General features: G+C 46.1%; 7 protein-coding genes across 9 annotated transcripts in view; 3 read left to right on the top strand and 4 right to left on the bottom strand.

Moving 5' to 3' along the window:
- ELOA (elongin A) overlaps positions 1-12,774 on the top strand; it is a 15,384-nt gene extending 2,610 nt beyond the window's left edge. The window contains exons 2-11 of one of the 2 annotated variants that reach the window (XM_082834544.1): positions 2,317-2,373; positions 3,159-3,265; positions 3,798-4,974; positions 5,351-5,465; positions 6,509-6,664; positions 6,768-6,865; positions 7,916-8,096; positions 8,349-8,460; positions 9,049-9,224; positions 10,206-12,774. In XM_082834544.1, the coding sequence (XP_082690670.1) occupies positions 2,317-2,373; positions 3,159-3,265; positions 3,798-4,974; positions 5,351-5,465; positions 6,509-6,664; positions 6,768-6,865; positions 7,916-8,096; positions 8,349-8,460; positions 9,049-9,224; positions 10,206-10,267 (2,241 nt within the window). In that variant the 3' untranslated portion in view covers positions 10,268-12,774. Of the gene's footprint in view, positions 1-2,316; positions 2,374-3,158; positions 3,266-3,797; positions 4,981-5,350; positions 5,466-6,508; positions 6,665-6,767; positions 6,866-7,915; positions 8,097-8,348; positions 8,461-9,048; positions 9,225-10,205 lie in introns of both variants that reach the window. The other variant, XM_082834543.1, reaches the window with a different exon arrangement.
- An 8,874-nt stretch (positions 12,775-21,648) lies between these two features.
- On the top strand, positions 21,649-28,102 carry PITHD1 (PITH domain containing 1). The gene is made up of 6 exons (XM_082834234.1): positions 21,649-21,912; positions 22,540-22,583; positions 22,950-23,027; positions 25,751-25,855; positions 26,525-26,633; positions 27,172-28,102. The coding sequence occupies exons 1-6, from the start codon at positions 21,715-21,717 to the stop codon at positions 27,271-27,273; spliced, it is 636 nt and encodes a 211-aa protein (XP_082690360.1). The 5' UTR covers positions 21,649-21,714; the 3' UTR covers positions 27,274-28,102.
- Positions 28,103-30,239: 2,137 nt separating this feature from the next.
- LYPLA2 (lysophospholipase 2) lies at positions 30,240-34,683 on the top strand. The gene is made up of 10 exons (XM_082832912.1): positions 30,240-30,344; positions 31,812-31,915; positions 32,183-32,214; positions 32,342-32,407; positions 32,882-32,929; positions 33,021-33,091; positions 33,232-33,305; positions 33,383-33,484; positions 33,586-33,759; positions 33,852-34,683. Exons 2-10 carry the CDS (start codon positions 31,838-31,840, stop codon positions 33,900-33,902), a joined length of 696 nt encoding a protein of 231 aa, XP_082689038.1. The 5' UTR covers positions 30,240-30,344; positions 31,812-31,837; the 3' UTR covers positions 33,903-34,683.
- Positions 34,684-34,850: 167 nt separating this feature from the next.
- Positions 34,851-39,340, bottom strand: GALE (UDP-galactose-4-epimerase). Of its 2 annotated transcripts, XM_082832848.1 has the most exons (11): positions 39,282-39,340; positions 37,460-37,680; positions 37,198-37,313; positions 36,996-37,109; positions 36,586-36,762; positions 36,199-36,312; positions 36,037-36,103; positions 35,847-35,932; positions 35,660-35,737; positions 35,327-35,441; positions 34,851-35,154 (listed from the first exon to the last, which is right to left on the bottom strand). In XM_082832848.1, the coding sequence occupies exons 2-11, from the start codon at positions 37,578-37,580 to the stop codon at positions 35,096-35,098; spliced, it is 1,047 nt and encodes a 348-aa protein (XP_082688974.1). In that variant the 5' UTR covers positions 37,581-37,680; positions 39,282-39,340; the 3' UTR covers positions 34,851-35,095. The 2 variants fall into 2 exon arrangements, with proteins under 2 accessions (XP_082688974.1, XP_082688973.1); XM_082832847.1 differs by lacking the exon at positions 39,282-39,340 and having other exon boundaries at positions 37,460-37,676.
- Positions 39,341-40,747: 1,407 nt separating this feature from the next.
- Positions 40,748-57,747, bottom strand: HMGCL (3-hydroxy-3-methylglutaryl-CoA lyase). The gene is made up of 9 exons (XM_082832542.1): positions 57,679-57,747; positions 53,276-53,359; positions 50,963-51,070; positions 50,155-50,250; positions 48,284-48,432; positions 45,701-45,764; positions 44,055-44,243; positions 42,587-42,712; positions 40,748-41,385 (listed from the first exon to the last, which is right to left on the bottom strand). The coding sequence occupies exons 1-9, from the start codon at positions 57,736-57,738 to the stop codon at positions 41,284-41,286; spliced, it is 978 nt and encodes a 325-aa protein (XP_082688668.1). The 5' UTR covers positions 57,739-57,747; the 3' UTR covers positions 40,748-41,283.
- Positions 57,748-65,301: 7,554 nt separating this feature from the next.
- On the bottom strand, positions 65,302-87,280 carry FUCA1 (alpha-L-fucosidase 1). Its single transcript, XM_082832746.1, has 8 exons — positions 86,858-87,280; positions 81,952-82,086; positions 74,693-74,830; positions 72,895-73,000; positions 69,488-69,688; positions 68,010-68,200; positions 66,614-66,713; positions 65,302-66,389 (listed from the first exon to the last, which is right to left on the bottom strand). Exons 1-8 carry the CDS (start codon positions 87,244-87,246, stop codon positions 66,249-66,251), a joined length of 1,401 nt encoding a protein of 466 aa, XP_082688872.1. The 5' UTR covers positions 87,247-87,280; the 3' UTR covers positions 65,302-66,248.
- A 5,916-nt stretch (positions 87,281-93,196) lies between these two features.
- On the bottom strand, positions 93,197-94,376 carry CNR2 (cannabinoid receptor 2; the record flags this gene model as incomplete). Its single annotated transcript, XM_082834233.1, has 1 exon — positions 93,197-94,376. The coding sequence occupies exon 1, from the start codon at positions 94,277-94,279 to the stop codon at positions 93,197-93,199; it is 1,083 nt and encodes a 360-aa protein (XP_082690359.1). The 5' UTR covers positions 94,280-94,376.
- Between the last annotated feature and the right edge of the window lie 46,789 nt (positions 94,377-141,165).

The raw sequence follows: 141,165 nt of genomic DNA, 5'->3' as shown, positions 1-141,165 counted from the left end.
TTTTTCTCTTACGTTGGGCTAAATTGGTTTGAATATCTCTAGGGATTTAGTTTCATCTGCTTTTAAGCCATCCCTCCTAACCCAAAACGAAGCAGAAAGGCAGCGCTTATACTTCCAATTAGTGCTGGGCTTTGAGATGAACACACCTTCAGTGACTTCTGGCCCCATTCTTTTTTTTTTTTTTTTTTGCGGTACGCGGGCCTCTCACTGTTGTGGCCTCTCCCGTTGCGGAGCACAGGCTCCGGACGCGCAGGCTCAGCGGCCGTGGCTCACGGGCCCAGCCGCTCCGCGGCATGTGGGATCTTCCCGGACCGGGGCACGAACCCATGTCCCCTGCATCGGCACGCGGACTCTCAACCGCTGCACCACCAGGGAAGCTGTGGCCCCGTTCTTATATGTGGCCTTTGTAGAGGTCCTGGGACTCTGTCCTGATGGTGACCTTCTTTCCTCTGTGGACTCTAAACTGCCTGACAACGTAACACTAAGGAGGGGTTCTTCTGCTTTGTGTCGAGTGTGCTAAGAGGCACATGAACTACTGCTCCATTTCCTTTTCCGGTCTTCTAAGGACAGTGTCTTTACGTTGGTTATTTCTCCTGACTTTGTAGTACATGCTGTGGTAAACACACTTGACCTACTCGCTTGTTAGGCAAGTTACCTAACCTCACTGGGCTCAGTTTTAATATTTGTAAAATGGGGAACATAATATCCATTTTATAGAGTTGGTTAATGAGGATGAAATGAGGTAACACATGTAAGGACGTAGCATAGTAGCCAGTGCACAGTAAATAGTATATAAATGCCTTCCAGGGAATGGCATTACAGGAGACAACCTGTCTTTACCCTTTTCAATGATTCTAAATTTTCCTTTAAGAAAAGGAATTGGCATTCATCTTTGCACCCATAGCTTTGATGACAAGAAATACACATATACTTTGTCCTGAGTTGGATGGTGGTGGTGATCGAATTCGAAGTGGAGGATAATTTTCACTCAACTATGAAGGTGAAACTCCTTAGATACACCACTTGGCTTCTCATATGTTCCCAGTCAAAACAAGATTATCACATGTGATCCAGTTGCTCTGCCTAGCAACCAGGTTCAGTAATTATTGAAGTAGAATGACCAGAAAAACATACTTGCTACTCCACCTAGTAGCAATATAGCATACTAATTGTAGCCTGGGCTACACATAGGAAAAGAACAGGTCTTGTTATCAGATATTTAAATATAAAGGTAGTCACAGTTAATCTATTTTGAACTACTTGTACTTTTCAGCACTCCTCGAAAGGTAGGTATACTTATATATACATAACTATTTCCTAGAGAATGGCATAGCAGTCATGACCTTGGGTAGAAGTGGAGCGAGTAGGAATTGGCTGGGGAATATCTGGTAGAGGATCAAGGGTAGCCGTTTAAAGAATGGTCAGTTGATGAATGAAATGATTAATAAGAAGCATTTATTGAGCTTGTATAGCATTCCAGGCACTATGGCTAAAGACTGCACATGGTTTGTCTCTCTGAATCCTCACAGCTTGTGAAGTACAGACAGGATCCAGTTCCTGTTTTGCAGATGAAGTAACTGAGGTTCAGAGAGGTTAGTGACTTGCACAAGATCACCCCACAAGGAAGTGGCAGCGCCAAACTGAAGCCTGTCTCTGACTCTGGAACTCTGTCTTAACAGCTCTGCTATCTGATTTTGAGCTAGCTCAAGAGAATACAGAAAAGAAATGTGACCAAACCCAGATTGCTTCTCTAATCTACCCAGACATTCTGTGTTCACCATTTGCAACGGCAAAGCTCTGATTCTAGCAACTTGAAATTGGTGTTGGCTTCCCACTTCTATCGAAAAAACCCAGTTCTGTTAAACACACTTTTTCTGGAAACATGATACCCTTTTTCTGTAGAGACCTCTTCTCCTTTTTACTTTCCTCTATGCCGGGTGCATGAGTAATTTCCTAAAATTGGCTCCTTTCTCAGAAAGTGTCTTTCAAAACTGGGCAGAAAGATAGTTGTTGATTACTTTTCTTAGAGCTGATAGGTTTGATTCTCTTCTCTAAGTTTGATTTCCCCTTGGTGTAGCATAGTGGCTGAAAGCACGCAATCTAAAGCTGCAGACCTAAGTGAATCCTGCCCTACTTGCATCCTGGGGCAAGTACCTTAACTTTTTCGAGTCTGTTTTCACACTTGTAAAATAAGGATAACAGCCATACTCTATACTACAGAGCAGTGTAAGTACTTAACCACTGGATATTATTCTTATTTGTTCCAGTGAATGATTATGATTTTATAGAAATTAATGTTTATTTTATTCTCTGCAGCTATTGAAATATCTGAAGAAACTCTCCACCTTGCCTATTACAGTAGACATTCTTGCGGTAAGAACTGTGTAATTTTAGATGTTATATAGCTATATCCCCTCCCCTTCCCAACCAGAGGGATTGTACAGTAAGAGCATGGGCTTTAGAAGTGAAAGAAACCAGACACAAGGCCACATGTTGTATGGTTTTATTTATATGAAATGTCCAGAATAGGCAAATCCATAGATAGAATGTTAGCTTAGTGATTGCCAGGAGTGGGGGGAATTGGGAGGAACAGCGTTTCTTTTTAGGGTGATGAAAATGTTCTGGAATTAGTGGTGATGGTTGTGTAGTATTGTGAGTATTCTGGAAACCACTGAACTGTACACTTTAAAATGGTTAAAATAGTGAATTTTATCTCAGTTTTTTTTCTAAAAAATAAAAGAACATTGGCATCTAGTCCTGGATTCAAATCCAAGTTTGTGACTTTAGGCTGTTCCTTCTTTGTAAAATGGGGCAGGTCCTAACCTCACAGAGTTATCATATGATAAGTATTAATTCAGACACTGTATGCAGTGCTCTTAGCTCAGTGCCTAACACCTGCCATGATCACTCTTGTTATTATTGCTAAAGTTCTAGAAGTGTTTTAATTTAGTGTTTTCCTCTTCTGAATCTGGTGCACTTTGCTACTGTGTATCATTAGAGGTTTGGGGCACAGACACAAAGTAAGTTTGTACTGAGACTTGCAAGGTATGTTTTTGGAAGGAAGTATTGGTTTGTTGAAAAGTAGGAGGTCTTATTTCTTTAGAAGATTGTGAGCCTAGTTCTACAACCCTCTAACAATTCCTTTGTCAATTTTGTAGGAGACCGGGGTTGGGAAAACGGTAAATAGCTTGCGAAAACATGAGCATGTCGGAAGCTTTGCCAAGGACCTAGTGGCCCAGTGGAAGAAGCTGGTTCCTGTGGAACGGTAAGAAACGTTCCTCAGTTCTGCCTCAATTATAAGAAATAATCCATGATCATTATAGAATACTAGAAAACATTTAAAAATAGAAATAAGAATAAAAATTTCTTAATTCAACCATCCAAAGATAAGCATTATCGACGTTTTGGAATGTTTCTTTCTAACCTGTTCTTAAAAGGCATTTTTATGTAGTTGTGAATAAACTGATGTAAATGACAGCTCTTTTTTAATGTAACAAGTTAAATATTTCCCTGTGTTGAAAAGCTTTTTAAGTATTTTCACTTCCCAAGATGTTTGATCTTCTTTGTGTCCTGTAGTTAAACTCGTCATTTTCCACTTATTGAATATTTGGGCTTTCCCAGTTTTAAACCTTAGCTGAGTATCTTTGAGCAGAACCCATTTACCTTCTCCCCAAGACCTTGTTTCTAACTCTAAACTCTTCATCTCTTTCGTGAGTTCAGGTCCTGTGATGTTGTCCTCTGAACAAGGATTACCCTGAGACTTATGTCTGCTTCATCTGCTTTTTCTTTTATTTTAGAAACACTGAGCCTGATGAACAGGACTTTGAGAAGAGCAATTCTCGAAAGCGCCCCAGGGATGCCCTTAAGGAGGGGGAGGGGGAGGGGGACTACCCAGGCAGCTGGAGAGCCTCCGGCAGCCAGTCGTGCAGTCCTGATAACAGGCAGAAGAAACCCAGAGAGCTTGAGCGGCCTCACAAAGCATCTCACAGTCACGAGAGGAGAGACGAGAGGAAGAGGTGCCACAGAGCTTCTCCAGTTTACTCTTCAGACCACGAATCTTCGGACTACGGCCATGTTCAGTCCCCACTGTCATCCGCCAGCCCTCAGCAGATGTCTGTGGACCATTACAGATCCCTGGAGGAGGACCACGAGCCCTTTGTTTCACACCAGAAGCCTGGCAAAGGCCACAGTAATGCCTTTCAGGACAGACTGGGGGTCAGTCAAGAACGACACCTGGGTGAAGCCGAAGGGAAAGAGGTCGTGAGTCAGAGCAAGGAGCACAGATCTTCCCATAAAGAAAAACGTGCGGTGAATTCCAAAGGAGATGAGAAGTCGTCTTTGAGCAGAGAAAAATCACACAAGGCCATCTCCAAAGAGGAAAACCGGCGGAGGCCACCCTCAGGGGACAGTACAAAGGAGAAAGCGCCCTCTAGTGGTGTCAAGAAAGAGAAGGAAAAAGAGGGCAGCGCCAAGAAGCTCTTACCCCCCTTGGAGGTGGCATCAGACAACCACCTTAAAAAGCCAAAATACAGAGACCCGGAGAAAACCAAATCAGACAAAAACAAGCAGAGTCTAGAAAGCTTAGACACAGGCAAGGGGGCAGGAGACCTGTTGCCCAAGGCAAAAGAGAAGGTTTCTAACAACCTAAAGGCTCAAGAAGGAAAAGTAAAACCTTCTCATTTAGATAGAAAGTCCGTGGGCTCCTTCCTTAAAGCTGAGGAGGCAGATGTGGATGATGAATTCGAGCAGCCCACCATGTCTTTTGAGTCATACCTCAGCTATGACCAGCCCCGGAAGAAAAAGAAAAAGATTGTGAAAACTTCAACCACGACTCCTGGAGAAAAAGGATTAAAAAAAAATGATTCAAAAAGCACTAGTAAAAACTTGGACTCAGTTCAGAAATTACCTAAGGTGAACGAAAACAAGTCAGAGAAGCTTCAGCCAGCTGGATCCCATTCAGCCAAGCTGAAAAAGGTAAAGGTAAGCCCTGTGGCCCCTCCCAGCCAGAGCACCTGGGCTGGCAGAGCTCCCGGGACGACCCCACCGCTGTTGGTCTGGGCTGGCTTTCCCGTGGCCTGTTGAATTTCAGTGTGAAGTAATTTCCTCCCGGCCTGTCTGGCCACCAGGGTCAGTAGAACCCAAGAAAAGTATTTTCTGAGGCATCCCATTGTGCCGGGCCCATCTCTCCGTATCTCCTGACTTAGGTGGTGTCAGGCACAGCTGCCACCCCTCCTGCAGGCTGGATGTGCCTGTGAAGTTATCTGCCACGTCAACACTGCTGGGCGTCGACTGTGGGAAAGAGCTGTGCTTGTAGAAAGAGGCTCTCCAGTCACTGGTCTCTTCTCTGCAGGTCCCCAGCGATGTGCTGCCAGTGTTACCAGACCTTCCATTACCTGTGATACAGGCCAATTACCGCCCACTTCCTTCCCTTGAATTGATATCTGCCTTCCAACCAAAGCGAAAAGGTAATTGTCTTTGTCTTTTTTTCTTTTTTTAATGGAGAAAATGGTTTTAAAAATTCATTCATGGTCTGCCATCAGATTTTGATGCATTTCCTAAGAGCACAGGTTCTGGAGTTGGATGGCTTGGGTTTGAATCCCAGCTCTGGCTTTTACTACAAGTTACATGAACTTGGGTACAACTTAATTTCCTTGGACTTCAGTTTCATAGTCTGTGAATGGGAGTAATAATGGTATCTGCCTATGAGGTGGATTGAAAGTGATAATGCTGGTAAAGCTCTGAGCTCTGGGTTTTTACACATAGTGTTTGCTAAATCTTAGCTGCTGCTATTACCAGCAGCCTTTTACTCTGTACATTCCATAGGGGCTTTAAAAAAAGGCTAGGGACTTCCCTGGTGGTGCAGTGGTTAAGAATCCGCCTGCCAGTGCAGGGGTCACAGGTTCGATCCCTGGTCCGGGAAGATCCCACATGCCGCGGAGCAACTAAGCCCGTGTGCCACAACTACTGAAACCCATGTGCCTAGAGCCCATGCTCTGCAACACGAGAAGCCACTGAAATGAGAAGCCTGCGCACCACAACAAAGAGTAGCCCCCACTTGCTGCAACTAGAGAAAGCCCCTGCGCAGCAACAAAGGCCCAGACGCAGCCAAAAAATAAATAAATAAATAAAGGCTAGTTTTAATAGCAAAAGAATTAGATGCTACATAGGTGTCCCTTAGCAAGAGACTTAACAGATGGATCGTGGTTCATCCACACAGTGGCATCCTATGCAGCCGTTGAAAAAAAGAAGTAGAAAATCTATGTACTGATGTGATTTCTAAAATGTAAATGACAGAATGGTTATAGTATGTTATTGATTGGTTAAAAAGGAATAAAATAAATATTAGTTTATTTTTGCATAGACTCTCTGGAAGGACACAAGAAACTGGTAGCATTGGTTGTCTTTGAGAAAGGAAACTGAGAGGCTGGGGAATGGGGTGGAAGGAGAGTTTTCACTGTATTGCTCAGTGCCTTTTGTAACTTACACTCCTGTTTTTCTTGCCCTACAGCACTCTCCTCATCCCAGGAAGAGGAAGAAGCTGGATTCACCGGACGAAGAATGAATTCCAAGATGCAGGTCTATTCTGGTTCCAAGTGTGCCTATCTCCCCAAAATGATGACCTTGCACGAGCAGTGCATCCGGGTGCTTAAAAACAACATTGACTGTAAGTCACATGCTTCTCTCTTGCTCTTGAGCACGCTGTTGTGGCACTGGGACACCGGGTGACTTGCCGCTACTCAGTGCTTTTCCCCTTTGATTCTCTGCAGCAATCTTTGAAGTGGGAGGCGTCCCATATTCTCTCCTTGAACCTGTTTTGGAGAGGTGTACACCTGATCAGTTATATCGCATAGAGGAGTACAATCACGTGAGTATCCTGTTGGGATGGGAAGAGGGCAGTGTGCTGGCTTGCATCTCCAGAAGTAGCTTTGTCTCTGAATCTGCCACGATGATGGGCAGGTGGTGGTCGGATCACTGTTCTGGGTTTGTCTATGGGCCTTTAAACAGGCAGGTTTTTAGCACCTGCCTGTGGCATCTTAAGTAGGCCTCTTGGGCTAGAATCAAGATGGGATTGAAAGGTGGGAGAAGGGGACCATTTCCCACACCTCCCTTGAGCTTGGCTAGTTACAGAGGTCAAGGGAGAATTCTAGCAGCACAACCCTTGGGATCCAGGGCAGGGACAGAGCTATGTGTTGACACTCAGGTGTCTGGTGAATATAAGATTGGCTGGTGCCTCCTAGAGACAAACAGATCTATCCCCAAATCCTCCTAATGCTGGAGATGCTCATCTGATTGCATTAGCTGTCTCTAATTCAAAGGATCTATGACATATCCTTCTTAAGTGGCCCCTGGCCATTGCAGTTCAGTGTAGTGATGGGGAAATGCCTGGATTTGACTTCCTCCCAGTTCCTACCCTGTACTGATTTTCTAAAGGAAAAGACTGATCTTAAACTAATTTTTGTGTTGCCTTCTCTCCTAGCCCCACAACCCCCAAAAGCAGCTAGTATAGTGCCTCACACTTAACTTTTTTTTTTTTTTTTTTGCGGTACGCGGGCCTCTCACTGTTGTGGCCTCTCCTGTTGCGGAGCACAGGCTCCGGACACGCAGGCTCAGCGGCCATAGCTCACGGGCCCAGCCGCTCCGCGGCATGTGGGATCTTCCCAGACCGGAGCACGAACCCATGTCCCCTGCATCGGCAGGCGGGCTCCCAACCACTGTGCCACCAGGGAAGCCCACAATTAACATTTTTTAATTCAGTGATTAGGGTTTCTTTCCTAGAACTGTGGTATTTTAATATACTACCACTACTAAGAGGACCAAAATATCATTAGGAAGCTGGTCCCCCTGGGTGATTAAGGATGGAAAAGAGATGTGTAAGAGTACTTGCATGTAAATGATGTCCTGGTTCTGATTTTAGGTATTAATTGAAGAAACGGATCAATTATGGAAAGTTCATTGTCACCGAGACTTTAAGGATGAAAGGCCAGAGGAGTATGAGTCGTGGCGGGAGATGTACCTGCGGCTTCAGGATGCGCGAGAGCAGCGGCTGCGACTCCTCACAAAGAATATCCGATCTGCGCACGCCAATAAGCCCAAAGGTAAGGGGGCAGCGTGGGTCTGGCAGAATAATGAGCCCTGTGCTCTGGTCAACAGCAGGGCCGTGGTGGGCTCAGCTACGGTATCACCTCTGGCCCCCAAATCTCTCCTGCATTTGCAGAAGAGGGCAAAGGGTGAGGTGTTTCTTCTGCCACTATGCATGCTACCCTACAGAGGGGTTTCCAGGGTTGATAATCCCCTACCTTTAGCATCTCAGCTCAAGAAGGCAGGTATTAATCTCCATTTGTCCGCAGGCCGACAAGCAAAAATGGCCTTTGTCAACTCTGTGGCCAAGCCACCTCGTGATGTTCGGAGGAGGCAGGAGAAGTTTGGAACAGGAGGTGCAGCTGTGCCTGAGAAAATCAGGTAAGATCTCTGTCCCCTGTGGTTTCTGCCTGCTCAGAGCGAGAGCCCAAGAGCTTATCTTTCAGCCCTGAGAGGCAGCCCAGGGGCAAGAGCGACTCATTTTGGGGGTGAAAGCGTGGCAGTGCAGAGTGGGTTCTGCAGGCTGACCTTGACCATCTGGGCACTTGACCTCCCTGAACCTCAGTGTCCTTGACTGCACTGTGGGCGGGATAATGATTCCTGCCCTTAGGTGGGGTCGGAGGTGGGGTGGTGGTCAACACTAAATGGAGAACAGGGCCTGGCTTCTGGGACACATCCCCTAAGGCTTTCCCTTGCCCCATTTAAACAAAGAACATATTACTGTGATGGCTAAATTATCTAAGTACGTTAGCATTGTCAAAATACACCTAAACAGTGAAAAGTTAGTTGAGATTATCATTCATTCTGAAGGCCTACCACAGTCACTTCCGAGCCATCACCAGAATCTAGGGTACTAGGTCCACTGGTCAAAGCCGCAGAACTGAGTCCTCAGAGCAGCCAGCTTCAGGCTGTTGGTGCCGGGGGCAGATCTCTCCTGCTCTTGACTAGCGGCTTTGCTCTGTGTCGCAGGATCAAGCCGGCGCCGTACCTCTCAGGAAGCAGCCGCTTGGGCAGTGGCGGCAGCAACAGCTTTAACGCCAGCCCCGAGGAGCCGGCCTACGACGGCCCGAGTACCAGCAGTGCGCACTCGGCACCCGTGGTCAGCAGCACTGTTTCCTGTGATCCTAGGAAACCGACTGTGAAGAGTAGGTAACTTGGAGCTCCTGCTCAGCTATTTCAAAACTAGTATTTGAACCCCTCTAATGTTATTACTGCTGCATCACACTTTGTGTGTTAGATGTAGCGTATGTGATGCCTTGCACACAGCTGGTCTAAATGTCAGGGTCTCCTTCCCCTGCTTTGTTCGTAGCGCATATTTCACGTGTCATTTAAATTATGATCGTAGTGAATATTCATTTTGGTACTCTGCTTTCTTTTTCTTTTATTTTTTTCAACCTAAATGTAAACCTGTTTCTCCAGGAAATAACATGGAGTTTCCAACTGTTATTATTAACAGCTAAATAATTTATTGAAGTTTTATAACCTTATAACCCCACCTTCCAAGTATTTTTTTTATATCTAGTTGGGTCTCTTTCGTATTTTACTAACTTTACTACTGTAGACTATCCCCAATATTCTACAGCGGTGTCCTAACTTAAGAAAAGCATTATTCTGTATTTACTTCAGGGCCCACAGGAGGGTGGGAGTCCTGACTTGCACTTTGGCTCGGTTCAGGTTAACCAGGCTAGAGGGCAGGCTAGTCATTCTTAGGTGGTACGTGCATTTAGCTCATCTCAGACCTGTTGCTACACTGGACAGACAGGTGCGGGAGGGGGTGCTTTTGGCTGGTTTGGATATTGGTGAGGCAGAGTTAAATTATGGCTCAGAACGGCCTTCAGAGTCTGGCAAGGCTGGAACTCCAGTTCTGCCACTTACCGTACAGGGTCCAGCCTGAGTCTTGATGAAGTTGTGAGAATTAGAGGGGGTGATGGTCAGGGGCCTGGCAGGTGCTGGCCAAGTGTTACCTTTGGGCTGCTGCTTTTCTATGGGGTTGGCAGATAACTGCTACTTGTATCCGTTTGTCTGGCTGTGTAGAGCCAAGAGTAACAAGGCTTTGTTTGATTGTGAACCGCTGGTGTCCACACTGCCGTGGATCTGAAACAACTGCCTTATTTCTCTTTTCACAGAAATTGCCCCAATGATGGCCAAGACGATTAAAGCGTTCAAGAACAGATTCTCCCGACGATAAACTGAGGACTTAGCTTGGAAATGACTTAGCTTGGAAATGAAATTTGCGGGGAGGAATACGAGGACAGGGTGGGGGGGTTGGGGAATGGAACTTCCAGAGAAGACCAGGATCTTTCGCTTCGTGGAGGCTTTTGGTCTCCGAGTCCTGCACAGTCAGCAGACGTCGTGCCTGTGCCTGTGTCCGCAGCTGCGCCTCCCTGCCTGGCGAGCACTTCCGAGTTCTGAAGATGTGAAGCCTCACGCTCACTGAGGATTTTAAGGTCAATTGTACCTTTGTTGCTAATTACCTTCTTTGTAAACTATAAGACATAGTTTTAATTAATAAATATTGCCCCCAGATTGTATTTATATTACCCCCAGGTTTTTTTTTGTTTTTTGGGTTTTTTTTTTTTTTTTTTTCCCGTCCTCTACCACACACTTAGCCTTTTATTTTTAGGGTTCTTTGTTAGACAAAAGCCTATTGAAAGCCTTTCCCCTGTCCCAGTTCATCTCTCCTGAGCAGACTTTGGCCCATAGAGAGGACTGGGTGTCCCCAGAACCTGTGTGGCACGTGCTGCACGTAGAGCGAGGAATGGGTCCTGGGCTGCCTTTCCTGGAGGGGGAGCCCCGGCGTGGTGACAGGCAGTGTTCAGGTCGGACACCCCCCACCTCTGAGACCCTCAATTGCTTTGAGGTCCTGTGCAGGTGCATCTCTTCCCTCCTCATTCAGGGAATTATTTATTAAGGGAAGTTCTAGAGTCTTTCCCCCCATCCTTTTTGCCAGGTCCCACTGGTTTTGAGGCTCACTAGAGGGCACAGAACTCCAGTATTTTTACAATTTCCAGTTTCTAATTCAAAACTTTAGGGTTTTTTTCCTCCCCTGTTTTTCCTTTTCCCCACTGGCATGGGGCAAGCCCCAACCACATGGCAGGGCTTTCTGTAGGCCCCTGAATACAACTTTAGAGTTTTAAAATCCAGCACTGTAATCTCCTAGTCCCTGTGAATTGCTACTAGAAGTGAATGGTTTTAAAAGGTAATGCTGTGTTGGAAATTGGTTTTGTTTTTGCCTTTCTTTAAAAGGTAAGATCATGTGATTGAAAGAGCACAACAATTTGCTATGTTTTGTAGAGAACTTAGCAGCTTGAAACTCTCTCTACTTTTTGAATCTTTAAACCAGAACTTGGAGGTAAGGGCCAGTTTAAGGAAAGGGTCTGAGCTGTAGCATCAGGATGGGGGAGCCACAAGGGCATCCACCAGTCTTGGGAAGGGAGTATCTCACTTTCGAGTTGACATAGTGGGAGAAATCAGAACTAGGAGGACAGTGTCAGTGTCCTTCTTGACCGTTGAAGGACACTCATCTAGTAGGAACCCACTTGGTTGTGACCCAGGTAGAAGTAGATACTATAAATTTGAGAAGCCCATCCCTAAGAAACCTGAGAAGCAGATTGAGGGCGTGGTTAGTGTGATAGCCCATGGAGCTTGGCAGTTACCAGTCCCTTTGACAAGCTCACTCAAAGCCCAGAATATGGAGCCCACTGTTTTTAACCATCCTGGAGACCTCAGTCAGGCTAACTCTGAAGACTGCAGAGCGATGCAGCAAGAAGTCTGTGCAGCAGAAGCATTGTTCAGTGTGCGTTGCTGTGCAGGGTACCTGAGGGACACAAGTATTGCTGTGTTTTAATTTGCTGTATTTTTGAATTGGGTAAAGCATTCTTTCTCTTGATTGTTTGTATTACCATTCCACCAGTCCCCCAGCCTGCTCCCCAAATGTGATATTAGAAAGCCTCTTATCTAAAACCAAATGAGCGTCTGGGTCAGGTGCCAGACACCTGTTGCCTAGAATAGCTTCCTCTAGGTGTCCACGCCTTGAATTTGTCTCTTACCTGTGTGTTCACGTCTTTACCATTGAAACCAGTTTTTCATATTTGATACAGTTGTGTATGATTTAATTTCCTTTCTTAGGAGTCTTTGGGCAGGGAGGGAAGAAAAGACACATCCCAACATCACTGTCCATCTTTGGATCACCCCTGTTTGCATAGAGCCAGATCTTTCCCTCTCCCCCTCCAAGACTGTCTGCATCAGGGATGTGACTTGGTGAGAAGAGGGAAGAGGAAAAACTGAGTTTCTAAGCTACCGCCTCTCCTGGGTTATTGAAATGCCTGCAGAGCAGACACAGGATGATGTTGAACCTTTGGTCTCATTTGTGAAAACTTGTGCAATTTTTTTTTTTCTGTGCTACACTACATACAAATCACCGAACTGCAAATGAACTTAACCTTTGTGATCCTTGGTGTAATGAGCAGTTTCTTTGGGGCTTTTCCTTTCTTTCCGGGAAGTGGGAGGGAAAGGAGCAAGGTATTACCTTGCTCTTCATTTGTATTTTGGTCCCAAAATGTAAATACAATTTTCTATGTTACTTTTTTGTGGTAACTACCAAGATGAATATTTTAATTAGATAAGTTATATGAAAAGGAAGGAAAATTCCATGTCTAAATTAAAAAAAAAACAAAAACACCATATACTGTTGTCTTTCTTCCTTTCTCCCTTATTGTGTCAGAGAATGGAAGTCGGTCACAATGTCTGGTTTCTGGGCTGTGAGGCAGAGATCTTAATCCCTGGGCTGGGCCATAAAGGATGCTGGATTTCTGTCTGTACTGTAGCACCGCAGGTCTGGGAAAAGGAGACTCAAAGGGAGAGAACCCTATGAGCGAAGCAAGGAAACTCAGATGAAAATGAGCACTTGGTGGGGACCATGCACTGTCCCTTACTGCACTTGGAACCCTGGGACTGACCTGTTACCCCGTTTTACAGTTAGAAGCTGAGGCTCTGAGGGGTGAAATGACAGCCAAAGCCATATAGCTAGTAAGTGGCAAAGGAAAGGATTTCAAACCCAGATTCTCTGACTGCAAAGTGTGTGCCACTCTACTTTTCAGTCACTTCCAGCGGGTGTGGAGGACCCAGATAGGTCTCCTCAGTCTTACATTGGCTTCCTAATGAGAGCACAGTGAGCACACAGGCAGAAAGGTCGTGGCAGCAAGGGCTTAATAAGAACCTGCTGTGTTGGCCCTGGCTGAGCTGCCAGAGTTGCAGCATTCGTGGGTGGAGCCAAGGGCTTGGTTTCAGCCCCTACATCCATCAAGAGCCTTGGTTCTCACATCAAACCTCAACATCGCATGGCAACACGGTTTTATGATGATCCCTTCTCTCCTAAAGAGGGTATTCTTGGTGTATGGTCTGGACTTACTTTTCCCAATTCTTTACTGGATCTAATTCTCACTGTTCCAAATTACTATACATTGAAGTTAATGATGGAATGTGGTATCCGATGGGTGATCTTACCCGGTGTCTGTAAGTTAGCCCTTTGTCCCTTATTCATTAATTCAACATTTGCTGATCCAGGACCTGTATTAGACCCTGGGATATAGAGTAACATGCCGTCAAGTCTGGCGCTCATGGTCAGGTAAGAGTAACTGAGCTCACTGGTTATATACCTACCATGTTCCAGGAACCATGGTCTCATATACATACATTATCTCGATTATCACAACGGTACTACTATAAGGTAGGTTGTCACGGCCCCCATTTAAAAACTGAGAAAGCTGAAGCACAGGGAAATTAAGAACTTGCCCAAGGTCACACAGTGGTGACCAATGGTGCTGTGTGCTTTTGGTCTGACTCCCAAGCACATGTTCTCAGTCACATTTCCCATCTCACACGCAAACACATACCCAATGTTAGGCTTCTGGAACAAAGCCAACCTCCAATGCAGAAAGATGCCCAGGCCAAGACCCTAATCATTTCTAGGAATGACTTCTCTGTGCTTCGTGTAACTGATGTCCAGAAGAATCCTCTACCTGGCTCATCACCTTAACAGATGCCCCTCTCACAGGGTTTCTCCACTAAGGTTCCACATCCACTTGAGTGTCTCCCTGGTGATTTGGCTAACCTGATTATTTGGTGACATAGGCAGTTTGTCCTCACAGGCCCGCATACTTCTGTGATGCCTACTGTCTCAACTCTTTTCAGAAACGTCTGAGGAAAGTTCAAGCCATCAAAGTTTTATATACCTATACCCATGTTTCGCAAGCAGAGAATCTCGGCTTGGGGCCCCAGAATGTGCATTAAAAAAAAAAAAAAAAAAAGAATCCAAGCAATTCTTCTTATAACACACATTAAAGTTTGAGAACTGCTCCAGAGGATTTTCCACAAGTAGTGTAAAAGCTTTTCACAGCTGGCCTGTGTGTCAGGGCCGGGAAGCTTGCATATTTAGTCACACAGCAAATACTGTGCTGTCCCCACTCTGTGTCACTGCATGAGACAGACATGGCCCCTGCCTTCATGGAGCTTTCGTCTAGTAGGGGAGACAGTAATCAAGTAACTACACAAATCATTGTTTTCTTTTGGTTTTTTTGGCCACACCACGTGGCCCAGTTCCCCAACTAGGAATCGAACCCGGCCCCTCAGCAGTGAAAGCGTGGAGTTCCAACCACTGGACTGCCAGGGAATTCCCAGAATCATTGTTTACAGATTTCTGGCCCCGCTGCAGGAATCTGAGTTGGTCAGAGGTAGGATGTGGAAGTAGGCACTTTTTTTATAGGCCTCCCCCAATGAGTTTGATGAGCAGCCTGGTTTGGGAATGCCTCGTGCACTGGGAGAACAGCGCATGAGCTTTGGGATAAGACAGATTCAGGTTCAAATCCTGGCTCCACCACTCTTCAGCTTTGTGACACCTCTCTGAGCCTTAGTTTCCTCATCTATGAAATGGGAATAATGACACCTCACAGGAATTCTTGTAAGGATTCAATGAGAGAAGTGGAGCTCAATAAATTTTACTGTCCTTCCTTCATTCCCTCTAAATGCAGAATGAAAGGCAAAGTTTTGTTTTCTCTTGACAGGAATTAAAGCTTTAGGATCACAAGATAAGGACTATTCTGAGGTCACTGAGTCCTTCCTAATAATTGAAATCTTAGCCCCTGCTGCCCCAGATAGGATTAGTTCAGCTTTTCTGTTTTTGGACTCCTATTTCAGGTCCCTTAAACCATAGCCCCTAACAACCACCAAAAAGGCAGACACTACCTAATTTCTTGTTATCTCAGGGGTCGCAAATACCAGGAGTTTGGTGTAGGACAGTGGGAAGTGGTGGGAACAGAAGGAAAAAGGGCTATTTACACAGCTCCACCTGATTGCTTCCAGGCAGAAGGCAGGGCCCAGTGTGGCCACACCATCGAGTTTTAAAGAAAAGACAGAAATCTAGACGTCTGTGTAAAATTTCCCAGTATTTAAAACCCAGAAAATCTATATAAAGTGGATAATTTTCCAGAAAAATACAACTTACCAAAATTGACCCATATAGAAATGACAAATTTAAACAGACTAATTACCATAGAAAAAAATAGAGAAAGTAGTTGTAGAGTTTACCCTATAAAAAAGCTCCAGGCCTAAGATTTCATAGGAGAATTCTTTCAACCTTAAAGATTAGATGATACCAATGCCACTTGAACTATTCCAAAGCGAAGAAAGAGAAGAGGTTAAGGAACCCTGGACTTGGTTATGGTGTAGCAACAATTCCCAAATCTCAGTGGCTCAACACAACCAAGATTTGTTTCTCACTCACACTGCATGTCCAATGAGGGTCTGTTGGAGCTCTGCTTCATGTCATCCTCACGCAGGGACCCAGGCTGAGGGAGGCCTTCTAAGATTTTCAAGGCAAGTTAAGAATACTGCACTGGGGCTTCCCTGGTGGCACACTGGTTGAGAGTCCGCCTGCCGATGCAGGGGACACAGGTTCGTGCTCCGGTCCGGGAAGATCCCACATGCCGCAGAGCGGCTGGGCCTGTGCGCCATGGCCGCTGAGCCTGCGCGTCCGGAGCCTGTGCTCCGTGACGGGAGAGGCCACAGCGGTGAGAGGCCTGCGTACCGCAAAAAGAAAAAAAAAAAAAAAAAAAGAATACTGCACTGGACCCTAAGCTACGTCCAGAGGTGACATCCATCATTTCCATCATATTTCATTGGCTGCACCTAAATTCAAGGGGACAGGGAAGTACAATCCATCCATGCACCTTGATGCAGAGAACTGGAAATATTTGCTAACTCCAAAGGCAATCACAGTAGCCTGGACTCTCAGGTACTCCACAAGGCCACCCAGCTTTGAATTCCACACTTCCAGGCTTCAGCAGGTCACTTAACCTCTCTGTGTCTCAGTGTTTTCCTCCCCAAATGAGGAAAATACACCAACCTTGTGGAGCTATCATATGATGATTTAATGAGTTAAACATGTAAAGTGCTTAAAATCGTGCCTGGAACATAAAAAGAGCTCAAGACATGTCAGCCAGGACGTCAGTGATGAATTAGGTGAAGTACCCAACATGGAATGGGCATTTAGTAAAGGGTTTTTTAAAAATTTCATTTATTTATTTATTTATTTATTTATTTAATTTTGGCTGTGCTGGGTCTTCTTTTCTGTGCGTGGGCTTTCTCTAGTTGTGGTGAGCGGGGGCCACTCTTCATCGCGGTGCGCGGGCCTCTCACTGTCGCGGCCTCTCCCATTGCGGAGCACAAGCTCCAGATGCGCAGGCTCAGTAGTTGTAGCTCACGGGCCCAGCTGCTCCGCGGCATGCGGGATCCTCCCAGACCAGGGCTCGAACCCATGTCCCCTGCATAGGCAGGCAGACCCCCAACCACTGCGCCACCAGGGAAGCCCAGTAAAGGGTTTTTGTTATAACTGAAGCTCTGAGGAAAATGATTTGTCCAATGTAACCTACCTGGTACATGCAGCATAACATGGTGGTTAACAGCCTGAGCTCTGGGGTCTCAGCTTTGCACCAGAGTCAGTACTTAATAAATAGTAATTAATATTTGGAGGTGGTTCAATGTGGTTAGCCTCAGCACAGGCTCTGGAGGCCCACTGCCTGGCTTCAAATCCTGGTTCCACTACTAACCAGCTGTGTGTCCATGGGCAAGTTACTTAGCTTCTCTGTGCCCCAGTTTTCTCACCTATAAAATGAAAATAATAGGACACCTATAATTACGAAGATTAGAAAACAATATAAGTAAAGCTCTTGGGACAGTGTGTGGCACATTATTAGTGCCATATGGTTATTAGCTATTATTAGTACAATACTCTCAGTTTGCCACAAGGAAGCATTCGAAAGTGACAGAAAAATAGTTCATTTCTCCCAGCTTAACTGAGACAGGAGAGGAGGGAAGGTGGATACAAATTCAGCAGTCCTTTTGCTACAGAAATGTTTGTAGATGAACCTGGGAGTAGGAGAAAGAAAAAATCGGAAGCTTTTCCTACCTGCCCCAGGGTAATCTTAGAAGTCGGTGAGAATTCCCATTTGTCCTCAGACATCCCTGCAACATAGGAGTGCAAGGGAAGAGACAGACAGAGTAAGGAGAGGCAAAAGGCATTATCCGCAAATCAGAGCCAGGCTACCTTGCAAGAGCTGGTTTCTTCCAAATCCAACCCCCTTAGCAATTGCAATTTCCCACTGAACCAGACGGGGATGCTGAGCTGACACTAAGTAATGGACACTATCTACCCTTTTCCAACCCACCAGATGTTGTTCCAAACATTTCTCATACGTTATTCATATCGCCCTCATAATAAAACCCTACAGAGTAGGTACTCTTATTATTCCCATTTTATATATGACAAGTCTGAGGCTTAGAGAGGCTAAGCAACTTGCCCAGCAGGCCATACTCAGTATTTGCGGGATTGAGGCAAGAGTACAAATGGTGGTGTACTTAAAAAGTTATAAATGGAGCTAACGAACAGTTAAATAAAATACAGCCTAGGCAATTCCCTGGTTGCCCAGTGGTTAGGACTCTGTGCTTTCACTGCTATGGGCCCGGGTTTGATCCCTGGTGGGGGAACTAAGATCCTGTAAGCCGCACAGCCTGGCCAAAAACAAACAAACAAGAAATACAGCTAGAATGTTCTGCTACCTAGACAAAAGAACCTTCGCAGTGACCTGGAGGCCACCTTCAGATTTCTGAGCCTTTGGAGCTCTGCACTAGAAGGTGGTGGAATGAGAGAGAACAGGGCCCAAGCCCCACCCCTCTTCTCTTACCCCTAAAATGTGTCCCTGCAAGGGGCCTTGTGCACAGGCGTGCAGGTGTCTTAACCTGTATGCTCACGTTCTGTTCTAGGGTCTCTAAATTGAAAAGGTCCGTCAGGTATCCAGCACAATGAATGACAAAAGAGCCACAGCACTGCATTTCAGAACACTAGGGACCAAAAGAAGATCTTAAAAGCTTCCAGAAATGGAATGAGGGAAACCCACACAAAGAATCAGGAGTCAGAATGGCATTGTATTTCTCAAAGCTAGAAGACAACAGAGCAATAGCTTCAAAATTCTGAGCGATTCTATCCTCATCCAAATTACCAACTAAATACAAGAGAAATTTAAAGACATTTTCAGTGGTCACTTAATATGTATGGCAGTGTGGTAGCCACCTCCAAGGGGGCCTCTAACGAGTTCTGCCTCTTGGTATTCACACCCTTATGTTGTTCCCTCTCACACTGAATACGGCTGACCTATGGAACCGTGCAATATTTTAGAATCAACAGTATGTGATTTCTACGGCTAGCCATAAAAGACATTGTGGTTTCTACTTTGCTCTCTTTGATCACTTGCTTGGGCGAAAGCCAGCCACCATGTCACTAGGACACTCAAGCAGTCCTACGGAGCGGTCTATATGGTGAGGCCTCGTGCCAACAGCCTGCACCAACTTGCCAGCCACACGAGAGCACCATCTTGGAACTGGATTGTCCAGCTCCATCAAGCTTTCAGAAGACTTGAGGTTCGTGAGAGAGTGAAGACAGAACCCTCCAGCCCTCCAGCAAAGCCGCTCCTAAATTCTTGACTTGCAGAAATTGTGAGGTGAATGCTGACTGTTGTTTTAAGCAGATAAATTTGGGAGTAATTTGTTACACAACAAAAGGTAACCAGTATGGGTCTATTGCGGGGGGAAGAGCAGGGAGCCACAGTATTTTGTAGTTCTTCCAATTAAAAGGTGAAGTCTATCTCTCCACCCTTGAATTTGGATTTGGCCAATGAAACTCGTTTTGGCTGACAGGACATTCACAAAAATGATAGAGGTTGATGGTTAACAGGTGCTTGTGCAATTGGGTCTTCCCTCCTGTGCTCCTGGAACTCAGCAACTGCAACAATGTGTCTGAGTTCTGGTAGTCTGCAGGAGACTTGTCGCCATCACCTCAGCTGACAGTCCATATCAACAAGACTTGTGAGTGAGGCTATTCCAAACTAATCAGCCTACCCAACTTGCCCAGAAAAGAACTGACCAGGTGATCTACAGAAGCATGAGAAATACTAAATGCTGTTGTTTAAAGATTTTAAGTTTTGGAGTGATTTGTTACATGGTATAAGCTAATCGATACAACATATTTACTTCATGTATACCTTTTTGTTTCAGGAAAACAAACTAGGCTCAAAACCCAGTAATTTCCCAAACTTATCTGATCTTGGGCAAGTTAATTTACCTCTTTCAGCCTCAATTTTCCTCACCTTCAAATTGGGGATAATATTGGGTAACACTCCCTATCTCTCAAAGATCATGTGACAAATAACTGAGATGAACTACACGAACTACATAATGTGCTTAGCACCATGTCTGGCACACACTGCTCGATAAACCACTAAAGGATGACAATGATGCAAATGATAGGAAAGAAGCCAAAAGTGAGTAGAAGGCCTGGGTTAGTCCTGCAGTGGGATACAGTCTTCCCAAAGAAAGGCTACTGAGTGTATCATTCTATCAAACAAATATTCGCTAAGCGTTTAGCACTTGCCAGTCCCCTTCCCTGAAACTGTAACGTGAAGGCAGGAATAAGTCATAACATTGAGCTAGCTGAACCAGAACCAAGCTTGCCTGCTTCACAAAGAATTGAACTAGGACATCAAAATATTTCTGAATGGAACTTGAGCAGATGTTTATTTTCGTTTGCAGACCCCAGTCTGGTCTGGATACTTCAGAGCCAGAGTGAAGGGTAGGGGCTATCCAAAGTATCTCTTAACTCTCTCAACTTCCTATCTCTCCCCATCTCCACCAAGAAGTAAGAACGCATTCTACCCCGAAACCAGAATCATTTCAACTCTAAATAGTGGCTTTCCACTCTTGATCTCAACCCAAAAGATGAAAAACATTTTAAATTGCACCTGAGTATACAAGAAGCTGAAACAAAAGTTCCATAAGTGGAGACTAAAATGCGTAATACATTCTGAATTTTCTATTTTATTCTATTTAATTTTTTAATGCCGGTCACAATCCTCTAAATGGATTTTAAGACATATCAGTGGGTCACAACCAGCTGTTTGAAAGAACTGCTCTGAAACATCACATGGGGAGGGGACTTAAAGGTCATCTAGTCCAATCCTTTTATTTTACAGAGGGTAAACTGAGACTCAGAGAGGTTAAATCACTTGCCCAAGGCCACAAAGCTAGTAAGTGGCAGTGCTTGGATTTCAACCAAGATCTGACTCAACTATTGAATTCTTACCATGTGTCAGCCACTATGCCGAGTTCTTGAAGAGCATTATTTCATTTAATACCCACTGTGATCCTATGAAACAGATATTACCATTCCCACTTTACAGACGAGGAACAAAAAGTCTCAGGATGGGGAACATGACTTATTCAGGGTGTCACACAGTCAATAACAGACCCAGGACTTGTCTCCAGATTCAGCTGTCCATAAATCCTGTGATCTCGACCACTAAGCCCACTCTGAAGAAGGTGGTTATGAAAGTGGGTTTGTGAGCTCTAAGCGCCTAAGCGTGCACATGGGCGGCAGTGATAACGTTGTGCTCCCTACTCTTCAGGGCCTTATCACTGCGCCACCAGCTCCCAAAGAACGTTGGTGGTGGGCTTCCCTGGTGGCGCAGTGGTTGAGAGTCCGCCTGCCGATGCAGGGGACGCGGGTTCGTGCCCCGGTCCGGGAGGATCCCACATGCCGCGGAGTGGCTGGACCCGTGAGCCATGGCCGCTGAGCCTGCGCGTCCGGAGCCTGTGCTCCGCAACGGGAGAGGCCACAACAGTGAGAGGCCCGCGTACCTCAAAAAAAAAAAAAAAAAAAAAAAAGTTGGTGGTAAACGAAAAGAGAACAGACTTTAGCCTAAGGAGGAAGAGGATTCGAAACGCAGCCCCACCATTTACTCGGAACACCAGTTTAATCTCTGCTTTTCAGTTTCCCCATCTGTGAAGCTGGGACTACAATAGCACCCGTCTCCAGGACTGAAAGAGCCAATCTTAATTTCCCGGCCCCCGGAAGCGCCTTAGCAAACGTCGATCCTCTCCGAGCCCCGCCCTCTTCTCCCCACGCGCTTGCGCCGCACAGGGGCGCCTTTTACGACGAGGCGGTCGCGGCGCGCTTGGCGGCCGGAGCGGAACGAGCGAGCCGCGGGTGGCAGCGGCAGGGCACGGGGACACGCGGGCGGCGGCGTCGCCATGTCGCATGGCCACAGTCACGGCGGGGGCGGCTGTCGCTGCGCCGCCGAACGTGAGGAGCCTCCCGAGCAGCGCGGCCTGGCCTACGGCCTGTACCTGCGCATCGACCTGGAGCGGCTGCAGTGTCTCAACGAGAGCCGCGAGGGCAGCGGCCGCGGCGTCTTCAAGCCGTGGGAGGAGCGGACCGACCGCTCCAAGGTGGGCCTTCCGGGGCCTGGGTGGGCGGGCGGGGACCCGCGCGGGGCCTCAGGCCGCCCGTCTGCTCTGTCAGTCTCATTTCTGAAGTTAAAAATAACCACGGCCCGATTGCCAAGCGCTTTCCCGTGCCCGTCTCCTGCCACCCCTTTGAGAGGCGAACAGGGTCGAATCTCCCCATTTTGTAGGTAGAGGAGCCGAGGCCCAGGGACGGGAAAGGGCGCTTTGCTTTACACGGCCAACGTTCAGTTCCAGGGCTGCGGGGGGTAGTGAGGGAGGATGACCCATCAGGGCGTTTTCCCTACCGTTTGACCACTGGTCCTAGTGGTTGCCTGATTACTTATCACCTGATGAAGACCGAAGACCAGCCTAGGGAGATGAAGCACGTTATCCTATCTAGAGTTTACCATTGTGGGGCGTAGAGCCATTTGAAAGCTGTGGACCGCATAGGCACAGATCTCTGCACACAATTTCAGGAGGCTAGTTGGTGCAGGAAGTTAATAAGTGCTGGAAGACGGGTTGACTATCTGCATTGCACTCCAGCTGTAAAGCAGGGTGGAAGATGCCTAAAATCGTAGGCGCTCAGCAAATATTTGTTGCTTTCTCCTCTCTCCTCCTTCTCCCCTCCAGTTTGTTGAAAGTGATGCAGATGAAGAGCTTCTGTTTAATATTCCGTAAGTATTTCTTTGGTGCTTGCCTCAGGCTAAAGAGGCTGTACCCATTTGCCTTACCAGGATTCATTCCATGGTTGTGTCAAGAGCACACCTCTGTTTCTGGAAATGGGGTAAATTACTGAGGTGGGTGTGAGTAGCTTTCTTGGTGCAAAAAAGATGTATTTGTTAAAAGATAACTGAGAAGTCAAGGTAAATTTTTTAGAACCAAAGAATGCCAGAGGCAGACATAATCTTAGAAATTACCTAGCACAAGTCTGACACATGAGTAAACTGAAGCCCAGTAAGGGGAAGGGCCTTGCCCAGGGTCACACAGCTCAGCAGAGATTGAACCCCAGGTTGACAACCCTCTTTTTTGCATTCTGGCAGATTTACAGGCAATGTCAAGCTCAAAGGTATCATTATAATGGGAGAAGATGATGACTCACACCCCTCTGAGATGAGACTGTAAGTGGCAAGGGTCTAGGCCCTCAAGAAGCTCCTATCCCTTTTTCTCTTTTCTCTGGTAGCACTTTATTCCAGAATAGTCTGATTTTTTCTTTTTACTGGGTTAAATATCCCCTCCCCCTCTTAAAAAAAAGTCTTATGTTTGTTCTGCATTGAAATACACTTATCTATCTCTTCCTGAATTAACGACATTTTTAGATTAAGTATCTTTAGCGCCAACAGCTTGTCTCTCTTCAAAGTATTTGCTGTGGCGCCATTGGCGTCCTATAAATGCCAACTGTTGATGACTTTGCAGTTTTCTTAATAACCCAGCTGCAGATCTCAAATGATCTTTAAGGAGTCTACTTTGGGGTTAGCTTCAACATCTTCCCTTGCTGTTTCAGACAATTACAATCTTTCTGTGTGTTTTGTTGAGATGGAAGCAGTCCATCTGAGTTTACATAGCCTTTAGTTAGCAAAGTTCTATATACCTCTTGTAACATGGAATCTGTTCATACTAGAGCTAGTACTCCCTTTCTGACAAGTTGCCTTATTCCAGCGTAGCCTTTCTAGAGGAGGGGACACTGCTTTCTGAGGGCTGCAGAAGCAAATATCAGAAGAACTTTACATAAAAAGTTCTTCTGAAAAATTGATCAATTTAAATGAGAGATTTAAGAAATGGACACTATTTTTGAATGTTAGAAACATGAATTTGAAAGCAAATCCACATATTTAATCATTGTAAGGAAACAAAGTACGTTTGAGGTGATGCTTTCTGGGACTCGTTTACTTGTGAGATGGATTGACTGGACAAGACTAGACATCCATGTTGTGTTGTAGTTAAGAGGGGGCTCTGGGGTAAATAGTCGGGTTCAAATTCTGGCTGTACCGCTTGCTAGCTGCATGACTTGGGCGTTACTTCTCTGTATCCCAATGTTTCCATATGTAAAATGGCAGTAATAGTCTGAACCTCTTAAGATTGTGGAGAGAAATGAGCTATAACATGTAAAGAGCTTAGAATAAATCCGGAACGTAGTATGTGCCCCGTTTTGTTTTGTTTGTTGGTTGGTTTTGGGTGGGGTGGGGGGGGTTGGCTGCGCTGCACAGCTTGTGGGATCTTAGTTCCCCGAACAGGGATTGAACCTGGGCCCTCAACAGTGAAAGAGCAGAGTCCTAACCACTGGACCGCCAGGGAATTCCATAGTATGTGCCTGGTTTTGGAAAGGCAGGTGCAAATGCTTATAGAGCCCTCAGTTCTAAGCACTTTGCACTTTATCAAATCTAAGATGTCATTGATTATAAAATGCACCATTATTTTATGTACCGTTGATAAAGAAAAAAGCAGTATCTGTTCAACTATGACATGTCACTGATACATTCAGAAAAGTTAACTTGAGACCTTAAATCAGTGAAATTTGAACACAAACTAGGTGTTAGATGATATTAAAGAATTACTGCTAATTGTTAAGTTGTTCATTGTGAAATGGTATCATATTTTTTTTACGAAGTCCTTACTTTGTAGAGACATATACGGACATATTTATGAATGAAATGATACGTTTGAGATTGCTTCAGAATATCAAGCGCAAACAAAATGGGGGTGATAGGCAAAATTGGCATGATCTTGAATAGTGAAGCTCAGTAATAAGTATATGGAGATATATTATATTTTTCTCTTTACTCTTACGTATGTTTGAAATTTTCCATAGTAAAATTTTTTAACAAGTGTGTCTCTTAGAATTGATTCAATTTAATATCCACATCAACCGTATGGGATATGTACTATCACTATCCCCATTTTACAGATGATGAACTAAGAGACAGATTAAATCACTTGCCCAAAATTACACAGCTGGTCAGTGACAGAACCAGGCTTTAAACCTAGGAAGTCTGGCTCCAGAGACACTGCTTTTAACCACAGTGCTACACTGCCTCTCATAATGCTGCTTATAAATGTTCACTATTATTATTATTCTGTGCATCATTCTTAGAAACACTTTGAAGCAAACATTTGCTTTCCTATGTTACCTGCATTTTGCTGCAGCTAATATCTAGGCCCCTCCCATGTGGGTGTGTTAATAAGACACTAGAGATTGGGGGTGTGTGTGGCCCAGTCCTTTAGAATTTGTGAGTTACAGAGGAGACTGCCGTTTCTTAGATATGTCTTTGAAAATTTGTTTCTTCACTAGCAGTTTTACTTAACTTTCCAAAGCCCATTGTGAGTTGGCGGCCTTTTGTGCTTTCTTCAAAATGGAAATCCCCAAGTTGTATTTTTGTAAGACTTGTAAGATGACTCTGTATATAGGGTAATTTTGAACAGAGAAAAATGCTGGAGTGTTGGGTTACCTGATCTTATCTCTTAACTGTGTTTAAGATGTTTCTGCCAAAGTATTTTTTCCCCATGAGTAAGCTGTTTTATTTAACATCCTCAGCTTGGTCTGAATGTGCTGAGTTGCTTATTTTCTCCATGCATTTGCTGCATGTGACCCAGTTTGAGCTATCTCTTTGTGTATTGCTTCTCATGCGCTCTTAACCCACTCAAAGATGCCACTGGCTTATGTTGCAGTTCTCAGCTCTTGTTGGATTAAAGATATTTGTGTATAAATGCCAGTAAAATGCCGTTTCCAAAATTTGATCTCCTGTTGATAGAACCGAGGGCAGTTGAGGAGTCAGTAGGAAGTTCTGAGAACCTGAAAAATGTGATAATGCACATTTCTTGATTTTTCTCCCCTTTCCTTTCTCAGGTACAAGAACATTCCACAGATGAGCTTTGATGATACAGACAGGGAGCCAGATCAGACCTTTAGTCTGAACCGGGATCTTACAGGAGAGCTAGAGTATGCTACAAAGTAAGCACTGGGCCTCTCTTCCACTCTTTGGCTTCTGAGAATGGCAGGCGCTCCCTCACTTGCAATGAGCATCTGTGCATTAGCATTTAGTGGGCTTGCAATTGTTTTTGGCCCATCTCCTGCTTCCTTAGCATCAGAAACAAGTTAAAACAGTGGAGAGCCCCGATCCTAGGCTTGGTCAAATTTTGGCAGAGGTTCAGTGCAAGCCACAGACTTGTTAACCTGGAAGCAGTTGACAGATCTGAATGAGCTCCTAGTATGGTCTTAGGAAAGATGTTTTCAGAATTCCTCTTTGCATAGTGGGCTTACAGCAGCCAAGTTACATGTGACCACCTTACCTCTCTCATTTTCCTACTGAGCTTGCTTTCAGATCCCTGCGTGGTCGCCCAGCATTTCTCATTCCTGTTCCTTGCGGGCAGGGGCAGTGTTGATTCATTTTTCTGTCCCTATTGCCTTGGACAAGATCTGGCAGATGTTCAGTAAATGTTCACTGTATTCATTGCTTGCCCAAAGGAGAAGAATGAGACGTAAGACCCCAAGATTGTTCTCTGACATTTGCCTGGGTTTTTACTACAAGATGGAGCTGGAATTGACTTTTTTGACATGGGTAGTGAGCTTCTCACTGAACTCTTAATTGTTGTCTTCTCTCTCCACTCTTTCATCCTCTAGAATTTCTCGTTTTTCAAATGTCTATCATCTCTCAATTCATATTTCAAAAAACTTTGGAGCCGATACCACAAAGGTCTTTTATATTGGCCTGAGAGGAGAATGGACTGAGGTAAGATGGGGTTGGAAGTATTATTGCCCCTCCAATATGTGTACATATGTTTGTATATCTGCATGCTGTGGTGGTAGGAGCTTGAAGGAAAGGAAAAAGAGCAAGTGAGACATTGATTGCTCCCAGTCTAGTTTTTCTCGGTTTCATCACTGTAAACTGTCTGTCTCATTTGACAGGCTATAGGAATTTTAAGGGGGTTGAAATAATACAGTTGATATCAATGCAGTTTTTCACCTTAAAATTCTTTCCTTCATTTAACATTGTTGGTAACCTTTCTTGTTCTGGGCACCAGAGATAGGGTGATAAACAAGATAGACAAGATCTTCTTCTCATGGTGCCTGCATTATAGTGGAGGAATGAATCTTCTAAGTGATGGGGTGAATCATTGATTCGATCTTACCCAGGCTTCTCAGGATAAAAAGTATCAGAACGGGGAATAGATTAGATGATGACTTCTAGAAATGAACCTGAATAAGGACCACTCCGTTGAGTGGTCTAGGCAATGGCCAGCTGACCCAGCCTCTCAATTTTCTTGCAGCTTCGCCGACATGAGGTGACCATCTGCAATTATGAAGCATCGGCCAACCCAGCTGACCACAGGGTCCATCAGGTTACCCCACAGACACACTTTATTTCCTAAGGGCTGGCCAAGGCTCCCACAGAGGCGTTGTGTCAGTGAAGATGTACGACATACTGTTGGGAAAGACAGAGAGAGATGGGGCTCCAGAGAGAGTTGGCTGCCACAGCCTCTGCCAAGCTTTGTCTTTGGGGCTTGCTGCAGAAACCTGACCTACGGAAGACACCACACCCCCGGGAAGGGTCGTGTGGGTGCCGAGGGACAATGGTGGTTCTCTGGGGCCCTGCAGAAGTTGGGTCTTGGGGTGGTCAGCACCTGGCAGTCATGGATAATGCCTGCCTCCCCAGTTAATGTGGCCACGGGATCCCAAGTGTCTTGATGCTTTGTGGCAGGATTTTTGTGTGACTTGTTTTTTTTAAATGGAGACTCCTCCTGGGCTGCAGTAAACTTTGTGAAGCCTCAGCATTGTGTTCGTATTAACCACCAGGAGGGTGTCGAGCTAGAAGTCCTTGTCCCTGCGTGCTCCTTCTCCCTGTCACCTTTCACCATTCTTGTCAAGCTGCCCAGCTTGGAGTTGTCTGTCGTGCGCTAGTGTCCCATGGTTATAGTTAGAAGAGCAAGAATCTCCTGATAATGCGTAATAGCTTGAGAAGAAGTTCTTTTTTCCTGCTAACCAGGTAAGCAGTCTGAGGAGAGCATGGGCATCGTTTCTGTGTTTGTTGGGATCCTGGTCGGGGTAAGATTGGGACTTAGATAAGATTCCTCTTGGGACATCCTTAATATTTATTAGCTTCTAACTAGTGTTGTAAGCCCAGTTGCCAATTTGGAGATCTCAGTTCTTCTGTTCATGGATTTTTATTCACTGTGACTAATAAGCTTCCTAATAAATCCTTGCCAGACTTAATGTTTGTATATTCTTTTGAGTTCTTGGTAGTACTCATGAAACCTTTACTGAGAACTGGATGAAACTTTGAAATCTGTTGTTGTTTTGGACCAGGTAGATGATAAGTGCCACAATTAAATTGACACTAGATCAGTATCTCCAGGAAAGGTCAGGTTTAATTCTGTACAGTAGGCTAAAAACGCTCCTACACCCACCCACCCACATTTTGTAAAGAAGAAGGTGAGGTTAAAAACCTTCTATTCCATTTCTTAGGTAAGGAAGTAAGTTGTGAGGTGATGTTTACAAAAACAAGGGAGAACAGATTCTGGAGCTCATCAGAAGAAATGATGGTGAGGAAAGTGAAGTGAGCAGCCCCTAAGGTCTGAAGGTAGACCCAAGAAGTTGGACTTAAGATTTGAAAGTCAGTACGGCAGTTGGACAGAATTTAAGTATCCTAAAAGAAGGGATTTAAAGTGGTCAGTATTCTCTCCTTTGCAGAAAATAGAAACACTTGATAATGGAAATCAGTGTTGAATTTAATCCTATTGAGAGAATGCCTCTGAGGGATTGGCCCACACCGTTGCTAGCCTGTTTCTCCAGCTTATCCTGGGGAAAGCCTGCCACCACCAAGCCTTGCCCGAGCCTCAATTTCTAAAAATGCAGCCTGAAATCAACCAGAATGCAAATACAATTCTCCACACACCAAGGGTCCTACTCACTCCTCCGCCACAGCCTTTTTATTTCAGTTGGGTCATTTGGAGATAAAGAAGGGCTATGTTTTAATTTGGAGTAGGGGGAAAATAAAGTTAGAAGTGTTAGAGCAGACTAACCATTAATCCCACTAGCACTAATCACCGGTAGCCTCTGAGACAAGGCCTCTGAATTTGAGCTTCACTCTGAAGAATTTGCTCAAAATGCCACAGTGTCTTAAGTGATTGGGGTGCAGGAGGAATTGTTTATTCTTCCACAAGCAGACCCAGCAGGGATTCTGGGAGTGGGAGCAACTGTGTTGTCCTCATCCATTCACCCCTTTTCCAACCCTGGATCCTTGGCCTGCTCTGGTCCTCTGGACCCAAAGTTTTCCTGCTCTGTGACGGGCTGAGCACTTAAGACCAAACTGCCTCTTAACCTGGGAAAAAGTGCTTTGTTGAGCTTCCAGATATACTGTTTTCTTTCAGTTGAAAAAAACCTAGTGTACATTAAGCTGGGCAGATGAGTCCTAAGCTGCTGAGGGATGACTCATTTCCTGTGTGCAGATGCCCACAGGCCCTGTCAGGGACATGGTCCTGCAAACCCAGTTTGCCTCCCCTTCCAGCCTTTATGTGGACCCTGAGCCCCATTCCACTTTTCCCGATGCTGCAAGGAGCAAAGGGTGACTCGGTGACCAAATGAAACCCTCTTTGTTAACAACTGGAGCTCGCTGATGGTGGTATTTTGTGCACTGTCTGTGTGGTATTGCTTGCTGAGGGCAGAGCTAAGACAACACCTCCGATTCCTGAGCAGTTGTCTCGGACACTGCTGATGCCAGTGTTCTTTTCTCCCAGGTCCTTTTTAGAGTCATTATGTCCTCAACGCCGTGATTTTACACTGTATAGAGCATTTCCACACGGCCTCATTTGAGCCTAACAGCAAAGCTGTGAAGTAAGCTGGGTGGTTATTGTCACCGTTTTACAGCTCAGGAAGCAGGTGCAGGGGCAGCATCACAGTGTAATCCCGAGGTTGCTGTTTACTTCCCTCCCCTGAGCCTCAGTTTCCTCATCTTTAAAGTAAGGTTGGAAGACTAGATGGTCTCAAAGTGTCTTTTCAGCTGAGTGTATGACTTTATCCATGATCCTGGAACAGGACGTGAGGGCCAGTGGTGGAAACCCAAGACCATAAATGGATGGGAAGGTGGGAAAGTCTGCTAGTGTGAGGAATGCCTCTCCTTCAGGACAGGTTTCCTCCAGGAGACGCACGGGTGGTGGTAGCAAGTGGGAGCCACGGAGGCACTGTCTAGATTCGGCCGGAGACTCCGTGGCTTGGTTATGGGGAGTGGCCCCACCGTACCCAACATGGCAGCTCCTATCTGAAGAAACCCCGACGCCCACTTCCGGGTTCCGTACCGCTGGCCAGGCTACTTCCGGCAGCGCGATGGCTGGGTTCCCGGGACTCGAACGGAAGTTCCGGCGGGGGCGGCAGAGGGGGAAGAGTGTGTGTCTGTGCGGGAGAGAGGAGAATCGCCCGAGAGGTCTCGAAACCCCCAGGAGTGGAGGTACCGTGGTCCAGGGCCAGCAGGCCCGGGGAGGGCACTGGCGGGGCATCGGCCCACCGCGAGGGTACTGGCGAGTGGGGAGGGGCAACCGCAGTTGTGAGGGATGGGGGTGGGGAGTGAGGTGCGAAGAGGCGCTGGCCGGTCTGGGGGACTTTGGGGGCAGAGAGGGGGAGGAAGATGGGGTCCCGGTGTGATGAGAGGGACTTCGGGGTCGGAAGTGGAGGATCCCATTGTGGGGCGGGTGCTCTCCAGGGTCAAAGGTAGAACGCCCCTTTGTGGGCAGAGGCGGGTCCGGGGTCAGGATAGAAATTGTCACTGTGGGGAGGGCGACTCTCGGTCAGAACAGAAGTTCCCATTGTGGGGAGTGGGAGACCATAGGGCAGGGTGGAAGTTTTTACTGTGGCGAGGAAGACCCCAGGTCAGGGGGGAAGGCACCACTCTGAGAGGAGGGGCCTGGGGTGAGGGTGGAAGTATTTCTGTGGGGAAGAAAGGGAATCTCAGCTTAGGACAAAAGGTGCATTCCTGTGTGGGAAGAGGAACCCCAGGGTCAGAGGTGAGGGATCCTACTGTGCGGAGGGGCGCTCGGGGGAGAGGGGAGGGGGAAGCCAGTTGGTGGGGTGGGAGGGGTGGGCGCTGCTAGAAAGGGTCGGCACTTAGGGGCAGGTAGCAGAAGCTGCCGGGGAGTTTGGAGGATGCTAAGGACGGGAGGAGCCAGCCAGCTTGGCATTCTTTTGTGCGTTTGGGAGTCCCAGAGCATGGTCGAGCTGGGGGACCTATTTGGAGTCAGTGGGCAGCAGCAGGTGGCCTCATACAGGGGGGCGGGGGGCACTGTTTAGGAGGTGGGTGGTGGATCGGAGTTTGTGTGCCTTCTGGGGACATGGGCAGCTCCCAGGGGCTCTGAGAAGGGCTGAGCCAGAAGGCTGATGGGGGCTGGATGGGAGGGAAGTTGGAGAAAATGTGTGTGGGGTTGAGGGTAGAGGGGTTGGAAACATATTTCCCGGCAGTTTTCCTTCCCTTCATTTCCCAGTAGGGCCGGGAGTTGGGAAGGAGGGGACGCAAGGGCTCTAGAGAAGGGGGATGATTGGAGAGCAGGGAGAGGAGGCAGTTACCTGCCAACGAGTGTTAGGTGGGGAGAAGGCAGCAGGGGATGCCCTGGCTCCCCTGCCCCACGGCCCCAAAGCCCTGCCTCTGCCCAACTCCAGCAACCTCAGGCTGTGTGGGGGGCCAGAAGCAGGGCCACTAGGGTGGCTGCCCCTGCTTTTCAGCCCTGGAGTGAAGGCAAACTTCCTGCCCACTTGCTCGGACCCAGAACTTCTTGCCTGGCTTTTCTTTGTGCCCAGGATAGAACCTGGGGTGCGGTGGAGGGCTGATGGCCCGGGTAGGCCCTGGGTTTGAGGCTCTGCTTCTGTGTCAGGATTCTCTCCCCTTCCTGGCCTTGCTCTTGACCACTGTCCCGAATGTGCACAGGCCCCAGCCGTGGAGCCCTGCAGTGTATGTGTGGTAACACCATGTCTGTGCCCCTGCTCACCGATGCTGCCACTGTGTCTGGAGCTGAGCGGGAAACAGCTGCGGTAAGGGTCTTCTGCTACCCACGCAGCCCCCAAGGGGCCAGCTGGGGAACTGGCTGGAGGGGGCGTGGGGAAAATAGAGGTGGCAGTGAGGAGAGGGCGAGCAGCCTGCAGCCGGGAGGCAGGGGCTTAATCACCTGTCTGGCTGCCACCTCAGTTCCCCTCCAGGTCCTTGGGGGTGAGGGAGGGGTGGCCAGAAGTTGGAGGACAGAGTGAGAGTGATAGCAGGACGGTGACTGCCCTCTTCCCCCATCTCTGATCCTTTTCCAGGTTATTTTTTTACATGGCCTTGGAGACACAGGGTGAGTGAGCTGGGGAGGGGGTGTTTCTGGGGAAGTGGGGGAGGGCCCAGGGGGTGGGACTGGAGCGGCCTGCGCCCTCCCTTCCTCCCTCTACACATCGGTGTCTTTTCTCTCTTCCCTCCTACAGGCACAGCTGGGCTGACGCCCTCTCTACTATCCGGCTCCCTCACGTCAAGTACATCTGTCCCCACGCGTGAGTGTCACCCCAGCAAGGGGAGGGGCTGAGGATGGGGGGTGGTCCTGTGGTCCCAGGCCTGTTCTCCTGCCGGCTGCATCCTGGGGCCTGGGGCCCAGAGCAGTCACAAGTGCCATTTTCAGCCTTCATCATTCCTGTGGAACCCTCAGGAATAGGGTCCAGCCCCAGACCCAAGGCCTCCTAGACCTGAGACTCCTAGAACTAGCACCCCCTGTACTCCTTCCCCAAGTACTCACCGACTGAGCTGGAACCCCGCACACCGAGTGCTGGGCTGTGCTTCTCCATTGCTACTGCCGATGCCCCCAGCCACAGCCTCCAGCCCCACGTGGCAGGTTGCCTGGCAACACCTTAAACACAGGCCCTGCCTGCTGGGAGGGTTCCCCAGGTGTTGCCCTGCCCCCACCTGGGCTCTCTGCTGTGGCTTCCTCATCCCTCCTGAGCATGACGGCCCCTCTTGCTGTCCCTCCCCAGGCCTCGGATCCCTGTGACACTTAACATGAAGATGGTGATGCCCTCCTGGTGAGTTTGGAGAGGGGGAATAGGAGCTTGAGGGAGCTGCCTGGGGCCAGCCCAGGTCTCCTAGGAGCTGCCAACGCCTCTGCTCCTCCAGGTTTGACCTGATGGGGCTGAGTCCAGATGCCCCAGAGGACGAGGCTGGCATTAAGAAGGCAGCAGAGAACAGTAAGGCCCCAGCCCCTCCTCGGCATCCTCCCTCTCCCCCTCTGCCCGCCGAGGAAAGTGCCTGGCAATACCTGTTTGGCTCCCTTCCTTGGGTCCCTGTGGCAGCTTTCCCTCCACCCAGTCATGCCCCCTCCCCCCAGTCAAGGCCTTGATCGAGCATGAGATGAAGAATGGGATCCCTGCCAATCGGATCGTCCTGGGAGGCTTTTCACAGGTGAGGGGAGAGAGAGGGGGGTGGGGGGTGGGAGTTGAGCTGTGCCCTCATGAGCCCTCATTCTCTCCTTCCTCCAGGGTGGAGCCCTGTCCCTCTACACAGCCCTCACCTGCCCCCACCCTCTGGCTGGCATTGTGGCATTGAGCTGTTGGCTGCCTCTGCACCGGGCCTTCCCCCAGGTGAGTGTCTCCACTACCCCGCTCCTGCCCTCTGTCTCCTTGAGGCTGGGGGATTGCGCCCAAGCACTGGCTTTGCTCTCTGAGTCCCGTCTGGCCCACAGGCAGCCAACGGCAGTGCCAAGGACCTGACCATCCTTCAGTGTCACGGGGAGCTGGACCCCATGGTTCCCGTACGGTTTGGGGCCCTGACAGCCGAGAAGCTTCGGTCCGTTGTCACACCCGCCAGGGTCCAGTTCAAGACTTACCCCGGGGTCACGCACAGCTCCTGTCCTCAGGTCAGTGCCGAGGGGCTGCTTCCCACTCCCGCCTTTCTCCTTCCTCCCTCTAGCCAGGAGCCTCTCACAATACCCCCACCCCCCACCCCCAGGAGATGGCAGCTGTGAAGGAGTTTCTTGAGAAGCTGCTGCCTCCTGTCTAACTACAGTTGCTGGCCCCCAGCGCGGTCCCCCAGCTCATGGGGGACTTGGCACATGCGGCACCATCTTGGATCTGAGCCGGTCGAGCCCCTCTCACCCTCCTGGACCCTTCCTTTTCCCACAGGCCTCTGGGGTAGGCAGGCCAAGGCCTGGCCGGGCCTCCCTTCCTGACTTCAGCCACCTGGCTGTCTGCCGCAGGGGGTGGGCTGCTTTCTTATCCCATTTCCCTGGAGGGGGGGGCCCCCCTGGCAGCAGTATTGGAGGGGCTGTAGGCAGCGGGAGAAAGGGGCCCAGCCGCTGACCCACTCACTCAGGACCTCACTCACTAGCCCCACTTTGGGCCCCTCCTGTGACCTCAGGGTTTGGCCCCTGGGGCCCTACCAGGCCCCACCTCCCACCCTCTCCCGCCAGCTGATTCTGCCCAGATAATCGTGTCTCTCCTGCCTCCACTCCAGCTGCTTCTCAATCATGAATGTGTCTGTGGCCCGGGCCCCCTTGCTGCTGTGGGCTCCCTGCCCCTGCGCAGGAGTGTGGGTGACGGGGCGGAGTCCTTCGAGGGGGCCTCCCCTCAGCCATTCTGACTTGGGGGCTGGGCCCTGCCTCCCGATTACCCTCCGCCCCCGCGGGCCTGGAGCCTGCAGGGCTGGACTGAGGCTCAAGGTCTCCCCCAGCTGCCTCACCCCACATTGTCCCCACTCTAGGGCCAGGGGGAGGTGGGGAGGAGTCATGTCTTGTCTTCTGTCTCCATGTAGTTTTGGGTGTTTTTCTTGTTGTGTCTGGATTCCGATAAAATTAAAGAAATTGCTTCAACTCTTAGGCCTGGATGATTCTATCCAAGGGGTAGAGTGTGATCACGTGCAAGAATCTGCTCCAGTGTAAGAAAACTTTATTTTAAATACTTCGGGAAGCTCCTTCGTAGCAGTATAAATTAGTGCCCGGGAGGAGGGCGTTCTGTGTGTCTCAGGGCCCTGCTTCGCCCCACTTGCTCTTGGTGGTCCTCCTGGGTTCCTGGACCCTGTGGAATAGAGACCCCTGATACCTGGTCAGTGGTGCGCTTGGCCTCATGCCTGGTGGGCTGAGTGGGCACCGTTGGGGTCTGAGGTAGGGGAGGCTCCGAGGCCCCTGGGTTCCTCCCAGAGGCTGGAGAGCAGGCAGTTGTTTCTCTTCCTTTTCTGGTCCCTGGTAGGTGAGGGTCTCAGGCCTGCGCACCAAAGCCTGAAGGATTCTGCTTCTGCCAGCGCCATAGATCTTCACCTGTGATGGGGCGAGGTCTGTGCTCAGGGTCCACGCTGGAGTGCAGGGCCCGCACCACCTTGGACAGCCCGGAGTGGGCAGGGCCAGACCCCCGGCGGCCCTTTTCCTAGCCCCTGACTCTCTCCCAGGGGCCAGGCCAGCACCCAGGGTCAGGGGTTGGGCTAGCACTCACACATCCTATCCAGCCCTAAGGCTGCTGACCAGCCCAGCTCCTTGAGGGCCAGGCTGGGGTTGGCATAACAGGCAGCCACATCGCCTTCCCGCCGGGCCACCACCTTGTACGGGATCTGCAAGAGAGGGGGCGGTTGTAGCTTAGCTGAGCTGGCCCTAGCCTTATCTGCCAACTTGCTAACCAGGCCCTCAAGAAATGGAGGTCCAGAGCAGGGTCTCGCTCTCAGGCGTCAAGTCCTAAGGCAGGCTTGGGGAGACAGGGCGGTGCTAGGATGCCCGTCATGTAGGTTAGTGGGAGGGGCTGGGGGTGGGTCAGGGTGGGCTGCCAGCCTACCTTCTTCCCCGAGGCCTTCTCCATGGCCACGACCATCTGTAACACTGAATAGCCCGTGCCCGTGCCCAGGTTGTAGATCTGCCCAGAGAGGAGAACAGGGACCGTGCCGGGGGCTGGACTTACTACCCCTCTGGGCCCCATTGGTCCAGGCCTCCGTCTCCTTCCCCTCCCTCCCTTCTCTTCCTACCCGGCAGCCACACTGCTCCTTCAGCTTCCTCAAGGCCGCGATGTGGCCCTTGGCCAGATCCACGACATGGATGTAATCCCGGACGCCTGCAGAGGAGGAGGTGGTGGGGCGCTGGGTGCAGTACAGTCTCTGTCCCACCGCAGTCTCCCTCCCGGCTCCCACTCCTGGCTCCTCCTGGTTCTGAGCTCACCTGTGCCATCCTCTGTGTCATAGTCGTTGCCAAAGACATTTAGTGCCTCCCGTCGTCCAATCGCCACCTGGGGTGGAGGTCAGGTTAGCTTTTCCCAGGACCTTGGCACCAGCTGTAGCCCTCAAGCCTAGGGCCACCCCCTTCCTTTCCCTTCTCCCTTACCTGGGAGACATAGGGCATGAGGTTATTGGGGATGCCCTGGGGATCCTCGCCGATGCAGCCCGAGGCGTGGGCGCCTATGGGGTTGAAATATCGCAGCAGCACTGCATTCCAGGCCTGTGGGACGCAGGTCAGACGATGGGGGTTGGGGTGCAGGCTGTGCGTCCCAGCTGAATCCAGAGCCCACCCTGCTGGTTGTCTATCCCTAGAAAGGAGCAGGGTATCGGGCCCTCCCTGCAAGTGCTGTGACCTCGTGCAAGTCACTGCTGCTTCCTGAACCCCAGCCTCCTCCTTGGTGGAGGCTGATCAGGATCCCGTCCTCAGGCTCGCGGGGGTGGGCTGTGAGGGGTCCGTGAGCGGAGCCACGGCTGAATCAAAGGGGGCCCTCACCTTGTCTGCCTGGCACAGGTCCCGGATCATTTCCTCGATGAAGAACTTGGACTTGCCATAGGGGTTGGTACAGCCACCTGTGGGGTGAGCCTCATCCAGGGGCAGGTACTGGGGGTTCCCATACACGGTGGCCGAGCTGCTAAACACCAGGTTCTTCACCCCGTGGGCCCTCATGATCTGCCCGTGGAGGGGAGGCGTCAGTGGCCTCTGCCTCGCACGCTATTCCTGCCCCCTTACACCTCCCAGGCGGGTGGGGCTGAGCTATGGGCTCCCATTTACAGAAGGGGAGACTGAGGCTGAGAGGCAAAGACCTAGCAAAGATGACACAGCTTGGGCTCTGCCACCGTGTTTGGCACTGCGTACCCGGCCAGGGGCCCTCACAGTGTCTGTGTCCTTGCCTCAGGCCTCACCTCCAGAAGCTGGATGGTTCCTGTCAGGTTAACTCGGTAGTAATCCAGAGGCTTCTGCACCGACTCGCCCACAGCCTTGAGCCCAGCAAAGTGGATGACTGCCGTGAAGCTGTGCTGCAGGGTTGCAAAGCTGGGGTCAGAGGTTGCTTACAGGCCTGGCCCTTGGCTATGCCCCCTTCCTGTCTGCCTGCCAAGCACCCACCTTCTTAAAAAGACGCTGTAGGGCTGCCTGGTCCAAGATGTCCATCTCCTCAAACTCCACAGAGTGGCCTGTCAGCTCCTGAACCCGGCGCAAGCTCTCAGGCATGGAGCCCCCTCCTGGTTGGGCACATAGAGGCCATCAAAGTCAGAGAAGATGGGGTGCTGGGTTCCCAAGGGACTGGCCAGACACCCATCTCTTGGAGGCAGAACGCAGGGTTTCCCTTCCATCCCCCTGGGAGCCCCAGCCCCCTCCGCCTGCTCACCACGAATGGCGTTATGGAAGTTGTCGACGACCACCGGCGAATAGCCCGCCTCCAGCAGCTCCAGCACGGTGTGGCTGCCGATGTAGCCAGCCCCACCTGTTACCAGCACCTTCTCCGCCATCGCGCCTGGCCCAGGATGGAGACTCAGAGGTGGCTGAGGCTGCCTGCTCAGGGCCTCCTTCGATCTGGACTCTGGCGTCAGAGGGAGGCAGTGGTGCGTCCTAGTTAATAGGGTGGGTCTGGAGTCAGCCCTGGCCCAAGACTGGATACCATCACTTTCTGGCCTTAGGCCTTGGAGACCACTTCTCTCTTGGCCTTAGTTTCCATCTCTATAACATGGAGTTTATAACTGTCCAACTATCACGTGGTAGTGTGAGGGTCAGATGAGGTGATTTTAAAGGACTGCCACATGGTACAGGTGGGGAGACTGATGGCACAAGTGCCATAACTGACCGGGGGTTGGGAAGATGGAACCCTAGGCTCCGCACTGCCTTCCCCGAGGTGTCTGGGGACTGGACAGTTCTGGACAGAAGGAAACAAGGCAGCAGCATTGGGACTCCAAGAGCCCAGGAAGGGGTTCTGTCTGCTCAGACTCGGACCTTCCCAGTCCCTCTGCCATCACTAGGTATAAACTGGCTCCTTGGTTCAGTGACTAATACCTCCTGGGGTAAGCAGCCCCCTGACTCCCTCCCACAAAGGTCAACTGGGAGGAGGCAGGAAATATAGCAGATGGCCTCAGGGTGGGGTCTTTTGCCAGGCAGGCTGAGCCCAGCTCTGGGGTTACAGCACTGCACTCCTGGAGTGGGCCCCACCCCAGGTCAGCCAGGCTGGTTCTGCCTGTGCGGATGCCACTCCCGGCTTGGAGCTAAGGATCCCGCCTAATTCTAGGTGGCACTGAACAGGGTAGTGTAGACGTGGCCTTGGCCCCAGGCTCCACTGTCAGGTGTGCACCACCACCCTGAACAAACTCTACGGGCAGAGACGGTGGAGCGGAGGAGGGGGGCGGGGGAGGAAACTCAGACACTGAGGTCTTTCATTCCGGGCGGCCTGGCCCGCAGCCGCCTTCCTCCGAGCTGCGTCAATCCTCTTCTGGGCTCATCCAGCTCGACTGAACGCCCGCTGCGTGCCAGGCTCTGTATTGGGCACTTTTGCATTATTTTCCTGAATTCCCCCAATATCCTGATGAGGCAGGTGTTATTACTGGCACTTTACAAAAAAGGATACTAAGGTCAGAGAGGTGAAGTAATTGCCTTAAGTCACAAAGCTAGTGCTGGCCGGGCTAGAATCTGGATCTCCAGGATCAAAGCCCCGCCCCTCTCCCCAAGCAGTTCGCCCCCCGCCCCCACTGTTTCCCGCTGGACTCTGCTCCTGACGCTGAAGCCGCCCCCGCCCCCGTCCCACCGAGCTCCATGCACTGTGCGGGCCCCCGGAAAGTGGTGGCGGAGGAGCTATGGGAGGCAGGAAGGCTGGTGAGGCCGGCCTCCCTCCGACTCGCAGAGTGGCCTCGGTCAGCTGTCGCCTCCTCAGTTTTCCCAGTCCGTAAAATGGAGAGGAGGGGGCGCAGGGCCGTGAGCTATCAAGTGCACTTGAGCCTCAGGCTGGGATTCGGGCGGTGGCTCGGAGGGGGCCGAACTAGGAGTGCCTCGGCCGGGAATGAATGAACCCTGGCCACCCCAGCCAAGGCAGCGGGAGCTGCGAGCAGCGAGGGTGGGTCCGCTCTGGCGGGACTCTGCCCAGAACGCAGCCCAGATCCCCGAGACTCTCCCTCGCGCCCGGCGGACCACCCGGCCCCTCGCAAACCCGCCCAGACCCCCCCATTCACCTCCCGAACCTGCTCCGCACCACGTACCCCGCGCTGCCTCGAACGGCGCCGCCTTCCGAGCTCCGCGCCCAGTCCCTTTAAGAACCGACGGCCCGCCCTGGCCCCGCCTCCTCCACGCCCCCAGGAGACGTGTCAGCGGGGAGACCGCAGTACGGGGCGCCGGGAGGACCAAGGAAGCTACGTCTTCAGGACGCCTGCGCGGCACGTCCCGCAGAGGGCGGTACCGACCCGTGCCTGGGCGGTGGGCGGAGGAAGGCAAGGCACGGCACGGCCCGGAGCCGCGCCCGCGAGCCCAGGCGCCAGCGCTTGTCCCGACCACGGGAGACAGGCGCCGCGCCCCAGGAGATGGGGCTTCTCAGGGGCGCCCGGCAGCCGTCCCGCGGCGGGAGCCACAGCCAAGCGCGGGGCCGAAGACCGCGGCTCCACGCTCGCCCGCAGGTTTTCCACTGTTTTCGCAGCTGCCAAACTCTTTCTTTTTAGTAACCCTGGCATGAAGCAGATGGCTTGCCTGGAACAGAGGCGAGAGGGACGGCGCCGAAGGACGGGAACGGGTAGGGGTCGCCCAGAAGCTGCCGTTCTGGAAAGTCTAGTTTAAAAACCCGCCAAAGGGAACTTCCCTGTCGGTCCTGTAAGACTCCGTGCTCCCAATGCAGGGGGCCCGCGGTTCGATCGGGGAACTAGATCCCGCATGCATGCTGCAACTAAGAAGTCCGTATGCCGCACCTAAAGATCCCGAACGCAGCAACGAAGACCAGGCATAGATTAGATTAGATAGATAGATCCGGCGTAGCTGGATTAGATTAGATAGATAAGATGGTTAGATTAGATAGATATTTTTTTTAAAAAATACCTATAAGGGAGCCCTAAAACGAAAACAGGAATTACAGCGCCAATTGCGGTCAGTCTGGAACGGTTTGCACGCTGCCTACCATAATAGTACGTTAGAAAATGGTGTTCTAACGTAAAAAATGGTAAAAAATTTTGTTTAAAATAAAGGGAGGGCTAAGGAATGATGTGTATAAAGGCATGACATACTGAATGATGAAACCCGAGCAAAGGAAGAAATGCACACGTGTGTCCCACAGCCTGAGTGCCCTGGGCCTGCCCGAGTCCAGCAAGGACGCTGACAGGCAGGAGAGGCTGAGGTCCCGAGAGCTGAGTGCGCCCAGAACTGCACCTGCCCAGGCCCAGAGGACCTTGTGCAACAGCCCAGGTCACAGAGCCACGAGCCTCAGAAACAACCTCCCCAGGGTGCTCTGGTCAGCGCTGTCATTACCATCGACCCCCCAATTCTCAAGAAGGGAAAGAGGGAGAAAATTCAGAGATTAATAAACTGAAGTCTGTGTTTTCCTCTTAGAGGAAATGTTGAAAAGATGCTTTATTCCCTCTTGCCTAGGTACACACATCTGTACAACAGAACACTGGAATGGTTATGTCATTAAACCTTTAATTACATAAGCTGCTTTCAACAATCATGTTCAAAGTGGAGATTTTCCAGAGGTGCTGGAGTCGGCAGGTGGCCACCACAGCTCAGCCCTCACCCCTTCACCAAATGCCCTCTGCCAGCTGAGGGAAAAATTCCTCCCTGCCCCTTTGCCCTACAAAGTCAGCGAGCGATGGCCTCGAGGATATGGCAGCATCAGGCTGTGCAGAGTGGCCAACTGGCAGGATTCACCCAGAGATGAGACTTGAGGATCAACCCAAGTCAGAGAATTGGGTTCCCAAGTGCCTTTAGGCATCCAACTCCTGGGCCTTGGGGTCCATGGTGAAGGGAGACCTCCAGCTGCCCAAGTCTCTTACTCATACTCAGGTCAGGCAGGGAGGGCCTGAGGCCAGGCAACTCCAGTCCACCTCCTTTCCGCCAGGAGAGATCTAGGTGCAGAGCTGGCAGTGAGGTGCCTACTCCTGTTGATTTCATTCCCATTTCCACATGCCCATCTGTGAGTCATCCACACATGTCCCTATTCCCACACAGTCCCCAGGGCTTTGGGGGGCAAGGGGCTCACAGTTTACAGGTAGCCTGAGCCACTTTGGAGCTGGTTCTTCTGTTCAGGGCTTGACAGATAAAGGCCCCAGCTTCCAGGAGCTTCTGGAGGTTCACACCCTTTGAGAAACAAGTTAGAGGATGCAGTAAGTCACGACATGCCCTCAACACCCAGGGAAACATCAGACTGGACAGAAAACTGTGTAAGGGTGAAGACAAGCAGGCCCTTGTTCCTCTGACGACGGAATACCAGTTGCCCGTGAGGTGGTGTCCTCGTGGCATGTGGGGTTCTCCAGCTCCAGAGCCTAGCACAGGCCTGGTCCACCGTGGTCAAACACTGAATACTGAAGTAAGGACCGTGAGGCAGAGAGAAACAGGAGTAAAAACACCAATTAAGGGCTTCCCTGGTGGCATAGTGGATAAAAATCTGCCTGCCAGTGCAGGGGACACAGGTTCGATCCCTGGTCTGGGAAGATCCCACATGCCACGGAGTAACTAAGCCTGTGTGCCACAGCTACTGAGGCGGCGCTCTAGAGCCCGTGCTCCGCTACAAGAGAAGCCACCACAATGAGAAGCCCACGCACTGCAACGAAGAGTAGCCTCCGCTCTCCACAACTAGAGAAACCCTGCAACGTAACCCAACGCAGCCAAAAATAAATAAGTGAAAAATTAAAAAAAAAAAAAACACCAACTAAAAGGGCCACACTGAAAACCTCTTGATAACAACAGCTATTTACTGATGCGTACTATCTGCTTAGCTCTGGGCCAAGCATTCCACATTTTCTTATCCTCATAATGACTCTGTGAGATAGGTGCTGTTATTATTCCCATTTCCTAGGCCCAGAGCTGTGAAGTAATCTGTCAGGTCACACAGCCTGTGAGTGACAGGACTAGGTTTTAAACCCAGTTCTGTCTAATCCAAAAGCACAGATGCTACACTGCTTCCAACCCACACTGAGGGCCCTTACTGACTCCGGCAGAGCCCTGGGGGGCTAATTCTGCTGCCCTCATTTTTCAGAGAACAAAACAAAGGTCCAGAGGAAACTGACTCGCTTCAGGTCATGGCTTTACCCTTTCAGGGCTCTTTCCCTACACCCCCGTGCCCCCTCACACTGAGGGCCTGCCTCCTCGTGGCCTCCATCTGCCACGCTGTTATCCCAAAACATATGACAGAACGGCCCTAATCCCTTGGCACCCTTCTCTTAACTGCACCAGCACCACCACAAAAACCCTGAACAAACCCAGCAGCTTCTGTCTTCCGGCTTTAGGCAGAGCTCTGGTCAGTTCAGGGCTGCCGCCACCGGGAGGCAGGTGACATTACCGTGTGAATGCCCAAGCCGGCCAGCATGTAGACCAGGTCCTCGGTGGCCAAGTTTCCTGATGCTCCGTGTGCATAGGGACAGCCTCCCAGTCCCGCCACAGAAGAGTCCACGACACTCACTCCCATCTGCAAACAAGGATGGTGAAACATGGCTGTCACTGTGGGGACCAGAGCCTACAAAGCCGGTTCTTGTAAACCTACCATCTGCTGCCTGAAATTCTTTGGCTTATGATTCTGTCGACGTGAAAATCCCACTGAAAGAAACTGTTCCTCTTTTTAGTTCCTAAAACAGTGTGAGTCTTTTATGCTACACTGTTTCCTCTGCCAGGAATATCCACCCTCCTTCCTTTCATGGTCAACTCCTCACCTTCTCCTTCTCAGCCTAAAAGCCACCTCCTCAGAGGGGCCCTTTCCGATCACCGACCTAAACTAACCCTCTCCCACTGTTGAGGTTTCAGACCCCTGTGCTTACTGTGTTCACTCACCCCCGCTCCCACTCCCTCACCCCACATCAAGCCTCTAACCCCACAGGGGCCTATCCCATTTCTCTAGGTCAGTCGCCCCACTTTCCTAATATGACTGTTTCACTTTCTCCTCTCTCCTTAAACCTCAACTCTGAGAAAACAGACCCAGAAGGTAATAGAATCATCTGGCTTAAAGACATGAGCCTCAAGGAGGTAACATGAGAACTAGAAAGAGGGGAAAAAATAAGGTGGCCCCGGATTGCTCTAGCTAACCTAAAGACAACCAACCGGCTGGACTCAGACTATCACTACAGCAAGGCAGCCTGTGGTCAGACACTCGGAAATTTCCGTCTAAGGGGCTGCTGGGCCACGGGACCCTCATTCTGGGCCAGCCCGCAAGAAGCAAGCCTCAAAAGAAACCCAATCTGAGGTCTTAGTCCAATCTTTGGGGAACAGCATTAAAGGTTCTCCCTCTGAGTGACCTCTGCCTCCCTCCCTACTTCCTGCCCGCTCTCGCTACACACAGGCACGCGCACGCGCACTCACAGCCCTGTGTGCTGGGGCGGGGCCAGGGCACCTGAGTCCTCCCTGACCCCACCTTAGTCTTACAATGCAGTGCTGCCTGGTCACCTTTCCGCTTCCCTTTTTCAACTGCTTAACTTTTTTGTGTCCTTCAGGCCTCCCCTGGCGAATCCTCCCTGGCCTCCCCAGCTGGGACTGGGGCCTTGCCGAGCCCCAGGCTTCCTCCCTGCGTGGCATCTGTCACAGTGCATTAGGACTGTCACCTGATTCTCGACTGTCTCTCCTAACAGACAGATGCAGGCACTTTTAGGGCAGGGTCACGTGTTTGTGTCCGCCATGGCCAGCCTGCGGCCTGGCACACAGGTGTGGGCCTTCAGCACAGTGAACGCTTGCTGAAAGAATAAATGGAACATAGCTGTCCTGCCACCATACCCTTCGGGAGAATGGACATGTGCCTCTACTCTGGGACATGCCCTGATTACCTGCAGGGCCATCAAGGTGTTGGCCAGGGCCTGGCCATAGGTGTCATGGCAGTGGACAGCCAGGGCAGCCACTGGCACCTCATGCATGACAGCAGACAGCATATCCTTCATGATCCCAGGGGTGCCCACGCCAATGGTGTCTCCCAGAGAGATCTCATAGCAGCCCACTGAGTACATCTTCTTGGCAACCTGGGGAAACAAGCAGGCTCTTGGAGGACCCCAGATTCCTCAAGCCAGGGGTCCTTAGCCTACGCAGAACACCTCCACGTGTGAGACACTAAATTCCTACCAGACCACAGACTCCTTACAACTTTATGAGTGGGAATGACGATCCTCCTTCTACTCGTCAGGAGACTGGGACGTAAGGAGCAGAGCTGGCCACTGGGTGCGGGCCCTGGGGCCCCAACCCCTGTGCTTTCCTCCTGTGCGTGCCTCAAACTCCATCCAGTCCTCCACTTAACCACCTTCACACACTGTGTCAGACCCAGGGACCAGAATCAGTAGAATTGATTCCTTTCGCGTAGCTCTATCCTTGGTAGGAAGATGTGTGAAATCATGGGTCTGGGGTGCTAGTTATATATTTTTAAGAGAAGTACATAACTATTAAAATTTTTAGAAGCGCATTTGTCAACCCCTAAAATCACTGCAAAACCAGAGCAGTATATGCCCCACCTGAGGAGACGCTGCTCCACACTGCTGTGCTGGAGAAGGGGGAGGAAGGCGGAGGTGGGGTCAGGGACGTGGTGATACTCAACGGTGGTCTGATGGATAAAGAAATCGGTGAGCCCCCTCCACGACTGCCCATGTGGGCAGAATGACAAGGAGCCATGGCAGCCAGTGGGCGGCAGAGGGTGCAGCAGAAGCGGCAGGCTCGGGAGTGACGTGATGCTGAAGTGAAACCCCAGTTCCGCTGCTCACTAGCTATGGGACCTTGGCAACGGACCTAACTTTCCTGAGCTTCAATTTCTGCTTCTGAAAAACAGTGACGAGCCTTTGCAGGGATACAGGGAGGACTGGCGGCAACAGGAGGCTGAGATTCTGGACGACAGCAGCCACTCTCAATAAGCAGTTGCTACTGTTAGCAATGCTCATTTCCGGGTGCTACCTGGTGTGTGGGAAGAGCAAGAGGGCTTTAGAGGTACGCAGATGGGGGTTGAGACCTGGTTTCACCATTTGCAACCTGCATGGCAAGTTAGTCTGTTTCCTCAACTGTAAAATGGAATAACAATAACACCAAATTTGCTGGGTGCTTTTGAGGACAAAATGACATAAGTTCTTGGGCTGTTCAAGTTCATTTCCCGCTCTGTGTTATTCTCAGAGGATGTCAATGGCCTCTCCAACCACTACAAGGAACCCCTCTGCAGAGGATTCTCACCTCACATCACCTGTCCACTGACCAGACTGGAAACTGAGTCAGGGGCTTTCACCCTGGGGTAGAGGGCAGAGGCTTCGGAGACTTCATGCCAGGCTAGGAGGTGGCCCTCCAGGGGTGAGCACAGGGCTGTGCTCTCAGAGGGGCTTAATGAAGGAGCTGGGCAAAGAAATGAAATCCGTGACCCACCATGAAAGTGTGGCGAGAGCAACCTACGCACTCAGGGGCAGGCACGGGAGCCAACGCTCACGAAATCCACCCCCCCAACACACACCTCAGCTACTTTAGCCGGGGAGATCTTCCCTTCGTAGGGGCATCCGAGCACACAGGAGACGTACCTGTGGGAAAAAACAGGGAGGATTGGTGCCAATGCCCCCGGGCTCTTTGGTCAGCAGAGCTGGGGCAGGGTGGCTGCTTGACACACATCCCTGGTTAGCCTGCACCCAAACCTGAAGCCAGGCGGGAGGCCACGGGCCTGGCTGAGAGGCTAACTCAATGCCGGCGAGTGGCGAAGGCAGTGCTGCTCAGTGCCAGGAGCGGGCAGTGCAGCGCCACAGCAGGGAGGGCAAGAAACTAACAGGCCTGTAGTTCAGGAAGCAGGCGACACACAGAGAGGCAGCCAGGCAACCAAGGGGGAGGAGAAGCTAAAGAGGGCACTATGGGCAGCCAGCGGAGCCGCATGGAGTGGGGCCATGCTCGGGAGAGGACTAAGGACGGGTGAAAGCAAAGCGGGAACGAAAAAGCTGGGCCAGCCGAGGGCCAAGGGACCGGCTGCTCCGGCTGAGTGGCCAGAGGGTTCAAACACTCATTTATTCAACTGATATATACCGAGCTGCCCACAGTGTGCCAGGCACTGGGGAAGCGCAGTGAGCAAGACGGAAAAGATCCCCACCGCCACGGAGCTTAAGGTTTCAGGTAGGGAGACAGCGATAAAAGAGTGATCTAGGGCTTTCCTGGTGGCGCAGTGGTTGGGAGTCCGCCTGCCGATGCAGGGGACACGGGTTCGTGCCCCGGTCTGGGAAGATCCCACATGCCGCGGAGCGGCTGGGCCCGTGAGCCATGGCCGCTGAGCCTGCGCGTCCGGAGCCTGTGCTCCGCAACGGGAGAGGCCGCAGCGGTGAGAGGCCCACGTACAGCAAACAAACAAACAAACAGTTTAATAAGGGAAGGACATAATCTCAAAAAGTGACGTGCTATGAAGGAAAGACAAGGGTAGTGTGACAGGAGCAACCAGAGGAGGCCAACAACAGTAGGATGGCCCAGGAAGACCTCTGTGAGGACGCGAAGCTGGAGCTGAGATGGGGGGAGAGCCGTGTTCCGGGCAGAGAGAAGAACCAGCGTAGAGTCCCTGAGACCGAAGAGTAGGTGTGTTCAAGACACAGAACAAAGGACAAAACGGCTGAGGTATGGGCAGCAAGGGGCAAAGAAGTACAACATGAGGTTGGAGAGGAGGCCACCGGCCTGATCGTGGGGTCTTGCGAGTTACGGTGAGGAGTCTGGATCTTGGGTGTAGCCAGTTTCTATGTCCACCCACCCATTCAGGCTGAGGCTCCATTAAAACCTTTTAGAGTCTTACAAAGTACTCTGCATATTATGAGGCATAATAAATGTCTGCTGGATAAATACATTTCAGACTCAAACATCTCAGTGTATTTTTCCATCTTAATCCTTCTTCTTACTCTCCAATCACTGCTGAGCACAGAAAAGCTAAAGGAATACTGAGGAAAGAGCACAGGCTTGGGAGTCAGGAAGACCTGACATGCCCTTGCTTCCCCATCCATCTATCCGCCCGTCGGTTCCTGAGTACCTACTATGTGCTAGGCCCAGAGCTGGGAGAGGGAGTACAGCAGGGACTGAGGTGGGCTCTGCCCTCACGGAGAGCAGAGTCTAGTGGGGGATGGGAGGCAGAGGAGAATTTAACAAGCAGGTAAGTGCTTTGTTAGAGCATGTTCAGGGGACTCTGGGAGCCCAGAGGAGGGACACCAACTCCACCTAAGGGAAGAGAAAGCTTCGTGGAGAAACTGGCATCCATGAGAGGACCTGAGATGAGCAGGAGTTAGCCCTGACAAGTAGGATGTAGAAGGAAGAGTGTCCTGAGTCTACAGAAAGCACGTGCAAAGGCCCAGAGGCAGGAGAGAACTGGGCCATGTGACAAATGGAAAGAAATTCCAGCTGGCTGGAATGCAGTGTGCTGAGGAAGCAGGGCCAGAAGAGGGATGTGAGCTGCAGAGAGTGACAGGGGCTGAAAAACGCAGGGGCTTGTAAACCACGTTGAAAAGTCTGGAGTTGATGAGTCACTGACAGGTTTTTAACCAGGGAGTGATGTGATCAGATGCGTACTTCTGAAACAGCATTCTGGCTGCAGTTTGTTGTGTGCCCTTACAGCAGACTCTTCATCCTTCCTGAGCCTCAGTTTTGTCATCTGGAAGTGGGGACAGAGGCCTCCTTGCTGGGCGATTGTGAGGCTACAATTAGATAATACATGGACAACGCCTGTCACTACTGCTATTAAAGACGTGATGTTGGAGACGTCTTAGAGGCCGAGGGGATTCCTCAGGGATGTGTGAAGAGTTGGTGGTGGAGCCAGGATTAAACTGACCTCCACAAACCCTGTTTAGTGTCTGTCCTGCTAGATTCCTCTGGTGAACTGACCCAAAAATCAGGTTTGGAGAAAGCACTTGCCAGGATTTCTTCTGACCAGATTTACTTGGGAAAAGATGTCTGGGTGTGGAGCTTGGGCTGCCTGCACCCAGGATAAGGAGTCTGTGAGGCATGGTCACTGGAGTTAGAGCCTGGCCCTATTCCAGAATGGTACTGAGGAAATAAAGAGAGGCAGCACCAATGTAGTCAGACTCACCCCCGCACAGGGATACTGGCTGCCCGAGCTGCCTTCAAGATTTCGTCAAACCGCTGCACACTCTCATCTATGGAGCAGTTGATGTTCTTCTTGCTGAAGAGCTCGGAGGCAGCTCCAAAGACAGCCACTTCCTTGGCTCCGGCAGCAACCTGCCAACGGCCAGGTGAATTCCTTTCAGCATTTTTCTCTTCAAGGAATACCCACACAGAGTGGCAAAAACCTTTGTCTAATGGTGAATTTTATGATATATGAATATTATGAGTTGATTTGTGTCCTTCCCAAAGACATGTTGAAATGCTGACCCCCAGTACCTCAGAACGTGACCTTGTCTGGCAATAGGGTCACTGTAGATGTAATTAGCTAAGATGAAGTCATATTAGTCCCTCTTCCCTTATACGATTGCACCCACGTGAAGACAGACACAGAGGAAAGGCCAGCGAGGGGGAAGCAGATACTGGAGTGATGCACCTAAAAGCGGAGGAACACTGAGGATTGCCAATCATCACCAGAAACTAGGAGAGAGGCGTGGAAAGATTCTCTCTGAGAGACCTCAGAGGAACCAACCTGGGCTTCCCTGGTGGCGCAGTGGTTAAGAATACACCTGCCAACGCAGGGGACACAGGTTCGAGCCCTGGTCCGGGAAGATCCCACATGCCGCGGAGCAACTAAGATCGTGAGCCACAACTACTGAGCCTGCACTTTAGAGCCCTCGAGCCACAACTACTGAGCCCACATACCTAGAGCCCGTGAGCCAAAATTACTGAGCCCACATGCCTAGAGCCCATGGTCTGCAACAAGAGAAGCCACCATAATGAGAAGCCTGCGCACCAGAACAGAGAGTAGTCCCTGCTCGCCGCAACTAGAGAAAGCCCACGCACAGCAACGAAGACCCAACGCAACCAAAAATAAATACATAAATAAATTTAAAAAAAAAAGAAGGAACCAACCCTACTGACACCTTGATTAGGACTTCTAGCCTCCAGAACTGTGAGAGAATACATTTCTATTGTTTTAAGCCACCTAGTTTTTCCATATTTTGTAATGGCAGCCCTAGGAAATTAATACAGTGAATTATATCTCAATAAAAAAGAAGCCTTGGCCTTCCCCAAGAACCAACACTGCTGCTGCAGTCACCATCCTGGAAGTCACTCTTTTTTTTTTTTTTTTTTTTTTTTGCGGTACGCGGGCCTCTCACTGTTGTGGCCTCTCCTGTTGCAGAGCACAGGCTCCGGACGCGCAGGCTCAGCGGCCATGGCTCACGGGCCCAGCCGCTCCGCGGCATATGGGATCCTCCCAGACCGGGGCACGAACCCGTGTCCCCTGCATCGGCAGGCAGACTCTCAACCACTGCGCCACCAGGGAAGCCCTGGAAGTCACTCTTAAAAGAAGCTTTTTGCCTAAATTCGGAATCAACATCTCCAATGACGTTCTCATGTAAAATTATAAGCAAGTTGACAGATACTAGCAACCACCTTTAACTCTTGTGGAGAGCTCAGTCACCTTTCTTTAAAGAGGAGATGGGCAACAACAACAAGAGCTAACGTTTATTAAGCACTTATCTTCTACCAGGCTCTTACTAAGCAACTCATGTGCATCCTATCTTCTGAAATCCTCACAATGTTAGGTACCATCATTAACCTTATTTTATAAGCAGAACCTGAGGCTCAAAGAGGTTTAGCAGCTTGTCAAGATCAAAGAGCTGGGAGTGGCGGTGCCAGGACCGCCCCCAGGTCTGTCTGACGGTGCCCATTACTGCTGGAGACAAGTCATTCAGACAGACATCCTGGGACAGGGACTGAGCCCAGGGACAAGACAGAGGCCAACGCCATCAATCTCATTTCAGGGGCCCCCACCAAAAACAGGTCTCTTACCGCTGCCTGGAAGCCTTTGAAATTTGGGGTCAGCACTGGGTAGCTGATGCCGGGAAATTTCTGGATGCCCTTCATGACTTCAGCGTGGTCAGCCATCTGAGAGCCAAAGGAGACACTGCCAAGTCACCACCAAGGGCAGGCAGAGTTCAGGTAGAGAAAAACGTTTTAGCACAAAATCTCTGTTCTCCAGGACCCTTGCAGAATGAGTCCTTTTGCAGAGCTGAGTCTCCCCAACGCTCTTACTGTTTGTTTGACTGCTGATGAGCGAGAAGGCTCCTTGGCCTGGGTGAGATCCCCAGTCTCTCCATATGGCTAACACTGTCAACTCGACATAAGGAGCAACAGCAGCAATGGTACTTGTAGCCATTTGCTGAGAATGTGCTCCGAGCCCGGCACTGTGCTCAGTGCCATCTAACTCAGTTGGAACAGGATCTTTCTTCCCACTTGACTATCTCTGTGAAGCAGGAGTCGCCAGTCTTTCCCCTTCACAAACGCAGAAGCCACACCTCTAGACAGGCCTAGAGATTCTAGACTTCTTAGAGCCAGAAGAGACCTGAGAGGTCATCTTGAAGCTGGAGAGGGGAAGGCCTCACCAAGCTCACCATGCAAGTCGGGGCAGGGCCAAGACTGAATCCAAGCCACCGCCTCCCGGGGCATGCTCTTTTGCTGCACATGCTACTATGAAGCACAGAGAGCTCTCAAAGCCAGAGACCTGGAAACCTACGTTCCTGACTTCTACTGACTTCCAGGGCAAGTGCAAAACTTTACATCCCTCTCATCTGAGACATGCCTGAGGGCTGGGGCTCACCTGGGGAACCCATTTGGGAGACACAAAGCTGGTGGCTTCTATAACAGGAAGTCCTGCTTCGGAAAGCATGTCTATCAGTTTGATTTTCATTGGAGTAGGTATAATATTCTGTAATGCAGAGAAAAACCAGAAAAGACAGGTTGGCAAAGTCAGTAATAAAATGGTCTCAGAATGCAGCCTGTTAGTTCAAAGCTTTTACTACAGCAAGCACTTCACTATCTCAACTTTCAAACACTATCATGAATTCACAAGTAATCCTGGCCAACAGGTGCAGAACAAGGCTTGTCTTCGAATTCTACAGATAGCATTTTGCAGTGGAAGCAGTTTCTCACTTGAAAATGAGTTAATACTGATATGGAGACAATATTTTCCTGTCATACAGGCTTGTAAACTAAATTTTTGTTGCTTTATGACCCCATCATAAACAAAGTGCCATGGCCTGAAAGGGCAGAGATGACTAACCTTCTGGGTCCCATGAGATGTGGCCTCCAAAGGGTCGCACCATTCCCCTTCTGTCTCTCAGCTGGCACAGGATCTCATCCTCACATGATCAGCCTACTGCTTCTCTGTCCCTCACCATGTCTAGCTGCTCACCAGACTCTGTGGACTCCTATCTCCAAATCTACCATCATTATCCCATGTATGTTATGGCATGGTCACAGTCACTCTACCAGTTCCTCCCACACAGGAATCCTTCTAAAACACAGTCTCCATTATCTCACTCTCCTGCTCAAAAGCCTTCCATGGCTCCCTAGTACTTACAGGATTAGGTCAAAAATCCTAAAAACTCCAAGTCCTTCTCGCCAGGCCCTTCCACCCCCAATTTCTCTCCCACTGCTTTAATTTAATCTATTCCACAAGTAATTTTTGAGAGCCTTCTATGTTCCAAGGATTGTGCTAGGAGCTACAGATACAGCGGTGAGCAGAACAGACATGATCCTGTTCTCAGAGAGCTTACAGCTTATTGTTTCCAACCAACACTCACTATTAAAGGTAGGCTGATCATGCTTTAAAAAAAAATTTTTAAAAGAGGTTTTCTTATTGAAAAAATAATTAATACATGATTATTTCAGAAAAACATGCCAAAAACAAAAGAAAACCACCCTTAAAACCTCCCAGAGATAACACTCTTAATACCCTGACAGGTAACTTTCTAGATCTGTGCAGTCCAGTACATTAGACATGAGCCATACGTGGCTATTTAAATTTTAATTAATTAAAATTACATTAAAAAATTCAATTCCCAGCCACACTAGTCACATTTCAAGTGCTCAACAGCTACAAGTGTCTAGTGGCTACTGTATGGGACAGCTCAAGCCTAGAACACTTCTGTCTTCACAGGAAGTTCTACTGGACAGCACTGTTCTATGATCCTTTTCTAGGCAGGTGCTCCCACACATATATAAACTTTTTTGTTTCTTACACAAAAGTATAAGATTAAATATATATATATATAGACACTATCTTATAATCTGATTACAAACTGCAAGTGACAAACTTGCATCTTATGGAGTAGACTGGACGTAAGCCACACACTTCAAGTGTCACTGTCTCCCATCGCCCCCAGATGGGACCATCTAGTTGCAGGAAAACAAGCTCAGGTAATAATAGAAATAAAGTCCATGGCCCGAGGGTTGGGGAGCTCTGGAGTAAGTGATTCATGCTCCCAGTACAGGGCCATTTCCAACTCTCCTTTAGTCTAGACCCACCCCATTTCCAACCACGTGACACTTGCTTGATGGAGTAGTTGGTTGCACTGGGTCTTAGCTGTGGCTCACCAGCTCCTTAGTTACAGCATATGGGCTCCTTAGTTGCGGCATGCATGTGGGATCTAGTTCCCTGACCAAGGATCGAACCCGGGCCACCCTATATTATACTCCTATATTATTAATGGCTTCACAATATTCCATTTTATGAAGTCATTAATGTATTTGAGTTATCTTTCCTCCTACTGAACATTTAGGTTGTTTCCAACTGTTCTGCTGTTACAACAGGGTTTTAAGGAACATCCGCAAGGCTAAATCTTTGCATGTGACTTTCATGACTTCCTTTGGACAAATCCCCTTATGTGCAATTGCTGGATCAAAGGCACGCCCTCACCTTCCCTCTGCGCTCCCACAGCACTTACCGTCCCCCCCCCCGCCCCCGCCACAGGGCCTTAAGGTGGACCCGGGGTCACAACACTTGTGGCTGAACTGTCACAGGTGCCTGCCTGGCCTCCCCGACCCGGCCCTAAGTTGGGTATAGTTCTGCACCCCCCACATGGAACTCTCGAAGCCTGCAAAAACTTTTTTGGTTGATTTCCAGCCTTACCTTTTCATTTTGTAGTCCGTCTCGGGGACCAACTTCCACAATTTTCACTTGCTTTGGGAAAGTACCCACAGATGAGGTGCTAACCTTCGGTTTAAAAGAGGAAACAAAAAGTAACAGGAGGAAATTGTCACAATTCTCCAGGGGGGCAAATCTGAAAGAATGTATCCATCTTCACTAATACTGAGACAAGAAGCAACATTTCTCACCCTTTAATTCACATTTGCTCTGTTTTAGAATCAAGAACAACAAAAAAAATTCACTTAGAAACAGGAATAGAATAAGACAGCAGTCCCCAACCTTGTTGGCACAAGGGACTGGTTTCGTGGAAGACAATTTTTCCACGGACTGTGTGTGTGGGGGAGGGGATGGTTTCGGGACGATTCAAGCACATTACATTTATTGTGCACTTTATTTCTATTATTACATTGTAATATATACTGAAATAATTATGCAACTCATCGTAATGCAGAATCAGTGGGATCCCTGAGCTTGTTTTCCTGCAACTAGATGGTCCCATCTGGGGGCGATGGGAGACAGTGACACTTGAAGTGTGTGGCTTATGTCCAGTCTACTCCATAAGATGCAGTTTGTCACTTGCCACTCACTGATAGGGTTTTGATATGAGTCTGCAAGCAACTGATTTATTATGGTCTCTGTGCAGTCAAACCTCTCTGCTAATGATAATCTGTATTTGCAGCTGCTCCCCAGCGCTAGCATCACCGCCTCAGCTCCACATCAGATCATCAGGCATTAGATTCTCACAAGGAGCGAGCAACCTAGATCCCTCGCATGTGCAGTTCACAGTAGGGCTCGCGCTCCTATAAGAATCTAATGCTGCCGCTGATCTGACAGGAGGCGGAGTGATTCGGAGCAGCAGATGAAGCTTCGCTCACTTGCCCACCGCTCACCTCCTGCTGTGCGGCCTGGTTCCTAACAGGCCACAGACCGATGCTGGTCCATGGCCCGAGGGTTGGGGACCTCTGGAGTAAGTGATTCATGCTCCCAGTACAGGGCCATTTCCAACTCTCCTTTAGTCTAGACCCACCCCATTTCCAACCACCTGACAGTTGAGCATTTAGGTTTTTATTTTTTTTAATTATTTTTTAAAAATATTTATTTAGTTGGTTGCACTGGGTCTTAGCTGTGGCTCACCGGCTCCTTAGTTACAGCATATGGGCTCCTTAGTTGCGGCATGCATGTGGGATCTAGTTCCCTGACCAAGGATCGAACCTGGGCCACCCTGCATTGGGACCACTGCACCACCAGGGAAGTCCCTAGGCTTTTTTAAACAAACCCATTTGCGCTCTCAAACACAGATGTCCCTAAACAGAACTTTAATTACTCCTAAAGCCCAGTCCGACTTGAGTCTTCCTATCTCAGTAAGAAGCATCACATACACCCTGTTGCCTAAGCCAGAAACCTGACTCATTCCTTCCCCACTCACCATAGCCTATAAGATTCTTATCATCTGACTCCTGCCAATCTCCGAGAACTCATTCCTGGTTCCTACTGTTCTGCACTCACCTCTCAGCTGGGTCACTATACTCCAGACCCACCAGCCTTTCTCCCATAGCAGGGCCTCAGGGCTTACAGTTCCTCTGCCCAGGATGCTCTTCACATGGCCCTTCCCACATCTGGCTCCCTCTCATCTTTCAGTCATAGATAGGCCCCTCTGACTACCCTTTGTAAAGCTGCCAATCCCCTCACCCTCATTATTTTCTATTTCAGGACTATAATGACTTCCTTGAGAGCACTGCAAATAATGCCTGCTCAATGATTCCTCCAGTAGAATGTATGCTCTATGAGCGACTTTGTCGTAACCTCCACTTCCTCTCACGTTTGACACTGTGCTTGGCACAAAGGAGGCACTCATTAAATAGTTATTAAAACAACAGATAAATGCATGAAGGGCATACCTGCCCCAGAGGAGGGCAATTACTGAGTGTGGTGAGAAGCAGTCTTGGACTTTGTGGGGTTGTGGGGATGGACGGGGCTCTGTTCTCTTATAATCATAGGCTGGGTGATGACAAGGAGAGTGAGTCTGAGAGGAGATAAAACCTTCAGCAGTTGAAGACATTAAAAAAAGGCCCCGAGTCTCCTCTGTGTAAAGTCTGTCCTATATAAAGTCCTCTATGGGAAATCTCCCCCTCCCCACCACCACCGAGTAATACAAGGCTTTTTCCCCCTCTTTCCTCTATTCTTCTTAGTACTACTTAATACTGTTTAAATTAATTACATTTTACCAGATTTGCTCTGGATAAACATATTGCAGTGGGGCAAGGGGCGAGGGGTACTGGGAATCTGACAAGGATCCCAAATTCCTGAAACCCTGAAGGAAGGAAATATTCCCAGCTATGAATCAGCTGGAACTTAAACAACTCACCTGAATTGGCTTTGGTTTTAGCCAGTAAAGCTTCCTAGAGACTAAGGTGAGGAGCCCCTGAATTTCAGGATGTCAATAGGCTAGGTTGGAAGGTCCCTGCAAGTTGAATATCCCTCCAAAAGGTATGTTGAGCCTCTGCTGGTACATTACCCTAAAAGGATCGCACTGGAATGTAAGCTCCATGAGGCAGGGACTTTGTTTTATTCATTGTTATCTTTCCAAGGCCTTGCTACCTCATATGGGCTCAATAAATAACCAGTGAATGTTGTTGAAAGAATGTAAAACCTGTTTCCAAGTTCCTTTTATGAGAACAGAATAAACTCAGTTCTACTTCCTTCCCCATAACAACACTTCATACTAACAACAAAACAAGCATTTACTATTATTGAAGCATTTACTATTTGCCAGGCACTTAAAAGAGCCTTTTACATATTAACCCATATTATCCTCTCAACAACCTTATTAGGTAGGAACTATTATAATCCCCATTTTACTGTGAGAAATCTGAATTCCAAGGAGATTAAGCAATTTTCCCAAGGTCACATGGTTAGCTAGTCACTGAGCTCATATCTGAACCCAGCAGTGTGGATCTAGAGCCTATGCTCTTAACCCCTAGGCCATGTTGCCTCTGCCACCCTTCGGTCCCCCCCAGTCTTCTCTCGCCTTGGTTAAACACCCAATTCATTCCCTCTGTAAAGTTCTGCATAGAAATAATCCCCTCTAACCACACAAATCCTGGGCCACAGCCTCCTGAGCTATGGTACCTTTATCAACAGCTAAAACTGACTAAAGCCCAGTGCTAACTTCCAGACATCAGCACCTCATTTAGTCCCTACATGACAGGAACTATCACTATTCCAATTCCATAGAGGAGGAAACAACCTCAGAAAACCCCAAATCACACAGGTAGGAAGTGAGGAAGTTTGGATTTAACCGTCTGGTTCTGCCATCAAGTCTGTGCAAGTTACCCCATGGAGGGAGGGCCTACTACCAGCATTTCATTACACCAGGAATTTTTTTAAATCACATTTACATCCACCATCTCATTTAATTTTCTTAACTTTTCAAGCTGGACTTACTGGATTTATTTGCAATGAGCAATCGGTGGGGGAAGGTGGTCTAGTAGACACTGAAGTGGTTTTCTGAGAGGGGCCCCTACTGCCAAGGCAGTGTAATTTTTACCAGTTTAAACTCCTCCTAAACTCTAAGGCAACAACCGAGCAATCACTTACTAAGAGCTAGAACAATGTTAAATGCTTTACTTACGTTTTCCTTAATCTCCAAACCAACCCTGAGGTAATCTTTTCTCATGTCATAGATCAAGAAAACCAGGGTTTAGAGACCTGTCACTCAACCGCAAAAGTGGCTTCAGAACCACTGGGACATCTCAGCTCGAGCTTTACCCAACACAATGTATTCAACCCTTTATACAATTAGGTCTCCTACACTTTCCTTCCACTCACTGAGCATGGGCGAGAGGTGGAAACACCAGGATCAAACTGGCCCAAAGTACAATTCCAAGGGAATCACAACTGGCCACACGCGATCTAAGTCCTGCTCAGCACGCTGGGATAGCTCGCCAAGCGTCCCCAAATGCAACAAGAGCTGGAAATGGAGATGGACGGAGGGGGATGACCTGGGTTTCTCCACTCGAACTGGCAGGGTAATCATGATTTTCCTTAATGAGGGACTTGGGGAAGTCTGAAGCTCAGTTACAGGGAGACAGATGCCAGGGTCACCAGAAAGAGCCTTGGCCAGGGAATGAGCACGCCTGGGATGGCGACCCAGGTCTCCACGACCCGGGCGAGTCGCTCCCCATCTCTGGGCCTCAGTTTCCCCATGCCCCTCAAGAGATTTGGACGAGTCAGAGAGGGTCCAAGATTCCAAAGCCCTCCCAACCCTCCTGGCCTGATGAGCTGTCCGGCTTCGCCTCTCAGAGAGCAGCCGCTATGGGCCAAGCCCCCGACCCTGACCATCACGGTGCCTTCAGGACCGCCCCTGGGCGGGCCGGGGCACTTACAGCCCGGAGGGACGCCAAGCCCACCAGTCTCCACAGGGGCGCCTTCTTCACTGTCGCCATCTTCACCCAGCTTCCCCGGCGGCAGCCCAGCGGAGCCCCACGTGACCACCGACAGCCAGGTGGGCGGGGCCTCTGGAGCGCCGTGATGACGCCCTACGCAGGCTCCGTGCCCAGTCTGTCTACGTTTTTATTTCTTCTGGGCAGTGCTTCCCTAGCCGTTATTTATGCGCGCCCTTTGTGTGCCAGACGAAGTGAGGCGCTAGGACTATAAAGATGAACAAAAATTAACCAAAGTCTCTGACTTAATGGGTTTGTAGTCTGGGAGATGTGGGAAGACAGATATTAACAGTCACACGAATAGTTGTAGAATTACCTTCCGCATTAATAAGATGAAGCATTACTATTTGCCACGCACTGTTCTGAGTTATTTGCATGTATTAACTCATTCATCACGATCTTCGGGACTTAAATGCAGGCAGTCGACTCCAAAGAGAGAAGCATCCTTTGATTGAAGAATGAGTAAAATTTACGCAGGTAAAGAGGATACAAGAAAAACTTTCCCGACAGAGCATAGCATATGCAGAGGACCCGAGGCAAAGAAATTGAATGCCCAGAGCAGTGTTTTTCAAAATGTGTGTTGTACCTCATTGGTAATAATATCAATTTAGTGGGTACTTTTTCAAAGAAATAGAAAATATCAGAGTACATTGTATAAGTAGTAAAGCTAGGTACTGTACTGCTTTACAAAACTTTTGTTTGTTAATGCATAACAAACTAGGTTGCACTATAAAATAAAATTCTTTCTGTAGGCTGCAATTAGAAATGTTTGAAAACATTGTTTTAGAGAGATGAAAAGAAGGCCACAATGACTGGAGAGCCGGCAGGGAGTTAGAAGGAGTCTTCCTACTAAGATGGGAGAGATTGACAGGGACTGTACCACAGGGCTTTGGAGAACACGTTAATAACAGCTATCCTAACAGCAATGCTTTTGAAGGATTTTAAGCAGGAAGATACGATCAAATTTGCATTTTGTAAGTAGTTACTGTGGTTACTGGGTGGGTGGATATCCAACTAGTAAGTGCACTGACTGGCATTCTCAGGAGAGGCAGAGAAGGTACTGCCCCTGTTTTCAAGGGACTCAGATTTTTAGCTAGGGAGAGAACAAGACATGATAAGTGTTTTGTTATGCTTCCACAGCACCAAAAATTTTCTCCATCATAACAGAGCACTACTGACAGAATCCTCAAGCCTGCAGCTAGAGGGCTGAACTTGACCCCAAAATACTAGTATGACATTTAAAATAAATATGACATTTGAGACTTGTACACTGAAAAGTACAAACCATTGCTGAAACTAAAGAAGACATAAGTAAATGAAAAGATATCCATGTTTATGAATTGGAAGATTTAATGTTGTTAGGATGTTAATACTACCCAAAAGTGATCCACAGTTTCACTGCAATCCCTATTTAAATCCCAGTGATGGTTTTGGCAGAAGTAGAAAAAAAAAATCCTACATTTCATAAGGAATCTCAAGGACCTTGAATAGCCAACATGTTCTTTAAAAAAAGAACCAAGTTGGGACTTCCCTGGTGGCGCAGTGGTTGAGAGTCCACCTGCCGATGCAGGGGACACGGGTTCGTGCCCCGGTCCGGGAAGATCCCACATGCCGCGGAGCGGCTAGGACCGTGAACCATGGCCGCCGAGCCTGCGCATCCGGAGCCTGTGCTCCGCAACGAGAGAGGCCACAACAGTGAGAGGCCCGTGTACCGAAAAAAAAAAAATCCAGAAATTAGCCCTTGCATATATGATCAAATAATTTTCAATAAGAATGCCAAGACCATTCAATAGGGAAAGAACAGTCTTTTCAACAAATGGTGCTGGGAAAATTGGATATCCACATGCAAAAGAATGAAGTTGGATCCTTACCTGATGCCACATACAAAAATTAACTCAAAATGGATCAAAGACTTTAACTGGTTGTTCACTGTGGTGCCCACAATACCAGGTACATGGCTGGCACTAAGTAAATATTTACTGTAAGAGTAATACTAGCAAATGTATGAGAGTCGGCCTAGGGTCACCTGCAGTTGGAATCTTATTTTAATTCAAAATGTGAGAAAAAGAACAACTGGAAAACTCCAAGTAAGTAGAATGAAGGCCAAAATAAAAGGTAGAAAAGTAAATGATATAGGGAAAAAAGTTACAATTGAGAGGGAATCATCCAATTAAAAAAAAAGAAAACTGGCTTTTTGAGACTAATAAAATTGACAACATTGTATAAGCACATTGATCACACACAAAAAAGCCATGAATAAAACAAGAGGACAGAATTAAAGACACTGCACTGTTTAATATACAAATTTATGGACAATAAATCTGAAAACTTTGTTGAAATGAATTTCCTGGAATATTGTAACTTTAAAACGTGGTTTGAAAATAAAAGAATCTCCCCACATCCACTAGGATGGCTATAGTCAAAAAGACAGAAAATAAGTGTTGGTGAGGGTGTGGAGAAATTGGAATCTTTATACATGACTATATAAATGGTGAATATAAATGGTGCAGCTGCTGTGGAAAACTGTTTGGTGATTCCTCAAAAAGCTAAACTTAAAATTACCATACGATCCAGCAATTCCACTCCTAGGTATATACCCAAGAAAGCGGAAAAGGAGGAACTCAAAGAAATAACTTATTCATCAGTGTTCATAGCAGCATTTCTCATATCCCAAAGGTGTAAACATTTCAGGTGTTCATCAGCTTGTGAATGGATAAACAGAATGTGATATATATGTACAATGGAATATTAGCCTTCAAAAATCCATTTGACCCAGTAATCCCACTCTATATACTCAAGAGAAATAAAAACATATGTCCACAAAAAACTTGTACACAGATGTTCATAGCAGCCTATTCCTAATTGGCTGGAAAGTGTAAGCAACCCAAATGTCCATTCAGTGATTAATAAGTAAATAAAATGTGGTGGTGTGCCCATACAATGGAATATTATTCAGCCATAAAAAGAAATAAAGTACTGATATGGGTTACGACACGCATCGACCTTGAAAAAATTATATTAACTGAAAGAAGGCAGACACAAAAGACCACATATTGTATGCCTCGACTTGTGTAAGGTACCTAGAACGGGCAAATTCACAGAGATAGGAAGTAGATTCGTGGTTAGCTAGGGCTGGGAGGGTGTTGAGGGGAGATGAGAGTGACTGCTAAAAGGTACGGGGTTTCTTTTGGGGATGATAAAAATATTCTAAAATGGATTGTGTCAATGATTGACAACACTGTGAATATACTAAAAGCCACTGAATTGTACATTTTAAATGAGTGAATTGTATAATGTGAATTATATCTCAATAAAGCTGTTTTTTACATGGCAAAAACATAATTAATAAATAAATTGAGGGAAAGTCCCTGAGATGACTGATGGTAGAGTCCATTGGGCCTCAGAGGCCCAGTCCCACCTTTCCACCTGCTCGAGGTTGACCGGCTGGGTCTATGGTCCAAGAAAGTCCCCCCAAGTGCGGTGTCTTGGGCCTGGAAAAGGTCTCCTCAGCTGCACCACACGTCCCCTGGTGGTCACTGTGGCAGGATTGCCTACCTTCAGAAAATTCTCAGCCCATTAGCAGACTATGGGAGTCACTTTTATCAGTTTTCTAAGATAAGCACAGTGAAAAAATACTTTGATGGCAGATGGGAGGACGTGGCCTCCCAAAGTCCCCAGCTGAAAAGTCCAGACATGCCTTGGGCCACAATTTTGTAAGGGGTTCAATCCACTCTTCACTGCAAACTATCCAGTCCTGGTAATCCCAGCACTGAATTATTTGAGACATTTGAATTGAAGGCAAACCCAAGGAGTTCAACTTACTCCTCTCCACTGAGATAAATCCTCCATAGTAGACTTACTAAGAATATTTGATATAATCTAGAAAGTTTAAGAGTTGGGGACACATCTTGAGCTTCCATTTTGTAAGGGGGTCCGTCCACGTGGTTGCACAGCAAACCATCCTGGCCTGTGACCCTCCACTGAGCTATTCCACTGAAAGAAACAACACACCTCAGATCTCGATTTTGTGAGAAGTCAGATCTACTCATCTCCATTGTAACCATTCTGGAATCCTGTCCTACAGTGTGGATTTACTCCAGACTTTAAGATGCAATCTAGAAGTCTTAGAGTTGGAGACATATTCTGGGACTTGAGTTTGTAAGGAGTTGGATCTCCCTGTCTCCAATGGAACTATCCTGGAATCAAGCCCAACAGCGCGCATTTACTCAACACATTGCATGCAGTCCTGAAGACAGAGTTGGGACCATTCTTTGGGATGAAATTTATAAGGATTTGGATCTACTCTTCTCATTAGAATCATCCTGGAATCAAGCCCCAAAGCATTCCAGACGTTCAGTACCTACTGGAAAATTTACGAGTTGAGGACACACCTGGGGCCGTGATTTTGCCAGGAGTTGGATCTATTTGAGGATCCACCCAACAGGATTTACTGGGAAACTTCCATACAATCAGGGAGACTGGGGTGCCAAAGCGTCCAAAAGGTCTGAGATGCTGCCTGGAGCCATCTTGTTGCCCCGCCATCTCCTTCCGGTGGGAAATGGCGGTTGGAAACTTAGAGAAGTTGGAACTTCGGCTGTTGAGTCTCTTGCACAACTTTTGCTAATTTTGTTTTAGGTATTTCATATCTTTTGTTAAAGTAAATGGAATTGTTTCATCGTTTTCTAGTTTCTGGACTGTAGGTATGCAATTGCTTTTTATTGATGGATCCAAAAACCTGCTAATGTATCTTATTAATTCTAATAACTTTTTTTTTGGCTATGCCCTGAGGCTTGCCGGATCTCAGTTCCCCGACCAGGGATTGAGCCAGGCCCCGGCAGCGAAAGCCCCGAGTCCTAACAACTAGACCACCAGGGAATTCCCCTAATTCTAATACTTTATTTGTATATATTCTTTGAAGTTTTCTATGTGAATAATCCCATCGTCCAAGAACAATGACTGCGTGGTTTCATCCTTTCTGATTCTTATGCCCCTGATTTTGTTACTTGTTTTACTGCCTTGATTAGGACCTCCCAAACAACATTGAATAGTAACAGTGATGCTTGGCGCCCCATCTCACTTCTGGTTGGAAGAGCTTTTTTCTAAACATCATGTCTTTAAGTATTATGTTTGCTGTAGATTGTTAGTGTTACCAAAAGCAAGTCGTGTGCCCGATGCACAGTGAGGCCAAACAATACCTAAACATCAGAGTTTGGAACAGAGAAAGGTTTATTGCAGGGCCATCCAAGGAGACAGCTGGCTCATGCCTTAAAAACCCTGAACTCCTGAGGAAAGCTTTCAGCAAAGCCCTTTTATGGGAAAGGTGAGGGGGGGGCGTGGTTAGCTGTTGCAAACTTCTGGGGTCAGATCCTTTGTTCTTGAGGTCAGGTCACGATGTTCCTATAAACCTCCACTAAAACAAACGTTAGCAAATACCAGTCAGAAACTTGAACGGAGAGACCGAAGCTGGTGAAGCTGTCACCTTAATGGCAGTGTCCGTATACTTCGGTTGCTGAGGCCCCCATGGACTGCAACCCATGGAGACTGCTGCCACCATTAGGTCAAGGGCTGGGCCCAGCCAGTGGGCCGCGTGGCAAGGGCTCTGGAGTTCTGCAGGACACAGCCCTCAGCCAGCCCTCCGGGCCTCCCAGCTCACCCGCCAGCCTGAGGCCGGGAGGGAGAAGGCCGATCCTCCTCTCCCTGCGCTCTCTACCGTGATCACTGCCAGGCTGACCGTTGACGGAGCAGAATCTCCAACTGCTGCACAACAACGGTCTCGCGCTAATGGTCGTGCGCCAGTGGGCGCTTGCCAACAGTTACGCACCCGTCCGCCCCCATTACAGTGGCAGATACACCTGCAGGTCAGGCTCTCGAGGCCGACTGGGCACAGGCCTGTGCTGCCTCCTCGCCTTCTCCCCGGCCGCCTGCTTCACCCTCCTGCTGTAGCCATCCCTGCGGGGAGCTGAGCAGGAGTCACGGATGGCCAGGCCAGGCTGGGGGCAGTGGCGGTGTGCGGGGCAGTGCACGACAGGGCGAGCTGGCTCCGTCGGATGTGGTGCACGAAGCTGTGGCTCCTGTCCAGCCCCCTGCCAGGCTCGCAGCAAAGCCCCGGCCCGGGACGCGGCACTGCTTCCTTCTGGAGCCACGGTGCCCGGAGCTGCCGCTGCCTCAACGGCCCCAATGGCCACCCTTCTGCCCCATATTCTTTTCCATTATGGTTTATTACAGGATACTGATATAGTTCCCTGTGCTATACAGCAGGACCTTGTTGTTTATCCATTCTATATATAATAGTTTGCATCTGCTAATCCCAAACTCCCAGCCCATACCTCCCCACCCTCCCTCCCTCTTGGCAACCATAAGTCTGTTTTATATGTCTGTGAGTCTGTTTCTGTTTTGTAGATAAGTTCATTTGTGTCATATTTTAGATTCTACATATAAGTGACGTCATATGGTATTTGTCTTTCTCTGTCTGACTCACTTCACTTAGTATGATAATCTCTAGGTCCATCCATGTTGCCGCAAATGGCATTATTTCATTCTTTTTATGGCTGAGTAGTAGTCCATTGTGGATAGATATAGATACATGTATCTATACATATATATATATATCACATCTTTTTTTATTTTTTGGCTCGAACAGGGATCGAACCCAGGCCCTTGGCAGTGACAGGGCAGAGTCCTAACCACTGGACCACCAGGGAATTCCCAACTATACACACCACATCTTCTTTATCCATTCATCTGTCGACGGACATTCAGGCTGTTTCTGGGTCTTGGCTATTGTAAATAGTGCTGCTATGAACATAGGGGTGCATGTATCTTTTTATAGTTTTTTTCCAGATACATGCCCAGGAGTAGGATTGCTGCATCATATGGCAGCTCTATTTTTAGTTTTTTGAGGAACCTCCATACTGTCTTCCATAGTGGCTGTGCCAGTTTACATTCCCACCAACACTGTAGGAGGTTCCTTTTTCTCCACACCATCTCCAGCGTTTGTTATTTGTAGACTTGAATGAGATGGCCATTCTGACCGGTGTGAGGTGGTACCTCATTGTAGTTTTGATTTGCATTTCTCTAATAATTAGCAATGATGAGCATCTTTTCATGTGCCTTTTGGTCATCTGTATGTCTTCTTTGGAGAAATGTCTATTTAGGTCTTCTGCCCATTTTTGATTGGGTTAGTACTGTAGTATTTATTTTAAAAATTTGCATATAAATGGACTTGCACAGTTCAAACCCATATTGTTCAAGAATCAGCTACATATATATACACTTCCATGTTTTAGCTATTGTGAATAATGCTGCTATGAACATGGGTCTACAAATAATCTCTTTGAGATTCTGTTTTCAGTGCTTTTCGGTATATATCCAAAAAGTGGAATTGCTGGACCATGTGGTAGTTTTGTGTTTAATTTTTTCAGAAACTGCTATACCGTTTTCTGCAACCAGTTGCATCATTTTACACTCCCACCAGTAACGCACAACAGTTCCAATTTCTCCATATTTTTGCCAAATTCTGGCTTTTGTTTTTTGATAATAGCCATCCTAATGATTATGAAGTGGTATCTCACTGTGGTTTTAATTTGCATTGCCCTAGTGCTTAGTAATTTTGAATATCTTTCATGTCTTATTGGCCATTTGTATATCTTCTTTGGAAAAATGTCTCTTCAAGTCCTTTGCCCATTTTTGCTGAGTTTTTTTTTTTTTTTTGAGCCACCTCAAAAGAATGGTACTAGAAGTGAGTAGTAGAAGAACCAAAGGAATTACTTTCTTTGCTCTGCATTAAAGAGACTTGGCAAGTTATCCCCCTTCTATTTTTTAATAAAACATAAGGCTATAAGCAATCCATATAGAAACTGGAAGAAGAAAGCTACAACATGCTTTTTGGTAGAAAATAATTTGATGTACAAATTTATTTATTTGATTGTATTAAAGAAAGCAGGGCAGAATCACATTCATTTTCTTCATAGTATCACTGTAAACAGACTGAATTTCAGAGCTCTTAGTTTGCTTTGGAAACTTCTAAAAAGCTGATTATTAGCAGCCTAGGAAGCATTTTCCTTCCCCTCCAGGATCTCCTGCTCCTGGGGGTAGGTGGGAGTAACTGGTCACATTTGATGCTAAATAAATAGCATGTGGTGGATTTTGCCAAATCCTTTTCAGCTCCTCCCATAGGCAACGGGATGACTTGGCTTATTCTTGATCTGAAGTCATTTGAGTAAACAAGCAGGTTATGAAACACAGAATGGAGTGAAGTTTCCATCGTAGATAATTCCCAAAGTTAGGATGAGCTTAACTGCTCAATCCCTTCTGTTGATCAGAGAGAGAGATGCTAGCAATCGATCTCAGATCTTTGATCCTGTGAGACATCAGCGTAACGTAATTCCTTCCTTTTATTAAAATGCGTTGGAAAAGAGATGTGTGAGTAGACAAGAGTAGTTTATTACAGTGATGGCACTATAAGAGGAAAATCAAAGTGTAGGCCGTGTCCCTTTCTGGTTGAACTCCAATGATCACTCCACTCCTGTCAGCTTTACAGTCCAAGCAAACTCAGTCGGAAGAGCAGAGGGTGGTAACTGGGGCAGGTACACGAGGAGACCTTTACCTGGATTTGGGGACCACTTCAGATACTTTTCGATTCCCAGCATTGTTACCTGCAGAAAGCAAAAGGGAATGGAAAAAACATTAATGCACTGATGGGCACAGAATGTGGCCTGAACATGGTGAGAAACAACTATGCTGGGCCATGGCAGGGAAGACAGTCCAAAAGGGGAATAAATATGGGAGAAACCTGGGGAAGGAAGGAAAAATTAGAGAAGACTTGCCAATTCCTTTACAAAAAGTTACATCTCTGACAAGACTGACTGAGGCTCTTTACCTCTGTAGTCGAAGTAGTTATGGGGGATTTAAGGCTTAAGATTCCATCTTCTGGCCAGTGTAGGAAAATGGCATAAACAGCTGATCCTTTTGAGGTATACCTGGGAAAAAAGAAACATCACTGTCAAAGATAACTGGCTTATTACCCTGCCACATGACCTTATACGTTCCCCTTTCAATTATCCACCAACTCCAAGACCTTCAGTCTGTCCCTGCTACAAGGAAGCACTAATAACTCGATACCAATTAAGGTCTGTGGGAAGAAAGCAGCCCTGGAAGATTCTTTCTGGTGATATCTTCCATTTTCTCTCTCTACAGGGTTCTAAGTTTTCTTTAAAAAATGTGTAACTCTTATACTAGTTACCTCACACTGAAGCCATTTGCCTCATCATTCAAATCATTCTTTGACTCCAAATCCATATGAAAAGTCAAGGATATAACAAGGGCAAGGTGTGCAACGAAGACAAATTTGGGTTTTTGTTTTTAATTAAAAAATTTTTTTTTATTTTTTAATTTTTGGCCACCCAACACAGCTTGCGGGATCTTAGTTCCCCGACCGGGGATCGAACCCTGGCCCATGGCAGTGAAAGCGCAGAGTCCTAACCACTGGACCGCCAGGGAATTCCCAAGACAAGCTTGTTGTTCTGAGATTTCACCATGCTTAAAGAAGAGGGTGAAAATCCCTACATAGAAACTCATCCAGAACAGAAGGATGAACGTGTTTCCCCTGACCCAGAGACCCCTGCTCTCTGGTATAACATTTACAGAGGTCTTTCACTGAGCAGTCAGTTTGTGCCTGGCACTCTGATGATACCTTACATATGTTATCTCATTTAACCCTCACACTCTAGGAAGTTATGTATCATCACCCCATCTTGCCGTTGAAAAACACTGAAGCGCAAGATCAAATAACTAGATCCACCTTCCAAGTATGAATCATGACTTCTCCATTTAGTAGCTCTGTAATTCTAGGCAAGTGATATTCCTGCCCTGAGTCGGCTTTCTCACTTGTAACCTGATAATGATAGTATCAACTTGGTGGGATGGTTGAGGGGATGAAATGAGGGGAAAGAATTTAGAGCGAAGCCTGCATGTTGTGAATGTCATGCAAATATCAGCTATTAGTATTTTTAGGAGGTGGGGTAACATTGTCAAGCAAATTGACTGACACTTTGTAGCTCTTTCTTTTTTCACCAAGCCTTCGGCCTCCCTTACTAGTCAAAGATACCCTGGGGCCTAAAACATAAACCTGGGCACAAATTTAATAGCAAAAGGACCGCTTTTGCATTTCCTCAAGATGACTCCCAGCCTGGCTTGTACCACTGTGGACCCAAGGAGATGCCAGCTCAGGGTGGGGCCACATCCCATTCCTGCATGTAACAGAAGACTAGACTCACCACACAGAGGTCGTGTTTTTTTCCAATTGTACCCTCCATGGTTTGGAGGCATAGATAGCCTCCCCATTGATGCTCAGCCACTTCCCAACAGCAAGAAGCCTTTCTTGGAAGATGGGAACAATCAGTCCATCTTTAGTTGGTCCAACGTTGAGAAGATAGTTGCCTCCCAAACTTACTGTCTGAATCAGTTCCTGGAGAGAAAAGAAACAAGGAAATCCCAGCTCTGAATGTCAAGACTGGAGACATGCTTAGAACACACAGATGAAGGGAAGAAAAGGAATCTAGGCTACATTCTCCCTCTGTTTTGTGAACAGCCTTTACCCTTTGGAAAATACTATATATTTTTGTCATTATAAAAGCAGGATAGGCTTATGTGAGAAAATTTTAAAATCCTGCCACAAGGTGGAGAAATATATTAACTCGAATTCCAGGGAGTATCACAGGCACTTCCCTGTGAACCAGCACTTGCTGTGGTGCCGTGCGCAGCGGGAAGGGTCGTGTGTCAGAAGCACAGACTGTGAGCAGGGAACTGAAAACAAAGCACTTGGCCATGAAGGAATCCCATGGAGCCATCCAGAGAGAAAACAGGGATCAGAGAGGACAGATTCAGAGCAGGTGCTGTGGAGACTCTGGGGAGGTAGAAAAGATCTGATGAATTTCAGGACACTTTGTATGTGGTGGGCTATATAAGTGTGTATGTTGCCCCTTCAGGAAAACATGCTGTAAAGAGATATGTTCTTTAAGATTTTTGGAGGGAGATGCGTGTGTGTTTAGTGTGACCTCAAACGGTAGCACTTCAAGGCAGCCCAGAAAAATTAAGGCTACATACAGAATATTTTAAAAAGGAGGTTTTGTTACAGTACCCCAAAGACACCACACCATTAACTTTTTTTTTTTTTGGTGGTACGTGGGCCTCTCACTGTTGTGGCCTCTCCCGTTGTGGAGCACTGGCTAAAACGCGCAGGCTCAGCGGCCGTGGCTCACGGGCCCAGCCGCTCCGCGACATGTGGGATCTTCCCGGACCGGGGCACGAACCCGTGTCCCCTGCATCAGCAGGTGGACTCTCAACCACTGCGCCACCAGGGAAGCCCCACACCATTAACTTTTGATGTTTCCTTTTGGTGTTTTTCCTATGCAGTTAATTCTATATAGTTGTGATACTACACCAACCCTCTAAGCATTAATCCATGTTACATTCAGAAACATTTTAATGGTTAAGGAAAATCCCTAAATCTACGTAATTATTCCTTTATGGTTGCAAGAAATTGAAACAACCCAAATGTCCAACTGAAAATAATCCTGGGAAGAACATCTCTGTACAGAACTCTTCTTAATTATACCTAGTTCCTTAGGACAGGTTTTATGAGTGTGTTCAATAACCCTAAAGGGATCTATCAGCCTGCACTTCCGTCCACAGTGCTTCCACCACTCTTAGTCAGAAGGTAGTTAACAAATCACTACCTCACAGGTACTCTTACCGAAATGATTTGAGATTCACTTGCGATGTCAGCCATTGCCATGTTGCGACGATAGCCCCAGGACAGCTTGTCTATTGAGGTGCACATCTCCCACTTGTGATCTGGCAAGGTCTCTGGCTTGAATTTATCTTGACAGTTGTAGTATCCTCCATGGCGACAGGAACAGTTCTGACCCCATCGGTCATTTACTACCACAACATCCTAAAGGAGGAAGGAGTACTGGGGTCATCCGGGGTAAAATCACTTAGGTTCCTTACGTAACACAGTTTGATGTATTAGGTGCTTCCTTGGAAGCAAGAAGCAGACTTAGTCGAGAGCAGTGTTTCTTTTTTTTAAAATTTTATTTTACTTTTGGCTGTGTTGGATCTTCATTGCTGTGCGCGGGCTTTCTCTAGTTGCGGAGAGCGGGGGCTACTCTTCACTGTGGTGTGCAGGCTCTAGGTGTGCGGGATTCAGTAGCTGTGGCACGCAGGCTCAGTAGTTGTGGCTCACAGGCTCTAGAGCACAGGCTCAATAGTTGTGGCGCGCGGGCTTAGTTGCTCTGCGGCATGTGAGATCTGCCCGGGCCAGGGATCAAACCATGTCCCTGCATTGGCAGGCAGATTCTTAACCACTGTGCCACCAGGGAAGCCCAAGAGCAGTGTTTCTTAACTGGGGGCCATTTTGCCCTGGACAAGACTTTTAGCAAAATCTAGAGACAGTTTTTTTGGTTGTCACAACTGGGGCGGGGTGGGGGGGTGCTACTGCCACCTAGTAGGTGGAGACCAGGGATGCTTCTAAACATCTTACGACATACAGGATAGTCCCCTCACAACAAAGAAATATCCAGCCCGGAATGTCAATAGTACCGAGGCTGAGAAACCCTGGCCTAGCAATGTGTAATGTCAGAGCTGGAATGGCCTGTTTAAATAATCTAGTAAACCACTTATTCTATCAGAGGAGAAATGGAGAGGAGACTTGCCCGAGGTCACATCCCCAGGCAGAGTTTCAGAAAGCTGGGCCTGTGAATCAGGTATTTAAACCCAGCCCAGGATGCTTTCCACTATACAACCCTGATTTTCTTTACTTAGGTAAGAAAAAATCAAACATTCTTTTCCTTCCCTCAAGGTTTTGCTGAACTTTGAGAAAACCTTACATGGAATAACCTAATGTAAATGTTTACTACTACTATAAGGGACTTCCCTGGCCATCCAGTGATTAACAAGCCACCTTCCAATGCAGGGGATGCAGGTTCGATCCCTGGTCGGGGAACTAAGATCCCACATGCTGTGGGTCAACTAAGCCCGTGTGCCCTAGAGCTCGCACGCCACAACTAGAGAGCCCACGTGCCACAACTACTGAGCCCGTGCACCACAACCAAGACCTGATGCAGCGAAATAAATAAATAAATAAGTGTTTTTAAAAAAATACTACTATGAGGCTCATACTGGGTTATCTAGGGTTAAAAAAAAAACACAGTTCTTGCCCTCAGAAATCCAGCAGAGACTAGCTGAGGAGACAGATATGTGAAAAATTATAATGTGACATCACAGCAGAGTTAGGGATGAACATAAACAGGGAACACCGATCCAGGAGTGTTTCTTGCTTCTTCCAGGAAAGAATATAAATTGCCAGGAGGCAGATTTAGTTTACATTGCACCAATACCTACTATGCGCCTAACTGGGCCAAGTACTGTTCGTGGGGTTGGGGACACAGCAGTGAACAGACCCAAACGCTTGCCCTCACAAAGCTGACACTTTAGTGAGGGAGACAGACAGTAAAGAGGCAAATGATATCTGAAATATGTTAGGCCAATATCAATATCTTAGTGGTAAGAGAAAGATAAAGCAAAGAAAGACATACAGTGTGACAGGGGCATGCTGCAATTTTAGATAGGGTGACGGGGAAGGTGACCTCCCAGGGAAGACCTGCGGAGAGCTCAGGAGTGAGCCACGTGGGAACTAGAGAGAATGGAGAATAAGGAGAAGGGACTATTTCTCCTAAAAGTACTTTCCTAACATGAGTATATCTCCAAAGCAACCCTCTTTCCCAATGCGTGAGAAAGCATTCAGAACAAGAGTGGGTAGAACAGTGTCTGTGGTGTCCCACCCAAGGATCCACAATGGAGCCACCCCAGCCTGAGGACCATCGGGGAAGAAGCACAATACTGTGCCACTAGAGGTCCCCACACATCTTGCAAGTCCCAGAAAACCAATCTGAATTTGCTTCAATTTGTCACATAGGATCTTTCCTTTATTCTTTCTCTCCATTTTCTGAATTTAGTAATATTTACCCAATGAGATCCTTAGAGGTTTATGAATCTACCAAGAAAGCTCAGTTCAAACTGGTCTTACACTTAGATTTTTCTTTAAAATCCACAACAAATCTAGAATATGTAAAATTTTTGAAATTTGCTATAGTGAAGATTAAGATGTCTGTTGCTTTGTAAGTGTATTGAAATACAAACTTTAAATGGGTAGCTATTGTGCAGCGTAATAGTGTTGATTATGGGGGAGAGGACAAGGTAGACAAAGTTCCCTCAGGAATTTGGAGGGACTCCCCTGGTGGCACAGTGGTTAAGAATCCACCTGCCAATGCAGGGGACACAGGTTCGAGCCCTGGCCCGGGAAAATTCCACATGCCATCCACGGCAACTAAGGCCGTGCGCCACAACTACAGAGCCTGTGTTCTAGAGCCCGTGAGCCACAGCTACTAAGCCCGTGTGCCACAGCTACTGAGCCCGTGTGCCACAACTACTGAAGCCCACACGCCTAGAGCCCGTGCTCCACAACAAGAGAAGCCACCGCAATGAGAAGCCTGCGCACCGCAACCAAGAGTAGTCCCTGCTTGCCTCAATTAGAGAAAGCTGGGGCTGGCAATGAAGACCCAACACAGCCAAAAAAATAAAATAAGTTAATTAATTTAAAAATAAAAGAATTTGGAATATAAGGGAAATGAAATTTCCCCTTAAGAGTTAAACTACATAATCAACATAAGAGTAGGTGAAGTCATAGATATTCACATTTTATTCTTATCGTTTAATTTTACATGTTTTATATATTAATTTTTGGGGTGGTTTTCTCATTTATAATGTCTGTTTACTTAATAGTTTATTTTCTCTATGGTGGTCTGGGACTTCTACATACTATTTCTAGCCTACTTAAATTTAAGAAGATTTAAAACTATCTTGTAAAAATCAAGAATTAAAGGAGAAGAAGAAAGATTATACTCCAAGTAAGGGGCCAAAAAAGAATTAATGGAGAAACCTTTAACATCCACTAAGTTCCCCGATCCCTACCACACCCACGTTGATGTTACTATTTACTATTGTTGCTGTGGTCATTATTGTTATTACTCCGGATCTTGGTTCCTCACATTTTCTTTTATCATAACAGAAAAATAAGAAATAAGTCATATAATCATGTACCTTAACTGGGCTATCATTGTAGAGCCAAGCAAGAAAATTTGTAGAGTTCCAATAAGTATCAGGACATTCCCACTCTCCATCAGACCAAATCAAGTCAGGTTTGTACCTGAGAGACAAGCAATGAGAACAATGTTTATTATCTGAATTCATTCATAGTAAAGTCTTACGGATCTATCTTTGCAACAAATATTTAAAAATTAATCTTCTCCTATTTGGAAAGTACCAAAAGACTACTGCAATGCAGAGAAGGTGGAAAACTAAAGAGACAAAAATGACAACACAGACACACACACAAACCCCTTAGCTAACACAACCACTGTTTAATACACAGCACTTTGGTGTATTTCTTCCTAATCTTTTTCTTTTTAATGTCTTAACTTAAAAAGTAGAGTTGTAATCAGTGTGTATACAATTTGGTTTCCTTCCGGCAACTAATTCCAATGAAAAGAGTGGTGCTCCAGAACTATAGGATTAATGTTTCTGCTTTTAAGATGTATTAGAGCTTGAACTGTTCCGCCAAATGCATTTCTGGGGACAACTACCCAAAACTTTGACTACAAAAATCTATTGAATTCACTTGAGCCACAGTTACATCTTTCACATATTATTACTCTGAGCCCTATGAGGTGTGAGTGTGTGTGTGTATTTATAACTATAAGGTAAGCATTATTATTCCCACTTTAGAAAGCTAGAACCTAATGCTCAGTAGGGTACTTTGCTTTAGGTGACAAAGCTGGTAAGTAACAGGAGCTGGAACCCACATGCAAGTCTGCCTGATGCCTAATCGTGTGCTGTACTCCGTAACTACTTAGGATAGCAGCTTGATTCCAGGAAAATGACTGCCTGTCTGAGAGGTGAGAGAAGCACTGCTGGTCTGTGTTCCACTGTGTATGAGAAACTGTACTAGGCACTTTATACTCATTTCCTCATTCATTCTCACGACAACCCTGTGATGTATAAACAGATAAAGAAACTGAGTTCTAGAAAGATGAAGTCGTTTTTTCAAGGCTATACAGTCAGTAAGAAAAAAGAACTAGATTTCTGACTTAAAGCCCATGCTGATCTCTTACAACTGTACTATTTCCTTAGAGAAGTCATCTGAATGCAAGGAGTTTTTTTTTGTCTTCTGGTCTACAATGAGAGTCCAGGCAGAGATGGCTGCCTCTTAATCTTTAAAGGTCCACCATCCTCTAGGAGGCCCCAGAAGCAAGAAGGGCAAACTCAGAATAAAACGTGGTGAAGACTAGGGACAAATGCCAAAGTGAAAGTCATCATTTTAAGAATAATGGCAATAACAACACCATTATTCTGTACCAGGCATAGTGACAAATACTTTTCACATACTATGCTGAGCCCTACACAAAAGGCATTATTATCCCCACTTCACAGAGTAAGAATCTGAGGCTCAGAAGGGTGACCTGTTTAAGGCCTGTAAGTAACTAGAGCCAGGATTCAAATACAAATCTGCCAGATGCCAAATCCTCTTCAGGGTCCGTTAGACCATGTTGCCCTTCTTCAAGGTCCAGACAAAGAAAATAGCATGTAAGGAGGGAACTGAAGTTTTGACTTACTACCATCCTCAGTTTTGTTTGTTTCAATTTATAGAGGCAATATGACCATATTATGAAAGTTCTGAAAAGTAGGAAGAAAAAATATATTTTGTCTTAACACAACCACTACTTTTACTATTTTGATGTCCTACCCCTTTTCCCCTTCCCGTCAACTTAACAGTATCCTATAAGAAGCTCAGGTGTCATTGCTGAAGGTCATAAGGCCAAAAAAATTTCTGTTTTTTTACCTGCTAACAAGGTCATATAGCTCTGGCATTGTTTTTGCACGGACAAAATGCTGTGTTTTGAAGCCATTTTTCTTATCACGTAGGTAGAGAGGATGGAACCATTCTAACAGTGAGTGATAGAGTCCATAGCGTATGTTCCTTAAACAGAAAAACAGGACAGCAACTGTCATTAAGCAAAGAAAAAATAATTTATTTTAAGAAAAATCAGTTGCAGCATTTTTACATCTCAGTGAAACTTATCCATAGGGCATGCAGAGGGGCAGGATCCACAACCTTTTCCTTAAATTATCTCATCATTCACTTAAGCAAAATGATTGGGCTTAATATGCTTTTGATAATACACATAACAAATTATTTTCATACATAAATATCTTAACACCAAATGTCATTTAAACCATCTTTTGTCTTTTAAGTCAATTATCTCAATAGCATGTAGTCCTATTAAAAAATGTTTTCTGTCAATCGTAAGAACACATATGGAAGAGATACTAGAAAATAGAGACAAGTATAAAGACTAACTAAAATCTTATCACTTAAATAATCATTAGTAACATTTTCTGTGTAGCTGAATTAATTAATATAGGTTTATTGTTTCATATAAGATTTAGTAATAGTTCTTAACGTGAGCAGAAGCAAGAAGAACTACAATCCTGCAGCCTGTGGAACAAAAACCACATTCACAGAGACAGACAAGATGAAAAGTCAGAGGGCTAGGTACCAGATGAAGGAACAGGATAAAACCCCAGAAAAACAACTAAATGAAGTGGAGATAGGAAACCTTCCAGAAAAAGAATTCAGAATAATGACAGTGAAATGATCCAGGACCTCGGAAAAGGAATGGAGGCAAAGATCAAGAAGATGGAAGAAATGTTTAATAAAGACCTAGAAGAATTAAAGAACAAACAAACAGAGATGAACAATACAATAACTGAAATGAAAAATACACTAGAAGGAATCAATAGCAGAATAACTGAGGCAGAAGAATGGATAAGTGACCTGGAAGGCAGAGTGGTGGAATTCAATGCCGCGGAACAGAATAAAGAAAAGAGGATGATAAGAAATGAAGACAGCCTAAGAGACCTCTGGGCCAACATTAAATGCAACAACATTCACATTATAGGGGTCCCAGAAGGAGAAGAGAGAGAGAAAGGACCTGAGAAAATATTTCAAGAGATTACAGTTGAAAACTTCCCTAACATGGGAAAGGAAATACCACCCAAGTACAGGAAGCGCAGAGTCCCAGGCAGGATAAACCCAAGGAGAAACACGTGGAGACACATAGTAATCAAACTGACAAAAATTAAAGACAAGGAAAAATTATTGAAAGCAATAAGGGAAAAACGACAAACAACATACAAGGGAACTCCCAGAGGGTTAACAGCTGATTTCTCAGCAGAAACTCTACAAGCCAGAAGGGAGTGGCATGATACATTTAAAGTGATGAAAGGGAAGAATCTACAACCAAGATTACTCTACCCAGCAAGGATCTCATTCAGACTCTATGGAGAAATCAAAAGCTTTACAGACAAGCAAAAGCTGAGAGAATTCAGCACCACCAAACCAGCTCTACAACAAATGCTAAAGGAACTTCTCTAAGTGGGAAACACGAGAGAAGAAAAGGACCTACAAAAGTAAACCCGAAACAATTAAGAAAATGGTCATAGGTACATACATATTGATAATTACCTTAAACGTGAATGGATTAAATGCTTCAACCAAAAGACACAGGCTTGCTGAATGTATGCAAAAACAAGACCCATATATATACTGTCTACAAGAGACCCACTTCAGACCTAGGGACACATACAGACTGAAAGTGAGGGGATGGAAAAAGATATTCCACGCAAATGGAAATCAAAAGAAAGCCAGAGTAGCAATACTCATATAAGATAAAATAGACTTTAAGAATGTTACAAGAGACAAGGAAGGACACTACATAATGATCAAGGGATCAATCCAAGAAGAAGATATAACAATTATAACTATATATGCACCCAACATAGGAGCACCTCAATACATAAGGCAACTGCTAACAGCTATAAAAGAGGAAATCGACAGTAATACAATAATAGTGGGGGACTTCAACACCTCACTTACATCAATGGACAGATCATCCAAACAGAAAATTAATAAGGAAACACAAGCTTTAAATGACACAATAGACCAGATAGATTTAATTGATATTTATAGGACATTCCATCCAAAAACAGCAGATTACACTTTCTTCTCAAGTGCGCATGGAACATTCTCCAGGATAGGTCACATCTTGGGTCACAAATCAAGCCTCAGTAACTTTAAGAAAATTGAAATCATATCATCTTTTCTGACCAGAACGCTATGAGATTAGAAATAAATTACAGGGAAAAATACGTAAAAAACACAAACACCTGGAGGCTAAACAATACGTTACTAAATAACCAAGAGACCACTGAAGAAATCAAAGAGGACATCAAAAAATACCTAGAGACAAATGACAATGAAAATAATGACGATCCAAAACCTATGGGATGCAGTAAAAGCAGTTCTAAGAGGGAAGTTTATAGCAATACAAGCCTACCTCAAGAGACAAGAAAAATCTCAAATAAACAATCTACACTTACACCTAAAGGAACTAGAGAAAGAAGAACAAACAAAACCCAAAGTTAGTAGAAGGAAAGAAATCATAAAGATCAGAGCAGAAATAAATGAAAAACAAAGAAAACAATAGCAAAGATCAATAAAACTAAAAGCTGGTTCTTTGAGAAGATAAACCATAAGTCAGACTCATCAAGAAAAAGAGGGAGAGGACTCAAATCAATAAAATTAGAAATGAAAAAGTAGAAGTTACAACAGACATTGCAGAAATACAAAGCATCCTAAGAGACTACTACAAGCAACTCTATGCCAATAAAATGGACAACCTGGAAGAAATGGACAAATTCTTAGAAAGGTATAACCTTCCAAGACTGAACCAGGATGAAATAGAAAATATGAACAGACCAATCACAAGTAATGAAATTGAAACTGTGATTAAAAATCTTCCAACAGGGCTTCCCTGGTGGCGCGGTGGTTGAGAGTCCGCCTGCCGATGCAGGGGACACAGGTTCGTGCCCCGGTCTGGGAAGATCCCACATGCCGCGGAGTGGCTGGGCCCGTGAGCCATGGCTGCTGAGCCTGCGCGTCCGGAGCCTGCGCGTCCGGAGCCTGTGCTCCACAACGGGAGAGGCCACAACAGTGAGAGGCCCACGTATTGCAAAAAAAAAAAAAATCTTCCAACAAACAAAAGTCCAGGACCAGATGGCTTCATAGGTGAATTCTATCAAACATTTAGAGAAGAGCTAACACCCATCCTTCTCAATCTGTTCCAAAAAATTGCAGAGGAAGGAACACTCCCAAACTCATTCTATGAGGCCACCATCACCCTGATACCAAAAGCAGACAAAGATACTAAAAAAAAAAGAAAATTACAGACCAATATTACTGATGAATATAGAGGCAAAAATCCTCAACAAAATACTAGCAAACAGAATCCAACAACACATTAAAAGGATCACACACCATGATCAAGTGGGATTTATCCCAAGGATGCAAGCATTCTTCAATATACGCAAATCAATCAATGTGATACACCATATTAACAAACTGAAGAATAAAAACCATATGATCATCTCAACAGATGCAGAAAAAGCTTTTGACAAAATTCAACACCCATTTATGATAAAAAATTCTCCAGAATGTGGGCATAAAGGGAACCTACCGCAACATAATAAAGGCCATATACGACAAACCCACAGCAAACATGATTCTCAACGGTGAAAAACTGAAAGCATTTCCTCTAAGATCAGGAACAAGACACGGATGCCCATTCTCACCACTCTTATTCAACGTAGTTTTGGAAGTCCTAGCCACGACAATCAGAGAAGAAAAAGAAGTATAAGGAATACAGGGCTTCCCTGGTGGTGCAGTGGTTGAGAGTCCACCTGCTGATGCAGGGGACATGGGTTCATGTCCCGGTCCGGGAAGATCCCACATGCCACGGAGCAGCTAGGCCCGTGAGCCATGGCCGCTGAGCCTGCGCGTCCGGAGCCTGTGCTCCACAACAGGAGAGGCCACAACAGTGAGAGGCCTGCGTACAGCAAAAAAAAAAAAAAAAAAAACAAACGAATACAAATTGGAAAAGAAGTAAAACTGTCACTGTTTGCAGATGACATGATACTATACATAGAGAATCCTAAAGATGCCACCAGAAAACTACCAGAGCTAATCAATGAACTTGGTAAAGTTGTAGTATACAAAATTAATGCACAGAAATCTCTTGCATTCTTATCACTAATGATGAAAAATGTGAAAGAGAAATTAAGGAAACACTCCCATTTACCATTGCAACAAAAAGAATAAAATACCTAGGAATAAACCTACCTAGGGAGACAAAAGACCTGTATGCAGAAAACTATAAGACACTGTTGAAAGAAATTAAAGATGATACCAACAGATGGAGAGATATACCATGTTCTTGGATTGGAATAATCAATATTGTGAAAATGACTATACTACCCAAAGCAATCTACAGATTCAATGCAATCCCTATCAAATTCCCAATGGCATTTTTAACAGGACTAGAACAAAAAATCCTAAAATCTGTAGGGAGACACAAAAGACCCCGAATAGCCAAAGTGGTCTTGAGGGAAAAAAACGGAGCTGGAGGAATCAGACTCCCTGACTTCAGACTATACTACAAAGCTACAGTAATCAAGACAGTATGGTACTGGCACGTAAAACAGAAATATAGGTCAACGGAACAGGATAGAAAGCCCAGGGATAAACCCATGCACCTATGGTCAACTAATCTATGACAAAGGAGGCAAGGATATACAATGGAGAAAAGACAGTCTCTTCAATAAGTGGTGCTGGGAAAACTGGACAGCTACATGTAAAAGAATGAAATTAGAACACTCCCTAACACCATACACAAAAATGAACTCAAAATGAATTAGAGACCTAAATGTAAGACTGGACACTATAAAACTCTTAGAGGAAAACATAGGAAGAACACTCTTTGACATATATCACAGCAAGATCTTTTTCGATCCACCTCCTAGAGTAATGGAAATAAAAACAAAAATAAACAAATGGGACCTAATGAAACTTAAAAGCTTTTGCAAAGCAAAGGAAACTACAAACAAGACAAAAAAACAACCCTCAGAATGGGAGAAAATATTTGCAAACGAATCAACGGACAAAGGACTAATCTCCAAAATACATAAACAGCTCACACAGCTCAATATTAAAAAACAAACAACCCAATCCAAAAATGTGCAGAAGACCTACATAGACATTTCTCCAAAGAAGACATAGAGATGGCCAAGAAGCACATGAAAAGCTGCTCAACATCACTAATTATTAGAGAAATGCAAATCAAAACTACAATGAGGTATCACCTCACACTAGTTAGAATGGGCATCATCAGAAAATCTACAAACAACAAATGCTGGAGAGGGTGTGGAGAAAAGGGAACCCTCTTGCACTGTTGGTGGGAATGTAAATTGATACAGCCACTATGGAGAACAGTATGGAGGTTCCTTAAAAAACTAAAAATAGAATTACCATATGACCCAGCAATCCCACCACTGGGCATATACCCAGAGAAAACCATAATTCAAAAAGACACATGCACCCCAATGTTCATTGCAGCACTATTTACAATTCCCAGGTCATGGAAGCAACCTAAATGCCCATCGACAGACCAATGGATAAAGAAGATGTGGTACATATATACGGTGGAATATTACTCAGCCATAAAAAGGAACGAAATTGGGTAATTTGCAGAGACGTGGATGGATCTAGAGACTGTCATACAGAGTGAAGTATGTCAGAAAGAGAAAACAGATATCGTATATTAACGCATATATGTGGAACCTAGAAAAATGGTACAGATGAACCGGTTTGCAGGGCAGAAATAGAGACACAGATATACAGAACAAACGTATGGACACCAAGGGGGTAAAGTGGCGGGTAGGTAGTGCGATGAATTGGGAGATTGGGATTGACATATACACTAATATGTATAAAATGGATAACTAATGAGAACGTGCCGTATAAAAAAATAAAATTCTAAAAAACAAAAAAATAGTTCTTAACGTTCCCCAAATGAAATACGGTCAAAGGGACCTATTTTCATATACAATAAAGCTTGTTTTGAGTTAAGAATAGTGAGTGTTTTGGAAATGCTATAATACAAGTAAGAAGTAAATGTAATATTGCAATGGCACAGATAAGACAGAAACAATTGAAGTATTTCATCACGTGATTCAGGGACTAAATAAAGAAGGTAAAAATCAAGGATCTTAGAGTCCAGATCTAATCAACACCTCAGAGTCTTACAGCAGGACTATTAGCAGAGCACAGCAGTGGGAAACTGAATATTTAACCAGTGACATAAGTCAGCAAATGCTTTCTCAATGGACCAGATAATATTTGAGGCTTTGCAGGCCTTGCGATCTCTATCCCAACTCTGCAATTGTAGCTTGAAAGCAGCCAGAGACAATGCATAAATGAATCGGCACAACTGTGTTCCAGTCAAACTTTACTTATACAAACAGGCAGCTGGTCTACCCCTTAAATAGGACATCAAGTTTGCCAAATCACAACAGAGTTGAGATTGGGCATGACACAAATACCACTCTTCCTCCTTAGAGGCAAACATACCCAGAAATATAGGATCCAAAACCAAAATACCTGGGTTCAAATCCCACCTCTGCCATTTCCCAGCATTTTGATCTTGGGAAGTTACTTTTTATTAAGTGGCAAATATTAGAAAACATTAATTAGAATCAACAGGGTGGCTCCTTATCTCACTTTTTGCCCTTTTCAGTTCTCTCTTGATCTACTATTCATCTAAACCTTCCCTGAATGCCTGCAAAGCTCTGTGTTGACAGCTAAGGAGGACAGAAAGATGAGAGGCCCAACCGTGGTCCCCATCAGATACTGGAAAAGGCCTGGGGTTGGTAGCCTTTCCAGAAAAAATCCTTTGCAGAATGCAAATGAAGCATTGGGGTCTACGCTGGGTATCCTTCACCTAAGCAGACAGGGCTGTGAACTTCTCTGATGGTGTCACCTTTGGTCATATGAAAACTGCCAAGCAACAAACACTGCTAAGGCCAGAAGCCCTTCAAGGTACTGGTTAAATGCAAACTTAGAAAACACACAAGAGTAGAGAAGGCACAGCACATTGGATGGCGAGATCAAAAGTGATGATGGAGTAATCATCTGTGGACACACACCTATTTCGGATGGCTGTTCCCAACTCACCAACCAGATCACGATGGGGCCCCAGATCCTCAGAGTTCCAGTTCCAAGACACAGGACTTGGCCAGTTTGTGAAGCCTTCATGATGCTTTGTTGTCAGGACTACGTACCTGTGGACATTGAAACCGTATGAACAAAGCAAGTGGGCAGTGGGCCACCAGCACGAACTTACCCGGTATGCCTGGGGCTTTTAAAATGGTTGGGAGAACTTGACTACAGGAAATGTATGGTTGAACCTTGAACGACGTGGGGGTGAGGGGTGCCAACCCCCTGTGCAGAAGAAAATCCATGTATAACTTTTGACTCCCCGAAAACTTAACTACTAATAGCCTACTCTTGACTGGAAGCCTTAGCAATAACATAAATGACTGATTAATGCCCATTCTGGGGGACTTCCCTGGCAGTCCGGTGGTTAAGACTCTGCGCTTCCAATGCAGGGGGCACAGGTTCGATCCCTGGTCGGGGAACTAAGATTCTGCATGCCATGCAGTGTGGACAAAAACAAACAAACAAAAAACCCCACCCATTTTGTAGGTTATATGTATTATGTACTGTATTAATACAATAATGTAAGCTAGAGAAAAGAAAATGTTTTTAAGAAAATCATAAAATACATTTATAGTATTTATTGATACTATAAGTTTACATTGTCTGTTTACAAGAGGAACCACCTGTCAGTACCTACATCAATATTATCTTACATGATACAAAACACTGCAGATGTTACAATTATTACTAAAACTAGATATAAAAAGTGAAAAGCTAATGTGAAAAAGAAATTCATATTTATTTGTAGGTATAACAATTTGTACATTGATAATAAAGAAGCAGCAATATGATTGCTTTACAGTAGCCTAATGTAATCAATATGATTGCTTCATGATAGCCTAGCCGATACACTAATGAATGAATCATTATAAAATTTTTATGGCCTATGGTATTATAATCCTATTCATAACACAGTATTGGAAACATTGTTACATTAAAAAAAAACACACTTGCCTGTGATGATAGGCTGATACACAGTTTATCCAATTATGAGAGGGTAGAGGGGAGGGCATACTGTATGGTAATGTAATTCTTTGAAAGCAAAGTTTTAAAACAGTAAGAAAACTGATACATTGGTAATTTTTTATTGTGTCACTTACCATATGCTTATGTAAGGATTGGCTACTCACTTCCGTACCAATCTTGCATATGATGTTCTACGTGATGCATACTCAGGCAATGACGACGATGATGATGACACAAAAATGTTTCATACAGTTCTTGCCATCCAGTTCTTAGGTTTTCACATGAAGACACACACTCACACAGCAGATACATTTATTAACTGTATGGCATAATGATTATTCACCGTTCATTAAGTGGAAGTGGATCATCATAAAGGTCTTCATGGTGAGTAGGTTGAAGAGGAAGAGGAGGGGTGGGTCTTGCTGTCTCAGGGTGGCAGAGGCAGAAGAGGTGGACGGGGAGGCAGGAGAGGCAGGAATTCAGTGTAATGCTATGGAAATACATTGCAATTTCTGTCTGCCTTTTTTGTTTTTACATTTCTCTAAAAATAACTTCTACATGATACCAATCCTTCTTCCACTATTTGCTTTTTTTGTTTGTTTGTTTTTATTTTTTGGCTGCACTGCTTGACATGTGGGATCTTAGTTCTCAGACCAGGGATCAAACCTGTGCTCCCTGCATTGGAGGGGTAACCACGGGACAACCAGGGAAGTCCTCACTGTTTGCTCTAGTTTCAGTGCTCATATCATAGAAGGGTCCATGCGGTAAAAGAAGTCAAAAGCTGTCTTGAGTAATCAGAATCCTTCTGCCAGATTGTCTAACGTCAGTCTGTCTTCTGGCACTGCTTCTTCTACATCGCCTTCCTCTGCACTTGTTCAGAAGCACTCATCTCCATCAAGCTGTCCTCTGTTAATTCCTCAGGTGTGATGTTTATTAGCTCCTGAATTTCTCCAAGATCCACATCTTGAAACCCTTCACCCTGCATCTTTTTTTTTTTTTTTTTTTTTTTGGCTGCATTCGGTCTTTGTTGCTGCGCACAGACTTTCTCTAGTTGCGGTGAGCGGGTGCTACTCTTTGTTGCGGCACGCAGGCTTCTCATCGCGGTGGTTTCTCTTGTTGTAGAGCACGGGCTCCAGGTGTGAGGGCTTCAGTAGTTGTGGCGCGTGGCCTTAGTTGCTCCACGGCATGTGGGATCTTCCCAGACCAGGGCTCGATCCCGTGTCCCCTGCTTTGGCAGGCGGATTCTTAACCACTGCGCCACCAGGGAAGCCCTCCCCCCTCCCCATCTTTTTTGCCGTATCCACATCTCTTTCATGATTTCCTTGACTGGCTCTGTTATAAATCCCGTGAGGTCATGCAAAATATCTGGACACAGTTTTCTCCAGCAGGAATTTATTGTTTGGGGCTTGACGGCTTTCACAGCTTTTTCTATAACAACAATGGTATCTTCAGTGCTGTAATCCTTCCAGACTTTCATGATGTTATCTATATTGGGGTTCTCTTCCACAGCATTGACAATCCTTTTCATAGAGTACCATGTGTAATGAGACTTAAAGGTCCTTATGACCCCCAAAGATCTAGAGGTTGAATTAGAGATGCTGTGTCTGGGGGCAAGTAGACCACTTTGATGCTTTTGGTGTTGAACTCTTGGGGTTCTAGGTTGCCAGGGGCATTTTCCAATATTAAAAGAACTTTAAAAGGCAGTCCCTGGGCTTCCCTGGTGGCACAGTGGTTGAGAGTCCGCCTGCCGATGCAAGGGACACGGGTTCGTGCCCCGGTCCAGGAAGATCCCACATGCCGCAGAGCGGCTGGGCCCGTGAGCTATGGCCGCTGAGCCTGCGCATCTGGAGCCTGTGCTCTGCAATGGGAGAGGCCACAACAGTGAGAGGCCCGCGTACTGCAAAAAAAAAAAAAAAAAAAATTAAGGTGTTTGTTTTACCAAGCCCATATGAATTGCCTCTCATTCACAGAGGTGACAAAAGGCCAAAAGAAAAGGGGAGAAAAGGCAAGTGTTGAAATAACAAGCAAATCACTCACCATTTCATTTACTTTTATGGCAGAAAAACAGCTGGTGCTCACATGTGACAATTTAATCACTGGCCGATGTGGAGTGCTCAAGACTTTAAGGTCTAGACAGTATTTCAGACTCTGTGGATCACAGTCCTCTCTGTGGCATACTCTTCTTCTACTTTTTTTTTTTAATTAATTAATTTATTTATTTTTGGCTGTGTTGGGTCTTCATTGCTGCACGCGGGCTTTCTCTAGTTGCGGTGAGCGGGGCTACTCTTCGTTGTGGTGCGCGGGCTTCTCATTGCGGTGGTTTCTCTTGTTGCGGAGCATGGGCTCTAGGCGCGCGGGCTTCAGTAGTTGTAGCACGCGGACTCAGTAGTTGTGGCTCGCAGGCTCTAGAGCACAGGCTCAGTAGTTGTGGCGCACAGGCTTAGTTGCTCTGTGGCATGTGGGATCTTCCCGGACCAGGGCTCGAACCCGTGTCCCCTGCATTGGCAGGCGGATTCTTAACCACTGTGCCACCAGGGAAGCCCCTCTTCTTCTACTTTTTAAAAACAACCCCTTAAAATGTAAAAATCCTTCTCATCTCAAGAAACTCACCAAAATGGGCAGAGGACCAATCCCTCTGGCCATGGTTGCAGACCTCTGGTGTGGTGGAAAGAACCTTCACCTTAGAGTCACGGGATTTGGAGTCTAGGACATTAGTTCCCTTCTTCTGTCTGAGCCAGTCATCTTGTCCACAGCAAGGGCATCTTGTCCTGGACAAAGGATATCTCCCAGATTTTAACTTCTTCATTTGAAAATTATGGATTTCTAAGGCTTCTGGAAGACAGTGAACTCCTCCTTTGTTTGTTCAAGGCTTATATTCCCATACACTTAATTGCAAACACTAAATATCAGTTGTAATTTCTATTTAGTACAAGAGAACTTAAAGTCCAAGAGAAACTAAAACCTGGAAGACAGGTGAGGAGACAAAGTAAGGGTGGAAGACTGCCCTAAGCCAGGAGCCGGGAAACCTACCTGGCCTTCATTCTTACTCTCCTCCAACTCACTTCCTGCCCAGCAGCCTCAGACTCATCATTCCTTGACTTAATACCTGCAACATCCTGTCTTCAAGGATGATTCCTTCAGGACTAGCCCCAGCCTTCAACAACCTTGTGAGTCCTTGCCTCTCTCTTCCCAGCTCCAGTGCTCTGCACTTTCAGTTCTCTGAACCATTCACAAGTAAGTTGCAACAGTTCTCAAAACGATTCTGACATTTCTTGAGCACTCTCTATGTGCAAGGCATTGAGAAGAGCAGCTGAAAGAGAATCTGTATTGTTGCCCAAATACACTGCACGCCAGAACTCCCTTCCCTTCGGGACATATTAAAGCTGAAAGGAGGAACACAATCCCTGTCTACAACCATGAAAGGAAGCGGTAGGGAGGTAAAATGCCTTGTTCAAGTTAGCAGCTGAACTAGGATCAGACTCCATACCACCGGCTTAAAATCCTGGAATCCTGATTGCCTTGTTGACCCGGAAGGGACATTAGGTATCACTTAGCTCAGTCTTCTCAATATTCAGGTGCAGACACTGTGGGCTTTGCAGTCCATCACCAACCGGAAACCTTTATTTCCTTCTAATCCTCAACCAGACGCACCTTCTTAGGATCAGGCGTGCCATATTCAATTCTGCATCCTTCAGGAGGCAAAACACAGTACCCCCGGTATCTTAAGTCAGACGGACACCTGTGTGACCCGGCAAGTCGCCTAGCCTTCCCCCGCTCGGTTTTCACCTGCCTAAGCCCCCTCCCGGCGCTCGGGTCAGCCCTAGCCGGGGAAGGGGAGCCCCGCCCGCCCCGCGCGGCGGCACTCACTTCGCCCCGGCGGCCTCGAACAGGTTGGCCCAGCTGTCCGGGTGGAAGAAGCGCGCAGTGAATCTTGGCCCGAAGTCGCCATAGGTGAAATTGGGCGGGTAGTTCTCCTTCATGAAACTCTCGTACTGTGGCAGCTTTTCGCCCTTCCAATGCCACCAGAACCACTCACTTCCCCAGGCCGGCACCGAAAACACGCCCCAGTGCACAAACACTCCAAATTTGGCCTCGTCGAACCAGGCCGGCAGCGGCCGGGAGTCCAAACTCGGCCAGTCTGCGGTGTAGCGACGCGGAGGGTCGGTGCAGCGCGGAGGGTGGGTGCAGCGCAGAGCCCGCACCGCGCCGAGCACCAGCAGCAGCAACAGCTTCGCGCCCACCACCCGCAACTTCATCTCGGGATTTGGCACAGCAGTCTTGGAGCCGCACCGCCGCCACTGAACGCGCAAGTGCGGGGCGCGTGGCCCCGCCCACCCTAACTAATGATTGGCTCGGAAGGAAAAGGGGTGGGTCAACCCAGGCTGCTTGGCTACCGAGCGTCTTCCCCTCCTGGTGGGCGGTCCCTACCACCACTGGCTCTCAAAGGGAGAAAGGTGCTAGGAGGATGGGAGTGTGACCGATGATTGAAAACTTTGGAATTCACTGCCGGTGAAATCGAGGGGGTGTGGAAGGCCCGGTGTGTGCAGAGAACTGGGACTGGTCCATTTTGCCGTTGGCAGCTGTGGGGGACTTTTTGAGCTGTAGTATGGAAGAACAAGTCAGGAGGCAGGAATACCAGATGGACGGGCATTGTAACAGCCCTGGCAGAAATGACGGGGCAGAAGGACGATGGGAAGAAGCATTATAAGGGGAGAGGTGGGAGGAAAGTGGGCGCTGAAAGAGGAAGAACAGGTGTGACCATTTTGCCTAATAAATATTTTTTGAACTTGCTTTGGGAATTTTGAGGCAATTCAAAGAGCTTAACATCTAGTTGGAAAAACAAGACCCATGCACAGGCTACCACGAAGGAATATTTTTAGAGTAACAGCGTGAGAAATTCGAGAGCCTCAGGCCCAGAGTGCCTTGTGTGAACCTTGTCTGGCAGGGAGGTCACCAAATTCCTCTACAGTTGGTAGAGGCTGTGCCTGCGCAAACAGGCGGTGAGGCTGTCAGGTGTGGGAAGTCTAATGACTCCCCCGTGGCACAGCTGGTACCTACATATCAGTGAGAACTGCTGCAGGTAAGAGTTGGAAGGAACTTTGGAGACCCTCGACACTATCCCCTTCTTTACCCTTACCATTTTATGGAAGAGGAAACTGAGACCCAGAGAGGGGATTGGAGTTGCCCAAGATCATGCAACTAGTTTGGATCAGAGGTGGGACCAGAACCCAGGTATCCAGATGCAGAATCTATGTCTCTCAAATGCTGCTTCTCTCTTGCACCCCAGGAGGTGCAAGAGAAACTGACAAAAGCTGTGTCGACAGAAGCAAGCACTTTCTCATTCTAGGAGTGATAAAGAAACACAGTGGCTGTTGCTGAATGAACAGTCATTTTCTTTATTTTCCGTTACTTCCTCTGCAAGATTATATTGTAATATTGTCCACAACAGCAAGCCCAGACACCTAACACAAGCAAACAAACAAAACAACAACAACAAAAACATTCGTACACATCTTGTAGTGATCAGGGTAATGGTCTTTGATGTTACAGAACTCATCTTGGGGGAGATAAAATAGGACACCATGACCTTCATTTCTCCTTAGCCTCATAATCAAAATGTAAATCTGTAGGGGCAGGTGAGAGGCATTGCAATAGGGTGGAAAAACTGGAAGTTGGGAAACCTAGGTTTCTTGCATTGGACGCCACCTTGTTGGGTCTCCTTGGGCAAGTCTTGTCCACTCTCTGGTCCCATTTCCTCATCTAAACAATGAGAGCAGTTCTCTGTGATACCTGAGGTCCCCTTTCTCCCTTGCTCTCCCCCTCCATAAACTCTAAGCAGAAATAGAGTGTGATTGTGAAAGGAGAGAGGAAGAAAGTGTGGAAGTGCATTTAATTCAATGATTTTTAAACTCTAGTTTAAAACTCTAGTTTTATTCATTAAACAGATGTTTACTGAGTATCAATTTATGCCAGGCACTTGGGCATTTTCTTTGCTGAAATGAGATAGGACCCCACCAATGAATAAAGAAAGGCATGCCCCAAATTTAAGGAGCCACATATCCACGTTTAAAAAATCATCCAATTTCTTTGCCTTACAAAAATTTGGGTTAAAATAAAATTCGATTTTCCAAAATGTAATCTAAAGCTTTTCAGAAGCAGCTCAGTGCCACAGATGTTGATCAGCCCCTTTAAGACTCTATGCTGGGTCTTCACGTAACACTGGGAACTGAGAGATAAACATGGAGCTCATCTTATGGGGGAAGACAAGCCAGTGACTCCCACTTAACACAGTCCATGAGATGTGCTGTAAGAGAGGGTTGAAATTTGTCCTTGGGGGCTGTACTGGGTTGAAGCATGTCCCCCAAAACTTCATGTCTGCTTGAATCCTGTGAATGTTACCTTCTTTGGAAGTAGAGTCTTTGGAGATGTAATTTGTTAAATTAAGATGAGGTCATACTGGATTACAGTGTGCCTTAATCCAATGATTGGTGTCCTTAAAAGAAGACACCAAGAGAAAAGACCTAAATGTAAGATGGAAAACCATAAAACTCCTAGAAGAAAACATAGGCAGAACACTCTCTGACATAAATCGTAGCAATATTTTTTTGAATTTGTCTCCTAAGGCAAAGGAAATAAAAGCAAAAATAAATGGGATCTAATTAAACTTAAAAGCTTTTGCACAGCAAAGGAAACCATCAACAAAATGAAAAGAAAACCTACTGAATGGGAGAAAATATTTACAAATGATATGACTGATAAGGGGTTAATATCCAAAATATATAAACAGCTCATACAACTCAATATAAAAAAAGGAAAACAACCTGATTAAAAATGGTCAGAAGACCTGAATAGACATTTTTCCAGAGAAGACATACATATGGCCATCAGGCACATGAAAAGATGCTCAACATTGCTACTTATTAGAGAAATGCAAATCAAAACCACAATGAGATATCACCTCACACCAGTCAGGATGACCATCATCAAAAAGAACACAAACAACAAATGTTGGCAAAGGATGTGGAGAGAAAGGAACCCTTGTACGCTGATGGTGGGAATGTAAATTGGTGCAGCCACTATGGAAAACAGTATGGAGGTTCCTCAGAAAACTAAAAATAGAGCTACCATATGATACAGCAATTCCACTCCTGGGCATATATCCAAAGAAAATGAAAACACTAATTCGAAAAGATACATGAATCCCAACGTTCATAGCAGCATTACTTATAACAGCCAAGAGATGGAAGCAATGTAAGTGCCCATCAAGGGATGAATGGATAAAGAGGATGTGATATACATACATACATACATATATATATATATATATATATATATATATATATATATGAAATGGAATACTACCCAGTCATTAAAAAAGAATAAATTCCTGCCATGTACAACAATATGGATGGACCTGGAGGGTATTATGCTAAGTGAAATAAGTCAGACAGAGAAACACAAATAGTGTATGTTATCATTTATATGTGGACTCTAAAAAAATAAAACAAATGAATGAACATAACAAAACAAAAACAGACTCACAGATATAGAGAACAAACTAGCAGTTACCGGTGGGGAGAGAGAAGGGGGAGGGGCAAGATAGGGGTGGGTGTTAAGAGGTACAAACTACTGTGCATAAAATAAATAAGCTACAAGGATATATTGTACATCACAGGGAATATAGCCAATATTTATAATAAGTAAATGGAGTATAATCTATAAAAACGTTGAATCACTATGTTGTTGTTGGTTTTTTGTTTTGCGGTACGCGGGCCTCTCACTGTTGTGGCCTCTCCCGTTGCGGAGCACAGGCTCCGGACGCGCAGGCTCAGTGGCCATGGCTCACGGGCCCAGCCGCTCTGCAGCATGTGGGATCTTCCCAGACCCGGGCACGAACCCGTGTCCCCTGCATCGGCAGGCGGACTCTCAACCACTGCGCCACCAGGGAAGCCCGAATCACTATGTTTTATACCTGAAACTAATATAACATTGTAACTCAGCTATACCTCAATTAAAAAAAAAGAAAGACACCTGGAGATAAAGGGTGGGGAAAGGCCATGTGAAGACAGAGGCAGAGGTAGGAGTTACGTTGCCACAAGCCAAGGAACACCAGGAGCTGCCAGAAGTTGGAAAAAGCAAGGAAGGATTCTCCCCATGCAACTTTGGAGAGAGCATGGCCTTGCTGACACCTTGATTTTCTAGAGTCCAGACCTGTGAAAGAATAAACTTCTGTTGTTATAAGCCACTCAGTTTGTGGAAAACTGTTGCAGGAAGTTTAATACAGGGCATAAAATGAAGTATGTTGAGAAATAATGATGAGTTATTATCTTAAGTTTGCAGCAATCTGATGTTACAAAAGTCTAATATTATTATTGGACCTATTAAGTCATATTATCACTTATACTTTATACATTATTTATCACTTAGACTTATTATTATTGAAGTCATTATTATTTATAGACTTATTTATTATTACTATCCTAATTGAGCAGAATTTGACTGAACTAGGCCAAGAGGTTAGAGGTAAAGAGGCTTAGGAGTCAAACAGAACTGGGTTGAAAACCCCAGCTTTGTGTACATGTTAGCAGTGTGACCTCAGGCAAGTGATTTTTGCCTCTCAGAGATTTCCTCATCTGTAAAATAAGGATACCAAACCCTCTTCATCAGGTTACTGTGAAGACTAAGTGAGATCCCTCATTTAAAACCACATAGCCCAGAGCCTGGCACATAGTAAAACCTCAGTAAAAGCCAGTTGACTCTTAGGACCAGAGCACACAGTAGTTATACCTTACCTAATGTTACCTCAGTTAATCTCTATGCCACGACCCTGACGATTTCCTTCATTGTACCACCAGTAATCATCTTCTTTCTTTTTTTATTGGCTCTCTTCCCACCAGAATGTAGAATGTGAGCCCCATCAGACAGGGGCAGAGTCTCCTTTAGGGCTGGACACCCAGGACCTAGCACAGAGCCTGGCACATATTTGTGAGATGCGTGGATGAATGAATGAACAGTGAACACCTCGTCTTGTAAGTATTAAATGAAGACACGTTTAATCAATATCTTTCCTTTTATTCCATCTGTAGCTCCAAATAATTGCATTAGGATTCCTCTGCAGTCCTCCGCACCATCAACAGTTTCTCTTGCCTACTGCTTTAAGCCCCTTTGGTAGGAACCTAGCCTCCCTGATATGTAAGATATGGGTGTCCTGGGATCTCCAAAAGTATGGGGCTGAATCCTTGCTGGAGATGATGGACTGTGGGATGTCAGAACCACACCTGGCGCGTGGTAAGGGGATTTCCCCTCCTCCCACTTGCTCTGCTTATTATTCATTATAGGGAATGGGGGTGGAGGAGACAAAGGGGCTGAATTGAGGGATGACCGGGAACAATTCGGGGATTTACAAAATCCCTGTGAATATCTTCCTTTTTTTTGGAGTTGGGTTAGCCTGGGACACTGCCTGCTTCCAGTGGTACCATCAAATAGGTCTTCACAAAACCAATCTGCATCTCAAGCGATCCCAGTCTCCTCTGTATTCCCCACATACCTAGGAGGACACAATGGTTGTGAGTGGGGATTACCAGGGTGTGAGAGAGGGCCGGTACCATAATGATAAGATGCCCTGAACTGGAGGCTTGTCAGTTATCTCTGCGAGAGGTGGATCCGCATCCTAGGTCCTCATTGCATTGCAGTTCTTGGTCCTCTGTGGGAAAGGGTGACCTGCAGGTAGGGCCTTTCATAGCTCTAGAACCAAGGTGGACCCAACAATTAAACAGGAAGAAGGGCTAGCCAGCCATCCTGAGATCCCAGGAGAGTGATCCATTCTTCCCAGATTTCCTCCAGGCCCTTTACTGCTGAGGCTGAAGGCTCCGCTTGGCTCCCGTGGTCTCTAGAGAATGCAGGCACTAAGCCGTCTTGTTGGGAAGGTTGTCCTGACCTGCAATGAGCCTGTCCCAGGCCTCCTGCCTCCTGCGCACCTTGCCGCCCCTCACAGGGCCTGGCTACCCAACAGACTGTGTGCAGACAGGCTGTGTGCAGACGTGGCCAGGTTACCCTCCAGGGGTCAGTGCCAACACTCAGTGAAAAGGGGTAAGTGTCCAGGCCTTTGGGGCTGGTTCAAGTAAGATGAGAGGATCAAAGACACTCTCCTCCAGGGATTGAAATGATTTCTGACTTGGCTTATTTAAAATTGTGAAAGTGACCTCATTAGTGATTAGAGCAGTATAGCTCTCTGGAATCTGGCCCTGGGGTGATTTTCACATCAGCCTCTGTCTCAGTGACTGAGGACCTCGGGAACTCTTCTTTTCCTTCAGGCCCGAGGCCCCTCAGGCACTTCCTCCAGTGGGCCAAGCGGTGGCGGGCAGAGGAGCGGATCTCCCCACTCCGCAGGGCGTAGATGATGGGGTTGACCATGGAGTTGACAAGGCAGAGCAAGGAGCAGAAGGCAAAGACCTCCTTGACCTGTTTGCTTAGAGTGGTGGCCAGGCTGTAGACCATGAGGGTCAGTACCGGGACCCAGCATATCAAGAGCACAGCCAGCAGCACCCCCAAGGTCTTGGCCAACCACACATCCAGCCTCATCCGGGCCATTCCGAGCACTTGCCTGTCCCGGTGCTCAGCCAAGCTGGTTACATGCTGACGGGCCTTCCAGAGGACATGTGCGTAGGTATAGATGATGCCAGAGAAGAGGACAGCAATGAACAGGAGCCAGCCCAGCAGATAGTCATTGGGGATCAGGGGGAAAAGCTCGGAGCAGGGCCTGGGACAGCAAGTCCATCCCATGAGAGGCAGAGAGGAAACCAATGCTGAGAGGACCCACATGATGCCCAGGGTCACCAGTGCCCTCCCACGGGTGAGTAGGGCTTTGTATGTAGGTGGGTAGTGCAGACAGAGGTAGCGGTCAATGGCGGTCAGCAGCAGGCTGCCTACGGAGGCCGTGAAGGTCATAGTCACGCTGCCAATCTTCAGCAGGAAGACAGCTTTGGAATCAAAGCCATGGAAGACGTGGAAATTTACAAAGTTGAAGGCAAAGACCGCACTGGCCAGAAAGTCAGCCCCAGCCAAGCTGCCAATGAACAGGTACGAGGGCTTCCTGCGGAGCCGGTGTGAGGACAGGATCAGGTAGAGCACCACCAGATTCTCCAGGGCGCTTAGTATGCCCAGAGAGGTGCACAGCACCGCGATAGCTATCTTTTGGGAACTGCTCAGGATCATGTAATCCTTCATGGGGTTGAAATCCAAGCCATCAGTGGAGCCATTGCCTGCCTGTATCTTCCAGCATATCTCCATGGGTTGGGTCCCTCGGCTTCTGCCGGGCTTACCAAGAAGCCTTTGCTGTAGTACAATGAGAAGAAGAAATGAGTTCTTTTTCGATCAGCGCAATAATGACCTCATACAATCACTGACTCTAACCAAACACTTTACCTGTGCGATGGATCATATGTTGAAACAGCGATTTATATTGGTTTCTCTCTATTTTACTCTTTCTTCATCCTAGTGGGGTGCTAGGTCTGTACTGGTTGCCTTAGGAGAGGCATGTGGGAATTCAAGAAGCAGAAGCGACCTGCAAACCATATGATCTCACTTACATGTGGAACTGAAAAAAAAACCCAACTAATTCATAGATACAGAGAAGAGATTTGTGGTTGCCAGATGCAGGGGTTGGGGTCGGGGGGTGACATGGGTAAAGGTAGTCAAAGGTACAAGCTTCCAATTATAAAATAAGTAAGTCTTGGGAATGTACATACAACATGGTGACTATAGTTACTAATATTGTATTTGAAAGTTGCTAAGAGAATAGATCTTAAAAGTTCTCATCATAAGAAAATAAATTTGCAGCTATGTGTGGTAACGAATGTTAATGACTTACTGTGGAGATCATTTCACAGTGTATACAAATATCAAATCATTATGTTGTATACCTGAAACTAGTATAATGTTACATGTCAATTATACCTCAATAAAATAAAATAAGAAATAAAATAAAAGTGACCTGCCTTTTTTGGTCTTTTTTAAAAAACCAGAAAACTACACCTAAGACTTCCCTTTGAAAGTAAGGAAATCTCCAAGGGTCAAAAACCGAGAGGAAATCAAAACCAAGAAGAAATGGAATCCAGAGTGATCTGGTGGAGGGTGTTTTGCATTGATGTTTTATTTTGTTTTGTTTGTCAGTTTTGGTAAGTAAGATGCTGAAGTTTTAACAACTGTTTAGGGATGGGAGATGAGACTTGGGTTTCACACCAGTAGATTTGCCAGATAAACTATAGGAGTCCAGATAAATTTGAATGTCAGATAATGAATCATTCTTAGTATAAGAATGTCCTAAATATTGAGAAAAACAAACAGGGCACCCAAATATTGTATGGGACATTATTAGATAGCAAACTCTGAGTTTCTCTGGAGGGATATACTCTCGTATCCAGGTCACACAAGATTTCCACATATAAAGGCCCATGGAATGTGAGCTCACAATGCAAACTTACAAAATGCACAAGGAAACATGAACAAGAGTTACCAGAAATGTCAGACAGTAGAATTAGACTTCCAAGAATTCATACAATTCTTGGGTTTATATTATAGAATATGTTTATAAGCTTTTGTTTGTTTTTTTGTTTTGGCTGCACGGCATGTGGAATCTCAGTTCTGACCAGGGATTGAACCCACCCCCGCCCCCTGCATTGGAAGCACAGAGCCTTAACCACTGGACCGCCAGGGAAGTCCGAATATGTTTAATATGATTAAACAATAAGGTATCAAAACCATGATTACCTAATGAGAGACTAGGCAGAATTGAAAAAGAATCAAGTAGAGTTTCTGGAAGTGAAAAATGAAGTCATTGAAAACAGTAACCCTTAAGGGTAGGTAAAAGAGCAGAAGAGACTAGCTGAAAAGCTTTGATCTAGAAGGTGGATCTGAAGAAACTTCTCAAAATGCAGCACAAGGAGATAGAGAGATGCGAAATATGAAAGAGAGGTTAAGAGACAGGAAGGATTGAAAGAGAAGGTTTAAAATATATCTAACTGGAGTTTCAGAAGGGAAGAATAAAATTGGTGGTGGGCATTGAGGAGGCCATATTCAAAGAGATGCTAGTGGAGAATTGCCCAGAATTCTCCTGGACATGACTCTTCATATTCAGAAATCACAGTGAACTTCGAGCATAATTTTTTTTTAAACTGAAGTATAGTTGATTTACAATGTTGTGTTAGTTTCAGGTGTACAGCAAAGTGATTCAGTTTATATATATATATATATATATATATATATACTTTTTCAGATTCTTTTCCATTATAGGTTATTACAAGATATTGAATATAGTTCCCTGTGCTATACAGTAGGACTTTGTTGTTTATCTATTTTATATATAGTCGTGTGTTGAACAGAATTTTAAAAACAAACCAATGGGAATTCCCTGGTTGTCCAGTGGTTAGGACTTGGCGCTTGCACTGCCGGGGCCGGAGTTCGATCCCTGGTCGGGGAGCAAAGATCCCACAAGCCACACAGCAGGGCCAAAAACAAAAACAACCAACCAGCAAAAACCAAACAAACAGAAAAAGAATTCCACATTCACATATAGCATAATACAACTTCAGAATACCAAAGACAAAGAAAAAATGTAAAACAATCAGAGAGAAAAGGCAAAGGAATCACAATTAAATTTAAAAGCAGATTTTCCAATAACAGTAATAATAGCCAGAAGATAGAGGGAAAAAAGCTACACTATCACTCAAAATAAAGAAATACAAATAGAATTGTCCACTAACAGACTCTCACTGAAGGAACTCTAAAGCATATGCCATTAGAAGAAGGAAATTCTTCACAGAGGGAAGAACAGGAAGGCAAGCAGGAATTGTGAACAAATAAATTGATAAATGTATGAGTAAATAAAAAAATACGTATAAAGCAACAATAATAATAATAATGATGACTGAGACTGATTTGGAGGGTGTAAAAACAAAGTGGAAGTAAAATTGTGAATGACAGTAACACAAGGCAAGAGAGATGAATAGAGTTGAAGTTTTATTTAGGAAGTGAGTAAAGGTATTGATCTAATTTAGGATTTTAAAAATCAGGCATAATCTCTTACTTGGTTTACTACAATAGCTTCCTAACTGACTCCCTGCTTTTAACCAGGCCTGTCTAATTTCAGTACAACAGCCAAGGTGATCCTTTTAAAATATGTCAGATCCTTTTCAAATATGTCGCTCCTCTGTCCCAAACCCCACAGAGCACCCATTCCATTCAGTGTAAAAGCGAAAGTACTAACAGTGGCCTAGAAGGCTGTGTGTGTTCTGGCCCCATTGACTCTCTGACCTCCCCACTAACCATGCTTCCCTTGGTCAACTAGCTTTAGCCACACTGGCTTACTAATGGGTACTCCCCCCCGCCCCCCCACGGGGCCTTTGCAGTAGTTGTTCCCTCTTCCAGAACACTCTTTTCTATGCATGGGTCAATCTCACCTTCTTCAAGTTGTGGCTCAAATTTTGCCTTTTCAAAGACATCTACCCTATCATCGTATTTAAAACTGTAGCTCACCCCACCCTCCTGCTCATCTGGTCCCCCTTACTCTGCTCTATATTTTATTTTTTCCATATCACTAATCACCTTCTAACATATAATTTACCCTACATAATCTTTATTGTTTATTATCTGTTCCACTAGAATTTAAGTTCCATAAGGTCAAGGAACTGACTCTTTTGTTCAGTGATATAAGGGTTTAGAATAGTTTTTGGTACATAGTAGATACTCAACAAATATTTGTGAAATTGAAGTGAAATTGAATAGTCAGTGATTTTTAGCATTCCTCTCTCAGAACTTAACAAATTAAGCAGACAATATACTAATTAATATGATATATAAGATTTGAACATGCAATTAATAAGTTTGATCTCATAGTCATATATGGAGCTCAGCACCCAATAATTAAAGAATACTCATTGTTTTCAAGCAAATGTGGCCATTGACCAAAACTGGTCTTGTCTTAGGTGAAAAGTAAATTGCAACAAACTTTAAATAATCTGTAACATACAAACCATGTTCTCTGACCACAGTGCAATTTATTTAGAAATCAAGAACTTAAAAAATGTAACTAACAAACTTCACAGGTTTGAAGCTCCTGAATAATTCCTGAGCCAAAAAATCATAAAGGAAATGAGAAAATTCTTAGAATTATAACATATTAAAATGAGTGGGATGGGGGCTTCCCTGGTGGCGCAGTGGTTGAGAGTCCGCCTGCCGATGCAGGGGACGCGGGTTCACGCCCCGGTCCGGGAGGATCCCACATGCCGCGGAGCGGCTGGGCCCGTGAGCCATGGCTGCTGAGCCTGCGAGTCCGGAGCCTGTGCTCTGCAACGGGAGAGGCCACAACAGTGAGAGGCCCGCGTACCGCAAAAAAAAAAAAAAAAAAAATGAGTGGGATGCATCTGAGTAGTACTGAAAGGGAACTTTATAGGCCTACGTGCTCATATTAGAAAAGAAAAAAGACTCATGAGCTAAACATCCAACTCATGAAATTAGAAAAAGAGCAACAGCAAAAATACAAAGAAGGCAGAAGGCAGAAATAATAAGAGCAGAAATTGATGACATGGTAAAACAACAGAGAACAAGAAGCCCTGACGAAGACCGAAACTAGTTCTTTGAAAAGATCATAAAACAGACGAACCTCAGGCAAGATTACTTAAGATGAAGGAGAGAACCTACAAATAAGAAAAATATCAGGCATGACAGAGAAATGGTCAATAATCCTTTAAAAAGATGCTTAACCTCAATAGCATCCACAGAAAGGCAAGTTTCACTCCCATCAGATCAGCAAAAAGATGAATCTGACAATATCGAGTACTGGAGAGGATGTGGAGTGCGAACGGTCAGCACTGTGACGGGGGTGTAAGTTGGGGCAAACGCTGTGGAGAGCAGTTTGGCAAAATCTAGTGAAGCTGAAGATGAGCCACTGCCCTGAGATGCACCAATTCCGCTCCTGGAAATGTGCCCAAGGAGACATGTACAATCAGCATTTTTGAAATAGCAAAAGAAAACCACCATCACCACCACCAACAGAAGTCCATCAATTGCAAAATGCATAGATAAATTATAGTACATCCACACACAGAAATAAATGAAACAGTAAAAAATGAACTAGAACTATATGTGTCAACAAGGATAAATGTTAACATCACACCATTGAGCCAAAAGTCCAGTCCCTTAGGAGAATGTAGAGGATTTATAGAGTAGATAAAGAGAAGAGAACTCGCGGACAGTGGCAGAGGAACTAGAGAAGCAGGAGCGAGTGCAGGTTTTTTCCCCGGACTAGACTAGAAAGCAATGTCTTGCCTGAGGCAAAGGGAAAAAATGTGTTCCTCTATGTAGACATTTCCCTGTATTCTTTTTTTTTTTTTTTTTTGCGGTACGCGTGCCTCTCACTGTTGTGGCCTCTCCCGTTGCAGAGCACAGGCTCCGGACGCGCAGGCTCAGCGGTCATGGCTCACGGGCCCAGCCGCTCCGCGGCATGTGGGATCCTCCCAGACCGGGGCTTGAACCTGTGTCCCCTGCATCGGCAGGCGGACTCTCAACCACTGCGCCAACAAGGGAAGCCCCTCCCTGTATTCTTTACTGGCTTTTTTCCCCCCCTCAAAACATTAAACACTAAAACACTAAAAAGTAGTTACTTTTGAAAAATGGAGAAGTAGGTCATTAAAACTCACAACAGCATTTTATAAGATTTAAATATTTTATTTACACTCAAAACAGAATTTATTATAATTTTTTGGCACCCATTTAAATTTTGTGCCCATGGTGAGGGCCTCGCTCTCCTCACCCTACTTCTGGTCTTGCTAGAGGTTATCAGGGAGTGGGAGTTGGGACAAGCGAGGTCTGTGGTTCCCAAGCAGTGGTTTCCTGGTGTGTCTGGGTGAGAAGACCTTCGCTGCATTTTCAAACCTCCCCTCACAGTAACCTCCAGGGTGGGTGTGCTTATGCTCATTTTAGAGCGGAAGAACGTTTAGGAATGATAAGCTGTTTGGGCTCCCTGTACTCATTCAATTTCCTTATCTATAAAGTGGGGATAATGACGGTAACCCACCATTATAGATAATTCACGTTATAAGGATTAAGTGAATTAATACATAAAATACATTTAGAAGAGAGCTCGACACTTCACTGAACTGTTCTTAATTTGGAACCTGCTCAGGATGACCTAGTTATTTAAGAGTTGAGAACTGGGGTTCAACTCCAGTTCTGTCTATACCTGCACCATGAATGTGGTTAGTCTGAACGGAGATATGCTTTGAGTGTAAAATACACACCAGACTTCAAAGACAGTATGGAAAAAAGAAGGTAACATAGCTCATTAGTGATGTTTTTATATTAATTACCAGTCGAAATGATAAATTGGGCTAAATAAAAACATTTATTTCACCCGTTTCTTTTTTTGGGGGGGCGTTTCTTTTTATTTATTTATTTACTTATTTATTTTAACATCTTTATTGGGGTATAATTGCTTTACAATGGTGTGTTAGTTTCTGCTTTATAACAAAGTGAATCAGCTATACATATACATATATCCCCATATCTCCTCCCTCTTCCATCTCCCTCCAACCCTCCCTATCCCACTATTTATTTATTTTTTATTGTGGGTATTAGAACATTTTAAATGACAAGGGGCTCATGGGACAGCACTAGCCCACCCCAACGTGATGTACTGTCTGGTGACAGCAAGGCAAGGTCAGAAGTATTCCTTTGCAGCTGCTGTAGGCAGCCCCAGTTGGGCTCAACTGGTTGCCTCACCATTCCTCAGATAGTTCTGCTTTCTTGCACCTTTGCCCCAGGGGTTCCTCTCCCTGGCTCATCTTTTTTCTGGACTTGTCTTTCGCCCAGTGAAAGCTTCCACGACCACGCAGTCACACACCAAATTCCTAGACTTACTCTGTATATATTATAACCAGTTCTGATTAGTCTTTTCTCCAACCAGGTTGATAACTGCACCAACCAACATTTGTATGCAATTTAACTTCTACAAAATATTTTTTCTCAGCCACAATCTAAAGTAATCCACACAATCTCTGATATAGGAATTGTGGTTATTGTTATTTCATAGATAATGGAAGCTCAGAGACGTTAAACTACTTGGAGGAGGATGCACAGCTCGTCAAGGTCAGGAACTGAGCCTTCATTATTTCTGGGTCTTCTGTGCCTTGCACAATGCCTGCTACCTAGTCGGTGCTAAAAAACTGCTTAATGGGGAATTCCAATGGTTAGGACTCTGCGTTTTCACTACTGAGGGCCCAGGTTCGATCCCTGGTTGGGGAACTAAGATCCCACAAGCCGCAGCGGGGCCAAAACAAACAAACAAACAAAAACTGCTTAATGAATGAAACGCATTTGGATGGAAAGCAGCTGTTGCCAATGTGTAGATCCCAAGTAAGAGTGTTGGGGGAGGGGAGCACATAGGGTAGGTTCAAATCCTAGCCTGGTGACCTTGTTCAAGATACTTAATGCCTCTGTTTCCCCATTTCTCATCTGTAAAATGGGTTTTTGTGAGGATTTCAGTAAATTAATATAACATATGGAAGTGCTTATTATTGTTATTATTATTAGGAGCATCTTCAAAGGGGATAATTCAACCTGCTTAGTGAAGTTGTTGACAGTAATGTGCCTGGAGCATTATATGAGCTTAATAAGTGGCAGCTCTTATAATCCAGTGTTTTTAAAATTTTAAGAGAGCAGAATGCTTTTTACCATCAATGGAACACCTATTCATAAATCAGGTAAAAATCTGAATTCATGTCACCTATTGTCCTCTCTTCCAGGCAGCCCAGATTCCTCTGTGGAGCCCTCAGCTCCAAGGAACAGACTGAAAACCTCTCTTCTAATCCACCTCTGTCATTTTACCATCAAGGAAACAGGCTAAGGGTGGGGATGTAATTTTCTAAGATCACCCAACAAATCAGCAGCAGAGCTGGAACACATCCCCCAAACCACAATCAAAACCCTCGTGCTGTAAGCATAGAAGTGACCCTATTTCGAAAAGCTGAAAAGGAGTGTTTCCCTGAGATGGATGCCCTTTGCTGAATGTTGCCAAGGCCACCCCAGAGCGAGACAGGAAATGGTGCTAGCCGAGTTCTCAGCCCTGGACATGAATAAGAGACAGTGTAAGCCTTTCTCAGCTCCCATATCCACCCTCCCACTTCTGGAAGCTTCCTCCCTGCACCCCCGCAGCCCCAGTCCCATCCCCCTCCAACTCTCTTGCCATATTTCCCTTAGAAAACAGCCCCCCACCATCAGAGAATGGCTTACCCCATGCAGAGTCCAGCCTAGAAGAGGGATGCCGGGGTGGTGGTGGCTGGTATCTGTGCCTCACTCAGGCCTGGCGTGGCCACCAACCTATGGTTATTGTGCAAATTAAGTAAGGCCAGGAAATGCAGGCATGTGGATGGAGGTCCTAACAAGAAAACATCCGACAGCAGGATGCACAGAGCAACAGGAAACCCAGCTCCCTGTCTGCCTTCCCTCTGAGCAGATAGAAATCCCTTTTGGAGTCAGAGCTTCTGGCTTCTAGATGAACCTTCCTCCCAGGCAAGGACTGGTCTGAACTCCCGGCGCAGAGAGAGACTCAGTGCTTGCTGTGCTACACAACTGTTCCAGTTCCACCTCTGCATGGCTTGTCATGTGACTTTGGGCAAGTCCCTTCAGCTTTCTGAGCCCCTCTTCTCATTGTGAAATGACAATGATAAGACCTGTCCGATTCTCCTTGGGAAAACCAAATTGGCTGGCAATCTCCCCCATGGCTCTTTAACCAGGTCCATGGGGAGGCTGTGATGGGGTACCACTCCTTTCAAAGTGTAGGTAAGACTTCATGTCAGTGCGTTTGTTAGGAGGAAAGGGTTCATTTTTTTTTTTTTAATCAGCATGTCAGTGGAGTTTCAAATATTAGGAACCACTGATGCGTGTGAAAACATTTTGTGACTTGACATCCTACAAATGTAGTATTAAAAGAGAAGCAAACAACCAAGTGCTTTTCCCACCTAAGAAAAATGCCAAACCCCCAAACTACATGACACTCTTTCCCCAGAGAGCATGCCCATGCTGCAGTGGGTGTCCAGGACCTGGAGCCCTGACTCCTGCTGAGTGTCTGCGAAGCGCACATTGAGTGCCGGGGAGCTGCTCAGGAAAAGGTGCGCCTGGGGGTTTTACTGATGTGAACTGAAAGTGTGAAGTGAAAGCATGCCATCGTCACAGCTGGCCCCTCTGTACTGCTGTGTCAAAAGCCCAAAGGCACTGGGGACCATGTGTGAGTGAGAAGGAGCTGGCCCTTTGATTGTGGCCGCTACGAGTGCAGTGAGAAGCTGAGACTGGAGGCCGGGAGCCAACATATTTATTTCTTACTGGGAGTGGGGAGGCCTGGGTTCCAGTCCCTGTTCTGCCACTGAGTGACTTTGGGCAGGTCCTTTCTCCTGTCTGGGTCTTTCTTTTCTCATCTTCAAAGCAAGTGCGTTGCTTAGGTCACTTCTTAGGTCTCCTCTGGGAAACTCTCAATGTTGGATCACAATGTCACAGGCTTGGCAACCAAACCTCCTTGGATTCAACCAGCCCTGGATTCAAATCCAGCTCTGTACCTTGTGGGCTGTGTGATCTTGGGCAAGTTACTTCACCTATCTGAGCCTCTGTTTCATTCATCTGTAAACTAGGAGGAATACTACCCATATCACCCTGTTGTACAATCAAGTGATAGAAATTTATGAAATGAATGGTGGCTTCCAGTATGTGTCTAATGAACGGCAGGACATACTCAGTAGAATTAGTTTATAGGATTCTTACAGGATTCTGTGCTGGTCTTGTCCAACTGTCATCTGAGAACTTAGGCATATAGAAAGCTTTTCACTCATCCTCAGTGGACACTTTACTACCATGAAGTCCAGACCATCACATTAAATAAACAAAACCAAAAAAAACCTGTTTGACCTGCATGAATGATCCATTAGTAATAGACCAAGTTGAGGCTCTTGACTTGCTTCCCAGCAGGGCTCTTGGTGCTGTGTTCAGCCATAGGAAGGGTGTCATGGGGCCTTCCTTCCATCTTTCTTCCCCTAGTTCCCCTCCGTGCTTGGTAGCACTTGGTTGCAGTTGCAAGGAAGTTTTCTGGAGTTTTGGGCTGTGGGCTATATTCCTTTGCCCAAATCTTATTTAGTTTTTCAGGCCCTATATCAAAAGCCACCTCCTCCAGGAAGCATTCTCTGGTTTCTCCTTACCTGTCTATGAGGATGAAACTCATTGAGTCCTAATGCATGGATCACTGTCTACCTTCCATTATTTGTGTCTTTTCCTCATATTGCTCCCTGGACTGTGAGCTTCTAATTTTGAGAATCTGGGTCAAGGATTGGTGGCATCTTTGTGTTCTACTCGCCCTCACACCAAAAAGAGCCCACAGTAGACTCTTGGTGGAGATCTTTTGATGAAGGACCCGAGCTAAGCTAAGCAGCCCTATGGAGATGGAACTCAGCCCACATAAGCAAGGCAATTTGATGGCCCCCAAGCCACCACTCCCCATTCCCAAGTCATGGCAGACATTGACCATCTGTCCCAGTCCTCCCGCGCCCTAAGCCTCACTGTGAGCTTCTCACTATAGTGTCCCTGGCCCACAGATCCAGACTTCCGGAAAGAGGCGGGAACACAAGCAGCAGGTTGAAAGCAGAGAGTTAACTAGAAGGTTGGCAGCTGTCCAGGATCCTTAACCTTATAAACAGAGCACCGGGATAGTCATTCCTAAAATGAATTTGCCAGGGGAGGTGGGCCAGCATGTGGAAGAAGGAACTTAAAATTTCTCCAGTGATATGAGTCGCAGGAGAAGGTTATCGATGCAAGGCAGAGTATAGAAATTGCCTTAGAGGAGAGATGCAAAGGGCTGCCAAAGGGGTTATTTCCCAAGCTGATTTCTCTAGTACTTTCCTCCTGGATTTCCAGCCCTTGGGCACAGGGCCTGGCAAAAAGTAGGCTCTTAAATATCTTCAAATCAACTTATTGAACAAATGAATGAACAAATGTCGATTAGGAAAAAAGCAGGTTTCTTCAGACAAATTTTCGTGTTTCCTTTTCCCTCAGCTGCCAGGAAGCTCAGAGCTAAATGCAGTACAAGCCAGCAGTGCTGGGGCATTCAAGGTTGGTTCCTCATTCACTTATTGCTCCTTTTAGTAGTTTCTAGTGTTTTTCTTTTCCTTTTTTAAAAATTAAATATATATATATATATATTTGGCTGTTTCGGATCTTAGTTTTGGAACTCAGGATCTCGTTGTGGCTTGCGGCATGTGGAATCTTTAGTTGCGGCATGTGGGGTCTAGTTCCCTGACAAGGAATCGAACACGGGACCCCTGTATTGGGAGCGTGCAGTATTAGCCACTGGACCACCAGAGAAGTCTCTCTAGTGCTTCACTTTTATTTCCACTGCCTTAATTCATAACATAGGCCACCTCCAGTCCTTTTAGGAAAGCATTTGTATTTTAAAAAATTGGGGCAAAAGATCATCATTGAGGTCTCCTCTACAATTCCTTTCTCAAATGTCTATTGGTCGTCAAAGAAACCCAGTCCCCATGAATCTGCCTTGTGGGGCTGAAGGATTTTGTCCCAAGTCTGCTGTCTACTCACCATTCATCATTCCTGCCCAGGGGTCTGTGGGGTCACCACCTGCTGTCTGGACACTCATTCTCCCTGGACCTTCCTTCTTCATTAATCTGTATCATCTCCAGCCTCTCTCCCAGGAGGAACTGAGCTAAATGATGCCTGAATCCTCTTTCCACTGTAGCAAAGGTTAAATGCCACATCTTCGGAATGAAGCATTGCAGGGTTCAAATCCCAGCTCTGCCACTGATGGGCTGTGTGACCTAGGGGCAAGTTACTCAAACTCTCTGAGCCTCAGTTTCTTCATCTGTAACTGGGGAAATTAATACCTGAATTCTTTTTTTTTTTTAACTGCTCACAAGTTTACTTCTGAGTTGCAAAAATATTTTCCCTGTAATACCAGCATTCTTGATGTGCAGATGAAATAATTATTTAAAACAAGCGGTAGCTTGGCCGCCTAATTGAACGACAGAGCGTGTGTGCAATGTAGTAGAAAGAAAAGCGTCCCAAGTTAGGAAGCAGATACTCAGGGTTTGAACCTGGCTCTGGCACTGGTTAATTCTATGCAGAAGTCACTTACTCTCTGTTGCCTCCATACTGCCATCTGAAAAGAAGATTGGAGGATAGTGGTGATGGGCACTTGGCATTGCACTAGCACTTTCTCTTCAGTATCTCATTTAAACCTGATATTATTATTTTCAATATTTCATAAATGAGGAAATTGGGGTACAGGGTTGCTAAGAGACTGGCTGGGGGCGTCAGGAACCTGTGCTCTTGTTCATTCCTCTGAAGACCCAGGGTCCCATCCTATTGCTTTACATTCTTTATCTCCAAGCCATTACACGGTAAATTAACAAACCTGAAATCTGCCCACAGGACAGTTTTGTTGAGTCTTTTCAAATATCTTCTTCTTCTTTTCAACTACCTTATACTCTAGCAACTTCCCTTTCAGAGAACAGACTCATAAGGCCCACATTCAGATCATACTTGACAGTTTGCACAGCAGGGAAGGGCTCATGGCTATTATATGAAGCAGGTAGCATTCCTTGAGCAGCAAATGGGTTTAGAGAACGCAAGTCACTTGCCCCCAGTTCACAGCAAGTGGCAGGCCAAGCCAGACTTGGGCCTTTATGTTATGACAAAGTCAAGTTGATAAAGGGACAGGATCCAATGCATGACACTGCCCGGGTGACGCCACACACAGGCAATCTTTTGTCTTCAGTCCCAGGGTCAAATCACATCTCTTTTCTCTTTTTGTCTTTTTCCTCTTCTGACCAGTTGCACTCAGTCATGCCTCCTTTGCTACTATTAGCTGGCGTACATTTTAGTCCTGTCCCCATCAGCCTGGTGAAGTCCTGATCTGCATGGATTTGCCAGTCAGGCTGATTTCCAGTCCTGGCTCAGCCGATTATTAGCTTTGTGCCCTTGGGTAAAGTCAATTACTTCATTCACTTCTTTTCCTCAGTTTCCTCATCTGTAAAATGGGAATAACATATAGTACACATTTCATCGGTGGTGAAGCACGAGGACTAGTTGGGATAGCATCATGCTTAGTATAGTGCCTGGTACACAGTTAGCCCACCACTGATGGCAGATTATATATGTATATATAATATGTACACATATTGTAGCTTCCTCCTCAAAAAAAATTTTTTTTTTTTTTTTTGCTATGCCACGTGGCATGCAGGATCTTGTTTCCCTGACGGGGGATGGAACCCGCTCCCTCTGTAGTGGAAGCGCAGAGTCTTAACCACTGGGCTGCCAGGGAAGTCCCTCTCCTCACTTCTCAAGTTCTTTGTTAGTTGGCAACAAATGAGAGTGACAATGCCATGTCTGCTATGCCCTTGGGCTGGTGTGAGGGCAGGGGCGTGGTCAAGGAGGAAGGCAAAAGGAAGGAGAGAGGGGGTGAGCAGAGGGAGAAGATTCTGTTTCCGGTCAGGACTTTTGGAGCTGAGTGAACAGGAAGCTGACAATATGTCTGGGAGCTTGACGGATTATTAACCAGGCTGCGGTAAAGAAGTCAGTACCCGACAGCCTGCAGTCATGAGGAGAGCCCTGGGCCAAGGAGATAAGAGTCTGGATTCCAGTTCCAATTTTGGGTGGAACTGATGCCTGAGAACCTCAGGCAAAACAGTCCCCTTCTCAGAATGTCCATCTGCACCAGATGAGATCTCAAAACCCTTCCAACCTGGTTCTTCCATTTTGTGAGCTGTGCAGTTAACTGCACACAACTGGGGCGGGCTGGGGCGGGGGCGGGGCCGGGGCAGGGCAGAGGCGGGGAGTGGGTGCGGAGATTCGTCAGGTGGGAAAAGAGCTAACAGCGAGAACGCCTGGAGCAGCAGTTCTCAAACTCCGTAGGCTCAGCACCTCTTTACCATCTCAAAAGTTACCCAGATCCTAAAGGGCTTTCCTTGCAGGTTACATCTTTCAACACCTACTGGGTAGAAACCAAAACTGACAACTTAGAAACAATATTTAATAAAGCTGTTACGTGTTAATAGAAATAACATGTTTTTAATGAAAATAATTTTGGGGGGCAGATATCTTTATTGCCAGGCAGCTGGATTCTCATCTGCTTCTGCATTCAGTCTGTTATAATGTGTCGTTGTGGTTAAAGCGTATGAGGAAAATGAATTTTTCACTGTCTCCCGTGCTTCCTTTGTGGCAGGCACTACAGGAGGCATTTTACCTGCACTCTCTCCTTTATCCTGCAAACTGCCCTTGCAGATAGAAATGCTTTATTCTCACTATCTTAGAGATCAGGAAAGTGAGGCTCAGCTGAATGGATTTGCCCAGTGTCTCACAGCTTGTAGGTGGCAGGATCAGAACCCAAAGCCAGGCTGCTCTGCTACGGCTGGAGCCAGACCCAATCCATGGAAGGCAGGCCAGCCTGGATGGAGGGGGATGGGGGTCTTTCTCACACTCTGGGCAACAGTCTCTTCCCTGGTCTCCTTTTCCTCCTTTCCTCCTTGGACCATTTCCTCTAACCAGGGCCTCCAGCACCACCATTAGCTGCCAGGGCATTGACAGGTCAGCTCCAAGAGATCCGGGGTTCATTGTCTGTTTTGTTCCCTGCTGCATCTCAGGGGCCTAGAACGCTGCCTGGCCCACGGCAGCTGCTCGAGGAATATTTGTCCAGGGAATTGGTTGAAGGAGTTCTGTGACACTTGTGAAAATCCCAAGGGAGGGCTACCTTCTTCAAGATTCTCAAAGTAGACACAACTGCTCGATTTATGGGGGAAAAGACGGACTGATAGAATATACATCAGCAGGAAGGGCACACCTGGCTTAACATTTCAAAAGTGACTCTCAAAGCTTCTGTGGCAAGAGGACATACGGAAAGCCTTTTAGAGCCTGACCTGCCCGCCTTGAATATATGGGCGAGAGGGGGATCGCAGGGTGGGGGGACTGTACCTTAATGACAGTGGCTTGCTGTGTGCCAAGCACTGGGCTTTGCATGTAAACTCAGTTACTCCTCACAACGAGGAGGGGAAGGTGGTGCTATTCTCATGTCCCTCTTTTACAGACGAGGAGATAGAAGCACAGGGGAATGAAGTGACTTGCCCAAGGTCATACAGAGGGTAAAGCCCAATTTGAACCCAGGCCCAGGCCCATCACCCTCAGTCAGATCCTGAAGCTTTCTCCTGGGGACCTCTATCCTTTGGGGGGGGCGGTTCTTGAAATACTGTAAGTACATAGGCTTCCCTCTTTCCTGCTTTAGCAGATCCCAGGGTTCAGAGTCTCAGGATGGGCACCTTGACATGCTGTCTGAAGACATGTGTCTTAGTTCTGCCCCTGCAGGGAGCATCTCTACGATTCAGGGCTTCACTCTGATTCTGTGCTGGTTATCTTCATCTTGATAATAGGAACTAAAGGCCTAGCTTCCTCTTTCTTTTTTGTTTTTTTAATAAATTTATTTATTTTTGGCTGTGTTGGGTCTTCGTTGCTGTGAGCAGGCTTTCTCTAGTTGAGGCGAGCGGGAGCTACTCTTTGTTGCGGTGTGCAGGCTTCTCATTGCGGTGGCTTCTCTTGTTGTGGAGCACGGGCTCTAGGTGCGTGGGCTTCAGTAGTTGCAGCACGCGGGCTCAGTAGTTGTGGTGCACGGGCTTAGCTGCTCCGCAGCATGTGGGATCTTCCCAGACCAGGGATCAAACCCGCAGCCCTGCACTGGCAGGCGGATTCTTAACCACTGCGCCACCAGGGAAGTCCCTATCCTCCCCTTTCAAAGAAAACCTATTACAGAAAATTTTAGGAACTCAATCATTAAAGTGTAAATGCCCAATAAGAGTCTCTGGCTTCCCCTCACCCTGGGGGTACTTGCTGCTGGTGGAAGCTTGGTCAGGAGTCAATGGGAAGCATGGCGGGGGGGAGCAGGTGGGTTTAGGAGCATTGTTAAAACTGTTACAATTACACCTAGAAGTGGCTGGTCAGCCCCCTCCGCCCATGAAGTGCTCTCTGTAGGACAAGCAAAGCGTTGTAATGGGGTGGGGGTGGGGGGCAGAGAGGCCATTAATGGATGCCGAGGACTTTTCATGGTGGCTCCTCTGTATAGCAGAGAGTAGGAAAAGGTTAACCGCATGGTGGGTATTCTGAATCCCTTGTGGTTTCCTTTCAGGCTGCTCTGCCTCTTCCTGGCTTGGCCAGATCCCAAAGGGTGTGGTCCCTCCCTAATCTTGATTCTGGTTGTTTCTAGGGTTGCAGCAGTGGGGGTGGCGGTTCCAATTTGGGCTGGTCCCCGAGCAGAGGCGGGAGTGGTGGGGTGATGACGCGCAGAGCCCTGGAGGCTCAGCTCTTGAAACACACCAGTGCTCACGACAAAGACAGAAGGTGACACTGAATGAGCACTTACTGTATACTGTGGGCCAGACTCCATGCTACGCCCTTTACATATTAACTCATATATTCCACACGACAAGCCAATGAGGGGAGTGGTATGACTCCCATTGTATAATTTGAGGGAACTGGCATCAGTAAAGAGGCTGAGTCGTAGGGCTGCAGGCCGCTAAGATGTGAGTGGTGACAGTGGCTGGAGGGTCACAGGGACAGCTGGACAGCGGCGGATGCTAAATGAAACCTAGAGTGGGCACTCAGGCCATGGACAGATAAGGAGAGGCCAGACATCTGTGGAGCTGACCCTCATACAAGTTCCACGATAGGCTTTTGTGATAGAATGAATTCACGTGTGTTTGGGGATCTGTCTGGCTTCTGGCCTCCGTGGCCGTGAAGAGGAAAGCACATTACCATTTCTGGCCTAGGATTTGGGATCAGATCCAGCAATACTGATTCCTTCAGTATACCCACTTGCAGGGTAACCTGGATTTCTATCCCCTTCTTCTGTGAAGAGAGGTGGTGAACAGGTAAGGATCAGCTCAGAATAAGAAGGGAATAGTTAGAGGTTTAAGAGGCAGCCTTGAGTCACAGTTGTGAGTTCTGATTCTGCCCCCTTATTAAATCTGTGGACTCTTGGGCAAATTACCTCACTATCCTGAGCCTCAGTGTCCTCATCTGTAAAATGGGGATACTGAAATTATCTCCCCTCAGGGCACTTGCGAGGGGTGAATGGGGCGGGCGGCAGGTAGAAAACGCATAACACAGTGCCTGGCTGGCACTTAACAGATCCTCATAAACGTTAGCTATTACGTTTATTGTTTTTGTGTGCATTTTTCTCTGCCAGATTACTTAAGGATCATATCCAAAATTTAAAGAGTAAAATAAAATAGAATGAGATGGTTGGACTAGACCATCTCTCATCTCTCCTGACTCAGGAACTATTTCACAGTAAAATATAATTTTACAAACCCCCATGAGAATTATTTGGGCTATATCATAATTTTCTATGGTCCATGAAAAAGAAAGTGTTTTTAAGTCAAATGTACTATTTTTTAAAAATTAATTAATTTATTTATTTTTGGCTGGGTTGGGTCTTTGTTGTGGCGAGCGGGCGCTACTCTGCGTTGGGTTACGCGGGCTTCTTGTTGCTGTGGCTTTTCTCGTTGCGGAGCACAGGCTGTAGGTGCGTGGGCTCAGTAGTTGTGGCTCACAGGCTGAGTCGTTCCGTGGCATGTGGGATCTTCCCGGACCAGGGCATGAACCTGTGTCCCCTGCATTGGTAGGCAGATTCTTAACCACTGTGCCACCAGGGAAGCCCCCTAAATCAAATGTACTATTTTTAATAAGTGTATTATTTCCAAAATTTCCCTAACATTTATTTTATTTAAATTATATGCATAATATATAAAAACAAATTTTGACTTCTCCCCACTTTACAGTGGCATATGTGCTTGATTTGCTTTAAATTCATGACAGAAGAAAATGCATGGTTGCTGAACAAATTTTAAAGTGATGTTTTATGGGGGGACCAAATAGACATTAAAATAGAATGAAATGGGGAATTCCCTGGTGGTCCAGTGGGTAGGACTCAGCGCTCTCACTGCCAGGGGTCCAGGTTCAATCGCTGGTTAGGGAACTAAGATCCCGCAAGCCCTGCGAGATCACTGTCATAAGTTGGGGGTTTGCATTCTTGCATTTGGTGCTTAAAAGTCTGATTTGTAGGGCTTCCCTGGTGGCACAGTGGTTAAGAATCCACCTGCCGATGCAGGGGATGCGGGTTTGAGCCCTGGTCTGGGAAGATTCCACATGCCGCGGAGCAACAAAGCCCGTGCACCACAACTACTGAGCCCACGTGCCACGACTACTGAAGCCTGTGCGCCTAGAGTCTGTGATCTGCAACAAAGAGAAGCTACCACAATGAGAAACCTATGCACCACAATGAAGGGTAGCCCCTGCTCGCCTCAACTAGAGAAAGTCCGCGTGCAGCAATGAAGACCCAACACAGCCATAAATAAATAAATTAAAAAAAAATCTGATTTGTAATTTAAAAGAGAATGTTATGTTTGTTGTATGGTAAGATAAAATAGCTCTCAGGTCGCTATTTGTAAGCACCTCTCTGCATATGCCTTGCAGGTATAGATTACCTTTATGCCCAACACAGGGAAAGAAAGAGTACATATTATTTTCTCTTTTTCTTTTTCTTTTTTGCGGGCCTCTCACTGTTGTGGCCTCTCCCGCTGCGGAGCACAGGCTCCAGACGCGCAGGCTCCTGGGCCCAGCCGCTCTGCGGCACGTGGGATCGTCCCGGACCGGGGAACGAACCCATGTCCCCCGCATCGGCAGGTGGACTCTCAACCACTGCGCCACCAGGGAAGCCCTATTTTCTCTTTTTAACATTTTGTAACTCACAAGAATTTTTATGACAAGGTATATAAGGAATTTGATCAGATAAATGCAAATGATAAATCTTGAGACTTATCTGCGGAGGAGTCATCATCTTCCTTCTCCTATTTCCTTGTGTATTCGACCTCAGTGTTCACTTTGATTCCTTTATTTAATCATTGGTTCATAAAAGGTATAAATTAAACAATATAAGATTAAGAATAAGACCAATGTAAAACCTTGCATCAGCCAAAGCCACTCCAGTGGCTTTGATGAACAGCCTGGTTGGGGGTCATGAGGTTATTGTTTGTTTGATCACCACTAACTGCTGCTTTTGATTCTTCCATTTATTTTATTTTATTTAAAAAAATTTTTTTGGCTGCGCCATGTGGCTTGCAGAATCTTAGTTCCCCAACCAGGGATCGAACCCAGGACGCTGGCAGTGAGAGTGCCAAGTCTTAACCACTGGACCACCAGGAAATTCCTGATTCCCGTGTATTTTAAGAAGCTCTCACCCTGAGAAAAATATCTTTTAAATGGCAAAATAATTATTCACTAATTTTTCAAAAAATGAAAACATTCTAATAATGTGAACCTTCTGGAACACATTCTTCCCTGTTGGGAAGAGCTGGTGGAAAGTAGTGGAAAGACAGACCCAGGCTTGACTCTTGTCTTTGCCATTTACCTGCTGTGTCTGAGCCTTGGTGGCCTCATCTGTCCAATAAGTATTATGTGACAACTTAGAGAAGGTCCATGAAGCACCTCACTCCCCCCTGGTCCTCAGCAGGCTCCCATCTCCTGCTTTTGGCGCCATCAGATTCCCCAGGATCCAGGCAGATACACGGAGACACATAAAAGATGGACTCATTGAACTCTGACAGAGGCAACACTGTGAATGCAGCTGTGATTCTCAAAGAGGAACTCTGGAGTGGCCGCAACCCCCAGAGAGGAAGGCAGGGGGGCTTTGGTGGGAGGGGCTGCTTCTGACTCACTGGGTGAGCAGATCAGGGGCCTCCCCTGTGCAGGTGGGAGCAGGTGGGGGAGGAGAAGAGAAGCAGCAAAACCCACAGGACGCCCAACCCACCCATGTTGTCTCTTCTGCCCGAGATCCCACAAACATCCTCCCCATTTGGATGGGATACCCACAGCTCTCCTTCCCACGCCTGGGTCTAATGACACGGGGGAGGATCCTCCCCACCTGACCTACCCCACTGATCTGCCCTGGTCTGCTATTTTCTTTCCTTTGGGGTCTTCGCTGCATGGGGGTGGGGGCAGGACACACCCCATGCTCTGTGGACCCTATCTCTCCAGGATATGGTGGGAATAGGGAATAATGGTCTTGTCCTTTTCTGCTGGAAGAGGGCTGACCCTGGAGCCTGCATTGCACCTTACTGCTTACGAGGCACTTCCCACAACTGTTTTCCTGTTTGATTCTCACCACAGTGTACCGTGGTTCTGGATTCAGACACACCTGGGTTTGGGTCTTGGCTTTGCCATGTGACCAGCTGTGTGAACTTGAGCAAGGTCTTAAGCCCGTGTCAGCTTCAGTTTCTCACCTCTTAAATGTGGGTAGTGACAGCATCTCTCCCACAGGCTGCTGTGAGGATTGAAAGAGGTAAGTCTTTAGGGCTAGCAGAGCTCCAGCATATGGTGCTAGAAAGCTCAGTAAATGTTAACTTCAGAAAATAAACAAGCACCCCTTTGAGACAGGTAGGTAATGCTACCATAGCTTCATATTTAGAGTTGAAGAGACTGAGGTTGAGAAAGGTGATGTGGCTCAGCCAGGGCTTCCTGACTAATTGTTGAGGGAGACTTGGGTCTTCCACAGGATTCGGTGATGGACAGCACAAGCTTTGCAACCCGCAGAGCAGGACCCAACGCTGGCTCCTCTCTTCGTCGGCCATGTGACCTTGAGCGAGTACCCATTGCCTTTGAGCCTTGGTTTTCCTCCTCTGTAGGGCAGGACAGCCTGTCTCCCTTCAGAGTGCCCTTGGTGTCTCCCGGCTCAGAGACTTTGCGCAGGGGTGGGGTGGAAAGCAGAAGCTGTTGGAAGACAGCCCTTCTTCCTGTCCTTTGTGAAAAACCTAAGAAGGTTAAGCTGGTGTCCCAGGTGGGTGGGGAGAGAAGAGCCAGCATGTGTGATCGAAAGCCGAGGAGAGAGGAGAGATGGCCCCACACAGGGAGGGGACCAGAGGTCATGGGTCCTTGAGTGTTGGGGACCTGGGCTCTGGCCTGGAAGTGCCTTGGGGAGACGGTGGGACCTCTGGGGAAAGTTGCAAGGTGGCATACCCTGAGGGTGAACCCAAGACACAGGGGATTCGAGCCTTGGCAAAGAATCCGGGCTCCAGGCTGGACTTCAGAGGATCCAACCCATTTGGACAAGGGGCATTCGCCAAAGGAGGAGCCTGGGTGGCTTCTCTCACTCTGTGCTCTGCAGGTGACCCTTAGAGTTGATGTGTGATGCTTGAAGGCGGGGGTGGGGGCGGGGGAAGCTCCGTACACACTGAGGTTCAGTTACTGACCAGTTCAGGAGGATGGGGGCTCAGAGTCTTATTGAATGTGCTTTAATAAGAATGAATAGGGACTTCCCTGGTGGTGCAGTGGTTAAGAATCCGCCTGCCAACGCAGGGAACACGGGTTCGAGCCCTGGTCCGGGAAGATCCCACATGCCACGGAGCAACTAAACTAGACCCATGTGCCACAACTACTGAAAGCCGCGTGCCTAGAGCCCATGCTCCACAACAAGAGAAGCCACCGCAACGAGAAGCCCACGCACCGCAACCAAGAGCAGCCCCGGCTCAACGCAACTAAAGAAAAGCCTGCGCACAGCAACGAAGACCCAACGCAGCCAAAAAAAAAAAAAAAAAGAACGAATCAAAGAACATTTTATGCATATCTGAGAGCGTGAGGTAAGATTAATAGATGCAACAAGATGAGGAAGGAAGAAAAGAGACTGGCGCTGAGGGCTCTGCTCAGCTGAGCCGGGCTGCCATTTTCCCACCTTAACCCGACCTTAACAAGCCAAAGGATGAAGGACATGCTTCATTGATAGAAATTGATGCTTGGCCCCAGGGCAGGTTAGGGGCCGTCTCGAGGTGAGCCAGAAGGCGGACTCAGAGCTGGGGCCAGAGTCGTCGGGTGCCACCTCCCAGGCCTCCCCAGATTCCTCCCCAGCCCCTCCCCCACCTCAGTCCTGGTCTTTATGCCCTGAAGGTGTCTACATGCCACCCATTCCAGGGAAAAACAGCGCGCAGCCTCATTTATCCTCATCTCTAATCCAGGGCCAGAGCAGGTGGAGTCAAGATCAGAATCTCCACCTCAGCCACCTGCTGAGCCCAGCACAGGTACCCATCCTAGTGCCGGCATCGTCCCATCGACACTCCCACGAGCCTGTGACTGATGGTCCCGGGCCCAAATTTCTCAGAAGAGGAAGCTGAGTGGGAGAGAAGTGGAGTGATTTGTCTGAGGCCATAGGGCTACTAGAGGCTGCGCTGGGGTTTGCACCTGGGCACTGACCCCAGAACACACTTGTCAACACTACTGTTCGCTGAGTGGAACCTCCAGGGAAGTGGACCCCTAGCCTCCTGGGTCTAGCGTGGACTAGACTACACTACGTTACCGAGCTGCCTCAACCGGGCAAGCTGCATCTCTCTGTGCCTCAGTTTCCCCACCTGTAAAACAAAGGCTGGGACTCACCAGATGGTCTTTTCCAGCCTTAGTCTTTTGGGGTTTTTTCCTGGCCCACCATCTGCTGTTTAGGCCTGTACCTTGTAAGGCAGGAGGGCCTAGTGGTTGAAGAGTGGGCCATGGAGCCAGAATGCCTAAGTTCAAGACCAGAGCTCTCATTTAACGCCCATATGACTTCAGGTAAGTCGCCGAGCCCCCGTCTGTAAAGTGGGGAATGATTTAGACCGTCGTGAGGATTAAATAAACATGAAAGGCCCTTAGCGCAGCACCTGGCACACAGCGAGGCTCTCTGCGGGCTGTGATCGTCACCTTGTGTCCTGACTTGGGCGGACATGAATGCTGAGAGCTGATTCTTGTCCTGTCCAAGGGTGAGGACGGCACCAGCCCTGAACCTTCCAGGGGTTGGTCCTCAAAAACCTCAGGAGTCCTCTACAACATCAATCCCCTGGCCCCAGGCAGTCACACCCAGCTTCCTACAACCCTGGAGGGAAGGGGTAAGGTAAGAACACAGGTTTTCTGGAATGAGGAAGAAGCCCAAAATAAGACAACAGAAAAAGCTACTCACGGTTGTCCCTGGCTGAGCTCCCTGACCCAGCTGGATGTTGAGGGGTCCTGGCAGTTGTGTGTCTAAGGCCCAGCCCTGGGTCCCAGTCAGAGCTCCTGTGGGGCTGCTGCCCTCAAACCAGCGTTCTCTCACAGATGAGTGAGTGTGGGCAGCTCTGGCCTTCCGTCCCTGTCACCACTTCCCCTCTGGGTACCCAGTGTCACAACGTCCTTGCCCTCACAGTTGAATTGTTTCTCATGGGGATCTCTGGCCAGGGCCTAGGCCCTGGAGTCATGGGATTTGGGATCCAACCCAGCCTAGCTGTTATGATCTTGAGCAATTCACTCAACCTCCCTAAACCTTAGTTTCTTCATCTGTAAAATGGGGATAATGCACCCATTTTTTTTTTTTACACAGATCACCTAAAAGGACATTCCATTCTAATGTTCTTCCCCACCAGACTAGAACTTTGAACTCCAAATGCCTACAGGCACCAGGCAGATAACATAAATGGGTGAAGGATGCTGGTAGGGGGCAATAAGGAGTGGTGGGGACTGCAGGGGAAACGGGGAACACATCTCTCAGCTCCAGGCAAGCCTTGCTACTTGGGAGTGCAGTCCCGATTGCTAGATGTTCCAAGCATTTGGAAGATGTACCACATTTTTCAACAGATACTAGAAAACCTGACTTTTATGTAGTGGCTTCCAATTTTAGAATGTTGACCACAAAGTCAAATCTTCTAAAAATGCTAAGTGGGTCAAATCAAACACCATTTTCAGTTTATGTTTGCTGGACCATGGGATCCCGGAGGGCAGGGAGTGTGTAGCCAGTGCCCAGTCCGACACCTGATACAGTTCAAACTATTCTCACACCTGTTATGAGCTAGAATATTTAATGAGAATCTACTTCTCCTTAGGGATACAAAGATGAGTACAATAAAGTTCTCACCCCCTAGGGTAATGGCCTTTAATTATGTCATCAGATCGTTTCACCTAATGCCCCCCACCCCCATACACACACACCCCAGACCCCAAGGGATAGATCTGGGCCAGTAATTCTCAAGAAGGGAGATTCTGCCCCCGAGGTGGAGTTACTAGATTCAGCGAGTAAAAATCTAGGATGGTAACATTTGAGACATACATATGCTAAAAATTATTTGTTGTTTATCTGAAATTGATATTTAGCTGGCCATTCTATATTTTATCTAGCAACTCCACCCAGAGGGGACCTCTGGCAATATCTGAAGATGTCACACCGGGAGGGGATCCTACTGACATCTAGTGGGTGGAAGCCAAGAACGCCGCCAAACATCCTACCGTGCGCAGGACACAGGAATTATTCAGCTCACAATGTCCATAACACGGAGGTGGAGAAATGGCTCTAGAACCAGCCCAGGTCCCTTCTGAGCAAACCCCACTCTGGGAGGCCTTTCATTTGATGACAAGTCTTTTGGGGAGTCCTCTTGTGCCTTTCCTAAGAGCAAGTAATTGACAGTAAGGATGGGAAGAGACCCTGGGATGCTAAGAAAGAGGAAAAAGGAGACAGGAGGTAGCTGGGGTGTGGGGGCCACCTGCAACCTACATCAGACTTCTGTCTGGACCGGAATTGGAGAACACCAAGGTTGAGCTGGCAAAGATCCAGCAGATGCTTCCATGACACTGACTCCCAGACCCCTGGTTTTGAGGAAACCCCATCATGAAGAAGAAAGGGGAGGTTGACCCCAAAGCCTGCTCTCCATCGCAGCCCAGAGTGGAATGGCAGGCTGAATGCGTGAATGAGGAATAAATGAATGAATGAATGAAGAAAAGAAGGAAGCTACTTAAAGGCTAAGGTGGAAAGAACACTGGGACTCTGGGTTCTAGTGTGGTTCTGCCACTGCCTGGCTGTGTTACTTCCTTTGTCTGGCCTCGATTTCCCCACTTCTAAAATGATAGGTGCTTCTATAACTTGCGCGTGTATCAGAATCACCCGAAGGGCTTGTTAAAACACAGATTGCTGGCCCACCCCGCCCCAAGTTTCTGACTAAAGTATTCTGGGGTGTGGCCTGGGAATCTGAATTCCTAACAAGTTCCCAGGTGATGCTGCTGGTCCTTGGCCACACCTTGGGCAGCACTGGACAACGTGATGGATAAGGGCCCATCTTGCTCGGTCGGTCCAGATCTCCAAGTCCTCTGGCTATCGTGGGCAGGGCTGAGGGGGCCCATGCAGGAAGTCTGTTCTGCTTTTCCCCAGGGAGGGCTAGGTGCACCTGCAGGGGAGAGTCCAGGAGTCGGTTTTTTCAGTTCCTAGTGGACAGCTTCCCCCGGCCCTTGTTCTGTGAGACACTGCCATCTACTGGACGCATCTGCCCATAGTTGGGCCCAGAGCACTGCCATATTTGGGGCCTGATTGAAGGAGGAACATTCTTGGGTCGTGTCTTTCCTACCAGGCTTCAGGGAAGCCGCCTTGGTAACTTCTAGGCCATCTGATTCTTTCAGAGGACTCAGCTTCCAGTATACAGGGCACCTGAATTAACCTGGGAAAATAAAAATAAAATGCTCTGGCAAGCTTGTGGAATAACATTTTCACCAAACTGTTGCTATTTTCTGCTTAAAAAAACCCTGACGTACAATTATCTTAATCTACTAAATGCAGATATTGGTGGTGATACTTACACGGAAAAGGATTTGTGTATCTTTGCAAGTTTTTACTACTAGCACCCTTTTAGGTGGTTGCATAATGCATGCTTAAGTCATGGTTATTCACTTACCAAATTGGGCAAAAAAAACAATAGCAATGATGGAAAGCCTGTGATGAGACACTCTTGTACATTTAGTGGGAATATAAGCTGAAAGTAAGTGGAACTAGGTTCTCCAGTGTGGTGGGTGGTTTGAGTGCAGTCTCTGGAATTGGGCTAGCCTTAGGTTTACATTCTGGTTTGGGGAGAATCTACAGTTGCTCAGTCAAAGCACTTTCTTTTTTTTGGTCTCAATTTTTTCAACCAGGAATGAGGAACCAGGTCCCGGTCAATGTTTCTCAAACTTTAATTTCATCAGACTCTCCAGGAGAACTTATTAAAGTACAGAGATGCTGTACAGATGGCCAATAGGCACATGAAAGATGCTCATCATTGCTAATTATTAGAGAAATGCAAATCAAAACTACCATGAGGTACCACCTCACACCTGTCAGAATGGCCATCATTAAGAAGTTTACAAATAACAAATGCTGGAGATGGTGTGGAGAAAAGGGAACCCTCCTACACTGTTGGTGGGAATGTAAGTTGGAGCAGCCATTATGGAAAACAGTAAGGAGGTTCCTCAAAAACTAAAAATAGAGTTACCATATGATCCAGCAATCCCACTCCTGGGCATATATCTGGACAAAACTATAATTAAAAAAGATACATGTACCCCTATGTTCATAGCAGCACTATTGACAGTAGCCAAGACACGGAAACAACCTAAATGCCCATCAACAGAGGAATGGATAAAGAAGATGTGGTACATAGATACAGTGGAATACTACTCAGCCATAAAAAAGAACAAAATAATGCCATTTGCAGCAACGTGGATGCAACTAGAGATTATCATACTAAGTGAAGTAAGTCAGAAAGAAAAAGACAAATACCGAATGATATCACTTATATATAGAATCTAAAATATGACACAAATGAACCTATCTACAAAGCAGAAACAGACTCACAGACATAGAGAACAGACTTGTGGTTGCCAAGGGGGAGGGAGGGTGGGGAGGGATGGACTGGGAGTTTGGGATTAGTAGATGCAAACTATTACATATAGAATGGATGGACAACAGTGTCCTACTGCACAGGGAACTATATTCAATGTCCTGGGATAAGCCATAGTGGAAAAGAATATAAAAAAGAATGTATATATCTTTATACACACACACAACTGAGTCACTGTGCCGTACAGCAGAAATTAACACAACATTGTAAATCAATTATACTTCAGCTGAGAGAGCCCTTGCCATGTCTCAGGAGGCTGACACAAAGGAGGTTGTGCCTCTCGGCTCTGCTGATTGTTCCTTGAAGGAATGAGCTCAAGTGGTCAAACCATATGACTTTTCAAGAGATACCCCAAATCTGCAATTCCTTGATTTTTTAATCAAACATGTGTTTAATTAAACAAAAAACACATCTTCAGCCCGGATCTATCCTGCGGGCCTCCAGTTTGCAACCTCTGCCTAAGGACCCTTCTGGCTCTGCATTTCCATGTTGTCCCATCCTCTCCCTCTCCAACCCTCCCAGTGAGGATAACTGGTAATTTCTCATAGATGAATGCATGCACATCCCCTCCCCAAGGGTACCTATTCTTCCCTTTTCTAAGGTATTGCCTTTGTATGTCAAAAGAAGGGGACGTGTGACTCCGCATCCACTCACAGCTAACTCTGAAATGCATCAGACCCCACCTTTGCTGTTTGTTGGGCCTTTTTTTCTGATTATGAAATTAAACAGAAGTCACAGACAATGTCCACAGATGTGCAAGTTAAAAAAAAGAGAGAAGCAGAATAAGACGTGTGGTATACTACTATTTTTGTAGATTAGAAAACACCTACACACAGAAAACAATACAACATATTTTACAAGGATACATTTAAAGTCAAGGTTATTTGGTGACCAAAGAGGTACCGCATAGAGGTTACCTGTAGTGGAGAGGGAGGGGCAGAGGGGAGCGCAGGAGGAAGGGGGATAAAAGAAATTCAGTACATCAATGAATCAGTTACCTGCGAGGAGGGTACCCTAGACTGGAGGGCGCTACTTAAGACAGTAAACTCACCCAAGGGGCCCCCCTAAAGGTGTAATAATTCTCATTGCAGACATTTGGGAAATTTAAAATATATGTGAGGGAGAAGACAAAAATGCCTGCCTCCGATCCCTCTGCAGGGAACCAGAGAGCCACTGCTAGCTGAGCAGGTCCAGGCCAGAGGTGCTGAGGGCCTCAGCATGCCTGTGGGGGCCTTGGGGACGGAGGAGAGAGGACGGCTAAAAAGATGAATTAGAGGGTGGATCAACAGAACCTGAATTTGGAGCCAAACTTTGAGCTCTGGTGCCCAGGTGAAGCATGTGGGTATTTCCATCGGCTCTTTGCCCTGGAGGGCAGAGCCCAGCCAGCAGGGAAACAATTAGCTCTATAAATAACAGCGTTGGCAGGGGCTGAGGGCAGATCTGAGCCTGCTAGGCTCAGGGACCTGAGAGAGTTTAATAGTAGCCTCGTCTCTCACCATTGGGCTCAGACAGCAGTGCAAGTGCAGGCAGATAACCTCTGGGCTCCCAGTCAGGACCTGTGGCAGGCGTCTTCAGTAGCAGAGTACTGGATTTGGATTTTCCAACTGGGTCTGGCCATGAGAAGCAATGCAGCGCGGTGGTTAAGCATCTGGGCTCTGAAGCAGATGGACCTGGGCGTCCATTCCCAGTTCTGCCACTGAACAGCTGTGTGACCTTGATCAAGTTACTTAATTTCCTTGAACTTCAGTTTTCCTTTGTACTAATACTCCCTAGCAACTAAATGCAAGAAGTGGAAAGCACCACATAAATATCAGGGACAACTGTAAACACAAGATTAATGAGACAGATATAGATGCCATCACTAAGACTCTCTCCTCGACCAAACTGTAGACAGGTTCCTCGGAGTCCCCTTTTCAACTAGGTCTTGATGTTGGTCCCTGTCCTGCCTTAGGCCTGCCCAGCCCAGTCTTAGCAAAGAAGGCTACTAAGTCATCCTCCCCTCCCACCATCGATATCTTTCAAATTCCTCATCCCCCAACTTTGTTTTGTTTTTTGGCCGCGTGGCATGCAGCAGCTTAGTTCCCTGACCAGGGACCTGCAGCGGAAGTGCGGAGTTTTAACCACTGGACCACCAGGAATGTTCCCTCATCCCCAACTTTGCTGTCTCAGTCCTTGGCCTGCCTTTAGCAAGAATCCCCCTACCCTCAATATCTCTTCTTAGTAACTTTCAACCCACTGGCACCCTCACCCTGCGCCTTGGCTTTAAATCCCCAGCTGCCTTTGCTGTATTTGGAGTTGAGCCGCATCTCTCTTCCCTATTGCAATATTCCTATCGCAGTATTTCTGAACAAAGTTTTCCTTACCATTTTAACAATTGTCAGAATAATTTTTCTTCAATGTCCCCAATCAGAACAAAAAATTTAAAAGTTAACCCAAGAGAAAACCATCGTCAGGCAGTAAATCCTACATTCCCATCGTAAACTTCATACTATCCCAGTACCTGGTGCGAATGCGCAACCCACGGTGGGCGCTCAACAAGTATGTGTTGAATGAGAAAATGGGGAGTGTCCCCGGGGAGGGAAAAATACTGGGAGCATAGTGCTTAAGAGCTGAGTTCTATCTGCTCCCTTAGCTCAGGGGGTGGGATGCTTTGTGGAAGAGCACCAGGGGTCAAGAGATCTGTGTCCGGTCCCCAGGGCTGCCCTAGCTCTCGCCATGAGCCCCAGTCCCCTCATCTGTGAAATGAACAGGCTGGTTTAGTAAAAGTTAAAAAAAAATTTTTTTTACTGTAATCCATGAAAAATTCATTTTACATTATGACCCATTACATTTCTAACATTTATACTCGGCCATAAAAAAGAATGAAATAATGCCATTTGCAGCAACATGGATGGTCCTAGAGATGACATGCTGAGTGAAGTAAGTCAGACAGAGAAAAACAAATATCATATGATATCGTTTATATATGGTATCTAAAACAAATGTTACAGATGAACCTATTTACAAAACAGAAATAGAGTCACAGATGTAGAAAACAAACTTATGGTTACCAGGGGGGAAAGGGGGGGAAGGGATAAATTGGGAGATTGGGATCAACATATACACACTACTATATATAAAATAGATAACTCATAAGGACTTAGTGTACATCACGGGGAACTCTTTTTTTCTTATGGAATAACTTTTATTTATTGAGCTTTTTTAAAAAACATCTTTATTGGAGTATAATTGCTTTACAATGGTGTGTTAGTTTCTGCTGTATAACAAAGTGAGTCAGCTATACGTATACATATATCCCCATATCTCCTCCCTCTTGCGTCTCCCTCCCACCCTCCCTATCCCACCCCTCTAGGCGGTCACAAAGCACCGAGCTGATCTCCTGTGCTATGCAGCTGCTTCCCACTAGCTATCTATCTTACATTTGGTAGTGTATATATGTCCATGCCACTCTCTCACTTTGTCAGCACAGGGAACTCTTCACAATACTCTGTAATGACCTACATGGGAAGAGAATCTAAAAAATAGTGGATATATGTGTATGCGTAACTGATGCACTTTGCTGTACAGCAGAAAGTAACACAACATTGGAAATCAACTATACTCCGATAAAAATTAATTTAAAAAGAAAGATGAATATCCAGGACACAATACGACGTTGACCCAGCTGTCCTTCCTCCCCCTCCCCCATATCCTTTAGTTTTGTGGGTCTTTCCAAGGAAAATCAAAGTGAATCATGCAAGACCATCTTAAATTGATTTCGTCACTTCTCTCAGGACCTTTGCTTCCTGCTCTGGCGAAGAGCATATGAATTATGAGCTGTGTGGAGCTGAGGCTATGCCAACGTCAGGTGAGGTTGTTGAACATGCATAGTGTGCTCATCCTCTCTGAATTATTTGAAACACAGAGCCAAGTGATTACCATATCAATATTTCCTTCACACGCTCTGTGATGGAGTTTGCTGGTCAAAATGTCATTATTTCTTTGTTGGACAGTTTGAGATTTGATATCTAAGTCTTTGAGATATTCCAAGTTTTCCATTAGCTTTTGTGGCAAGCATTAGTAAAAAAGGAAAATTGTACTTAAATAGCAATTTAATTACTTAAATAACCAACTATCTAAAAATAATAATAATAACATTTACATGCTATGAATAAAATTACAGCATCAATTTCATGTAACAGTAATAATCCTCTTTATTCTCTTCAAATCTACTCTGTTTTATTCTTTAAAATGTTATTTGTAGCCAAAAACATAATTTTTAATCACCCACAAACTGAAATTTGCAAACACTTGTTAGAGGGCCTCCTGTCTGGGTCTGGAATTCTGACCCGCCTGCATATCACTGCCTCTGCGTCTTTGGTTATGCTGTCACCCCAGCCTGTAGTGTCCTCTCCCTCCTGCTTCTCTGTCTGATCTTGACTCCTTCCTCCAGGCCTAACCAAATCCTTTCCCCTATGGATCTTCCCTGCTAGGTCACAAATCCCACTTCTCAATCTGTTTTTGGTTTTGTTTTTTTCTTGAATGGTTACATCTGTCAAATAGCTGGTAGGTATTTATTTGCCTACTTCTGTGTCTAGAACTGTGCTTGGGTCTATGGAGGAGTCCAAAAGGCACATGTGATCAGCAAGACATAGGGAACAGGGAACAGGAGAACGCAGCCTGGGTGGGGTGGGGGCGGTTTGAGTAGCGGGCGTTGTCCTGGAGGAGTGGGGAGGGCAGAGAACCTCTTTTCACTTCCCAATTCAGAGAAATGCAGAGAGGGCAAAGAGAGTTAAGGCTGAGGACAAAATGAGCCCAAAGGCAGGGGAGGAGCAGGAAGGACCGTTCTTTAAACAAAGAGGAGGCAGCGTCCAAGGCCTCCATGCAGGGTCAAGGGAAGCGGGTCAGAGGGAGGCCCTTCCTGATGCCTGACTGGCTGGGCCCGGTGATTAAGCAATCTTAGGGTCAGCAAAGGTGGTTTCCACTCTGGGCAGATTCCAAAGTGTCCAACTGGCTGGACACTCCTGACTCAGAGTTGGCTCAAGAAGCTGTCGATAGGTTTATCTTGAACCTTCCGAGAAAAGAAAGTTGACTGAACTATTTCACGGTTTTTAATCGTAGACTGAATAGCAATAAAGATTCTCTCCTCGACCAAATTCTACTCAGGCTCCCCTGAACTTTTCAATCAGGCTTCAACTTTTGGACTTTCATGTTCATCTCTGCGCTGTCCAATTTTAGCAAGAATTCTGCGAGGTTGGTTTAGTTAGAATCCCCCATCCTCCATGTCTGATCTCCCTCCATATCTAATTGGGTTCCTTAGCCTCCACCAGCCCCAGGTGATGTCTGATGCCCTGGCCGGCCTTCAGCAGGAATCCTGTTAGGGCAGTTTAGCCAGAATCCCACCCCTCACACCCCTTACTCCTGATGTTGCCTCTTAGTAATTTTCCATCCACTCACACCCACCCTGCCCCTTGGCTAGAAGTCCCCACGTGCCCGTACTGTATTCAGAGCTGACTCCGATCTCTCTCCCGCTGCAAAAAACCATTGCAGTGGTCCCTACACTCATCATAATGCTCCCCTACCCCCAGCCCTTGAATAAAGCCTTTCTTACCATCTTTAACAAGTGTCATGAATAATTTTCCAATAGCTTTCAGGACCCATGAGAGGACATAGGAGACAGTCCACAAGCAAGGGGTTGTGGGGAATACCTGAATGGTTGAGGAAGCAACGGTGGAGGCAGGACTGGACTGGGGTTCAAGTTCTAGCTCTGCCTCATCCTGGCTGTGTGATCTTGAACAAGTCTGAGCCTTAGATGCTTCTCCTGTAAAATTAGAGGATGGGGTGGACCGCCCAGCTCTGACTTTCAGTAGGTACTTAGTAAACATCCATTGGATAAATGAAAGGAAAATAAAAACAACCCCCAGGTATTGAACCCTCACCGTGCACAGTTCTAGACACATAAGCAGACAAATAAATACCTACCAGCTAATTGACAGTTATAACCATTCAAGAAAACAAAAACAAAAACAGATTGAGGGGACTTGCCTGGCGGTGCAGTGATTAAGAATCCACCTGCCAATGCAGGGGACACGAGTTCGAGCCCTGGTCCGGGAAGAGCCCACATGCCGCGGAGCAACTAAGCCCGTGTGCCACAACTACTGAGCCTGCGCTCTAGAGCCGGCGAGCCACAACTACTGAGCTCCCGTGCCACAACTACTGAAGCCCACACGCCTAGAGCCTGTGCTCCACAACAAAAGAAGCCACCGCAATGAGAAGCCCGTGCACCGCAACAAAGAGTAGCCCCCGCTCACTGCAACTAGAGAAAGCCCGCGCACAGCAACCAAGACCCAATGCAGCCAATAATAAATTAAAAAAAAAAAAAAACCAACAGATTGAGAAGTGGGACTTGTGACCTAGCAGGGAAAATCTATAGGGGAAAGGATTTGGGTAGGCCTGGAAGGAGTCAAGGCATAGAACTAAACTTTTCAACAAACACTTTTTCATTTGTGAGAAAATCTCACAAGTCTTAGCAATAAAGATCATATATCCATATTACATTACATATGGAAATGTAACATAGTCTTTCCTAGGAAGGAGTTAGAAGGAGGTCCAAGTGATTTGGCTGAGTTCAGGTCTACCATCCTTTGTGCCCTGGATTAAAATCTTCAAAGGGTCTTATAGGCCAGGAGGCAAATCTTCTACTTTACTTCACGATTTCCTGTCCTCCTGCTTCGATTTATGTTTCTTCAAAGCACTTATCAAGGACTTCCCTGGTGGCGCAGTGGCTAAGAATCCTCCTGCCAATGCAGGGGACATGGGTTCGATCCCTGGTCCAGGAAGATCCCACATGCTACAGAGCAACTAAGCCCGTGCACCACAACTACTGAGCCTGCACTCCAGAGCCTATGTGCCACAACTACTGAAGCCTGCAAACCCTAGGGCTTGTGTGCCGCAACCACTGAGCCAGTGTGCTGCAACTACCAAAACCCGAGCACCTAGAGCCCATGCTCCGCAACAAGAGAAGCCACCGCAATGAGAAGCCCGCGCACCGCAACGAAGAGTAGCCCCCACTTGCTGCAACTAGAGAAAGCCCACGTGCAGCAACGAAGACCCAACACAGCCAAAACAAACAAACACTTATCATCATCTGACACCCACTATATAGTTTTTGAAATATCACCAAACACTTTATTTAAAAGGCTGACATTTACTATTACTCACTCATTCATTTATTCCAACGTTCAAAGTGATGTTGAATGCCTACTCAGTTCTTGAAGAGTTCTTCATTCATTCCTTCTACATTGCTCTTCTTTATGTGCATCCAAGTGTCTGACCTATATTTTACTTCTTCTTGAATAACTTCTTTCAAAATTTCTTGCAGAGAAAATCTGCTAGCAATTAATTCCCTCAGTTCTTGTTTGTCTGAGAGTCTTCATTTCTCATTTACTTTCGAAGGATAATTTTGCTGGATAGAATTCTAGGTTCATGGGCTTTTTTCTCTCAACACACTAAATTATTCACTCCACTCTCTTCTTACTTTCCTGGTTTTGGATGAGAGGTCTGGTGTAATTATTATCTTTGTTCCTCTATAGATAAGATATTCTTTCTATCACACTATCCCCAACTTCCTGACACCTTTCAAGATTTTCTCTTTGTCTTTGGTTTTCTGCATTTTGAATATGATATGTCTAGCTGTGCATTTGGGGGTATTTACCTCACTGGATAAGATTTCTGTGCTTCTTGGATCTGTGGTTCAGTGTTTGTTATTAATTTTGGAAAGTTACCAGCCATTAATATTTCAAATATTTCTTCTACTCCATTCTTTCTTTCTTCTCCTTCTGGTAGTCCAAGTAAGCATATCTTATAACTTTTGATATTCTCTCATTGTTCTTGGATACTCTGACTTGCTTTTTTCTCTTTGCATTTTAATCCAGTTCAGCATTATGGTCTGAAAGCCAGAAACTTGTATTTATCCAAAGGTCCTTTCTATAAATCTCTATACTTCACTTATTTGTTCATTTGTCTGTTTCTCTTCCCTAAAATATAAACTCCACGAGGGCAGGGATCTATGTCTATTTTGGTCACTTCTACATCCCCAATGTCTAGAATGGTGTTTGGTACATACTAGGTGTTCAACTAATATTTACTGAATGAACAAATGAGTGAATGAAGTAGCTGAACCTCAGAAAGGTTAAATAAAATGACTTACCCAATGTTATCCAGCCAGCAAGGGGCAGAGCTGAAATTCAAACCCATGGAGTCAACCCATTTAACTTCTACGTCATAACTGTCTCTTTTGTTCAATGAATGTTTATAGAGATCCTAATTCCCATTGGGCCCTGTTCTAGGTGCTGGGGTTACAGCAGTAAACAATCCTTGCCCTCATGGTGCTTGCATCCTAGTATCCTCCCATAAGAAAAGAGATGTAACTTTATAATATTGGGAAGGTGGATGCAAGGGCCGAGAGTTGAGTTGCAACTCCCAGTTGCATGCCCATGGTAGACATGACTAGTCGATAGAAGCCCTTATTCCTGCTGAGGCCAGTGCTACACACAATCCTCCACAATGCAGCACTACAGGCTGCCATTGTCCACTGGAGTTGGCGCTGAAATAAACCTTATTTGCCATGTGTGAATAGGTGACTCAATAAGGGCATGAATCCCAGTCAGGCACTGTGCAGCCAGAACCTCTGGAACCACAAATGCAAGGCCCATGGCTGGCCCAGGGCTTGGGGTTTCTTCCCACTGGTCCCAGGCAGTGTCTTCCTCATTCCTTTTCCCAGCCAGTGACCTACCCTGGGGGAATGGAGGGCAAGGAGACTCACCAAGGTGCAGATCAGATCGAAAGGCCCTACAGGTGACCAGGTTATGTTGAAGCTGGGAGTGTAGCCTGGTGTGAGGAATGGGCATAGGCTCTGGAATAGGCAGCTCTGGGTTAAAATCACTGCTTCTCCATTATTTGTGTGGCTTCGGGCAAATCACTGCACCATTCTGAGCTTTAGTTTCCTCACCTGTTAAATAGGATAATGCACTGGCTTCAAAGGGCTGACATGAAGATTAGATGAAATAATCTATATAAAGGGCCCGGCTTAGTGCTTGACACATAGTAGGCACTCAACAAATGTTTGATGAGTGAACAAATGACTGCATGAGTGAATGAATGCACAAGTGTTCTAGCATGGAAGGTGGACACAAAAGCAAGACTGGCAGACTGCATTATCCAGGGACGACCTAAACAAAGCCTCCCATCTGTATGACTTCTCCCATTGAGAGGTGAGGTTTATGTCACCTCCTCTTGAAATTAGGAAGACTTTCATGATTATTTTAACTGAAAGAGTATGCCAGAAGTGATGCTATGTGACTTTCAAGGCTGGGAACCCTCGCTCTTGAAGACTTCAGTTACCATGTAAAGAATCTGACAGCCCTGCGGTTGCCATGCTGTGTGGAAGCCCAAACTCACCCATGTGAAGAGACCACAAGGAGAGGCTGTGAGAGACCATGAAGACAGAGAGATGCCCAGTCGGCTTCATCCACCATCTGCCACCAGCAACCACATGAGAGACCGAAGTCAGTCTGCCCGGCCGATCCTTCCTGTATGCTGGACCCACAGAAACTTGGAGAGATAATAAAACCATTGCTGTTGCTTTAAACCATTAAGCTTTGGGGTGACTTATTAGGCAACAATAGTAACTAGAACCACAGGTAACCCAAATACTCTCCAATGAGTGCTATAATAGAAGTGTGCACTGTGTGTTTGAAAACACAGAGGGAGCCATGAAAAGTAATTGAATGTACGACGTGAAGAAAGAAATTACACTAATACATCTAAGAGGATACACTGTCAAACTGAGTTGTTGTTGGAAGAAATCTTTCTTTTTTATTTTATTGAAGTATAGTTGGTTTACAATGTTGTGTTAGTTTCAGGTGTACAGCCAAGTGATTCAGTTATGTGTATAGATAGATAGATAGATAGATGATAGATATAGATATACATATATTCTTTTACAGATTCTTTTCCCTTATAGGCGATTACAAAATATTGAGTACAGTTCCCTGTGCTATAGAGTAGGTCCTTGTTGGTTATCTATTTTATTTATAGTGGTGTGTATATGTTAATTCCAACCTCCTAATTGATCCCTCCTCCACCCCTTTCCCCTTTGGTAGCCATAAATTTGTTTTCTATGTCTGTGGGTCTATTTCTGTTTTGTAAATAAGTTCATTTGTATCTTTTTTTTTTTTTTTAGATTCCACATGTAAGTGATATCATATGATATTTGTCTTTCTCTGTCTGGCTTACTTCACTTAGTATGATAATCTCTAGGTCCATCCATGTTGCCACAAATGGCATTATTTCACTATTTTTAATGACTCAGTAGTATTCCATTGCATATATGTACCACATCTTCTTTATCCATTCATCTCTCGATGGACATTTAGGTTGCTTCCATGTCTTGGCTATTGTAAATAGTGCTGATGTGAACATTGGGGGTGCATGTATCTTACCGAATTTATCTTTAGATGAAGGTTTTCTGATACGGGAACTCAAGGACAATCTCCATTCCACGCTGTCTTAGGAAACCTCCCTGGATTTCCATTGCCCCCACCCCCAACCCCTTTTCCCAGACCTGGGGTCAAGTTCTGAACTCCCATAGCTTTCAGGCTGCTGAACAACAGAAAGAGCATTGGACTTGGTGTGAGAATTCTTGGGTTCAAGCCCTGGTCCACTGGCTACTAGCTGAATGATTCTGGGCAAGTCAGTTTGCCCAAGTCAGCTAAACCTCAGTCTCCTCATTTATGGAAGGGAAATGCTGTAACTGCTAATGTTATTAAATGCTCTGTACCTCCTGGGCTTTGAGCCCTTTAAACACCACTTCCCTTAATCCTCACAACCACCCAGTGAGATACAGATTATCATCTCCATTTTCCCAATGAGGAACCTGACCCAGAGACATTAAGATACTTGCCCAAGGCTGTGCATCATTTGAGTGGCAGGGCTGGGATTCAAAACCAGGCTGTCCAACTCCAGAGCTTGTGCTCTTAACATTGTGTTGACCCAGTGCGGTGGGGCGGAACTCAAGGAGAGCTTGTGAAAGTAAGTGAAAGGGCTTCTCTAAATGAAAGTAGTGCTGTATGCAAAATGTGAAGAAACTTATTTATAGTTCTTTGTAGCTCCCTCAGAACACTTGGCTTGCTCTGCTGTACAGTGTACACAGTTGCTCTCATTTCTGACTCTTGTTGTCAAAATGCCTCAAAGGCAAGATCCATGTCTCATTCATCACTGCACCCGCAAAGGATCCAATCCAGCTCCAAGGACGGAATTGGAGCTCAGGAAAAAAGAGTGGATGGAGTGGATTCCTTGTTTAAGCTGAAGGGCTAAGGCAATTATATCTGCTCATTACAGTGTAATGAAAACAAGAACACCTTTCAAAAACACACAAAAAAAAAATCTCAGTGTTCCTGAAACACTTCTAAACCACACTTTCTATCCTGGGCTTTAAAACTCAACTTATCATTTTCTCGCTGAGAGTTTGCAGATGTGGTCTCAACAGAAGGAGAAGAAAGAGAAGCAGAGAGTCTTTATGGCTCCAGCAGACTTTCCCGGACACATTCCTCAGGGTAGGAAGAGGACCTTCCGTTCACAAGCAGCAGAGTCTGACTGGGGAGGAGGTGGGGGAGAAGTTATTTGAACGCAGAACTCTCTCAGGCCCAGAGGTTCTGTGGAAACCTGTTTTTTCAAAGTTCTCTTGTGTATGACCTGATCCAGAAACTCTGGGGAAGTTCAAGAGATTTGATGTTATGAGTTGCCCATGAAGTTAGGTCCAAAAGCTTCCCTCAAGCTGAGGTTCTTCTTATAGAAGCCGTGAGAACTGGGACTTCCCCAGTGGCGCAGTGGATAAGACTCTGCGCTCCCAATGCAGGGGGGCCTGGTTCGATCCCTGGTCAGGGAACTAGATCCCACATGCACGCCGCAACTAAGAGTTCCCATGCCACAACTAAGGAGCCTGCCTTCTGCAACTAAGATGTGGTGCAACCAAATAAATAAATATTAGAAAAAAAAAAAGAGGGCTTCCCTGGTGGCTCAGTGGTTAAGAATCCGCCTGCCAATGCAAGGGACACGGGTTCGAGCCCTGGTCCGGGAAGATCCCACATGCCGCAGAGCAACTAAGCCCGTGTGCCACAACTGCTGAGCCTGTGCTAGAGAGCCCACGAGCCACAACTACTGAGCCCGCGTGCCTAGAGTCTGTGCTCTGCAACAAGAGAAGCCACCACAATAGGCCTGTGCACGGCAACGAAGAGTGGTCCCTGCTCGCCACAACTAGAGAAAGCTCATGTGCAGCAACGAAGACCCAACGCAGCCAAAAAAATAAATAAATAATAATTTTTAAAAAAAAGAAAAGAAAAGAAGAAGTCTGGAGAGCCTATACCATTTCCAGTGTAGCAAGAAGGGAAATTCTTCAACATGTTTGTGTTAGTGGGCTTGTCACTCATTTTCCACAGTGAGTAGCGAACTTCCTTAACAAGTTGACATTGAACCAAAATAGGATTCATTTGACGAGTGCTAAATGCAGGTGAAAGAGCTCATTCTTCTTCTCATGAACAGTCATCTGAGACTTTTGGCAATTGTAAATTTAAGCTCTAAATTATAACCGATAACATTTTACATTCACCTGAGCTATTGAAACAGCCAAGTGTGCATGGATAGTACAACAGCTAAAAACAACAGCTTTAGAATCAGACAGGCTGGGTTTGAATCTCAACCCCATCATTTTGTAGCTGTGGGTCCATAGGTAAACAGTTTAATCTGTTTAAACCTTAATGCCTTCCGGTACAAATTAGGTCTAATCATAGTTAAAGATTTCCAGGGTTATTGTCAGGATTAAATGAGTATATGTACATATACGTGGCTTAGTATATTAAATCCTCAGTAAATGTTAGCTCTTCTGGTAGGCAGCCCCTAAAATGGCTCCCAGTAACCCCTGCATCCTGGTACAGTCAGCCCTCTGTATCCATGGGTTCTGCATCCCTAGATTCAGCCGCAGATTGAAAATATTCCAGGGGGAAAAAATTCCAGAAAGTTTCAAAAGGAAAACTTAAATTTGCCACAAGCAGGCAACAATTTACATAGCATTTACATTGTGTTTACAACTATTTACATAATATTTACATTGTATTAGGGGTTATAAGTAATCTAGAGGTGATTTAAAGTATATGGGAGGGTGTGCCTCGGTTATAAGCAACTACTATGCCATTTTATACAAGGAAGTTGAACATCCACAGATTTTGGTATCTGAGGGGGTCCTGGGACCAAACCCCTGCATATACTGAGAGACAACTGTATTTACATCCTTTCCTCCTCTTGACTGTGGGCTGGACTCAGTGACTAGCTTCCAATAAACAGAATATTGCAAAAGTGATGAGATGTTAGGGACCCTGAGTAGCCAAAACAATCCTGAAAATGGAAGAACAAAGTTGGAGTCTCACACTTTCTGATCTCAATACTTACTACAAAGCTACAGTAATCAAAACATTGGGAAACTGGCATAAACATAGACACACAGATCCATGGAATAGAATAGAGAGACTAGAAATAAACCCTCACATATATGGTCACACGATTTCCAACAAGGGTGCCAAGACCATTTAGTGGAGAGAGGACAGTCTTTTCAACAAATGTGCTAGGAAAACTGAATATCCACAAGCAAAAGTATGAAGTTGGACTCTCATTTTATACCATATACACAAAATAACCCCAAAATGCATCAAAGACCTAAACATAAGAGCTAAAACTCTTAAGGAAACATGCAACAAGAGCTTCACCATGTCAGATTTGGCAAAGACGTGTTGGATTATGACACCAAAGACACAGACAACAGAAGAAAAAATAAGCAAACTGGACTTCATGAAAACTAAAAATTTTGTGCCTTAAAGGACACTATCAACAGAGTGAAATGGCAACCTATCGAATGGGAGAAAATATTTGCACATCATATATCTGATAAGAGATTCATATCCAGAATATATAAAGAACTCCTAAAAATCAACAATGACAAAATGACCCAATTCAAAAATGGGCAAAGAAGTTGAATAGATATTTCTCCAGAGAAGATATACAGATTGCCAATAAGTATATGAAAAAGATGGTCTACATCACGGATCACTAGGGAATTGCAAGACAAAACCACAATGAGATACCCTTTCACAACCATTAGGATGGTTAATATAAAACAAAAACAAAAAAAACCAGAAAATAACAAGTGTTGGCAACGGTGTGGAGAAATTGGCACACTTGTGTAGTGCTGATGAGAGTATAAAACTGTGCAGCTGCTATGGAAAACAGAATAGTGGTTCCTGAAAATTCTTTAAATATAATTACCATACGGTTCATCAATTCCACTTGTGGCTACAAAACAATAGTTGAAAGCAGGGACTTGAACAGATAGTTGTTACACCCATGCTCATAGCAGCATTATTCACAATAGCCAAAAGGTAGAAATAACCCAAATGTCCATCTACAGGAGAATGGATAGAGAAAATGTGGTTTATCCTTACCAGTGGAATATTACTGTCTTAAAAAAGAATGGAAATTCTAATACATATTACCACGTGGATGAACCTTGATGATGTTATGCTAAGTGAAATAAGCTGGACACAGAGGGAAAATATATGATTCCGCTTCAATGAGGTACCGAGAGTCGTCAAAATCATAGAGACAGAAACCTGAATGGCGGTTATCAGGGGCTGGGGGGAGGGGAACATGGGGAGTTAGTGATTAATGAGGACAGGGTTTCAGTTCGGGAAGATGAAAAAGTTCTGTAGATGGGTAGTGGTGATGGTTTCACACCAGTGTGAATGCACTTAATGCCGCTGAACTGTACACCTAAAAGTGGTTAAGTTGGTCAGTTTTATGTTATGTATATTTTACCACAATACGAAAACAGCGGTGGGATGCTACTTCTGAGATTAGGTTGAAAAAGACTGTGACTTCCATCTTGCTTGCTCTCCCGCTTCAACTCACGCTGAAGGAAAATATTGCCGTACGGTGTGCTGTCCTGCGGAGAAGCTCCCGTGGCAAGGAAACGAAGCTTTCAGCCAACAGCCAGGAAGAACCTGAGGCCTGTGGACAGCCAGGTGAGTGACTTTGCAAGTGGATCCTTCCCCACATCCAGCATTGAAATGACGGGCTGACTCCTTATCGCGATCATGGGAAGACCCTGAGCTTCTTTCTTATTTATTGAATAAGAGAAAAAAATGAAAGCTCAAAATCAGATTACAAAAAGAATTGTTAAGAATGAAATACATGAACAGGTGATTATCATCCTATCTCAAAATGAATGAACACAGGAATGAAAACCGGACTATCTAAATAAACCTAATTTTGCCAGTCATCGGAGTTCCAGGACTGTCTGCTCATACGGGTTGCTTTGCATGGCAAGAACACATGGGCACTTCCGGCATCCAGTGCTGGTACAAGACAACCCTCAACATCCACTCTTAATGATTAACACTGTTCAGGCCCCAGGGAAATGCTTTCCACATCTCTTGCCCCGTGATCTTGAAACATAGGGCAATCGCATCCAAATGACATGAAGGTCTGTGGTTGATTTTGTCGTTACGAATGTAAATTTGACAAGGTACTAAGGTAGGACATCTTTTATTTAAATGATTTTTAGTTTGTCCCATTTAAATAATTATACAAACGATATGTGGGTCTCCATCTGCACCCTTGCCCCAGACCCCATATGTCAGGGATAGGTCTCAGTATCATAGTATGTTGAAAAAGAAGATCCATGCTATAAGGAAGTATCTTTATTTTACTTTTTTACTTCTTTTTCTTCTTCTTTTTTTTAACTGTGGTAAAATTCACATACCTTAAAATTTACCAACTTAACCATTTTTAGGTGTGTAGTTCAGTGATTAAGTCCATTCATATTGTTGTGCTACCATCAGCATCTCCAGCACATTTTCATCTTGCAAAACTGAAACTCTATATGCACTTTTTGTTTGTTTGTTTTTATTGAAGTATAGTTCACAAGATCATGTGAAACTCTATACTCATTAAACAATAATTCCCCATTCTCCCTCTTCCCAGCCCCTGGTAAGCACCATTATACTTTCTGTCTCTATGAGTTTGACTACTCAAGGAACTTCATATAAGTGGAATCATACAGTATTTATCTTTCGGTGATTAGCTTATTTCACTTAGCATAATATCTTCAAGTTTCAACCATGCTGTGGCATCTGTCAAAGTTTCCTGCCCTTTTAAGGTGGAACAGTGTTATCGTATGTATATGCCACATTTTGCTTACCCATTCACACATCAATAGACACGTGAGTTGCTTCCATGTTTTAGCTATTTTGAATAATGTTGCTGTGAACAGGGGTGTAAAAAATAATCTGTTTTTTGGCCATGCCGCGGGCATGTGGGATCTTAGCTCCCTGACCAGGGATCGAAACTGCACCCGGTGCAGTGGAAGCGAGGAGTCTTAACCACTGGACCGCCAGTGAAGTTCCTGAGATCCCACTTTAAATTCTTTTGGGTATGTACCCAGAAGTGGAATTGATGAACCGTATGGTAATTATATTTTTAATTATTTTAGGAGCCATCATACTCTTTTCCACAGTGGCCATGCCAATTTGCATTCCTGCCAGCAATGCACAAGGGTTTCAATATCTCTGCATCCTCACCAACACTTATTATTTTTTGCTTTTCTGTTTTTGTTTTTATAATAGCCATCCTAATGGTTGTGAAGAGGTATCTCATTGTGGTTTTGTTTTGCAATTCCCTAATGATTTGTGATGTACACCATCTTTTTCATATACTTATTGGCAATCTGTATATCTTCTCTGGAGAAATATCTATTCAACTTCTTTGCCCATTTTTGAATTGGGTCATTTTGTCGTTGTTGGTTTCTAGGAGTTTTTTATATATTCTGGATATTAATCTCTTATCAGATATATGATGTGCAAATATTTTCTCCCATTCGATAGGTTGCCATTTCACTCTGTTGATAGTGTCCTTTGAGGCACAAAAGTTTTTAGTTTTCGTGAAGTCCAATTTGCTCAGCTTTCCTTTTGTTGTCTGTGTCTTTGGTGTCATAATCCAACACATCACTGACAAATCTAAATCTTGTGTCATGTTTCCTTAAGAGTTTTAGCTCTTATGTTCAGGTCTTTGATGCATTTGGGTTTTTTTGTTTTTTGTTTTTCTTTTTGCGGTACGCGGGCCTCTCACTGTTGTAGCCTCTCCCGTTGCGGAGCACAGGCTCCGGACGCGCAGGCTCAGCGGCCAGGGCTCACGGGCCCAGCCGCTCCGCGGCATGTGGGATCTTCCCGGACCGGGGCACGAACCCGCGTCCCCTGCATTGGCAGGCGGACCCTCAACCACTGCGCCACCAGGGAAGCCCTGGGGTTATTATTTTGTATATGGGATAAAATGAGAGTCCAGGGACTTCCCTGGTGGCACAGTGGTTAAGAAGCCGCCTGCCAATGAAGAGGACACAGGTTCGAGCCCTGGTCCGGGAAGATCCCACATGCCGCGGAACAACTAAGCCTGTGCGCCACAACTACTGAGCCTGTGCTCTAGAGCCCCTGAGCCACAACTGCTGAAGCCTGCGCACCTAGAGCCGGGGCTCTGCAACAAGAGAAGAGAAGGCACCACAATGAGAAGCCCATGCACTGCAACGAAGAGTAGCCCTGCTTACTGCAACTAGAGAAAGCCCATGCACAGCAAAGAAGACCCAACTCAGTCAAAAATAAATAAATAAATAAATAAATAAATAAATAAATACCTTGAGGATATTAAAAAAAAAAAAAAGGGTGTCCAACTTCATACTTTTGCTTGTGGATATTCAGTTTTCCTAGCACATTTGTTGAAAAGACTGTCCTCTCTCCACTGAATGGTCTTGGCACCCTTGTTGGAAATCACGTGACCATATATGTGAGGGTTTATTTCTAGGCTCTTTATTCTATTCCATGGATCTGTGTGTCTATGTTTATGCCAGTTTCCCATTGTTTTGATTACTGTAGCTTTGTAGTAAGTATTGAGATCAGAAAGTGTGAGACTCCAACTTTCTTCTTCTGTTTTCAAGCTTCTTTTGGCTATTCAGGGTCCCTTGGGACCCATATGAATTTTAGGATGGATTTTTCTATCTGAAAACAAATGTCATTGGGTTACTGATAGGGATTGCATTGAGTGTATAGATCACTGAGTAGTATTGACATCTTAACAATATTAAGTCTTCCAATCCATGAACATTGGTGACTTTCCACTTATTTATGTCTTCTTTAATTTCTTCTAGCATTTAAAAATTTTTTATTTTAGTTTTCATTGAACAAGACTTTCACCTCCTTGGTTAAATTAATTACTAAGTATTTTATTCTTTTTGATACTATTATAAATGGAGTTGTTTTCTTAATTTCCTTTTCATATTGTTCATTGTTAGTTTATAGAAATGCAACTGATTTGGGGGTGCTGACTTTTTATTATGCTACTTTGTCAAATTTGTTTATTAGTTCTAATTGATTTTGGTGGAATTTTAGGGTTTTCTACATATAAAATCATATCATCTGCAAACAGATAATTTTACTTCTTTTCCAATATGGATGACTTTTATTTCTTTTTCTTGCTTAATTGCACTGTATAGGACTCCGGGACTATGTTTAATAGAAATGGCAAAACTGAGCATCCTTGCCTTGTCCTGTTCTTAGAGGAAAGGCTTTCACTCTTTCACCATTGAGCATGATGTCTGCTGTGGGTTTTTCATACATGACTTTTATTATGTTGAGGTAGCTTCTTTCTATTCCTAGTTTTTTGAGGGTTTTATTTTGTCAAATGCTTTTTCTGCATTAGTTGAAATGATCATGTGGTTTTTACCTTCATTCTATTTAAGTGGTGTCTTACATTGATCAATTTTCTGTATGTTGAACCATTCTTGCATATCAGGAATGAATTCCATTTGGTCATGGTGTATAATCCCTTTACTATGCTGTTGAATTCAGTTTGATAGTATTTTGTTGAGAGTTTTTGTATTAATATTCATAAGGGATATTGGTCTGTAGTTTTCTTTTTCTTTTTTTTCTTTGTGGTACACGGGCCTCTCACTGTTGTGGCCTCTCCTGGGACGCGCAGGCCTAGCGGCCATGGCTCACGGGCCTAGCCGCTCCGCGGCATGTGGGATCTTCCCGGACCGGGGCACAAACCCACGTCCCCTGCATCGGCAGGCAGAGTCTCAACCACTGCGCCACCAGGGAAGCCCTGTAGTTTTCTTTTCTTGTCGTGTCTTTGTTGGCTTTGGTAGCAGAGTGTTATAAAATGAGTTAGGAAATGTTCCCTCCTCTTCAGTTTTTGGGAAAATTTTGAATGTTGGTAGAATCCACCAGTGAAGCCATTAGGCCAAAGCTTTTTCTTTGTCAGATTTTGATTACTGATTTAATCTCCTTACTAATTATAGGTCCAGTCAGATTTTCCGTTGCTTTTTGACTCAGTCTTGGTAGGTTATATGTTTCTAGAAATGCTTCCATTTCATCTAGGTTATCCAATTTGTTGGAGTACAGTTGTTCATAGTACTCTCATAATCTTTTTATTTTTGTAGAATTGGTAGTAATGTCTCGACTTTCATTCCCGATTTTGAGTAATTTGAATCCTCTCTTTTTTTCTTAGTCAATATCGCTAATTTGTCAATTTTGTTGAATTTCTTTTTAAAGAACCAAATTTTGTTGATTTTCTCTGTTGTTTTTCTATTCTCTATTTTATTTATCTCTGTTTGAATCTTTATTATTGCCTTTCTTCTGCTACCTTTGAGCTTAGTTTGTTCTTTTTCTAGTTCCTTAAGTAGTAAAGCTAGATTGTTGATTTGAGATATTTCTTGTTTTTAGTGTGTTTATACGTACACATTTCTCCCTTAGCACTGTTTCTGCTGCATTGCAAAAGTTTCGGGATGTTGTGCTCTCATTTTCATTTGGTTTTAAGTAGTTTCTAATTTCCCTTGTGACATATTTGACCCACTGATTGTTTAAGAGTGTGTTGTTTAATTTCCACAATTTTGTGATTTTTCCAGTTTTCCTTCTGTTATTGACTTCTGGCTTCATCCTGTTGTCGTCAGAGAAGACACTTTAAATGATATCCATATTTTAAAATATATTTAGACTTAATTTGTGACCTAAAATATGGTTTATACTGGAGAATGTCCCATGTGCATTTGAGAAGAATGTGTGTGCTGCTCTTCTTGGGTAGAGTGTCCTGTATATGTGTTAGATCTGGTTGGTTTATTGTGTTGTTCAAGTCCTCTATTTCTTTACTTATATTCCATCTGGTTGTTCTATCTTTTAATGAGAATGGCATATTGAAGTCTCCAACTATTGTTGTAGAAATATCTATTTCTCCCTTCAGTTCTATCAATTTTTGCTTCATACATTTGATTGTCTG

The sequence above is a fragment of the Leucopleurus acutus genome, assembly GCF_964270905.1.
Source record: "Leucopleurus acutus genome assembly, chromosome: 2".
NCBI lineage: Eukaryota > Metazoa > Chordata > Mammalia > Artiodactyla > Delphinidae > Leucopleurus > Leucopleurus acutus.
This window is presented reverse-complemented; position numbering and strand designations above follow the sequence as displayed.

Excerpts from the sequence above, each read along its gene's own strand:
- PITHD1 (XM_082834234.1), top strand. The coding sequence starts at position 21,715 with ATGTCGCATGGCCACAGTCACGGCGGGGGCGGCTGTCGCTGCGCCGCC. Across the intron at positions 23,028-25,750 it reads CACCCCTCTGAGATGAGACT|GTACAAGAACATTCCACAGA; the intron begins GTAAGTGGCAAG and ends TTCCTTTCTCAG. Across the intron at positions 25,856-26,524 it reads GAGCTAGAGTATGCTACAAA|AATTTCTCGTTTTTCAAATG; the intron begins GTAAGCACTGGG and ends TTCATCCTCTAG.
- LYPLA2 (XM_082832912.1), top strand. The coding sequence starts at position 31,838 with ATGTGTGGTAACACCATGTCTGTGCCCCTGCTCACCGATGCTGCCACT. Across the intron at positions 32,930-33,020 it reads AAGATGGTGATGCCCTCCTG|GTTTGACCTGATGGGGCTGA; the intron begins GTGAGTTTGGAG and ends CTGCTCCTCCAG. Across the intron at positions 33,760-33,851 it reads CGCACAGCTCCTGTCCTCAG|GAGATGGCAGCTGTGAAGGA; the intron begins GTCAGTGCCGAG and ends CCCCACCCCCAG.
- GALE (XM_082832848.1), bottom strand. The coding sequence starts at position 37,580 with ATGGCGGAGAAGGTGCTGGTAACAGGTGGGGCTGGCTACATCGGCAGC. Across the intron at positions 37,110-37,197 it reads TACAGCGTCTTTTTAAGAAG|CACAGCTTCACGGCAGTCAT; the intron begins GTGGGTGCTTGG and ends GCAACCCTGCAG. Across the intron at positions 35,933-36,036 it reads TGACACAGAGGATGGCACAG|GCGTCCGGGATTACATCCAT; the intron begins GTGAGCTCAGAA and ends CCTCCTCTGCAG.
- HMGCL (XM_082832542.1), bottom strand. The coding sequence starts at position 57,738 with ATGGCGACAGTGAAGAAGGCGCCCCTGTGGAGACTGGTGGGCTTGGCG. Across the intron at positions 53,360-57,678 it reads GCTTGGCGTCCCTCCGGGCT|GTTAGCACCTCATCTGTGGG; the intron begins GTAAGTGCCCCG and ends TTTAAACCGAAG. Across the intron at positions 44,244-45,700 it reads CCCCGGCTAAAGTAGCTGAG|GTTGCCAAGAAGATGTACTC; the intron begins GTGTGTGTTGGG and ends TTGTTTCCCCAG.
- FUCA1 (XM_082832746.1), bottom strand. The coding sequence starts at position 87,246 with ATGAAGTTGCGGGTGGTGGGCGCGAAGCTGTTGCTGCTGCTGGTGCTC. Across the intron at positions 74,831-81,951 it reads GGAACAGCCATCCGAAATAG|GAACATACGCTATGGACTCT; the intron begins GTGTGTGTCCAC and ends TTTCTGTTTAAG. Across the intron at positions 66,390-66,613 it reads TAACTACTTCGACTACAGAG|GTAACAATGCTGGGAATCGA; the intron begins GTAAAGAGCCTC and ends TGCTTTCTGCAG.